This window comes from Pinus tabuliformis, chromosome 6 (assembly GCF_031772625.1).
Source record: "Pinus tabuliformis cultivar Carrire ecotype Pingquan chromosome 6, CPIR1, whole genome shotgun sequence".
In the NCBI taxonomy this organism is placed as follows: domain Eukaryota; kingdom Viridiplantae; phylum Streptophyta; class Pinopsida; order Pinales; family Pinaceae; genus Pinus; species Pinus tabuliformis.
The window spans coordinates 1,448,761,189-1,448,905,367 of NC_142292.1; the positions used below are offsets into that span (position 1 = coordinate 1,448,761,189).

General features: G+C 35.6%; 1 protein-coding gene across 1 annotated transcript; it reads right to left on the minus strand.

Annotated features, from left to right (window-relative positions):
* Positions 1-38,821: 38,821 nt before the first annotated feature.
* Positions 38,822-39,935, minus strand: LOC149264070 (transcription factor WER-like). Its single transcript, XM_089394726.1, has 3 exons — positions 39,733-39,935; positions 39,516-39,645; positions 38,822-39,407 (listed from the first exon to the last, which is right to left on the minus strand). Exons 1-3 carry the CDS (start codon positions 39,863-39,865, stop codon positions 38,822-38,824), a joined length of 849 nt encoding a protein of 282 aa, XP_089250852.1. The 5' UTR covers positions 39,866-39,935.
* Positions 39,936-144,179: the final 104,244 nt, after the last annotated feature.

Here is a 144,179-nt window from a genome sequence, read left to right on the forward strand (position 1 = left end):
TTTTTTTCTGAATATGACTAATTCTATTATCGTACAAAACATAGATACAAAACAGAGTACATTGGGCTCGGCTAAGAAAATTTGCCTGTCAGCCCTTGCCTTGCCCTGTTATCAGTTCCAAAATTGAAAAGATTAAAAATTGGAATTGTTGCCTGACCATTGCCGACACAATTACATAACATAAATTGACTGAACAGACACCAAGACACCAGGGCCATGGACTGACCCGGACAAAGACAAACATACATCTGGACAAAGACAATTGACACCTGAACCATTACAGTTGACACCTGAACATTACAGCCGACACATTGACAGAGATAATGCCACCACTTAACCGAGATACACATCGAGATCCCAACAAAAATAACAGAGATTACCGGGGCGAGTTCAATCATCATCAGTAGTCTGGGGTGCCTCTGCAATTCGGCACCCAAAACGGAGCGTGTCCTCTGAATCTGAAAGCTGGATGACCGCGTCTGGGCTTCCCTCTCGGGCTGGCCTGCTCGGACCAGCAAGTGAATAATCAGCATGCGTAGAAGGGCCAGCATCCGGGTCATAATTGGTAGCAGGGCGCTCAAGATCCGGCCCATGTTCACGTCCAGGCGCCAACCAACCCGGCCCAGGTTCACGTCCAGGTGCCAACCAACCCGTTCCAGCTCCAACCGGAAGGCACACAATAGGGGAATGCTCTCTGCTGGAGCGCTGCCCTTCCGGCAGAGGCTCGACCTCCACGTTCTGAGTGACTCCAGGCTCGACCGTTATAGAAACAACCAAAGTGGAATTGACTTGAGGGCAGGGGAGCCGATACCTGAGCATGGGGAGCTCCCTCTGCCCTTCTTCAGAATTTGGGCTTCTGCCATTATGCCCACCCTCCTCCTCATTGCTGCCCTGAAATCTCTGAGGCAGCGAAGTTACCTCGAGGGAGGAAGAGGGTGAATAGTAATCGTTCTGCGGGAGGGCCCTGCCCTGAATTCCCCCTCTTCGGCTGCCCATTCGCGGCCTTGCCCGCGGCATTACTGTGCTCCTTCCAACACAGGCACTCTGAGCTTCAACAGCGGCAAGAACTAACACCAGCGCCAAGAACCAACACCAGCGGCAAGAACCAACGCCAGCGCCAAGAATCAACACCAGGCTCGCAAACCGGCAGAACACCCCTTAGATCCTCATTCCCATTTCCGTCTGAGCGGAGCAGGGTCTCATTGCTATGCTCACACATATCCTTCTGCCGAGCCAGCTTGCTCAACTTAAAACGCATCACAGCAACGAAGTCCAGCTTCCTCCCTCGAGCCGAATAGACAGGCATTAATGCCTTCATTCTCCTGCATTCAAGCGGGTTAATACCCTGCTGCGCGTGGTACCGCCGGACGCCGTAGGCATGCCACCTGCCCACGTGATGGCGCGTGCCATTACCATATCCCCTATGCACCCGCATCCGGGAAAAAAGTAGTGGGCTTGGCCCGGTTTAGACTAACTACTAACCGAAGTTGTTTTTATAAAAATTATTGATTTTTTTATTTATAACACACTTACGGTGTAATTTTAATTTTGTATTTACATAGTATTAGTCACAACCAAAAAAGAAAAAAGAAAAATTGTCATGGAAACAAACCCTGGAATAATAACATTACTTCACAGGTAGAAAGCAATGAAATTTATAAAATGGACCTCAGGCATTCAATCCCATAACAAATTTACTTCACAGGTAGAAAGCCATGAAATTTATAAAATGGACCTCACGCATTCAATCTTGTTAGTCTGTGTGTCCAATTTTCAAGTCTGCTGTAGAAGTCCTCGAATCCAAAGTGGTTTAAAAAATCGGATAAAAGTCCTCTGATCCAAAATCGGTTAAAAAACCGGATCGAGAAGACGATATTTGGGTCAAATCACATGAAATCCCATCTATTGCAATTGCATCCCCGGCAAACAGATCGGAAAGTTGTACTTGTTGGTCCACTAAATTCGACATAAAGCAGGGAGAATTTATAGCTTCTGTTTCGACCACCAGATTAACATCTGCGATACCGAAGCTCATGTGCTCCCAGTCATTGTTCAGAAGTCTATCGCACGATGACAGGGAGGAATTCATAAGTTCTTTACCATTACTACGAATTTTTCTACAGCTAAAACCCTTGCAGTTGTTCGACCTCAACAATTCTGCGTGCTTCACTGCCGATTTTATCCTTACAGGGATGGCTCTGTAAACATAATTTTGTGGGGGCGAAGGATCTTTTGATGTTCTGTTGAGATTATGCTTACTCGATTTCTATTGAGATTGCCTCAGCTCTTTGCAAAGGTAGAAGGTAGGAGTTCCAGTAGTTCTTGATTTCGTTGTCCGTTCGCCTAGGCAGTCCCCTCGAAACTCCTATTTCATAGACCATAGAAAAGTAAATGCTGCCTGACATGCAAGGCAGATAGCTTTTGCCCTCTTAGTCCAGGCTGCTATCTCGATTCGTGCTGTCACTGAGAAAAAACTATCTGCCTCGTGCTGTCACTGAGAGAAAACTATCTGCCTTGCATGTCAAACAGCATTTACTTTTCTATAGTCATTTACTTTTCTATAGTCTATGAAATAGCTCTTGCAAGCTATCAGCGACCACCTGCACGCATATTAATTGTTGAATATGGCACCATCACATCAGAAATCAATGAATTCTAGTGAACGAAAGAACGGAATTCAGTCATTCTCCACATACCGATTGTCATGAAGGCGATGCACCTTAGCAGGGGAATTGTTTCCGCGTTTAATATTGGGACGAAGATAATTCAACCAACGTAATCTACAACTCTTTCCACAAAGCTTAAGGCCTGCAAAGCAATTTCTCATATTTCGCCTACAAATACATATCTACATTGTCATTAATATAATGGTAGAACAAATTGCTTGAGATTCACCTGCTTTTTCGGGGAGTCTTCCCCATGAAGTCGAATGTATTGCAACAGAATCATATCCTCCTGGGTGCTCCAGGTCCCTTTATCTGACAAGCATGGAGATGTACCCAAGTTAGATCCCCTTCTTATGTTATCCGTCCACACTAACTCCACAGCTGATGATCTACCGGTCAAATAACAGACACACACATTACAAGGCACTGATTCCTCTGAAGACTAATGAGTATATATATAGAAACAACAAGTACCTTGTCCCTGCTCAAAAAGTTCACGGCAGTAAATCTTTAGCGACTGAAAAATATGCTTGTGACCCCATGCATTCTGATTTACAACTTGGACTTTTGACATGTAACAAATATATCAATACATCCTCACATGAGAGTAGTAGAATTTTCTATGATACTTGAAATCGAAATCGAATGTCAATGGGCCGTATGGAAAAGTCATCCTTGAGATTCCCACAGATTTGGGCGAAGACAATTATTCAAGAATCCACATCCTAGAATATCTTAAAATATTCGGGAACCCACAATCCAGTAAGCTCAGGGGTATGGCACTGGAGAGTACGATACATTGCTTTTTGAAGAGAGGTTCACATGCGCATAGCCCAACTTTTTTTTTCCAACGTTGAAAAGATAAATTATAAAGACCTTCTGGCAACTTCAAAATGGATACTCTATTTAGCGCATAGACATGTCCCAAAACATGTAGCCAGACAATTTATCAAAAAAAGGCTTACTCCAAGATCTTGGCAAATGGCATATGGACATTTACTGAGGAAACTGCATTTACAATATTGAGGACTTCTTCCCCTTGGTAGCTAGTTTTTTATATCAGTTTTACGGTGCGCTGGGTTTTCTTGTTGATGATTTTTCCTGACCTAGCCACGGAGCAAATTCAATGTCCTCTGCGAGGTGGGATTCCCTCTTTCGTAGATGGTGTTTTTATTCTCAACAAGTTTTTTTTGTCCAGTGCACACTGTGGGCTGTGCCCTTCTTGCCTGGCTCACACAGCCACTTATAAGTCTTTTTCTCTTTAGACGGACCCCATTTATGCTTTGTTTTCAGGGGGTTTTGTGAATTGTGGCCCCTCTCATCCATCATATGTTTTTACTATGCTTTTTAGGTACCACATTTGCTTAGGCTGGAACAAGTTCAATGTATTTTTATCATATGTTTACAATATATATATTATGCTTTTTTCTTACTGAAAAAAATTATATTTTTTTAAATATAAATAAATTTGATATTATAAGAAAACTCCAAAATTATTTAATTTAAGTCAATCAAAATTTTACATTTACAAAATCTAAATATTATTTAAAATTATATTTTATTAAAAATATATGGTTAAATTATTTTCATTAAAAAAAATATTAAATTTTCTAAATTACAATAAAAATACATATTAATTAAACTTTATGTAATAAAATAAGAATTGATTTATTTTTATCTTAGTTTTTCTATCTTATTTATTGAATGTTCTATTATTTTCCGCTACTTAATAAGATAAACACTGATGCAATGATTTATTTATTATATAATATTTAATATTTACCTAATATCAAAATAATATATGTGAATCTTTTATGGCTAATACTACAACAACAATTAAAGAAACAAAAATATATATTGTGCATCAAATAAATAAAATAATACCATTGGACCTGATATAGCTGAAATATTATTACCATCATCACAGACAAAACACAAAACCTTTATTGAACATCCAACAAACAAGATTAAAAGAAAAAAACTAATAATTAACCTAGCCTAATATCCATCTCTACCTCATATCACTGAAACAGTGTTGGCATTTGGGGAATATGCATCTAGAGAATAAATATTAAACTTTATGTAATCAAATAAGAATTGTAAATGATTTACAGTGTTTTTTTTGGTTTATTAAATATTATATTATTTTTATCCACCTAATAAAATAAGCAATGATTTAATGATTTACTTATTATTAATATTTAATAATTACCTGATAGAAAAATAATGCTTGTGGTCCTAATATGACTAATAGTGACCTCAAAAAACAAAATAATACTTATAAAGCTTATATGACTGATAATGCCCCCACAAAAAAGCCAAAACATACTGTACATTCTACAAACAAAATAATACCTCTAGACCTCATATCACTGAAATGTCATTGGCATAACCAAAACTTATAATAAAAATAAAATAAAATAAAAAAAATAAAACAATTATTAACCTAACCTAATATACATATCAACCTCATATCACTAAAAGAGCATTGGCATCCGGTCAATAACTACTCAGCTTGTTTATATGTCAATGAAACGTGGAGAATAAGCACGACGATCGTTCTGTGCGGTGGACCATCGAAATCGTTAGCAGTCGATTTCTCGCCACAGGAGATCCTTTCAGTGAAGTGGCCCACTATTGGAGGTCGCTTCACAGACGATTCCGCGTGTCTTTCAAACTTAAAGTGCCACGTTTAAAAATATTCCGATATTTCGAAAAGGCACGTAAGCTTGTCGAGATATTTCTGAAAGATACTGAGAGACGTAGAATATAACTTTTGGGATCCACTCATCTACCTCTAAACATAAAATTAAAATGGACATAATACATATATTAGCAACATAAATGATATTGATATTAATAAATTAAAAGATATTAAATATATTAAAAAGTTTATTGTGAACCAGTGAACCCTATTAGCTAGATAATTGATATTGATATTAATAAATTAAAAGATATTAAATTGATATTGATAAATTGTTTACAAGATTTTAGATAGATGGTTATTAGGTGTTCTGGCACATTTTAAAGATTTCTTGTCTTGATCCATGTATATATTGGATAAGATAAAAATGTAGTATTGTTAAACTTAACCAAAAAAAGAAATTCATATTGATAAATTACAAATATTGATATTGATATTATTGATTTAAGAAAGAAATATTGATTTAAAAAAATGAAATTTGTTAATTAAAAATATTGATATAATTATGAAACATATATAATACAAATTAAAATATAAATTATTAATTAAAAAAGATAAAAATCAATATATAATTTATAAAGTGAAATAAAAAATAAAAATTATAAAAGCAAATGGAAATTCAATAGTAAATTGAATCATTATATATATATAGTTAGAAAAAAATAACTTAGTAATTATAAACAAAAAATATTTCATAAAAGAGTATAGATGGCATAAATTAAAAAATAAAGAAAAATAAATGGAAGGAAGAAAAACATTTGTTTTATTAAAGTGATTGTAAACTTGTTTAATGAATAATAGTGACTTATATGAGTTAATTAAACAACCCACCATGAATTCTAGGCAAACTTGTTGGGTTGAGTTTTTAAGTGAATTCGACTTTGAAATTAAGCATTTAAAAAGAAAAGAGAACCGTGCCGTTGATGCTATAAGTAGGAAAGTCAATTGTTTGTATGAAGTGTCATTTAGTAAAGTACAAAACACATTGAAAGAACACATGAATGAGGCAGCAATGCAAGATCGAGATTATCAAATTTTATGGCAACAAGCTAAAATTCTGAACAACAAAGAACAATAGCTGGGATATGAAGTAAATTCAGATGACATATTGATCTATAGAGGGAGGATGTATATAACTGACCAAAAGATTATTAAGAGTTTAATTTTGGATGAATATCATAAAGTCCCTTATGCCGGTCATCCTGGTTATCATAAATTGATTACCGCAGTGAGAAAAGAGTATTTATGGCCCATCATGAAAAAGGAGGTGGTTGATATCTGACATGCTGTTTGGAATCCCAACAAGTAAAAACATAACACTATCACCCAGTGGGTTTACTACATCCATTACCTGTTCCAGAATGGAAATGGGAAGTTATTTCTATCGATTTTATAATAGGGTTGCCCAAGTCAAAAAAGCAGAATGATTCAATAATGATAGTACTTGGTAAGGTGTGTAAATTTGCTCACTTCATACTTGTAAAATCTACTTATAAGACAATGCAGATCACTAACATATTTATGCAAACCATTTTCAAATTGCACAGCATACCAAAAGTTATAATCTTTGATCGTGATGTAAAATTTACATCAGCCTTATGGAAAGCCTTACCTGAAGGACTTAGCACTCAGTTACATTTTAGTATTGCCTACAATCCTCAAACCGATGGACAGACTGAAAGAGTAAACCAAGTAGTGGAGGATATGCTTCGAGCTTATGTAATGCAACATCTATCTAAGTGGAAAGAGTAATTGCATCTAGTAGAGTATACATATACCAAAAATATCACACTTCCTTACAAATGAGCCCTTTTGAAGTGTTGAACGGGTGTAAATATAGGACTCCCTCGAATTAGAGTGGCACAAAAGATAAGTTAATGTCGGGCCTGATATGCTTGCTGAAATGGAAGAAATGGTCAAAGAAGTATGAACTAATTTAAAGGACGCTCAAGACCGACAAAATAATTTTTTTGATCGGAAAAGAAGTTTTGGGGAATTCCAAGTAAGAGATCATGTTTATGTTCGAGTACGGGCCAAGAAGAGCACACTGCAATGGAATGGATGCACCAAATTGGCACCTCAATTCTACGGTCCTTTTCAAATTTTGGCTCAAATTGGGCCAGTGGCTTATCAACTCGCCTTACCCAATCATATTTGGGTGAACAGTGTCTTTCATGTCACTATATTAATGAAATATAAATATGATCTCAAACACATAATAAATTGACAAGATATACAGGTGAGTCAGAGGAGTTGAACTCTCCTAGGTCTATCTTAAATAAGTATATGTGTAAAAAAAAAAAAAACATATAAATGATTCATGTTTACATTTCATGAAATTAATTAAATTTTTATTATGGCATACAGGTCGAACCGGAAGGTGATTTCCTGGTCAAACCAATGGGTATACTCGATCAGAGAGAAATAATGCTATGGAGATGAGTTATCACCCAAGTTAAAGTCTAGTGGTAGCATTTTGGGCCACAAGAGGCTATCTGGGAAGATGAACGGACTATGAGGGAGATTTTTTCGAAGTTATTTCCAATAGAGGAACATCGGGACGATGTTCAATATTAGTGTGGGGGGTATATAATGCCTCCCGTAAATGTAAATATTTATTTACTTCATTTGAAACAATTTGAATATTGCTTAAATTATACATATATTTAGCTAATCTTGATTAAAATGCATGAAAAGTGGAATGCCACGATGATGGTAGTAATTGTTTAATTAAAGTTAAATGAAAAAGAATTGTCTAAAGGATGATAGTTTTAATTCTCAAATAGTTAGGCTGGGAAGTTACCCAACCCTAACTAATTCCTTGAGAAATTTATTCCAAGAAGGGGATCAAGAGGGTTAGAGGAATCTGAGATCTAGGAAGGAAAAACAACATGAATTGCTTCATTGTGGTGTAATAACAGATAGTGGAACAGTAGATAAGTCTGGTTAAGACCAGATAGCTACTACTAATCAAGACATAAGCTCTTGAGGAGAAAACCTTGTGAGGGGTAGCTAGGGGGGAGACTTAAGAAAAAACAAGTCCAGGCCTCAAGGATGGGAGGCAAAGCAAACAGAGAATTAAAGTCCAGTTCCATTGGGTTATAAGTGGAACAGGTAAGTATAATTTAGAATTCCTAGCTATTTCATCATAGGATTTATCCTCTAAAAATAGCATAAGGATTATGTTTAGGTAGACTATCTAGAATAAAGAAGTTATTTGCCGTTAACTTGCATGGACAGTGAAGCTATTGTTAATGAATTGTTTTCTTGTTAAAGATAGTAAACTTGTAGGTAATGAGATTATCTATTGCTAATTTATAAGGAAAGAAAACCTGTAATTAAGGAAATTGTAGTTACTGTCGATTCATAAAATACAAAATAACCTATAGATAACAAAATTATTGATTTTATAGAGGAAAAAAAATAGAGTAGCAATGATGAACCTTAAATGCAAGTATTGTCTTCTAAACCCTTAGAGGCGGTAAGTGAAACAAATACGATAACCCTGAGGATGAGGGAAACACAGTTACCTCTATTCATAGAATAGTAAATAAAGTAAGACATACTTAAATAGGGTAGACAAAATTATTTATGAAAATCCCAAATTTGGAAAAAGAAAAAAAGATTGAATGCAATCTACAACCAAGTTGTGTGCCCAAACAGATAATACCACCGACCACTGAGTCAGCACAAAGAATAGATGAAGTTTAGTGAAAACAGAATGATAATACTATTATCCTAGCTGTAATTAAAAACATAACCTCACAAGTAGGCAAGGATGAGGATGCGACCTCGTTATCAGAACAAGAGGATAACCAACCTTGGGGAAAGGAAATAGGATGGAGGGTTTCAGTACCGCCCTTAGCTCTAAGTGGGAAGAACCCGAAACTAAATTTAGAAAAACTTTAAATTTTGACAAAGAACCCTTCTAAAACAAAGAAAATAATGATAGAACACCGTCAGAAGATAACTTAGATAAATTCCATATTTATTATTAAGAAGATATTAACATTTACAGTAAAGGACTAAGCCGAAACCCAACAATAAACATGTTTTCAAAATGAATAATCTCTAGATCAGGTCCAAAGAACAAACGAGCACCACGTAGAACCAAAAGTGAGGGTTTCTTAGCATACATCTCTCTCACAGAATCTAAGATAAATTATTACAATTATGGCTCCGAGCCTCAAGAAACCCAAAATAATTTACATAGTCTTTGTACTACTCTGAATTTAACATATTCAGTTGTCTTGGCACCACTCTGAATTTAACATATTCAGCTACCAAAGGAAATAAGTCACAAATTTTCCCTTTCATTAAGAACTATAATTTCTCATGCATATCTGATGAGTTCTTGCTTCAGGATAGATGACTTCAGCAGAAGGAATATAGACTCCAAACATTCCCGTATCTGAGTATGGAGAACCTAACATATAATCACCAAGGTGGAGATTAGATTCAACGAAGAACTTAAGAAAAGTAAATGGATGAGAGATAACAATACTGATACATAGAAAATTGGAATTATTACTTGTCCAAATAATATACACAATAGAACTGCATCCAACTATAGAATTCCTATCGAAGGAAGGCTGTGGAAGAACGGAGAGGTTTCATTCTCCATAGAACCAGCCATAGGCATATTCAGGAGGAATGAAACATAAGAAAAAATCCATTACCGAGAATGTTTCTCCGTAGAAGAACCAGAGATCCAAACCCATGAATGGCAAACAAAACAATGAGACATGTTTCCTCTGTCGGACAAAGCTTAGCATAGTAAGTATCCCTCTCCACCGTCCGATTGAGAGATCACAGGAGCACCATCGATGTTGCACCCATATCCATGCATGAAGTACGAGCTGGTGACCTACGATGAAGACTCCGAAGGAAGTAGTATGCAAACCTAGAGCAGTCAACCGCCCAAATTAATTACAAGTTATTAAGCTTTCGACAGTTTTCGAATTAATGAGAGTACGAGATGAATTAAATCATATGATATATGAATTTATTTTGAGGCAAACAAATTAGTGTGAGGTGATGGATATGTTACTACCAAACCTTAGTTTTAAAACCATAAATTTCATGTCTACGCTTTGTATTGTAAATTATACACTGTGTAAGGTTATATAATTATATAGATAAAATCATAACCAATTAATTGATGACTAAGTCAATGATTGTCGTATAGTTCAATACAAGAAAAAAATTGTTTATCGATATGTGATAGAGTTGGAGGGGAAAAGAGGGAGGGAAGAAGAAATGCATAGAGGGTGAGAAGTGGAGAGAGAGAGGGAATGACAAGGGAGAGATGGAGAGAGAGTGTGTATGTTTTGGGGTGCGATAAAGAGACAAAGAATGCGAGATGGATAGAATGGGGGAGTGAAGGAAAGAGGACAGATGGATGGATATAGTAACAGAGTTAGAGGGTGAAGAGAGAGAGAGAGAGAGGGAGTGACAAGGGAGAGATGGAGAGAGAGTGTGTATGTTTGGGGGTGAGATAAAGAGACAAAGAAGGAATAGAGAAAAAAAATTTAAACACAATTTCATATATAACTACCGAAAAACTATCCCATATAAATTCATATTATTATATTGCACAGTTAGCTTTTCATAAATCCTAACAATATACTTAGATGGAAGCTTGGAATAATTCCAACCATCCTAAAAATGATTTAGGGGCACAAGAAATATCCATTAAGTATGGAGCTAAATAAAATTTTTATATTTGATTTTCTAGGGTTTCACAAACATTTTGAATTCTTGAAATCAAGTTGCTTGAAGTGATCTTAACCCAATTAAAATTGACCCTTGTAGAGGACATCATGCATTAGAGGCATCCATGAGTTATACAAATGTGCATCATTTTTCTCATCATATATTTTACTCATTAGTGGTGTGACGTTATTGCTAGAGGCTTTAGATGTATAATGAAGTAAATTTCATCGATGCTTTTAAAAGGTTTTAGTACCATGTTAATGTCAAACCATATTTTGGTCAACATAAGGTCAATTGTAAAGCATTTTGAAACTCTATGCCTAATGCAAAATTTGAATGAAAATCACCCTAATCATCAGTATGGTTTGACTTTACCATGTTTTCATTCTCCTAATAGGTTCTGAAGTGAAGTGGGAATGATGATATCACTACAATGTTATTTATCCAATGTGGTGTTCATCCTTTAGTTCATCTTTGTTTTATAAGGTGATGCAATTGAGATAGTTTAATGTTGATGGTGATTATCTCATACTTGTGTTTATGGTTACTTGTAGTAGGTTGTTCAAGTTACCACTAGTTCCAAAGAAAAAACACGTGTAATTATTAGTCTACAAACATTATTAATTTAGGGTTATATTGGTTGTGGTGAGCTTTTATTCTTGCTAGGTTAATAAGAAAACCCGTAAACAAGTGTTAGCATGCACACTATTGATTAATGTTTTCCAATTCCTATTTTAAGGTTATACTATGATGCTTCAATAGCACAAAGCATAGGCTATCACAATTCTTATTGTAATACGAGGCAAGGATTAAATCCTTTAGTGTGATATCAAAATCAAGGATAAAATAGTAATAATGCACACCATAAACATTGCAATTAGATGTTTAGCATAATAATATACCGGTTCAATTCGAAATGAATTGGCAAATTCTTAACGAGTGATTAATACATTGGGAATTTGAGATGGCCGTCCATAAAATTGGAAATTACTTGGTGATATCTATATATATATATATATGTGTGTGTGTGTGTGTGCGTGCGGGGAAAATACTCATGGTTTAGTTTTGTTTATTGGGAAATAAAATGCATGTTGGGAATGGATGAAAATAAAAGTATTTTATACCATGGATATCTCAAATTAAATTTTGATGTGAATGGAATCAATGCATGGTTTTGTGAAGGAGGTTTTTCAACCATTGATCTTAATCTAATAGTGGTAAAAAAATTCGTATTCTTTAAAAGCATTATCCCTAGTACATTGGCTTCATTCTTTCCTTTTGTTTGAGTTGTGAAAATAAAGGTTTGATACGTGTGTCACCCTAGCGATGAAGACTTTATTTATTTCCTAAATCTATCGCTCTTCACTTTGTCTTTGTGAAAGAAGGCCATGTTCAAATAAATAACCAAACTAACATGTGTAGCATGACCTCTCAAAGGCAATTTCAACTTTATTTTTTCTTAGGATCTTAGTCTAATTATGGAAGAAAAACTCACCACAAGTCTAGCTTCAAACTCCAACTATGAAAAAGAGATAAGCTCCAACCAAGGATTAACATGCATATGATTTTACTGTGTGAGTTGCTTGGGAATGGTTAAAAGTGTATCTTGGTTTATTTTCTTTATGGCTATGTTTATGTATATTGAGCTATCCCTCCAAGTGTCTTTTTCACAAATATTTTTCTCAATAAATTGGACAACTACCTTAAAAGAAGTGTTTCTTTTGTAGTGTTGACATTTAGTAGAATAATAGTTGTTGGGACATACTTTTTTCCCTTAGAAAATTTCATATTTAATTCACCAATGAAATTTAATGCTCATTACTTAAGAGCTTGTTAAATGTGGACAAGTTGTAATACAATAGTAGGTATTTTATCTCTTCCCACGTAAACTTGATAAGTCCGGCAATTTCTAACATACATATGTCAATATCTACATAAAGTGGGCCAATAATATCCACCTTTTAAATTTTATTTTATTGTGTAAGCTGTGTAAGTCCTTCTTCATTCATTAAAGTAAAAGCAAGTTACAAACATGTAAAAGATGTTCAATGGACTCAACCTGCCCTATGGGAAACCAAGTCTGTTGGTCACCGAAACACATTATATGCCATCCAAAATCTCAAAGTTTTATGTTTGTCCATCAAGGCTCTATATGCCTGTAAGTCTGACCAACAATTTCTACTAATATATCTACAGAATTCTATAGTAGCCGACATATATAACTGTTAAAAACTAGCAAAATTCCACCACAACTAAACATAAAAACATCAACTAATCATAAGACTCCATTGGAGCTGGGTCTCGTGCACTCGAAGCGGACAACTCTATCTGAGGGAGGCACTAAGTGTGCTCCTCAATGTGGTCTAGGCGCTTGTTCTGATGCTAAATATTAACCTGGAATAGTTTTAGCTCTCTTTGAATTTCCTGAAATCCTGGGTTTGGCTCCCCAGCATGCCCTCGAGGGGTCATTATGGCTCTCGCCACCAGGCTCTTCATAATCCAATAAAGGTGCATCATGTGCTTGTACTGTGTGAGACAACCACAGGTGTTGCCTGGGTTTGGGACAAGATCCTTCCATTCCTCCACCCTGAATTCCATAGCTGCCCAACGATTAAGATTAGTTTCCCAAGTTTTAATCAAATGTTTGACATCTGCAACTGTGCTTGAATCGTAGACCTCCATTGCCTCTTGAAGTCTCTGAGCGTCGGTGCGCCGACCACTCCTTCTCGATGTTCTAACTGAGGGAGATGTGTTCTCCCTCATCTTCTTGTACCTGCTTCCATTTCCATGGCCTCCAACTCCCATCATTTTTGTACCCCAAACTATGCTATACCAAACACTGTCACATTGAGCGTAGCTGGGCCGGTCTAGAAGCCCCACCACCAACCCGAGCCAAGAAATATTCATTCAATCACATAAGACACTAATATTACAGAGACCCGCTATATAATTTAGAAAGCATCACAAGACAGTCAGGTTGGGAGTTATGCCACCAAAACATAGTCCAATTCATCTCCTGTGGGTCACTCCATTGTATATCACATCGGTGAAATACCTAGTAAACCAAAAGGCCATAGAAACATCCTCTACGCATGCAACAACAACCTTGAACATTATCACCATTGAGGAGTTCCTCATCATACTGGGGCCTCAACCAAACCATGCTAGAAGACACATACAACCATAATAGACCCTTTCCCAACCAAATTTGTAGTGAAACCCATCGCTTGAAAAACCAACTACCTTTTTTAGGCCACATGGAACCTGACCTACCTCGACACTCCCGAACAGAGAGAAACATGCCCATGCAGGAGAGAATAATGCCGAACATAACTGAGACAGGGATAGAAACAACGTACTTGATATATATAAATTCACGCCATGACACCCCATATAGACGACTACCATATCGAACTAGACCAGGCCATCCCATAACCCTGACATTTTCGCAACTACGACACACATTCTTTAGGCCTAGAGGGGAGGTAAGAGAAAAAACATACCCAATATCGCTTTCCATTCTTTCTAGTTGCAGTGACAGTTTTGGCAAGCAGTACCTCCCCCATGAACTCACCAGCGCAGAACACCAACACCACAAAACAATCCAACTGAATCTTCCTGAGGGAGAAATACCCAATGATTGAGGTGATGTCCACCAAAACAACTGAGTACGGTACCACTTCCCTTGTGGGAACCTTCTAATCACATACCATGTGTCCTTTGTCTTAACTCCACATCATTCTCGCATGCATGTACTAATGGTTGGCCACCTCCCAACCTTATCTCCTAACGTGACTCCCATCATCCAAATCCAAAGGCAGATTGCTCTGCCTTCTCTCACCTTGATCGGGGGGGGAATACACCTCTTAAAATTTTATAAGGAATGGTATCACCTTAATAATTTTCACTTACATGTCCATTATGTAATTTGACAAGTTCATTTTGGGTGTACACCTTTTCTAAGAACTTTCATAGTGATCAATTGTAATTTCTTCTAAAAAGAATATAATAATTAACATATAATTAGAAGAAAAAACACAATATATGTTTTTAACATAATGTATATTCTCAAACCTAACATTATAAAAATGTGATGGAATCCATATACATTACATTTCATTTCTCAATCAACCCATGAAATAATTCATTTGTTTCTCAAAGACAAGTTGTTATCCCTCTCAAGTCATTTACCAACATTGAGCTAATTATTTCCTAAACTTAGCATATAACATACATTAAAAATGCATTTCTTTTCACCTTGTTTTTTCTTGATTGACTTGATGACTTTACCGATCATAGTCACCTTTGTCTTGTTTCCAAGCTTTACTTCAAATTGCATTAATTCATCTGTGGAGAATATCTTATTATTCCTTTCATTTGATTGCTACATCCACTATCTCAAATCCAAACACGTTCTAAATATTCCTCAATGACATTACAAGTAAAAATATATAGGAATAGTCTCTCCATTTTTTCTTCAAAAACATATTTTTGCTTACTCATTTCAAATATTTTAATCCTACATTCAAACTCACAATGTCCATATTTTCTATAAAAATGATATTGAATATGTGACTTATCAAAATGTCAATCACGTCCGTCATAATTGTTGCTTCTTCTTCTACATTCACCTATTCTAGGGTTTTTCTCCCTATTCTAAGCATTCTTCTACCTCAACTATGAAGATTATCCAAGAGAGGATTTCTCCTTAATTTTGCTTGCTTGTTATCTAAAAAACCTTAAAATATCATAAGAAACTAGAGTATGGATCATGTACACCAAATTTGAGGGTGAAGCACAACTCCAAGATAGATATCAAAGATGACTTACATAATAACTTCTTAAAGAATAATATAACCTCCTCTAGATACCCACATACATTCATACATCCAAATCATATATTATTCAATAATGAGTACATGATCTCTATATATACTTATTCTTATAGTGCATATGTTCCCCCTTTGTTAGGTTGACCGTTGTTACACATACCTTTACTTCATTACACATACATTTAATCCCATATATGTCCCCATTGAGGTCATATAATAATACCCACCTTCAAAAATCTTTTTCCTCAAAGCTTTGTAGTTAAATACTTTATATGTGATGAAACCAAGTGATATAGTTTTCTTATTTTCCCGCTTCCTTCTTGTTATGTTCCAAATAAAAAACTATAAATACACACCATGTACACCAATGTGAGTGTGGAACACAACTCCAATATAGATAAGATACATAAGTTACATAATAAGTCCTTTAAGAATAGGATAAACACCTCCAAATATCAATTACATCCACACACCCACATCTCCTCTCCTAAAAAATGACTATATGATATCTATATATTGTTATTCATGTTTCCCAAGTGGCCCCCTCATCACTAGGATAGCCCTATTACATATATATTTACATATTACAAGTACATTTATTCCCATATATTCCCCCATGTGGGGTCATACATATGCATTTAACCCCAAAAAGGTCCCCTTTGTGGCCATAACACTTCTTTCCATTGATAATGATCCATCCATCTAAACTCAATCCTTTTTAGTCTCAATCCTTGATGGTTGAATGTTGCATACTATTGGAATAAGGAATTAATAAGAGGGGGGGTGAATCAGTGTTAACGAAGTTCTTTCAATTTTAAGTATAAGTCTTTAACTCTTTTCACTATGGTCATTTACTTGTGAGAGATTTCATACACAATACAAATGATCAACAAGATAAGGCATTCACATGTACATACAATCCATCACATGAGAAACATACACATATTGACACAAGTATTTTTACATGGAAACCCAAAGGGAAAAAACCACCAATTTGTTTGTTATTATGATGTAAATTAAGCACCTACTTAATTACATCAATTTGTTTGTGAGAACCCACTCACAGGAGGCACCGACCCCCTTAAGATAACAAGCACCTACTTTCCAAGAGGCACCAACCTCTTACGAATGCAGGCCACCACCTACTCTAGCCACTGTTATACCTTTCATACAATTTTCAAACTAAAGAACGGGGGAAAATACATATATATAGAAATACCAATCTGGTTCACTGCAATATCACACTTTTTCTCTCGATCCTCTATTGTTCCATAGGCTCTCTCGTCCTCACATAGCAACGCCCTATCCTTTTCTCACTTTGCAACAACACACTATACTCAACCTTCTGCTCTCAACCACATATACTCTTATCTCAATCTCATATACTCTACCCTCGGCCTTACATTACATAGGCTCTCTGCAACACTCTACTTTAGTTCAACACTTGGGCCAGAAGCTCAAATTTTTCACATTCTACTTCACTTTCTTTAGCAAATATGCAACAATACTCTATTCCCCAAGTTTCTCAATGGAAATTCTAATCTTTGTTCCTCTGCTTCACTGAGCTCAATGTTGTCTCTGTCGCCATCCACATTGCCCGAGAGTGTACTCCTGGCATCGCACTCCATTCTTTTATTGTTTCTATTTTCACAAATTTTTCTAATGCATTAAAACAAGAGAATGGACTTTGTTCACTTCACCAATTCCCTGTTGTTGAAAATGGCAACAAGAAATGCTAAAAATTGCACTGCTATAAATAGCAGTTCGGATACCAGTGTTGGACATAGCAACAAGGAATGAAAAATGGAAGTGCTAAATATAGCATTGCTATAAATAGCATTACGAGATGGATTCCTATTTTAGTTAGTCCCTGAACTAAAATAGAGAAGTAAAAATATGAATTTGATCTTAGCAGTTATTTGTAAAATAATTAATTAATTCACCATGAGTTAATTAGTTGTAGAAAATCAAACATGAAGTCTATGTGAGGACATGCAACAATTATCCCATTAATTGAGGAATTTATCCCTTAGTTAAAGAGATAAGGATGAGTTGTATTTGAGTTGTAATTAGTTGGCTCAGTTAACTGAGTCAAGTCCAGTTAGATTAGTTCAAACAGTTTGTTGGGTTAATTGTGAGTTCAGTTAGTTAATGCTTGGATGCATGTAACTGCTGCACTTCATATAACTGAATATTCTCTCATAAATAACTCATGCATGTCAGTTCAGTCAAAGACCCTATTGAGATTATAGGAAGGGACAATGTACTATCAATTGGATGATTTTTCCTATATAGAAAACTCATCCATGTAGAAGGAAGTATATCCTTCAGGATTGCACAGTTACTACTGAGCCAAGTGAGCAGTGTGAGGTGGGAATTCACACAAGTGGAAGCAATGGACCCCAAAAAAAACTGCGCAAGGAAATAGGAGGCTTGGAGGGCAGAGGAGAAGTTTTGTGAGAAGCCTTTGATTGTCTATGAGCAGCAGAGGGATTGTACTGAGAGTTGGATAGCTTTCGAGCTAAGGCTTTATGTAATCTAGACATATTTCCACTTGTATGATATTACAGAGATTGGGTTTTTAGGTTGTAGCTTTCCCCAAGTTATTTCTTCTCTGTTGTGTGTGATTGATTTCTCATTCTTAATTATGTGTGTTCTCATTGATCTTTCTCATATTCGATTAAGCTTCCACAAAGTTTGTTGTAGAAGTAGATCTTGTATTTTGCTTTAGTCTATTGCATAATTTGTTAATCTACAACGGAAATTTCTACATGGTATCGGAGCAAAGGTGATCAAAGCAAAGAACAGTATACAAGAAGGGAGAAGTTTGAAGTTTGAGGTTCCTGAATATAGAAATCGAGTTCTTATCACATCTCAATTTCACCAATGGCATTCAACAATTTAAGACTCTAGTATGCCCTTGATGGCAACTCGAATTATATAGCCTGGAAGGATCACATGGAAGTAGTATTAGAGGACAATGGTCTAAATGACTTCATTGATGAAGAAGTCCCCAAGATGGCAACAACGAATGCTACAGAATTGGTGGAATGGAAGAAATGTGTGGCTAGAGCAAGGAGAATCCTTCTGGAGGGAGTTCAAGACCACATAGTCTCGAGTCTCCATGGGAAGAGACATTGTTTTCAATGCAGAAAATATTGAAAGTTCTATATCATAACAACAAAGATCAGAGGAAGCTGGCACTGAAAGACAAGCTTCGGAAAATCAAGTGTGAAAAGGGTGACACAATCTCTACATATCTGAAGAAGCTCACCATCTGCAGGGATGAGCTTGGAAGTGTAGGAATCACGACATTCGATGATGACATGGTGAGTCTTTCTCTCCTCGATCTTCCTAAGAGCTAGCATAGCTACCAATACTTGGTAAATGGAAGAAAGAAACTGCTATATTGGGAACGACTTTGGTTGGATCTGATGTAGGAGGAGATAAGAAGAAGCACCAGAGATGGTTCTTCATCCAAGGAGGATGAACAAAAATGCACCTTAGTGAGTAAGGCAAAGAAAGGGAAGGAGAAGGATTCTCATCCCAAATCTAGTTCATTCCATGGTGGGAAGAAGTTTGACAAATCGAAAGTGCGATGCTTTCATTGTCATGAGGTGGGCCATTTTGCTACAAATTGTCCACTGAAGAAATCCAAGAAGGGATCCTTGGAAGGATTAGAAGGTGAGGCACTGGCCTCACAGTTCAAGCTAGATTTCACACTCTTCGTATGCATGGTTTCATCCATGGTGGGATGTCGTTGGTTTCTTGACACTGGAGCTTCTTTCTACATGACCGGCAACAAGACTTTGTTTAGTACCATGGAGGAGAAATATCTCCAGATACTCATAGCGATGGGTAATGATGAAAAGTATAGTGTCTCAGGTGTAGGCACAATTGTTTTTCAAAGGGAGCATGGAGCTCACATTACCTTGACTGATGTCAAGTATATACCAAAACTGAGGAAAAATTTGGTGTCAATCACAATGTTGGAAGACAAAGGCTATGATGTAGTCTTCAGTAAGGGAAAAGTTTTCCTTCGACACATCAACACGAGACTGGTGAAGCAGATCGGTTCACAAGTCAAGAACCTATATGCTCTTGAGGTTCAAGATGCATGCAAAGCCTTGAGGAGCAAGGAAATTGATGGAGACTTGGTGGTTGAGAGGGAGAGTACATTACCTCTCAACATGCAGCGCCATAAGAAGTCTCATAAAATTGTCGAGGAGCCACAATTGGTGAAGCAACTTTAGAAGGTTGTGGAGCAGCCACAACTAGAGAAGCCTAAAGGAGATCAAGTGGAGGCATCCACTCATGCAGAGACCTCCAGTAGGGGGAAATTTCGAGCCGAGTGGGCAGAGGGATCACATGCATCCATACCTCCAGGTAGGAGGTGGGGTGATGTGGAGTGACAGTCCCAAGAAGGCTGGAATAGGGGCAGGAACATTGAGGTACCCAACCTCTTTGATTAGACCTTGCTATGGGAGCCCCGACAACGAGTAGCAAGACTAACTGATTGGGTAGAGGTAGATGCAGATGGAGCAGCAGAGAGAGCTATAGTGCACGAATCCCAAAACAATGCAGAGCTAACAGGCTGCAACAATGCGAGAGGCACACGAGTGTTGCACCAGTGCAGGATGGCATAGAGAGGTGTGCAACGATGCGAGATTCATGGAGTGTTGCAGTAGCTCAAAGGTCAGAGAGGGAAAACTTGTCAGTGACATATGGAGCTTCAGCATCAGAGGATGTTTCTAGCCCAACAAGAAGGTCAATTGGGAGTTTTTTTGTTTCTAGAGTTACTGGAGCAACAACACTTGGGAGAATTGTTGCATGCAGAACATTCCAAACATTCAAGATTGGGTTCTAGTTGAATTCCTTTCTTGTTGAGAGGGAGTGTTGAAAATGGCAATAAGAAATGCTAAAAATAGAAATTCTATATATATCACTGTTATAAACAGTATTTCAGATACCAGTGTTGGACATAGCAACAAGGAATGAAAAATGGAAGTGCTAAAAGTAACATTGCTATAAATGGAATTTTGGGATGGATTTATTTTAGTTAGTCCCTGAACTAAAATAAAGAAGTAAAAGTACAAATTTGATCTTAGAGCTGGTTGTAAAATAATTAATTAATTCACCATGAGTTAATTAGTTATAGAAAATCAAACATGAAGTCTATGTGAGGGCATGCAACAGTTATCCCATTAATTGAGCAATTTATCCCTTAGTTAAAGAGATAAGGATGAGTTGTATTTGAGTTGTAATTAGTTGGCTCAGTTAACTAAGTCAAGTCTAGTTAGATTAGTTCAAATAGTTTGTTGAATTAAGTATGAGTTTAGTTAGTTAATGCTTGCATGCATGTAACCACTGCACTTCAAATAATTGAATATTCTCTCATAAATAACTCATGCATGTCAGTTCAGTTAGAGACCCAGTTGAGATCATAGGAAGGGATAGTGTACTATCAGTTGGAGGATTTTTCCTATATAGGAAACTCATCCACGCAGGAGGAATTATCTCCTTCAGGATTGCACAGTTACTACTGAGCCATGTGAGCAGTGTGACGTGGGAATTCACACAAGTGGAAGCACTGGACCCCAGGAAAAACTGCGCAAGGAAATAGGAGGCTTGAAGGGTAGAGGAGAAGGTTTGCGAGAAGCCTTTGACTGTTTATTAGAAGCATATGGATTGTACTAAGAGTTGGATAGCTTCCGAGCTAAGGCTTTGTGTAATTCTGACATATTTCCACTTGTATAATATTATAGAATTTCGGGTTTTAGGTTGAGGCTTTCCCCAGGTTATTTCTTCTATGTTATGTGTGATTGATTTCTCATTATCAGTTATATGTGTTCTCATTGATCTTTCTCATATTCAATTAAGCTTCCGCAAAGTTTGTTGTAGAAGTAGATCTTGTATTTTGCTTTAGTATGTTGCATAATCTGTTGATCTATAGTGGGAATTTCTACACCTGTGTGATTCTCGATGCTAAGAATTTAATCTCAGTCCACCTACACACTCCATTGAGACACCCCATGCTTATTCATGGCTCACAAAGCTTGACTATACTTTAGCATGGCTTCTTTGTTCTTCATTTATTTCTATAAGGTGTGCACGAGAGATCAAAGATGGCTTTCTTTCAACATCAAGACAAGCCCAATAATTCTTTTTCTGAGAATCATGGTCCTCCTCACCTTGACCTAGCGATCTTTGTAGTCGTCATTACTCCTGCGAAACCAACTCATATGTGTGCATTTACTCTCTAGTTTCTAGCCCATTCATCCTTTAACACTCTATACTGAACTGTCAGAGCCCTTTTATTTCCAAACTTTTATTAAAAGAGACGTTACGGAATCACAATATTCCAATTTTCCTTTAGCCCCTTTAGATTAACCTCTCTTGTTCTTCCACCATGGGACTAGGAACTGTTACCAACAACTTCATATACCACTGTAGTGTTATATAGAGTCCCTACATATCATAACTTTTATTGAAAAGACCTTACGAAATTGCAAAATCTCGATTGGATTTTAACTCCTTCTACTTATCCCTTTATCGCATCTCCTCCATAGGACCAGGCGCTGTGACCGATGACATCACATTCAGGTGCTAAGGCCTTCAAGCTCCTACCGGGGGCCTATCTCCCTGTGTTATAGCTCTCATCCTTGTTTCTTTTGTGTAGAAATTCCTTGTAGATTCAAATTGGTTATGTGATTTTCTAAAACAAAAGACTTGAATCTACTCTACTCATCAACAAAAACAATTAAACAATCACAAAATCAGGAAGCATACAAGAGAAAGCATTCAATCAACAAATTACATAATGATTTCCTAGGGAAAGCCACAACTAAAAACCCCTGGTCTATGAATATTGTATTAGTCAGAAAATTTGAGAAGATTACAATGCTTTGCTCAAGCCCGAGCAACCTTTGCACTACCTCTATTTGTCTCACTGCTTCCTAGACAAGCCTAGGCCAATACTTAACCAATTTCTCACTTGCCCAAGTCCCTAATTCCTTGCGTTGTTTCTTTGGGAATTATCCCTTATTAATTAGGGAAATTACTCAAAGGAATTGTGCAATCCATCATAGGCCTTCTTATGACTACATGCATCACACGTACAATTCGGATGATTATACAACTAATAGTAGATTGTCCCTGAACTCCAATCTCAATTGCGTAACTCTTAGATCTGACATGCATGAGTTATTTATGAGTGAATCATTAGTTAACTGGTTGAACATGTGAAGAATCATCCCAATGTTTGACTTCCTACTAGTTCCTCCATTAGTTGGAACTAGTTTAACTAACTTTAACTTAGTTGAACTAAATTAATTAATTACAACTCAAACTAAACTCAACCAAGGCTCCTATAATGTAGGAGAAACTACATGACTCAAGCTAGATCCTCAACTAGAATTAACTAACCCAACTATGTCAAATTAACTTAGTTAACTAATACAAGTTGTCATGTGATGTGGAATTACAGTTTTATTCCTAATTTAATTCAAGGACAAAATTAAATTAGGATTTTATTTTTTCATTTTCAATAAGAAAGGGACTATCTTCTACCTCGATCCTGCCCCTCTCAACAAGAAAGGGATTATCTTCTACCTCGATCTTGCCTTTATATAGCTTGAATTTACATCTTGACATTGTCTTTGTCAAAATATCTGCATCATGTTCCTCTGTAGGAATGTGTACCAGCAACATGATTCTCCTCTGCACACAATCTCATATATGGTAATATCGGATGTTAATATGCTTGGACTGATCATGAAAAATTAGATTCTCAAATAGTTTGATACAACTCTGATTGTCACAGTAAATCATTGTAGGATCCATTTGTTGACCAAATAACCCAACAAGGATCTTCCTCATCCAGATAGCCTCACAAGCTGCTTGACTAAGAACCATGTACTCTGCTTCTACTGAACTGAGTGCAACTGATCTCTGCTTCCTGTTGTACGAAGAAAATTTTATTGACCCAATACTGAAGATCCCCCCTGATGTGCTCTTTCTGTCAGATGGACTCCCTTCCTAATCTGCATTTGTGAAGCCTTGCAGCTTCACTTCCTTTGTCCATCTATACCAAAGACCAAACTGAGTGGTGCCTCTGAGGTATCTCAACATACATTTAGCTGCCTTCCAATAGAGTTTGGTTGGCTTAACGATTGTGTGTTCACCAATACATAAGTGAACCCACAAGCTTCCTGTAAATAGTAGCCTCCACTACTTCACCTGAAGTAGCATCTTCCTTCCTCCAATTCCCTACTAGAGGAGTCTCCATGGGTTTACTACTCTCCATGTGGAACTTATTCAGTGTCTCGTTGGCATACTTTTCCTGAGAGACAAACAACTCCTCATCTCCTTGCCATACTTCTAGATCAAGGAAATAATGCATGAGCCCCAGGTCCTTCATCTCGAATTATCTTGCAATATCCTCTTTGCAAGGTTTTACCAACTTCTCATCACCAGTTAGAATGAAAGCATTGAAATATAATATTGTAATCAACAATTTACCTTAAACCACAAGGTAAAGGTTCACATATGCTTCACTTTTGGTGTAGCCCAACCTAGTGAAATCATTGTCAATCCTGGTGTATCAAGCAAGGGGTTCTTGTTTCAATCCATACAATGCTTTCTTGAGTCTACACAAACACGAGCCTTTGTTAAAGGTCTCAAATCCTTTTGGTTGTGCAATGTACACCTCTTCCTCAATCACTCCGTTGAGGAATGTTGTCTTCTCATCCATCTGATGTACCTTCCATCCCATCTGTGCTGAAAGTGCTAGAATAGATCAATTGAAGAGTACCTTGCTATTAGAGCAAAGGTCTCCTCATGATCAATTCCCTCCACTTGAGAGAAACCTTTGGCCAGAAATATGGCCTTATGTTTCTCCACACTCCCATTTGCTACTTGCTTTACCTTGTAAATCCATCTGGAACTCGCCACTAACTTGTGTGAAGGTCATGGGACACTTCCCAAACATTGTTTCTAATAGTGGAGTCATACTCCTCTACCATGGCATCAACCCATACTGGTTTCTGCACTGCTTCCTTGAATGAGGATGGCTCAATCTCTAGACTCTCACTCATCAAATCCATGTGGCCAGTGACTGATCTACTGACCTCCTCTGCCTGCGTTGTGATGTGGGTGCTCCCACATTCCCTCTAGCATCATGCATCAGTATGTCAGCCTCCCTAGTATGCTTCCTTCCATCTCTTGAAATCTCTACATGAGTGGGTGCTTCCACTCTTTGGTCCTCTACATGTGGCTTCTCCACATCATCCCAAGGTTCTTCCTTTGGAGCTAAAATTTCCTCATTTGTAGGAAATTGAATCTCCCACTCAAGGGAACATCTTGTGGCCTTCTCTTCATCAAACTTCACATATCTACGAACCATTATCATCCTGTGAGATGGAAGGTACACCCGATAGTTGTGAGGTGTGTCAGTGTACCCCACAAATATGGCCAACTCAATTGTTGGCTCTAGATTTTTCCTTGCATCCTTGGTCACATGACAATAAACTGATGAACCAAAGATCCTAAAGTGTGCCACATCAGGTTTCTTACCTAAAAAAGCTTCTTCAGGTGTACTCATCCCGAGAATCTGATGAGGAATCCTATTCGGCACATATACAGTTGTGTTGTAGGCTTCATCCCACAAGTGCAACGATAGGCCCTGATCATGTAACATCGCCCCTGAAACTCCCACAATACTTTTTTTCTTCCTTTCAACCACCCCATTCTATTGTGGGTTATGGGGTATTATTAACTCCCATCAAATTCCTTCTAATGCATAGAATTTCTTGAATTCATTCAACACATATTATCCATTATAATCGCTCCTGAGGGCCTTCACTTTCCTGCCAATGTCTTTCTCAACAAGTGCTTTAAATTCACAAAATTTAGAGAATGTCTAATCTTTCTTTTGCATGAAGAAATCCAACACTTACGTGAGAAATCATCTACAAATATTACATAATATCTGTGCTTGGTCGTCGAGAATGGTCCACACACATCTGAGTGAGATATTTCAAGGATCGCTTTCACTCGACTGTCCTTATCATGAAAGGTGCCTTGATGTACTTCCCCAATGTACACCCTTTGCATGTATCTCTCTGCTCTAGTGTACCCTTTGGAAGTCTTGTATAAATATGTTGCATGATCTTCAATGCTTCATGGTGCAAGTGACCCAATATTCTATGCCACAACTCACTAATGTCTCTACTATGCACCTTCTCTGCTTTTGTGCTCAAAGAAGCACGTTCTTCTACATTCAATTTGTAGAGGTTCTTCACTTGAACCCCGATCCGCTTCACTTGTCCTGAGGCTATATGATGAAGGAAATCCTTTCCTTTTCTAAATATCACATCGTAGCCACAATCCTTCGACATAGAAATTGAAACCAAATTCTTCTTCAAACTTGGAACATACATGACATATTTTAATGTGAGAGGAGAACCAAACTCCCTCTGAAAAGTAATAGTATCGATGCTAGTCACATTATACCGTCCATCATCTCCCATTTCGATGTGCATATGGAGGTCCTTCTCCTCCAAGTCACTAAAAAATTCTTTGTTGTCTGTCATATGGAATGAAGCTCCACTATCCAAATACCACACGCTACCCATCACCGATGTCACCATCCAAGTTGTAATTGTTGGTCCACTAAATTCAACATAAAGCAGGGAGAATTTATAGCTTTTGTTTCGACCACCAGATTAACATCTCTGATACCAAAGCTCATGTGCTCCCAGTCATTGTTCAGAAGTCTATCGCACGATGACAGGGAGGAATTGATAAGTTCTACAACTAAAATCCTTGCATTTTTTCGACCTCAACAATTCTGCGTCCTTCAATTCCAATTTTATCCTTACAGGGATGGCTCTGTAAACATAATTTTGTGGGGGCGAAGGATCTTTTGATCTTTTGTTGAGATTATGCTTACTCGATTCCTACTGGGATTTCCTCAACTTTTTGCAGAGGTAGGAGTTCCAGTAGTTCTTGATTTCATTGTCCATTCGCCCAGGCAGTCGCCCAGCAATCAGCGACCACTTGCACACATATTAATTGCTGAATATGGCACCACTATATCAGAAATCAATGAATTCTAGTGAATGAAAGAACATAATTGAGTCATTCTCCACATACCAATTGCCATGAAGGCAATGGACCTTAGCAGGGGAATTATTTCCACGTTTAATATTGGGACGAGATAATTCAGCCAACATAATCTACAACTCTTTCCACACCGCTTAAGGCTTGCAAAGGAATTTCTCATATTTCGCCTAAAAATACATATCTACATTGTCATTAATATAGTGGTATAACAAATTGCTTGAGATTCACCTGCTTTTTCGGGGAGTCTTCCCCATGAAGTCGAATGTATTGCAATAGAATCATATCCTCCTTGGGCGCTGCAGGCCCCTTTATCTAACAAGCATGGAGATGTACCCATGTTAGATCCCCTTCTTATGTAATCCATCCACACTAACTCCACAATTGATGATCTACTGGGAAAATAACAGACACACACATTGCAAGGTACTGATCCCTCTGAAGACTGATGAGTATATATAGAAACAATGAGAACCTTGTCCCTGTTCAAAACTTTTATAGTAGTAAACCTTTAGTGACTGAAAAATATGCTTGTGACCCCATACACTCTGATTTACAACTTGGACTTTTGACATGTAACAAATATATCAATACATCCTCACATGAGAGTAGAATTTTCTATGATACTTGAAATTGAAATCGAATGTCAATTGGCTATATGGAAAAGTCATCCTTGAGATTCCCACACATTTGGGCGAAGTCAGTTATTCAAGGATCCACATCCTAGAATATCTTAAAATATTCGGGAATCCACAATCCAGTGAGCTCAGGGGTATGGCATGGAGAGTATGATACATTTCTTTTTGAGGAGAGGTTCACATCCGGATAGCCTAACTTTTTTTTTTCAATGTTGAAAGGATAAATTAAAAGACCTTTTGGCAACTTCAAAATGGATACTCTATTCAGCACATAGACATGTCCCAAAATATGCAAGCAAACAACTTATCAAAAAAAGGCTTACTCTAAGATCTTTGCAAATGGCATATGGACGTTTAGTGGGGAAACTGCATTTACAATATTGAGGATTTCTTCCCCCCTGGTGCTTAGTTTTTCATATCAATTTTACTGTGCGCTGGTTTTTTTTTCTTGTTGATGATTTTTTCTATCCTAGCCATTGGGGAAATTCAATGTCCTCTGCGAGGTGGGATTTCCTCCTTCGTATATGGTGATTTTATTCTCAACATGGTTTTTTTTCTCCAGTGCACCACTGTGGGTTGTCACCTTCTTGCCTTGCTCACACGACGACTTATAAGTCCTTTTCTCTTCAGAAGGACCCCATTTATGCTCTATTTTTTTCAGGGGGTTTTGTGAAATGTTACCCCTCTCATTCAGCATATGTTTCTACTATGCTTTTTATGTATGACATTTGCTTCGGCTGGAACAAGCTCAATGTATTTTTATCATATGTTTACAATATATATTATGCTTTTTTACTGAAAATTTTTTATATTTTTTTTAGATATAAATAAATTTGATATTATAAGAAAACTCCAAAATTATTTAATTTATAAGTCAGTCAACATTTTAGATTTAGAAAATCTAAATATTACTTAAAATTATATTTTACTAAAAATATATGGTTAGATTTTTTTCATTAAAAAAATTATTAAATTTTCTAAATTACATTGAGAATAAATATTAAATTTTATGTAATAAAATAAGAATTGATTTATTTTTATCATAATTCTTCTATCTTATTTACTGAATGTTCTGTTATTTTCAGCTACTTAATAAGATAAACATTGATCCAATGATTTTATTATTATATAATATTTAATATTTACTTAATATCAAAATAATACATGTGGATCTTTTATGAATGATACTACAACACCAATAAAAAAAACCAAAAATATGTATGGTGAGTAAAATAAATAAATAATACCCTTGGACCTGATATGGCTGAAATGTTATTAGCATCATGACAGAGAAAACACAAAACCTCTATTGGACATCCAACAAATAAAAAAAAAACTAATAATTAACCTAGCCTAATATCCACCTCTACCTCATATCACTGAAACAGTTTTAGCATTTGGGGAATATGCATCTAGGGAATAAATATTAGCATTTGGGAATATGCATCTAGGGAATAAATATTAGCATTTGGGGAATATGCATCTAGGGAATAAATATTAAACTTTATGTAATCAAATAAGAATTGATTTACAATTTATTTTTTCTTGTTTATTAAATATTATATTATTTTTATCCACCTAATAAAATAAACGATAATTTAATGATTTACTTATTATATAATATTTAATAACTACCTAACAGCAAAATAAATACTTATACTGGTGGTCCTAATATGGCTGATAGTGGCCTCAAAAAAACAATAATACTTAAACTTATATGACTGATAATGACCTCACAAAAAAGCCAAAATATATTGTACATTCTACCAACAAAATAATACCTCTAAACCTCATATCACTAAAATGTCATTAGCATCATGATAGAGAAAAACCAGAACCTCATATCGCTGAGATGTCATTGGCATCCTAACAAAGGAAAACCAAAAATAATAAAAATAAAATAAAATAAAAAATAAAACAATTATTAACCTAACCTAATATATATCAACCTCATATCACTAAAAGAGCATTGGCATCCAGTCAATAACTACTCAGCTTGTTTATATGTTAATGAAACGTGGGGAATAAGCACGACGATCGTTCTGTGCGGTGGACGATCGAAATCGTTAGCAGTCGATTTCTCGCCACACGAGATCCTTTCAGTGAAGTGGCCCACTATTGGAGGTCGCTTCACAGACGATTCCGCGTGTCTTTCAAACTTGAAGTGCCACGTTTAAAAATATTCCGATATTTCGAAAAGGCACGTAAGCTTGTCGAGATATTTCTTAAAGATACCTGAGAGACGTAGAATATAACTTTTGGGATCCACTCATCTACCTCTAAACATAAAATTAAAATGGACATAATGCATATATTAGCTAGATAAATGATATTGATATTAATAAATTAAAAGATATTAAATATATTAAAAAGTTTATTGTGAACCATTGAACACTATTAGCTAGATAATTGATATTGATATTAATAAATTAAAAGATATTAAATTGATATTGATAAATTGTTTACAAGATTTTAGATACCTGGTTATTAGGTGTTTTGTTAAGTCACATTTTAAAGATTTCTTGTCTTGATCTATGTATATATTGGATAAGATGAAAATGTAGTATTATCAAACTTTAAAAAGAAAGGAAATTCATATTGATAAATTACAAATATTGATATTGATATTATTATTAATTAAATTTATTAATTAAAGATATTGATTTAAGAAAGAAATATTGATTGAAAAAAAATGAAATTTGTTAATTAAAAATATTGATATAATTATGAAACATATATAATGTAAATTAAAATATAAAGTGTTAATTAAAAAAGATAAAAAGCAATATATAATTTATAAAGTGAAATAATAAATAAAAAATATAAAGGCAAATGGAAATTCAATTGTAAATTGAATCATTAACAATATATATATTTAAAAAAATAACTTAGTAATTATAAACAAAAAATATTTCATAAAAGAGTATAGATGGCATAAATTAAGAAGAAAGAAAAATAAATGGAAGGAAGAAAACATATTTTTTATTAAATTGATTGTAAATATGTTTAATAAATAATAGTGACTTATACGAGTTAATTAAACAATTCACCTTGATTGCTAGGCAAGCTCGTTGGGTTGAGTTTTTAAGCGGGTTCAACTTTGAAATAAAGCATTTAAAAGGAAAAGAGAACCCTGTCACTGATGCTCTAAATAGGAAAGTCAACTATTTGTATGAAGTGTCATTCAGTGAAGTATAAAACACAGTGAAAGAACAAATGGAGGAGGCAACAACGCAGGATCGAGATTATCAAATTTTATGGCAACAAGCTAAAATTCTGAACAACAAAGAACAACAGCTGGATATGAAGTAAATTCAGATGACATATTGATCTATAGAGGGAGGATGTATGTAACTGACCAAGAGATTATTAAGAGTTTAATTTTGGATGAATATCATAAATTCCCTTATGCTGGTCATCCTGATTATCAGAAATTGATTACCGCACTGAGAAAAAAGTATTTATGGCATGTCATGAAGAAAGAGGTGGCTGAATATCTAACACGTTGTTTGGAATGCCAACAAGTAAAAACATAACACCGTCACCTAGCGGGGTTGCTACATCCATTACCTATTCCAGAATGGAAATGGGAAGTTATTTCTATCGATTTTATAACAGGGTTACCCAAGTCAAAAAAGCAGAATGATTCAATAATGGTAATAGTTGATAAGGTGAGTAAATTTTCTGACTTCATACTTGTACAATCTACTTATAAGACAATGTAGATCGCTAACATATTTATGCAAACCATTTTCAAACTGCAGGACATACAAAAAGTTATAATCTCGGATTGTGATGTAAAATTTATATCAGCCTTATGGAAAGCCTTACCTAAAGGACTGGGAACTCAATTACATTTTAGTACTGCCTACAATCCTCAGATGGATGGACATACTGAAAGAGTAAACCAAGTAGTGGAGGATATGCATCAAGCTTATGTAATGCAACATCCATCTAAGTGGAAGGAGTATTTGCATCTAGTAAAGTTTGCATATACCAAAAACTATCACACCTCCTTACAAATGAACCCCTTTGAAGTGTTGAACGGGCATAAATGTAGGACTCCATCGAATTGGGGTGGCCCAGAAGATAAGTTAATGTTGGGCCTGATACACTAGCAGGAATATAAGAAATGGTCAAAGAAGTATGAACTAATTTAAAGACCACTCAAGGCCGACAAAAGAATTTTGCTGATCGGAAAAGAAGTTTTTGGGAATTCCAGGTAGGAGATCATGTTTATGTTTAAGTACGGGCCAAGAAAAGCACACTGCAATGGAATGGATGCACCAAATTGGTACCTCAATTCTGCGGTCCTTTTCAAATTTTGGCTCGAATTGGGCCAGTGGCTTATCAACTCGCCTTACCCAGTCATATTCGGGTGCACAATGTCTTTCATGTTTCTATATTAAAGAAATATATATATGACCCCAAACACATAATAAATTGGCAAGATATACAGGTGAGTCAAAGGAGTTGAACTCTCCTAGGTCTATCTTAAATAAGTATATGTGTAAAAAAAAGAAAAATCATATAAATGATTCATGTTTACATTTTATGAAATTAATTAAAGTTTTATTCTGGCATACAGGTAGAACTAGAAGGTAATTCCCTGGTCGAACCAATGGGTATACCTAATCTAAGAGAAGTAATGCTGCGGAGATGAGTAATCACCCAAGTTAATGTCTAGTGGCAGCATTTTTTGCCAAAAGTGGCTACCTGAGAAGATGAATGGACTATGAGGGAGATTTTTTCGAAGTTATTTCCAATAGAGGAACATCAGGAAGATGTTCAATATTAGTGTGGGGGAGATGTGATGCCTCTCGTAAATGTAAATATTTATTTACTGCATTTGAAACAATCTGAATACTGGTTAAATTATATATATATATATATATATATAGTTAATCTTGATTAAAATGCATGAAAAATGGAATGCTAGGATGATGGTAGTAATTGTTTAATTAAAGTTAAATGAAAAGGAATTGTCTAAAGGATGATAGTTTTAATTCTCGAATAATTAAGCTGGGCGGTTACCCAACCCTAGCTTCTTCCTTTAGAAATTTATTCCAAGAAAAGGACCAAGAGGGTTAAAGGAATTTGAGATCTAGGAAGGAAAAACAACATGAATTACTTGACTGTGCTGTAATGACAGACAATGCAACAGTAGCTAAGTTTGGTTAAGACCAGATAGCTACTACTATTCAAGACATAAGTTCTTGAGGAGAAGACCCTGTGAGGGGTAGCTCAGGGGGAGACTTAAGCAAAAACAAGTGCAGGTCTCAAGGTTGGGAAGCAAAATAAATAGAGAATTAAAGTCCAGTTCAACTGGGTTATAAGCGGAATAGATAAGTATAATTTAGAATTCCTAACTATTTCGTCATAGGATTTATTCTCTAAAAATAGCATAAGGATTATATTTAGGTAGACTATCTATGATAAGGAAGTTATTTGTTGTTAACTTGCATGGACAATGAAGCTGTTGTTAATGAATTTTTTTCTTGTTAAAGATAGTAAACTTGTAGGTAATGAGATTACCTACTGCTAATTTATAAGGAAAGAAAACCTGTAATTAAGGAAATTGTAGTTACTGTCAATTCATAAAATAAAAAATAACCTGTAGATAACAACATATTGATTTTATAGTGGTAGAAAAATAGAGTAGAAATGATGAACCTTAAATGCAAGTAATGTCTTCTAAACCCTTAGAGGTGGTAAGCGAAACAAAGATGATAAACCTGAGGATGAGGGAAACACAGTTACCTCTATTCATAGAAATAGTAAATAAAGTAAGACATACTTAAACAGGGTAGATAATCTTATTTATGAAAATCCAAAATTTATCAAAAGAGTAAAAGATTGAATGCAATCTACAACCAAGTTGTCTGCCCAAACAGATAATACCACAGACCACAGAGTCAGCACAAAGAATAGAAGACGTTTAGTGAAAACAGAAGGATAATACTGTTATCCTAGCTGTAATTAAAAGCATAACCTCATAAGTATTAGAGGACAAGGATTCCACCTCGTTATCAAAAGAAGAGGATAACCAACATTGGAGAAAGAAAATAGGATGGAGGGATTCAGTACCGCCCTTAGCTCTAAGCATGAACAACCCGAAACTAAATTTAGACAAACTTTAAATTCCGACAAAGAACCCTTCTAAAACAAGGAAAAGAATGATAGAACACTGTCAAAAAATAACTTAGATAAATTCCATATTTATTATGCAGAAGATATTAACATTTACAGTGTTGCAAAAACCATAAAGTTGAGATTTGAATGCAAAAGGGCTAAGCCAAAACCACAACAATAAACATGTTTTCAAAACAAAGAATTTCTAGATCAGGTCCAAAGAACAAACAAGCACCACGTAGAACCACAAGTGAGGGTTTCTCCGCATACATCTATCTCACAAAGTCTAAGATAAATTATTACAATTATGGCTCTGAGCCTCAAGAATCCCAAAATAATTTACATAGTCTTGGCACCACTCTGAATTTAACATATTTAGCTACTTTGCACCACTCTGAATTTAACATATTCTGCTACCAAAGGAAATAAGTCACAAATTTTCTCTTTCATTAAGAACTGAAATTCCTCATGCATATTCAGTGAGTTCTTTCTTCAGGATAGAGCACATCGGCAGAAGGAATAGAGACTCCAAACATTCCCGTATTTGGGTATGGATAACCTGACATGCAATCACCAAGGTGGAGATTAGATTCGATGAAGAACTTAATAAAAGTAAAGGGATGAGAGATAATAATACTGATACATAGAAAACTAGAATTATTACCTGTCCAGACAATATACACAACAAAACTGCATCCAGCTGTAAAGATCCTGTCGAAGGAAGTCTATGGAAGAAGAGAGAGGTTTCAATCTCCATACAACCAGTCGTAGGCATATTAAGGAGGAAGAAAACATAAGCAAAAATCCATTACCGACAGGATTTCTCCACAGATGAACCAGAGACCCAAACCCCTGAATGGCAAATGAAATAATGAGACACGTTTCCACCGTTGGACAAAGCTTAGCACAGTAAGTATCCCTCTCCACCGTCCGATTGAGAGATCGCAGGAACACCATCGATGTTGCACCCATATCCATGCATGAAGTACTAGCTGGCGACCTACGACGAAGACTCCAAAGGAAGTAGTATGCAGAACTAGGGTAGTCAACCGCCCAAATTAATTACAAGTTATTAAGCTTTAAACAGTTGTCGAATTAATAAGAGTACGAGATGAATTAAATCATACGATATATGAATTTATTTTAAGGCAAACAAGTTAGTGTGAGGTGACATATATGTCACTACTGAACCTTAATTTTACAACCGTAAATTTCATATCTACGCTCTGTACTGTAAGATCCTTAAATAAGTAGTTGATGTGACAATGGTAAACGCACTTTGATTATGTTGCAAGACTAAAATATACATTGTTTAAGGTTATATAATTAAATATATAAATTCATAACTAATTAATGGATGAGTAAATCAATGATTGTCATATAGTTCAATACAAAAAAAAATTTGTTTATGGGTATGTGATAGAGTTGGAGGGGAAAAGAGGGAGGGAAGAAGAAATGCATAAAGGATGAGAAGTGGAGAGATAAGGGGAGTGACAAGGGAGAGATGGAGAGACAGTTTGTATGTTTGGGGGTGAGATAAAGAGACAAAGGAGAGATGGAGAGAATGGGGGAGAGAAGAAAAGAGGACAGATGGAGGGATATAGTAACAGAGTTAGAGAGAGAGAGAGAGAGAGAGAGAGAGAGGAAGGAAGAGAGAGAGAGGGAGTGGTAAGGGAGAGATGGAGAGAGAGTGTGTATGTTTGGTGGTGAGATAAAGAGACAAACAAGGAGAGATGGAGAGAATGGGGGATAGAAGGAAAGAGGACAGACGAAGGGATATAGTAATAGAGTTAGAGGGTGAAGAGAGAGAGAGAGAGAGAGAGAGGGATAGAGAGGAAGGAAGAGAGAGAGGATGTGAGAGAGTGGAGAGATGGAGGGAAAGAGAGATGGTGTTGTAGGGGAGAGAGAGGGAGGTAAGAAGAAAAAAATAGAGAGAGAAAGGTGGAGAGAGAGAGAGAGAGGTAGTGATAAGGAAGATGGAGAGAGAGGGAGAGAGGACAATAGGAGGGAAGAGAGATAGAACCAGGGGAGAGGGAAAGAATAGGGGGAGAGAGAGGGGGGAAGAGGATGAGGGAGGGATAGGTAGATAGGTTGGAGAAAGAGAGTGTATGTTTTGGGGTTGATATAGAGAGACAAAGGGAGATAGAGATATAGATAGAAAGTGAAGAGAGGGAAAAAGAGAGAGATGGAGAGAGGGACAGAGAGATTGATAGATATGGAGTGAGATAGAGTGTGTGTTTGGGGGGTGAGGTAGAGAGACAAAGAAGAATATCTAGAGGGAGATATAGATATAAATGTATGGGGGAGAGAGGGAATAATGTTTCTTGCAATAGATGCATTGATTTCATTGTAGATGGTGATTTCTAATCCTATTTCATTTCTTGCACTAGATGCATTGATTTTAGTGTAGATGTTAATTTCTAATGCTATTTGATTGCTTGCAGTAGATGCATTGATTCCAGTGTAGATAATTTTTAATCCTATTTCGTTGCTTGCACTAAATGCATTGATTTCAGTGTAGATGGTGGTTTCTAATCCTATTTCATTGCTTGCACTAGATGCATTGATTTCAGTATAGATGTTGGTTTATAATTCTATTTTCTTACTTGCACTAGATGGATTGCTTTGAGTGTAAATTTTGATTTCTAATCCTACTTGATTGTTTGCATTAGATGCATTGATTTTTGTGTAAATGTTGTTTTCTAATCTTACATGATTTCTTGCACTAGATGCATTGATTTTTGTGTAAATGCTGTTTTCTAATCTTACATGATTTCTTGCATTAGATGCATTGATTTAAGTGTAGATGTTGATTTATAATTTGATGTAATTAGATGTATGATGGTACATTAATTTTAAAGTGATTGGATTAACATTATGCATTCATTTTAGTGTCACAAAAAATTATTGACAATGTACATTGAGATGAACATTGTGCATTGATTTCAATGTCACAAAAAAATATTGACAATGTACATTAACATTTGTGTTATAGTAATTGAAGTTATGATTTCTACTACAATAATTTGAGATAATGATTTAAATGGTTTACTCATTTTCATATTATATGAAAAAATAACAAGAGTAACAAGGATGACAATAAGAATAGTAGAAGAAAATAGTTTGATAATAGGAATAGTAGAAGAAAATAGTTTGACATTTGCCATAATGAAGACAATTTGTAATTGACTATATTTTTATTATTCACATTTTCTATCATTCAACGCTATTGCATTGTCACTTTACATTCAATTTTTTTATTTCATAATAAAAGTTATTAACAATATTTATCATCTCAACAAACTAAGGTAACTAAGAAAATTTAAAATTAAAATGACCAGATTAATCTCAAGTATATTTATCATATTAAAAATTATTATATTAATATTAGATGAATTTACATATTATTGATAAAATTAATCATATGTTCATTAGATTTGCTTTGGATGAACACAATTGAAACCATCTTAGATCCATCTTAACTCGGATCTATCAAGCCTCGAGAGGAGTCGAATCTCTCAAAGTGCAAACCTTTTCTAAAGTTTTGTACTCAAAAGAGGCTTGCATCTCAAGAGATTTGATCCCTTTTGGCGCTTGATAGATCCGAAGTTAAGATAGAGATTTTAATATTTGCTAACTTTTTTATTTACTAACAGATTATTGCATGAAAAATGAACTTAATATGAATGTGAAGTGCATTTTTTAAAAGTTTTTCTTTTTTTATCATTATAGTTATCTTAGTAAGCTAAGTTTTTGATATTATTCTAGTTTTTTGGTTGTTTGTATATAACTATTATATTTAAAAGAAAATAAATGTGTTCAAAAAAATTATGTTTGGGTGATGCTTTTCAAATTTCAATATAAAGTTAGAAATATTTCTATTGTGGCCCAAATTGTACTAAACCCACATATATGGTTATATAAATTCCCAAAAAAAGTTGGTTAGATGATTATAAATATCCACTTAATTGGTTAGGTCATTTTTAAGAGAGGTGGATTACAACAGTCTCTCATTTATCAAGAAAGAAATTTACTGTAATTTTTTTCTTTGAAGCATTAAATAAAAGACAAATTAGAAGATCTCTCTATTGGATTGGAAATACACTGGATATAATTTATGTATACGACAAATTAGAAGATCTCTCTATTGGATTGGAAATACACTGGATATAGTTTATGTTTTAGTCAAGTTAAATTAATAGAGATTGGAAAGGAATGTGATATAATCATTCCATCTAAATTTTAAGTTTAGGTGGATGTATACACTACTATGTTAATTAACCCATTAAACTTAATCAAAATTCAAATATAATTTTTTTTATTATATGCGAATCGTATTCATAATTATAACTAAAAATATCTTTATAAATTAAAATTTTATTTATAATAAAAATTAAAATATACATACTATTATAATAAATTATAAAAAACATATAGCCATCTTAACTCTATTAAAAAGAACATGTAGTTATCTTAACTCTGAATCTAAGTGCAAGAAAGATCAAATGTTTTGTTTTGGTAAATTTCAAGTTAAGATAGATGTAAGTTAATATATATTGTTACTAATTATTTTGTCCCATGAGACAGCTCAATTAGTGATCAAAGTAATGTAAAATAAACGTAAAATAAAAAATCTAGAATTCAAATTCTCCTATTTACAACCTTGTTTACCCAGAGAATAACAAACTATAAACCCTAAAAATTTATTAATAGTTAAGTGTACAAAACTACAAGATTCTTTAACAGTAAAATTAAAGAAAAGTGTCATGTTATTGAAGCAAGAGAGTGTCATGTTATTGAAGCAAGAGTAGATTAAAATTAAAAAAAAAGTGTCATGCTATTGAAACAAACCTTGGAATACACTTTTATTTAACTAACTCTGGAATCATAACAAGTTTTCTTCACAAGTAGAACGCCATGAAATTTGTAAAGTGGACCTCACTGATTCAATATCATTAGGCTCAGTGCCCAATTTATCAATTCTGCTGTAGCAGTTCTCTAATAAAAAAGGGGTTAAAAAATCGGATAGAAGTCCTCTAATCCAAAAAGTGTTGAAAAATCGGTTTGAGATGATGATATTTCGTTCAAATTACATGAAATCCCACCTATTGTAGTTGCATCCTCAGCAAACTGATCGGAAAGTTGTAATTGCGGGTTCACTAAATTCGACGTGAAACAGGTAGAGTTTAGCGTTTCTGTTTCGATTAGATTAACATCTGCCATACCGAAGTCCATGCGCTCCCAGTCATTTTTCAGAAGTAGGTCCCACGATGACTGGGGGGAATTCATAATTTCTTTGCCATTACATAATGTCAAGGTATGATCTCCACTAGGAATTTCATTGTAGCTAAAACCCTTGCAGCTGTTCGAGCTCACCAATTCGGAGTGCTTCACTGCTGATTTTATCCGTACAGGGATGGCTCTGTAGACATAATTTTGTGGGGGCAAAGGATCTTTTGAGCTTCTGCTGAAATTATGCTTAATCCATTTTGGTTGGGATTGGTTCACTGGCAGCAGCTTCTTGCAAAGGTGAGAGTTCCAGTAGTTCTTGATTTCGTTGTCCGTTCGTCCAGGGAGTCGTCCAGCAATCAGCGACCACCTGCACGCGTTCACATGGGAAATCACGCCAATTAATATGACGCCATCACATGGGAAATCAATGAATTCTAGTGCATGAAATAGTGGAGTTCAGTCATTCTCTGCACACCGATTGCCAAGAAGGCGATGTAGCCGAATAATGAGCTCCTCCTCAGCGGGGGAAATGTTTCCGCGTTTAATATTGGGACGAAGATAATTCATCCAACGTAATCTACAGCTCTTCCCACACCGCTTAAGACCTGCACAGCAATTTCTCATATCTTGCCTGTAAAGAAATATTTACATGTGCATGAATATAATCTTATAAAGAATTGACTGAAATTCACCTGCTTTTTCGGGGAGTCTTCCCCATTCACCATGCCCATGAATTCGAATGTATTGCAACAGAATCATATCCTCCTGGGCGTTCCAGGCCCCCCGCTTGAGCCCTTCATTTGACAAGCACGGAGATCTAGCCATGTTAGATCGCCTTCTTATGTAATCCGTCCACACTAACTCCACAGCCAATGATCTAGTGGGCAGGTAACATACTGACACGTTACACGAGACTGATTCCTCGAAAGAGTGATTAGTATATATAGAAACAAGTAGGAGTTCCACCCTGCTCAAAAAGTTTACTGCAGTAAATCTTTAATGTTGGTCTGACCCTATCAATTCTAGTTTACAACTTCCACTTCTTTGAGTTTATCTCGATTGCTGATTCCTCGAATATGATCATTTGATTGAAATATTTAAGAAATTGGCAATAGAGATAAAGATGCTCTTTCCATTTAAAATATCATAATTTAGATGTCAAATCAGGAGTGAGGACAATTATCTGTTGATGGTCCTTTCACTCCTGCCAGATGCTATTGGGTCTTGAGTCATTAAGCTGTTTCTTTAAATCCAAAGAAGAAAAGCTCTTAGCCAAGAAAAATCAGTTTTAAGACATACTTTGTTTCTTTAAATCCAAAGAAGAAGAGTTTTTAGCCAAAGAAAACCATTTTAATACATACTCTATACCTTATAAATTTAAATCATAAAAAATAATTTGAATTAAAAAACAATTTGAATTTTTTTAAGATATTATATTGATTTATATATTTCAAAATATATTTTATATTTCTAAAAACTATAAGATAGTTTAAAATTATATCTTTTCTTTTCCAAGTTATAATTATATAGTTAGATTGTTTTTTAACTAACACAATTATTGGATTTTATAAATGATGAGCAGAATAAATATTATCCATTTTGCGTTAAGTTGATAATTTGTTTACTATCTTTCTATTATATCTATTGAATATTATATTATTTTTATTTACATAAATAAATAATTATCATATTTAATAATTACCTAATAACAAGATAATGCATTGAGACCTCATATGCTTAGAGTGACACAAAAATTATAACTATTTTAACCTGAAAAAGCCAAAATCTCTACTATATATCTAACAAACAAGATAATAACCTTAAACCTCATATCGCTTAGATACGTTTCATCCAACAAACAAAATAAAAAAACAATAAATCAATAATTAATAATAGCTTAATATAAAACTCAACAAACAGAATAAAAAGACAGTGAACCAATAACCAACACTGACAATAAACCAATAATTAACAATGAATAACCAACACTGACAATAAACCAATAATTAACAATGGCTTAATATGGACCTCATATCACTAAAACACCTTTGCCATGTGCAGAATAAGTACCCATCTTGTTGACATTTCATTGACATCGTGGGAAATAAGGACACCGGTCATTCTCTGCGATCATCAAAAACCTTACGAGTCAATTTCTGGCCACTGGAGATCCTTTCAGTGGAATGACACACTATTGAAAATCTCCCCACAAACGACTCAGCCACGTTTAAAATTTTCCCGATATTTGGAAATGCATGCGCACATGTCCAGATATTTCTGAAAGGCACGTAAGAGGCACGTAAACTTTTGTGTGCTGAAATCTCCATTGTTTTCTCGGCCAAAAAACACGCTTCAGTTTTTTGAAAAATTGAGATTCTTCTACTTTGTTGATTTTAGAGTATAATCCAAGGAAGTTGTCTTATTTAAAATGACTCAAAATTTATTTAGAGGATTGTTTAGTGTGACTGTTTTTCTTCTTATTTAAGAGATTTAATTGGTTATTAGTTATTTAGGTGATTGTTTACTGCGACAACTAATTATGATAGTTTTTCTTATTATTTAAGATATTTAATTACTTTATCGTAAGGCAAGTATTGGTGATGGTAAAATGAGGTCAGTGGTAATAGAGGTTGTGAACTAAAATTTGAAAAATAAAGAATATATGAAATGGGTTGCATGTTTGTCACCTTGCTAGACGAAGCTTGTCAAAGAAATTATGAAGGGAAAATGGTTATTTGTAGGCTATCGGATTGGTAGTAGGATTGAGATTCATATATTTTGGAATTTTTTATCATTGTGTTATGGGTGCACCAGGGTATAGCTCTTGGTTGTTTGAGTTAATAGTTTTGACTTTTCCCCTTTCTTTTATCTAGGGTCTTGGCCTTAATGGATAGCCTTTGCCCATGCATGTTGAGTTTGAATATAATTTGATGTTTTAAATGGGAGGCTTATCATGGTTATGTTCATTCTACATTAGTTATTTGTTCTCTAGGTCTCTTATTATGTTTTTTGTTTCCCTTGGGATCGTGAGCTTGTTACATTTATATCCATGTTTCAAAATGTTGAATGTGAGGGATTTGGTGTGGAACTATTAAATTTTTGGTTGTTGCATTACTAGCTTCTAGTGTGTTTTACTATTTATATAGGTTTAAGATTTTATGTAATTGTGCACTCTATTGTGTTGATCCTCTTTGCATTTGGAGATGTCTTCATTGGTTTTTGGATTTGTGGCTTAAAAGTTGCAATTTGTGTGGAGCTGGGTTAGTAAGTGTTCACATTTAATGTGTTTTCAAGTTATCAATATTTTTTTCCACATTGGTTATTTTAGTTCTTTGTCACTTGTGTTCGGAAATCTTCTTCTATTTTGTTTCATTGATTTCAAATCATGGGTTCACTACACTTTCCATTATGTTTTCAAGCATTGCATGTAGGATATAGCATGGCTCCACTGCGATCTCGATTTTTGGGTTTAAATCCTTGAAGGTGTTGCACATGTTGTACTGGATTAGGGTCTATGCATTTTCATGCACTATGTTTTCCAATCTCTCTTTTATTTTTATTTGTAGTTTATTTTTAGAGTTCTACATAGCTATACGAAATATTTTTGTATTCCTACCAATTGTGTTATTGTATATGGAAATGCTCTGTATGGTTGTTTGATCTATCAGGTAACTTTAATAGTTAGTGGTAGGATTATTTAATTTTCACTTACATTTTCAAATGACACATGGGGGTGATTTAATATGCATAAATTGAGATGTTTCTATGGTAATTCCTTTGATTTTGGTGACAAGATATTTCTATTGGGTAAGAGTTTAGGAATAATAATTCACTATAGTGTTCAAGTCTTCTTTGTCTTTGTAATTGTATTCATGAAGATTTGTGTAGGTGGCTTGGAGGTGTCTTTGGGACTACAAATAAAGCTACATATTAGATCAAAAATAAAAGGTGGTGCAAGCTAATGATTCTCTATCATGACACACTAGTTGCAACAAAAATTTAGAAAAGCATTTGTCTATTAACTAGGAGGAATATTTAGAGGTACTTGTACAACTTATGGGAACATAGTCTAAAAATATAAAATGTAGGAAATTGAATAATCTTTTTGAACATAAAACTTTTTCCTATGGAAACTTGTATAACTCACAAAAATTAATATTCTTGTAGCATTGGTGTGTTAGTTATTCTATAAAATATGATGCAAAATTTCACATTAAGATGCTGGTTTAGTGTCAAAATGATGAAGTCTCTTGAAACAAATTTACGTAGATGTACATAATGGGTGTTTGTTGTGCTTGTGGACCACTATTCTTCTATATTATTTTAATGTTAATTTATATAAGTTTAAAATTAGTAGTTTCAATGAAACCCTTGAATAAATAGGTCTAGTCTTAAGGTCACAATTGAGGGTCTTAACATAACCTTTCAATTTTAATTTGTAGCATGTATGTCTTCATCTCTAGTTGTGCATCATGCAAATTTTCTTTCCAAATAAGCTAGGCAAGGGAAACGCTATGTTAGAAATAAAATACCAATATAATTTAGAATAATGATCTATGTGCAAATAAAAGACATTGAAAAATAGAAAATAATATATTTTTTAACTTTAAAAATATATATACTTAAAATTTGTGTTTAAATATATACAAATGGGTACATATTTATTAGAAATGATTATGTAGATTGCATTTAAAATTTTGGTTCATGACAAAGACAAGAAAATTAGTTGGGAATATGGATGTGATTTTCTTTATATAGAATACACCACTAGGTTCATCATTTCGAAGCTAAAACCAAAGTAGCCAACTTATCGAACATGTGTAAGAAAAGTATCAATTTTATATTTTTTTCTTTTATATCTATATGAATTTGTTCATGTTACTATAATATATATTCATAACCTTGCAAGGTTTCCATCGTAGCATTGAGGGGTATTTTGGGACCTATGTTCCATAATGAAAGTTTCAACATCACAACCTATTTTTCTATCTTGGGCATAGTCCTATTAGCTCCATTGTCTCTATTAGAAACCACCTAACTCTTTGTAGAGTATCATTTATAGGTAAAAGACCACAAAGAGAGTTCATATGTTGTGGTTGGAGGCATTGTTCAGAGCACTTGAGGCTTAGGAGTCATTTTTCCTATGAAAATCCACATTTTACTTTATAACCATGGTTTAGGCCCCTAGACCTTTCACTAATGAAGAGATCCAATTAATGAAAATCATATCCCACATCCCACATAGACGACTCATGTCTTATTTTGAGGAATCATTCAAGGATCTTGAGCACATGAAGTCTCAACAATATCTAAGGCACCCTTTTTCCTTCATCGTTGAAGTTCAAGATCCTATGACCCATCATTGGTATGCAAAATATCCTAATGGAAACCATATCAAATCTTGATGTTAAACAACAAATTAAGAGGCTTTATATTATGGTTTTGTAGTTATTTTACATGCTGATCAAGCCTAGGAATATGCATCGGGGGCATAAGGTCCTAGCACCTTCCTCGCCTTACCTTAGTGTTAAAACTATATAAGACCTTCATTTAGGGTTTTATTGTCTTGTTTCTCCTATAAAAGTTTTTATACCTCAAAGGCCATTTCCTCTGCGAAAAACCTACTCATGGCTTTCATGTCCCACTAAAATAATAAATAACTCTAAATACAACCTGAGCAATGATTCATAATGGGTGCTCAAGATAGGTTTTCATTCAATGCATGATGTGTGGTTTAATCATTGCATACATTGTAGTTTAATCATAGATATGGCATACAAGTGTCTTATGTGCTCGTTTGAGGTTGTGTGCAACACCACATCCATAGAGGATTTTTTGTTTGTAGACATTGTTCATGGAAATTGAGGCCAAAAACCATCATCTTTGGTATAGCACATATTATGCTCCTCCCATGACCTTATCAATGCCTCTAAAAACATTCTCAATGCATAATTAACCTAATGTTAATGGCCATAAGACCCTTGGAGGTGACTTGAAACTAAGATATTTTGGAAATGGTAGTTTAATGATGCATTCATGGCACTTGATCCTGAAACAAATAATTTAGGAAAATGATCTTATTTCTCTCCCCAGACTACAACCATAGTTTTGAAACTTGTTTATAGGGCCCACAACCTAATAATGGCACCCATACTCAAGATAGATGTTACAGCTTCTCTAAGGATATTTTTTGTCATGGTTTCTTGGTGCAACTCAAGGTGCACAAACTCAAGAATGTTTGATGGGCCTTCATGTTGTTGCATCCCCCTTGACATTATTTATGCCTTAATACTTCTTTGAGTGCTTGTTTATTTTTTTTTTATCTGTAGAAGATTTAATAAGATATTACCACATTATTCTTCAATCTTTAATGATGCCCAATTCCTCATACACCATCCATGCTCTCATGTGGTAGTATAAAGACATGTTCATAATGGTTGAGCTAAAGAAGCCATGCTCAGGGATTAGGTATTTTGTTTCCTTCCCCTAATAAATTGCAACTTCACAAAGATGTTGTTTTTCTCATGGGTTCTCCACCTACTCAACCTACATAAAAGAATATTGATTCATAATATATTAAAGAATAAAATGAATATCACAAGATATTGATAAGAACCTCTCAAAATCCTTTTGTTGAACACCCTCCTCATACATCTGTATTCTAAAATAATCTCTCTTTTTAGCTAATATCAAATATTTTTACTGAATACCCATTTTATTTGCCCGATAACTTTAAATGTTCTCCCCTCGTCCCCCAAACCTACACTATACATCTTGAACCCCCCTATCCCCTAATACCTCCAATAGATTGTTTGTATTTTTCATAATTTTAGAATATAATTTAGGAAAGGATGTGGTAATAAATTTGTTAACAATGTGATGTCTCTATGATTTCGATAAAAAATATATTATAGGAGAACCATTCACTATGTTTCAAACATCTTAATGATACACATATTCAACAACTTGGGCAAAGACTGTCTAGTTATGGATTGTGTCATTATCTCTATAGATTTTTTAGAGTGCCTAAATTTGATAAGGTTAAATAAGTGCATAAGTCTCATATATACCCCTTTGACCATGTGGAGTGATTGAAGCTCTTTTATTGCCACATATCCCTATGAATGTCCACAGAAAGAAAGAAAAATGCTTACAATTGGCGAGAGATTTATTTGTTTTAATAAAACTATGATCACCAGTAAGTCACTGGAAAGAACATAATTTATACTTAAATAAAAATTTACTTTCCATTCATTAATTTATCAAAAAATTATAATAATAAATCTATGAGCACAGAAAGTCACTGAAAATAACATAATTTATACTTAAATAAAAAATTACTTTCCATTCATTAATTTATATTTATTAAAAAAATCCACCTTAGCGTAGCATATAATGATGTATTTACTTATCTTAGTCATAACAATCATCAAAGCTTGACTTCTCCATGAAAAATTTTGTTCCATCTTACATATATTTTAAAATGGGCCTTAGCACTTTGTAAGTTTGTTTTTCATTAATTTATATTTATTAAAAAAATCCACCTTAGCATAGCATATAATGATGTATTTACTTATCTTGGTCATAACAATCATCAATGCTTGACTTATCCATGAAAAATTTTGTTCCATCTTACATATATTTTAAAATGAACCTTAGCACTTTGTAAATTTGTTTTGTATACTAAATACAAAGTTTACAAAATTTGTTTTGTATACTAAATATAGTGGTAGTGCACATCGAAATAATGATGTATTTACTTATCTAGATCATAACAATCATCAAAGCTTGACTTCTCCATGAAAAATATTGTTCCTTCTTTAAATTGGGCATTAGAACTTTGTAAGTTTGTTTTGTATACTAAATAGGGTGGCAGTGAACATCGAGATTATATTTTCGATATTACATATATTTTAAAATGGGTCTTAGCATTTTGTAAGTTTGTTTTGTATACTAAACATGGTTGCAGTGCACGTGTTCCAATCGAGGATTATAATACTAAAGATGGTGGCATCGAGGATTATAATACTAAGATTCCAATTGTATACTAAAGATGGTGGCATCGAGGACTATAATACTAAAGATTCCAATCTAGGATTATAATACTAAAGATTCCAATCGAGGATTATAATACTGAAGATGTAAAGAGCACCTATTCCAATCGAAGATTATAATACTAAAGATTCCAATCAAGAGCACCTATTCCAATCGAGGATTATAATACTAAAGATTCCAATCAAGAATTATAATACTGAAACCTATTCCAATCGAGGATTATAATACTGAAGGTGTAATCAAGGATTATAATACTGAAACCTATTCCAATCGAGGATTATAATACTAAAGATTCCAATCAAGGATTATAATACTGAAGGTGTAAGTTTGTTTTGCATATACTGAAGAAGGTGGCAGCACCTATTCCAACCGAGGATTATAATACATCGAGGATTATAATTTGATTGATACCGCATGTAATATAAATCCTAGCACCTCTGCTTATGGTGTATTCACCTTCCATTAATAGGTTTTCGTTGAGGAAGGCCTATAATCCATCTTAGTCTTTACTGCATAGTGCACGTGGGATTATATGTAATTTCTCTACCGACATATGCATATATTCTTGTCGATTCATATCATACACTATGTTTTTATATGTTTTCTTCATTACATAAGGTTCAGGTGGCAGGGAATCGAACATTCGAGAGCCCTAGTTGTTCACCTCGATAATGACCTCAACGTAACACAAGTCCGACATTAATTTGTCCTTGCGATCATTTAATCCCTAGCATACATCTTTGAAGATTGAGATCCTATGGTTAAGATTCTTGGGGGTCGTTTCTAGGGTAGGCAACTTTGGGGTTGCCCTCAGTGTTGCTCATTTTCACCTCGTCCGATGGAGGAAGGAACTCTATGCTATCTCTAGTCTAGGGTTTCTCTTTGTCTTCCACAAAACAACAAGCCTTTGGTAAACCTTCCATTGCAGCCCTGTAATTATTCATTCAAAGATTAACTGGGGATTTCCTTCTACTGCACCATTCAGAGAGACAGTTTCTCCTTTTGTGCAAAGGATATTGTGAATTGCTTGTAACATTTTCTCCTTTGTTTCCTTTCTTAAATCCTATTTTTGTTTCAGGGTTTCTAACAGTGCAGTAAGAGTTGGATGGTATCAACACTTGCCAGAAGAGTCGGTCTAGTCACTATTCGAATGACCATCTGCTTTCCAGGTAATTTCAATGGTTACCCTTCATATAGATGGTTGTTATATTTAATGTAAATATACTTTTATAGGGTTTAACACATTCGTTGATCATGGTTGCTGGGGATATTTCCTGCGACGTCGGTAGGTTATACGCCCTCTTAGGTTTTCTACAAGTAACCCACGCTTTACCTTATACATTTAATTACTTTTGTTCTGCTCATTCTTCTGGTTGGTTTCACGGAAGAAGCATTTCCATCCCTGCGGTCTCTATAGTCAATGCTTATAACATGTTATTTCCGGTTTAACCCCCTGTATGACAGTAGGAACTTTGATGACTCGCGTACAAAGTCTAGCTGGATGGTTCTTGTCTTTCATCACCATGCAATATGGATCAAATTTTTCCAGGTTCTGAAATATTGTTTTTTTTGCAGCTCTGTTTTGTTTTCTAGGTTCTCCTCAATAGTTGCCGAAAACTAGGTTTTTGAGGATACCTATAGTTCCATTTTCTAATTTATTTACCCCGAAAAGGAAGAACTTTCCCTTTCCCTATAGGGTTTTATTATCACGTTCATCGAATTAGTTTTTTATGGCCATGACCTACCTTCACCTTCAGCTATGTAATCAAACCATTTAATTACTATAGAAACATGGTATTCTTGAGTTCACTGCCTGTCGACACCTTTTTTTAAGTATGGTACTTCGAGTTGGATTTACAGTTGTTTTGTTGGAACCTCTACTATCTCTTTTTTTTAATGAATAGATAATGGTTGTCATCCCGACAAGTTGTATATTGTAAGGGTTATCATTCTTTTCCCTTTTACGAAAATAGTTAATATTTTTCTTGTCATGAACACGACCGATGATGTCGTTGATGTTTTGTATAGTTAATACAATCCCGTTTATTTTTGCATATTCAATATATCATTTACAATTAACGATTCCTTTGTTAAGATAATGTGGTATCCATGAAACCAGAATATTAATTTTTCGAAGGGAATGTTTACGTATTCCAGGTATGTTCTGCCATTTAACTCTTTACGTTGACTATCCATGCACAAGTTAAAACACATACTTTTTCATGCAAAAATAATATATCTTATTATACTCAATCTAGAACCCCTTTTGAGACCGGTAATGGGACTCGTTATGGTTTTCTTCTTTTAGGGTTTCTATTTTAGTTTTTTCTAATACTAGGGAGATATATAGTTAGTAGTTACTAATCTGACAGTCCGGCACTAACCCTACTTCTTTTCTTTAATCATGTGTACATACTACAAAGTAATTGTTTCTTTGTATAATCATCTGTTCTCAAAGAAATAATATTGATTTCCCAGTTACGGTCTTACACAAACTTATTTTACACAAACTTATTTGTATATATTGCATAGCTCATTCTATAACATTACTAATCAACTTACCAACCTCACAATAACATTCTACATGAATTAATCATATTAGAGCAATCTATTTTCCTAGTGTGTGCCCTTTTCCTTTCTTATACTCGATCACCTATACATACAACCATGCATTACAGACTATTCTACACACACACACATTCACATAAATATAAATTTATTCTCAGTTTCCCCTTTTCATTCAAACAATAAGGAACTTATCTAAATATTCTGGGAATATGCCAAGTGCTTCCCCAAACCACCCAATCATAATCTAGTTGCTCGCTTAGCTTCCCCTTATCTACTTCCCTTCAAGTCAAAGAGACAATATTTCTTAAATCAATAATATTTCCAAGTAACCCCGAGCAACATCCTACTTTGCTTAAGGGTTTCACTAGTCTTTATCTCCCAATGTTGTTTTAGGCAATTATTATCCTTCTCTCCCACAATAAATACCATCAAAGAGTACCAAATTTATCGCATCTATCTCCATCCATTTCTTTTATGGTATCTTAGTTAGTTATCTTTGTATTTCCATATTAATGGCATTTCTCTCCAGCCATTTCCTTCGAGTTCACCATTGCCTTTCTCTCCTTCCTAAGAGAGCAAATGTACTAGAATGAGGAATTTTTTCCTCTTCTGTTATTTCCCTTCTTGGGACATAGCTAACTTTCCAACTACTCTCTGATTTTTATGGTACTTATCTCACCAGGTCGTCCTTGTCATACTCTCAACAATATCAATATTACACATTTTTTATCACAATTTTTCTTTAAAACATACAACACATGTATTTATATAAATATTTCTTGATAATTAATAAAAACATAGAAATTCTATCATTCAAATTATCCAAATTATCTACAGTTCAAACTTTAACAATGTAGTTTTTGAGCCACATCACCAAGGACATTACATTTCTACTTTCCAAAAGATAAAGATGACAACTATAACCCATTCGAAGGCCTATACAGAACCCATAGAAAGGACTCATTTTGGTATGAGGACTTCTTCAAGGCTCTTCAACTTGAGAAGATTCAACAATATTCTAAGGAATTTGTTTTCCTTTATAGATGATATTAGAGTCCTATTGATAAGAACTCATTGATTAATGTTTATTTTCCATTTCTTAGACCTGCATTACAACTAGTATGCTTTGTTTTCAAATACCTTGCATTTTCTATCATTACGTTGGTTATGGGTATTCCTTTTTACCCATTTATTTCCCACATGTTTCAAAACTTGAAAAAATCACAGCATTTAGTACAATATCTCACATATCCAAGTTGTGGGCCTTTCTATTTATCAAATTTTCCTACACCTTTCATCCCACATTAATCTCTTTGAAACCTGCTTCACTCAAAAGATACCATGTTTTTGTGGATTGTCGGAGACCTTTCTCTCATTCATCTCCCTATGTTTTGAATCCTACACGACCTTACTCTGCATTACTGAAAGCAACTTGCAAAACTCTATACTTAACCATTTTAGTGGTTAACTATTTCTTTTGCATGTAGGTGTGGGAACATTTTACAACAATAGCCCCCTTTTATCCAATTGATATGGAATTATTTTGCAAAAGTAAACCGTATAGTTGAAATCCATGAAGAAAGGGGTAATGACCAAGTTAAATTTAAGCACTATCATCGAAATCTGGATCACCTTATTATGTTTATGATAATCTAAGAGGAATATGAAAATAATAAAAATAATATTTCATGTCAATTCATTTACTTTAGAAAATATTTTGATACAGTTCCATGTAGTAAAGGGCTTGAAATAGATTAGATGAACTAAAGTTCATTTTTACTTTAGAGCATTCGTGGTAAGGTTGTATGAGAATGTTATTGCTAAGGTTATGAATACTAAGGGATTGTAGGAACAAATTAATTGTAATATAATAGTTAATCAAGGACGTTTCCTATCCCTTAACCATTTTTGGTATATACTGAAAAGTTAGATGCTTGCTTGGAAGAAGTAGGTTGTGCTAGCTAATCTAGCTTATATAGTTATCATCCTTCTTCCCTATGTTAATGATATTGTTATTCTTGGAATGAATCTTTTTTATATTGAGAAGAAACTAGAAATTCTCAAGGATTTATGATTTAATATGGGTTTGATGATCAACATTAATCAAACAAAGATTAAGATAATTAAAATAAAAAATGATCACTTACATTTTTTTTTTTTTGTATAATAACAACACCTTGGGGGAAGTAAATTTTACAAATATTTCATAATCAATCTTCATCACAAGCTTAATAAAAAACATAGCATTGAGAAAAATGATAAATGTAGGCTATAAAGCTTATTATGAGCCTACATAAAATTGTAAATGAATGGGCCTTTCTTTATGGGATAAGGAAATATGTCTCTTTGAGACACTTGTCACTCTTATTATCTTAATTGTTTATGAATTTTTTGGTTGTAATATCTCTTGAGAATCATAAAAAAATATAGATCAAATAAAAAAGTTTTTGATAACTTATAATTTTATAAATGAAAAGAAACAACCTATCTTATCCTCCTGATAGAGTCTTTCCGCCATTTACAATGTGGCTACAACTAGATACCTAATGTATAAGAAGAAGATGACTAACATGGAAGATAAAGTGATTCCTAAGATTGCTTCAAACTCTACTCAAAACAACCTACAATTTAACTTGGGTTGGTAGAAAGATGCGACATCTTTTCTAAATCAATGGGGAATAAAGGAAGAGGCCACTGATAATATTAAAAATATTATTGCATCTAAATTTAAGTAGAAATTGTGATGTGGAGAATAAAGCCTATTCTAGAGGATTAAAAGTATCCCTTTATTTTAACTAGAATAAAGAAGAAAATCATCATTACTAAGATAAGAACAAACTCTCATGCTACAAACTAAAACAACGTATTCTATAGTTCCTAAAATTACATCAATTGAATGAATTTTTAATCATAGTGACGCCAAGGGGGTCAATGATGATAGGGGGTTTAAGATGAAAAACCTCTTTTTCTTGAAATATCCTGGTACAAGCACATTAAATCACAATTCAAAATATTTATTTTTGTATGATCTTTTCTTACCATTTAACTCAACAAAATTATGCTCATTGAGGGGCACTTATCTTAAAGATTTTCAAGCATGGAAATAAAATTCTAAGATGAGTCAAGCAATTCCTTATCTTTTATAAGGTTTAATAGACCAAATTTGGTCTCAATAAATGTTATTCTTCATCATATTCATCATGTTCATTTAAACCAACATAGCTCCATTATAACGCCATCTCTAACATGCACCAATAATGATCGAAACCCTTTGTCAAATTTTCAATTTAAGAAAAGTTTTCACATGAACTGATGCAACCCTCTTTACACCTGATAAATTCAAATTTAAATTAAATTTATAATAGTTATATTAGTTCGTAAAAAAAAATATTCTTAAAAGATTATTTCATTCTTCAATATAAATTTATAATCAATAGTTATTAAACAATCTTATTTAAAAAAAATATTACCAAATCTAATTGATTTTGGGAGAAAAAAAAAATATTTTATTTATATTTAATTTCCTCCAGCAACCCACCCAGACCCAAAATACGCCTATAAAAGTATACATTTGACTCCTGAAAATAATTTTGTCATAATGTTACTTTAATTTTTGTCTTTAGCTCAGGCGAGCTCAGTCTGCCCTTAGGCCCCCACCTAGCAAAGGGTCAATTCTCAAAATCAACCCTTAGGCAGGTGGGGACCTGAGGGTTTCCTCAAGGCCCACTGAGCTCGCCTCCAAGCCGCTTGGCCATCCTTGAGGCGGCTCTCAGGCCGTCAGATGGCCAAGAGACAATTTCGAGAATCGACTCTCGACAAGGCGTGGGCCAAGGGCCATTTTTTTCAATAAATTCTATTTAAATATTTTTTTTATGATTTTTTTTTTAAAATTCAAATTTAATTTTTTTAAAATTTTGTATAATTTTTTAAAATTTTAATTTTATTTAATTTTTGAATATTTTATTTAAATATTTTTTAATTATAAAACTTTAATTTTTATTTTTATTTTTTTTGTTTTATGGTTTTTTATTTTTTAAATGTTTTTTAAATATATTTTTTTATTAAAAACTAAAAAGGTAGTATTTAGTTTCTATTTAATTTTTTTTATTGGTTTATTTTTTAATTATCTAATTCAATTTTGTTTTTTGTTTTTTTTCTTTATTTTTAATTTTTTTTTTCCTAAATTATATCTTTTCTTTTATTTTTTATTTTATTCCTTAGTTAATTTTTAATATTTTTAAAAATTATTTTTTTAATTAATTTACATTAATTAATATTATATTTGTTTAATTTTAATTTTTTTAAGTGTTTATATTTTCTATATTTTTTTTATTAATTTTTATTTCAAATTTAAATTTTATTTTTTATTTTATCTTTTAATTTTTTGGTTTGAATGTTTTTTAAAATGGTTTTTAATTTTATTTATTTATTTTTAACTTAATGATTGAATAATCTTTTAGTTTTTTAGTTTTTATTAAAAAAATATTTATTTATTTTTTTATTATGTAATTCACTTTTTATTTTTTAGTATTAAATTTTTGAATTTTTTCCGTAGATCATTTTTTTTTCTTTTATTTTTTACTTTATTTATTTAATTTAATTTTTAACTTTTTGAATTTACTTTTTTAGAAATTTTATATATATATATATATATATATATATATATATAGTGATGATGAATCATAGTGAGTGATTCGAAGCAAGTAGATTTTGAAAATTACTCTATGATTTCTCCTAAACATATTTTGTATTTATTCTTTATGTTTGATTTTTTTTTGTTATTTGTATTTTGTAATTTATTTTTTATGTTTTATTATATTGTTTTATTTATTAGTTGTTATTTTTTAAAATTTATTTTGTATTTTACTTTTAATTTTTTTTCAATATTTCAATTTTTGTTTTGTTTGTATTTTCCATTTTTATTTATTTATTATTTTTATTATCATTTTAGGGTTTGTTTCGATTATCAACTAGCAACCCGACTTCATTATGTGTCAATTCGATATTTGAATTTAAAGTTATCATTATAATGGACAAGTCTGCCCCATAGCATATCAAGTTGATTTGTAAGATTTCATTGAAATATGTCGAGTTCGCATACACCACATGTCAATTTGATGGATGATTTTTAAATTTTCGTTGCAATGCGTAGAATTGCTTTACGCTAAGATTTTAAAATAGGTGTACTTTTAGTATTTAAAAAATAAATTACTTTTTGTATAATTACTCTTTCATTCCGGTGTTAATTTTTAATTTTTTTTAGTCATATAATTTTTCCATAAGGTTTTTTGTAGTTGTATTTGGTTTTAATTCTTTCAAAATTTTATGGTTTTTATAATTCACAATATTTTATCGTTAATGTTATGGTTGAAAAGGATTATAAGTATTCTATCTTTAACAACATGGCTGAAAAATGTTGGAATTTTAATGTTTTTTAGAGACTTTATATTTTATGTTTAATGTCATGCCTGAAAATTGTTGCAAATTTAAGGTTTTTCAAAGTCACGATATTTTATCTTTAATGTCATGCTTGAAAATTGTTGGAATTTTAAGGGTTTTTGGAGTCATGATATCTTATATTTAGTGTCATTGTTAAAAAATGTTGAAAATTTTCCCAAAAAAAAAAAATTGTTATTCCATCATTAGCACTTTTCATTTTCATGGCATTTTTTGCACCAAAAAATTGGCTTTTACTGTCATTTTTTAAAAAATATTGAAAATTTACCATGAAAAAAACAAGTGGGGATGCAGAGTCAACACTTTTTGTTTTCGAATTATTTTTTTATGTTTTTTTGGGATAATAGTTCTCGTTTGATCAATAACTTTGTTGGTGTAGTAAAAAATTGAAATTGACCAAATATAAATGAATCCATCTTTCATAACAGATGAGTTTATTTTGCTAATATGCTAACAACATACCTATATGGTAATGATGGGAAGAAATGAAATACCTCATTGATTTTTCGATAACATCTAAATGGTGGATTGGATACTCATACTAAGGCTAATTTTCATATTCCTTATTTATATAGAAAATAAATATACGTTTATAAAACATTTCCTCCTTAAGGGTGAATTTCCACCCCATAGAAGCTTTGGCCTTTTCAAAACCCTATCAAAACTACTATAAACATAAAAATTTGATTGCAATATTTTATAAATATTCAGATATCCGAGGCATATTTTTTGTGCTTACCTTTTCCAACAATTAATAATCTCGTCTTTCCAACAATTAATAATCTCGTCTCCAACCCATATTAGCCCTATATTTTTGAAGGCCTTTGTAGTTAGAATCTTCACAAAATAATTGTATGAATAGAAACATATTGCCAGTAAGGATAGCAAAACCATATATGCAATGCTAAACTCTATTTGTATGAATAGAAACATATTGTCAGTAAGGATAGCAAAACCATATATCCAATGCTAAACTCTATTTTGTATCTTGATTGGAACATGATAGTAAGGAAGGATTTTCTAAAATATTTCTCCATGGTTTACAAACATTGTTAAATTTGATCAGAAGTCATAATTGGAGGCAAGATTGAGGCAAGGAAAGATGCATTCTAAGAATTTCATGTAACAAATGGTTTCAAATAATTGGATTAATAATTGGATTATGATCATATAATGGAATTTGGTAGCATAATATACCTATTTTTTTAATTATTCTAAATAGAAGTATAAATTACAAGGCATATAACTTTGAAAAAAGACTTGATATATACATTGTGTAGAAAATTAAAAGATTCATAAAACCATTATTACAATTTTGAAGAAAAAATCATATATACATAGTGATAAGATTATAAAACATAAATCTATAATACAATATCAACCATTTATAATTATATCATGTTTAAATTTGCATAAATAAATTTATATGTTTGACTGTAACGTATTATTAAATAAATACAATAGTAACAATTTATTAAATTATTTCCATTATTGTTTAAATCTAATGTAATTATTATATTAACAATGTATGAAGTTATAAATAATATAGAAATTATATCAATTTAATTGACACACTAAATTAATAACTATATATATATATAAATAATAAGTGTCATTTATTTAACGAATTTCATTTATATTTAAACGCTAGATATTATTATTTAAATTGTATGTATTATTATTCATATTTAATATATATATTACATTAATAATATATCAAGTTATAGTTTATTAGGAATAGAATAAATTATGATGGGCATATTATTAAAACATTTCGTGATGTAAATCTCAGGAATTTGAAATTTTATGGGCAAAAATCTAGCCATATTAACGGCTAGTGTGGCTAGGCCTAGTGGGATCTCTAAGGGATTTAATAGCTTAAATGCCCCTAGGTTGTGGTTTCTCAAGACAAAAGTTAGGCATTTAATCATCATAAAATTCGGACAACTTAACACACAAAATAATAATATATTAAGCTATAAATAATATAGCTACTAAAATTAATTTACATTACATATTGATATTAATATCTTATCAACTTAATCTTACCGGCTAACTATTTCGGCATCCCCCTTGTTGTAAATTCTCCTTGAATATCTTGATGGAAGGATCTCCTAGATTGCACCCAATCCCAACCTAAAGCTTGGTATTTTAGGACCCTTAACATTTCTGGTAAAGTGGTCCTTCTTAAAGCGGTCCTCTAGTCCATGCCAATCTATAAGTTTTCTGCATTAGCTGCTCCTAAGGTTTCATGTGCGAATATGGTGGAGATCTTCAAAAACAAATTGTGGAGAGGAGCTCAGGAGACCAAAAGTGGGGCTTTAGTCTCCTCAGAAAAAGTGAATAAACCCAAACCGATAAGGGGACTCAGAATCCAAGAGCCCTTTGTTTTGAACCAGGTCTTGGTTGCCAAAATTTGGTGGAGATGGATTCAAGGGGGACAAGGTACCTGGAAAACCTTCTAGACCTGCAAATACCAGATGCCCCATACTCTTGATGGCATATTAAGAAATCATTTAATCTTGAAAGGTTCATTAATATGGAATCTAACCTCGACTAATAGAGAACTTATTCACATTCATACCTTATGGGAAGTATGAGATGGAAATCATGTGCTCTTTTGGTAGGATTCTTGGAAATAGAGAGCCAAACTTTTCAGTTGTCCAGACCTTGAGAATCTCTTCTTATACACTAACAACCTGAACTGAACCACGATGAATCAATTTTGGAAAAACCCTCTCAATAGTGGATGGAGACAATGGAAAGAGAAGCAATATTGGCCTAACCCTCCAGCCTCTAAACAATGGACTTTGATATATCAAGAACTACAATCCAGAAAGCTAACAGTCATAGAAGGAGAAGACATTTTGAGATGGGGACATTATAAATTATCCATGGAAGAACTGCAGAATTACGGTAATCCCATGTGGAGAAAGGTGTGGACAGGTAAATATTGGTTGAAAGTCACTCATTTTATCTAGATGGTTTGTACACGAAGAATCCTTACCTGACACAAACTTTAGAAGTGAGGTCTTCAAGGACCCTCACAATACCACATGTGCGAGTCTGCAATTGAAGATGGGGAACACTTGTTAAATCAATGTTCCTATGCAAAGAACTTCTGGAAAAAATTGATCAATTTATTTGGTCAAATCGACAAAGACAACACTAGTATCAAATCAACTTTTGAGATGTGGAGGGATGGGCTCTTCTTGAGCCCTGTCTTAAAAATATAAAGGAATATTAGTCTTGGGTTCTTCCTCTAGGCTCTTCAGAAGGAACGAAATTGGAGGAATTTTAAAAGTCAAAGTTCTCCTCAATTAGTAGTGTGGGAAGGGATCATACAGAAAATTCGCAAAACAATTCTATCTGAGAAATGACTTATGTATGTTTGGCAGGTGGCACTGTATTAAGTAGGTATCCTTACAGCCTTAAACTTGGCTTCCCAGATGCTAGCACCAACATCTTGGAAGTTACTATCCCCCCCTCAATCGTCTCCTTCTAAATTTTTAGCACCTCCTCCAGGCTTTATTAAAATAAATTTTGATGGGGCCTCGAAGGGTAATCCTAGAGATGTTGCTTTTGGGGGTATCTTTCAAAATCACTTGGTCCAGGCATTATATGTCTAGGTAATGGACTATGGGTATGTGAGAAAAAATGAGGCAGAGTATAATGCAGTAAAGCAAAGTCTCCTCATTGCTAGAAGATTGGGATTTCGGAAGCTAGTAGTGGAAGGTGAATCGTTTCTAGTCATTGTAACGATCGAAAGGCTTAATCAGGGAGAAAAGTGGGAAACGTTAAGCCATTGTTGGAGAAAAATACGAATCGTTCAATAAGTAAGCACTCTACTAACTTATTTCAAGTACATCATCCCCTCACATGTCATTAGAAATGGAAAGAATGCAGCTGACTTTCTTGCTAATTGGGGGTGTGCTCATATGGGGTCAACCTTAGAAACATAATGGAATAATGTAGCCCAAGAAGGGCTAGAATAACTGACGAGAATCCTAGATAATGATCAACGAGATGACCAAAACCACACGGTTAGTACGAGAACTAAACCCTGATCAGGGTGCAATCCAACTAGGATTCCCATATGGGACAAAGATTATGGAAATTAATATGAGTTATTAAGGAATGAGGCCCTCACAGGCGAGTGACAAATGGAGCAAAAGTGAGGATATAACTGGCAGCATCTTGATGGTGTGGGAGGATGGCAACTCGTGCTGACAGAGTAATACAAAGAAGGTAGCATTGAGTGGTTGGTTAATTATTGGTGTGGGGTGTCTCATTGTCTCTCTGCACGATAGCCAACTCGAGGATATATTTCTTGGGGCATGATCTACAATCAGTTATGACCAGACAGGAGGATTTGGCAGCGACAACTAGGCAAAGGATAAAGGGTATGTGTTGTTTCCTTTCTCCTACCAAAGTTATGAAAATATGGAGATTTCCTGTAAGTATATGGTCTTGGTAATTCGAAGGATTCATTTTTTTTTTTTTTATGTTATTGTTTCACATAACAATAATGCTGGGAGGAATACATTCTATTCTGAATTATTTTTTTCACATTTGGTCTCTACCTTGTATGGTATCTTTCTCTAGAGAATGGGTATCTTCTACTTTGTTCTGGGTGGTTTGGTAAGAAATTATGCCAGGTATGAATGGATTTATGTAAACTCCTCAAGGTTGCTGCATATGCTATGTCTCATTGTTGTTCTAGTTTCATATATATATCTATTATATCCCATATTGGAGGGTGGGCTGTGGTGGGGGCTGGATATTCTTCCTTTGATAACAATTTGACTTGTCTCTGAACTTCACTACTTCGCATAATGGTTCAGGAGAGGGTGGTAACGCAAGGAAGAAAACATCGATGGATTTTGGCTGCTTCGTTTGACGTTATTTTCCATTACCCACGGACTAATGTTCTATTAATGTTCTTTTTGCTAATGAATATTCTCTTAGGTGTCAATTATGTGCGAGGCATCCCATTCGCAGTGGCGTGGGTGGAAGCTTGGATGAGATTTTGGCTTAGAGACTCCATTTTTTCCTGGTGACTATGCCAGAGATGGCTCTAGCAAAAGTCATGAAAGGAGAACTAGATGTGCATGGAAACAGGTAGAATTGGAAAAGGGGCTCCCGGGTCACGAGAGGGGAATCCTCCTCTCAACAGTCCAAGAAAGCTGGATGAAAATCCCAAGCTCAGCATAATAAGAATTTCGTGTGTATGCTTATGTAAGGGGAATCCCGAAACAGGTTTGACAAGTTATAGCAGGTTGGGAGGTCGATCTTACTAGCCAAGCTGAGGAGGAGGCATAGGAAGCTAAATGTGAGTTTCTAGTTCCTAACCCAGGTAATACCCATGTCACGGTCACGCAATATAAACAGACCATCCACTTGTACTAGATGATGAAAAATATGGTGGCTAAAGTCATCATGCACACCTCTGAATACATGCAGATTGATCCTACCTTGTAGGAGATCTAGAAATACTTTCAACTTGTCCAGTTCCAAGTCCAGCAGTAGAATGTCATACTAGGACGAATCGAACAACACCTTCGATGCTCTCATTACTCTGAAATCCCAAGCTCTAGTGCAAAAGATCCTACGCCTATTGAGTCCTCTGAGGATTAGTTAGAGTTTTTTGTTATTTAAGTTATTTGAATAGTTTTTGATGATGTCCATATCGATAAGTAGCTCTAGAGTTAGTATGGAAAACATCTCATGGATTTCAGACATTAAGGCCTACAAGGCCAAATTTGATAGATTCAAAGACTTCCGATTTTGGTTGGCTTATAATGCCTTCTGATGGCCAATATATATGGTTTCCCAATGGGCAAGTTGAGGTCATGGAAGATCCATCATGATGTAACCTCCTTGAATTATGATTGAATGAATGAAAAGTCCTACTCAAAATACAAAACAAAAAAATCTTATCAACTTAATATTTTTCAAAAACATTGTAATAAGTTTAAAAATCAAATTATGATACATATATACATTTATAAAAAATGAATATAAAAAAACTCTGCATAAAATATTTTAAACTATAGCTAATCTACAAATTATATTAATTTAATTTACATTATATTATTATTATTATTATTTTATATATTATGTAATATTTTAATTTTAATTAATTATATTTATAATTTATAATTTAAATTTAATGTATTAAAATTTATATTAAATTGTTTTTATTTAAATTAATTCATTATTGACTCAAACACTGAGTTATAATATTAACATTTATATTTTAACATATAAAAACTATATCAATGTAAGCTATATATCGACATAAAATGTGTAATATCTTAAATTAATTTGAATACTTAATATTAGTTTAATATATTTGTATTTAAGCCTAATATATCTAGTATTTATAATAATATATTATTACTTAAATTTAATGTATTGTTATTAAATAATGAGAGAAATTGTAATGAATACCTTTAATATATCTATTTTTAATATATACCTATTAATGCAAGGACAAGATTACTAATTGCTAACATAAAAAATAATCAATCATTCCCACAAAATTTTGTGAGATCTCTCTGAATTCACCGAATTGATTTCCTTCTCGCACAATACTTTGGTCTGAAAATAAATTGTCCTTCTTCCCCAATGTTTTTATTCGGGATAGAGGTTATGATTTCTGAAATCATAGTCGTTCTAAATCTTCGTTGAAATCAAAGAGTCTTTGTATATCAATTTACACGATGTTCTACAACAATCTAACTGCTCCATAGATATGGAATGCAGATCTTTGCATTACAACATTTTGCAGCACTTTGGATCACGATTATTTGGTTAGGGTTCATTCGGACAGTTTGACATAATATTTGGTGTGCTTATGACTTTGAATAATGTCCGACATAATATTTGGTCTGTTTATGACATCGAATATATGTTAACAGGCTGAAACCTTTCCGGGATAACAACCATGTTTTATCTAGTCCTTTGGATCATTTTATAAATATCGATTATGAAATTATATTCAAGATGATGCTCACAATTTTATCGCCAATGGTTAACACTACCGTGTAAATGCAACTAATAGTGAATTTCATAGACACGGTTAGTTATTAATTTTACATTGGTTGTTATGATGAGTAATAGGATCTTTTACTGGCTGATCCACCAACTCACTAACTCACACGATCAAGGGTGACTATTTTGTGATGAAGATTATTCAATATCAATAGAACTAGTGGGTCGTTGCCATAAAATGAGTAGGTATGCCGGAGTTGGGTTGTTATATCACTCTATAGGTATCATGACATGCACATATAATTAATTAGGTTCTACATAGAATTGGCCAACAAATGATATTAACACGATACATGTACATTTTACATAACTGCTTTTTACTTTTACCAGGAAACTTTTTAAGAATTTATTGATATTGAGGTTATTACTTTAGGGTGAATATTGATAGATGTGCATATATTAATCTAATAAATAATTGATGTTGTTTGATGTCACCCAAAATATAAAATTATTTCTAATTTTTTGTGTCATATTCCAGATGGATTATTAATGAATTCTAAATAATTTAAAGCAGGTTATACATTGTTTTATACCAAGTCAATTTTAAAGTATACAATATTAATTTACAATGATTATATTAATTTTTGAATTTTCTAATATATTAATGACAGATGAGGTATCTATGAGAGTGTATGTATAAGAATTGTGTAGACAATTATTTAATAAGTTTGGTGAGATTTTTCTCTCTATTTTAAGTGTTTTCTTGTGCTATTTATTTTCAACTTTAAATATAAATTAGTTAGTTAATATGAGATACAATTATAATCAAAGGGTTATATATATATATGACAATTTTTATAAAAAAAAGTAACATTTTTTATTCACTTATTCACTCTTGTGGTACAATGTTTAGATTTAAAAATATCATACTAGTCTTATTCCAATTAAAGTGTCCATGTTTATAAATTTACTCAATATTATACAAGAGATTAACTACTTCATAGACATGATATGAAGATCCAAAATCTATTTATTGATTTGCATTTTATTTTAATATGAGAATCATTTCCACGACTGATTAATAGAATCTAACCGTGAGAGAGAAGAATAATTGACCTCATTAACAAGCTACTTTTAATTATAGGAACTCAACTAATTAAATTTAACATAAAAACTAACTAATTTATTGAAAAAAACTCTAATCAATACCTTTAACATAAACATATAAATACAAGCACAAAGTTACTCATAAGTAATTATTATCAAAAAATTATAACCATTACCGAAAAAAATTGTGAAATATTTCCAAATTCACTGCCTTATAGCCCAATGCTTTGATCTCAAAATAAATTGTCCTTCCTTACCCTAATTATTATAAAAGGATTATAACCATTACCAAAAAAAAATTGGAAAATTTTTCAATTTCACTCCCTTATGGCCCAATGTTTTGATCTCAAAATAAATTGTCCTTCCTGGCCATAGATTAATGCAGAAATCATAGTTCTCCTCTTTCTAAATCTTTATTCCAATAAAAGCGTGTAGCTTTATTATTTTGCACGATATTTTCCTACAAATTAACTGCTTGTGATTCCAATAAAATAGTCTAGCTTTATTATTTTACACACTGTTTTAGTAGAAATTAACGGCTTGAAGATCTTTGCATCAGAACGTTTTGCAGTGATTGGATCACGATTGTTTAATTCGGTCTCATTTAAATATTTGACATAATATATGATTTGTTTATAGTAATTTAACTATTCAACAGAATAATTCTATCCTGAAATGGTGTCTCAAATGCTTATCTAGCAGCAATGAAATGAAGAGCGAAAATAAAGCAAAGAATATGAAGAACTTTAGTGGATGTAAAAACTTATATATATAAAGCCAGATAGAGAAAATATTGCATGAAAATCCCATCGTATTGTTTCAAGTTCTAACATTTTGAAAATCAAACCTGCAATCAATTAAGAAAAGGATTCATGTAAAAAAAATTAAGAAAGTTTCGAAAACTGAAGACCAAGTAATTAAGAAAAAGATTCATATAAAAAAAATGGAAAATGGAAAACCAAGTAATGTTAAATGATTAAAAATTGATTACTAGAGTCGCAGACCATTGCTAGAGATTAATAATATGAAATAAATACAAAGCTAATTACTGAAGAATAATTAAAATTTGTAAACGCTTCAAACAGAAAGACACTGATTACCCTCATTTTCTACATTCTGTAATGAAAAAATTAGTATACCCTCATTTTCAGCGGCAGTCAGTCAACATATTTTTCACATCAGCAGATTATTAGTCCTCACCGGGATTATTGTAAGCGAAATGGTTATTTTTACTCTTCATCGCACATATATCGATAAAAATTTTATGTTTTTAAATGGTTGGTAAGATATTGTGTCTTTACCAGTTTTTTCCTACCAATAAAGTATACTAACTGTTTTATTTTGACAAATGAATAAAATCTTGTTGTTGTTTGGCTTCATATGGAGGCAAAATTTAGGACAAATGTGAGTAATAAGGAGAACTTCAGAACTCTATATTTATGTGAATTAATGTTGTTATGAATTTTAGCATTACTCGTGAAACATGTTTACGTTAACAAAAATTACATACTAGGGTTGGGGAAGTGACACTATTCTCGTTACACATAAATGGTAGGCTCGGGAAGTGATACTATTCTGGTTACATGTAAATGGCATACGTGTCAACAATTTTGGAGGGCTATGTTTTACATTTGGCATGTTTGCTATTTTGCATGGTTCAAGCATTAGCTTCGATCATGGCCATGTCTTGTTTCAATGTAAGTTAAGCTACTGAGAACCATATCTTTAGTGACGGTTAGGGTGGAGGCATCTAATTATACATTTGAGTACCGATTTAGTAAAAAGGCCTATGGTGATTATAGGGTGTATAACACTTTCTTCCCACATCTACTTAAATAACTAGCTAATCGGGTTAAACATGTGATGAAAGACTACTATGTTTGGATTCAACCTCTTAAGTGACTTTAAGAAAATGGAATCAAAGGAAACATATTATATAGACCTTCCACATCATCTAGAGGACCCTTAAGAACCATCCCAAAATTTCTAGTAACCAAACCCTGGGTCCCATTGACATTTTAGACAACGTCACGTTTCGACGCCCCCATGCTATGGGCATGAGAGTGTCCAGCAGGCTTCGGATGATCTCATGAAAAAACATGCCATCATCTAGAGACTATTTGGCTCAGTTTTGTGCCAGTGTCCTCGAGATTTGATCGACATTTTCAGGCCCAGAGCTCAAATCATTCCCAAGAATTGAATGACGGATTCATAACATAAAGGTAACAATGAAACAATGATGCAATTGCAAATACTTGAACAAACCCTTGATTGGAACCTTATTAGCCATGATAGGAATTTCATCAAACATATCACAAATATGTAATCTACAAGTGTAAATAATAGATCTAAGCATAGGGGACTCATACTCATCTAAGAATCGCTAAGAAGCATTGATTCCTCAACACATTAGCTGCAGTTTCATCCATTAGGTCATATATACATTGTTAATTCATTTACAAGTAAAAACATGATGAAAGCCATACATAACTATTGTCATAAAACATAGGCATAACCAGCATACTAGCAACATAAATACCAAGGAAATCACAGCCATGTTATCCACATATAAACAAGTAAATAATCATAGAAATAAAAGGAGAAATAACCTCATATTGATGATGCAAAATAATAACTCGAGATGGGACTACCATGTGCCACCAAACTATAGAATGGATGAGCCAAATCTATCTTCAGCCATTCACCCTCATGCCATATTCCAAGCATGAATGTGGGATATCGTAGAACACATCTATCCAAAACCGTCCAGGGCTTCCAGAGGCCAACCACCTCAACTCATCAAACAATGATTCCGCCTCATGGTTTGACATCACAAAACCATCATCAGATTGGTCTATACCCAAGCTTTCCAAAGCTCCAGAGTGTTTGTTCCAATTAAGTCTTCCAGGACTAGTAACTCAACCCATAGCTTATTCGGGCTTCCAAAGCGTTTTTCGAACCAGGTCTTCCAAGACAACTAATTGAACCCACCAAGGGATTCCAGAGTGTTTTGCTAACCAAGGCTTCCATGACTAGTAACTCAATCCAAGTTGTTACAGGGCTTCTAGAGCGTTTATTCAACCAAGGCATCCAGGAACTACCAACTCAACCTAAGCTAAAGGAAACATGAGACCCAACTAGAAAAACAAAGAAACGAACCCAAAACACCATCACTATCCAGGAAATGGCAAGGATAGGCAAATCTACTGTCAATCTAGGCAATCCTCGATGCTAGTGACAGATGATGATCGATAATCCACATGAAAATTCCATGCATGCCAAAACTAGTGAGGGAAACATACATGCAACTTCGTACTTGCAAGAAAAACCCTTTGTAGCTACTGATCCCGATGTGCTATTGCACTTTCTTTCTCTTTCGTTGCCTTCTTTCTAAAAAATTCCAGGTATGCCACACCCTCCAAGAGTGCTCCAAGAAAACTCTAAGCGTCCAAAAGTATGAGAGCGAGAGAATAGAGAAAGATCTCCAAAACTAAACTAACAAAAGTCTGTCAACTGATCCTCAGAAGCCATTTTATTAATGAGGCCTCTATTTTCTTCATTTTCCATTATTTTCCTTCATTTTCCTCCTCACATGCAACCCATGGCCTTTCACCTTCCCTTTCTCCTAATTTCCATTATTTTCATAAATAAATGTGCCAAAATGTCATTTTTCCTTTCCAAAGCCTTACCTATTGCCTTTTCTAGTCTCCTTTACCATTAATCATCCACAAGTGATTCCCATCACTATTATTTTGCCCAACATTTAGCTTTGAATAAGAGTCCCATCAACCGTGCTTATTTTTTTACCTTTATTAACTTTTATTACATGGAATTTTCATGAAGGCTGTTACAGAACCCTCCCCCTTGGGGGAAGACCATCCTTTCTATTCAAAAACACCTATAACCATAAGATTGTTGTAAGAAAAACATATTTATGATGGAGCTTTATAACATAGCTGAATGCATTATTTACAATGATCACCCTATTGAGAAGAAATTCAACATGAAAACATAACAAGTATAACATCATAATGACATGACAACCATACCTCTTATTGGAGCTTCATAACATAGCTGATGGTGGTAGTTATATCTATGTACATATGTACATATACCAACACACCACCAAACATGTACCAGAACATATACCAAAGACATATACCAAAACACCATACGAAAATTACTTTGCCTCAATCGGAAAACAATGAAGGATGCATAGCCTGCATATGATCCACTATCTCCCATGTAGCTTCATCTGGCCCAAAGAACTTCCACTGCACTTTAACCTGCTCGATTGCCTGGTTTAAGAGCATGAGTACCTTTTTATGCAATATACACTTAAGCTCGAGTTGGAATTCAACATCTAGTTCTGCCTGAAATACGTACCATTCAATCACATGATCAACATATTTAACATAATTCTTAAGTAATGAAACATGGAAAACATCATGGACTTTCAATGTCAGAGGTAGTGAAAGTTGATAGGCTACTGGCCCAATCATCTCAATAATATTCAAGGGTCCAAAAGATCGAGGTACCATCTTGGCACATGATCCATTCCATAAGGAGATATTCTTTGGTTTGATGTGCAAGTACACCATTTCCCCAACCTGGAACTCTTAAAGAACCCGTTCTGATCTGCATAGCTCTTCTGCCTATCATGTGTTGCCTTAAAATTCTTCTCTATAACCTACATTTCCCGTTCCATGTCCAGTCCAATCAAGTCCCTGTTAACTCGATCGCTCTAACTGATGGGAGTATTTCAAATCCCCTAATACAATGCCTGAAACATATTCATCTTCAAAGACTCTTGATACCCATTGTTGTAAGCAAACTCCACCAGTGGAAGATACTCTTCCCATTTTTTCTTCTGACGCATCACATACATCCTCATCATGTCCTCCAATATCCTATTGACCCTCTCAGTCTATCCATCTGTTTGTGGATGATAAGTTGTACTGAAGGGAAACTTTGTGCCCAAACTTTCAAACCACTCCTTCCAAAACATGGAAGTGAGATTTGCATCCCTGTCTGACACAATATTATTTGAAACACCATGGAATATCACCACATCTCTAATGAATACCTGTGCTACATCGCTAGCTGTGAATGTAGACTTCAATGGAATGAAGTGTGCTGCCTTTGTTAACCTGTCCACGACAACCATTATGTAATCATGTTGTCTCATTGTCTTCACGAAACCTTTGATGAAGTCCATAGAAATTACCTCCCATTTCCATTCTGTAATGGTAATCGACTATAGCAGTCCACCTAAATGCTTACACTCTACCTTCACACGTTGACAATCGAAACACCTATCCACACACTTTTCTACATCCTTCTTCAGGTTTGGCCAATAGTAAAATCTCTTCATTGCGGTCAATGTCTTCTGATAGCCTAGGTGACCTAAAAATGGTTACGCATGAAACCCCCTCAAGATCACCTTCTTGATCTCACTGTTATCTGGCACATATATCTTGTCCATAAATCTAACAAATCCATCTGTTGTAAGATAATAGTCCATATCATGTACACTTCCACCTATACCTACACCTGTACTTATCCCTGTACCTGATCAGAATATCCCTATACCTGACATCCTGCTGCCTTACCTGTAAGATCCTATCTTATAAGTCTGTCTCATAGGAGCTCATAGTTGCTAAGTTATTTACATGTACTCGCCTGCTAAGAGAATCTTCCACCTCATTCTCATTTCCTTTGATGTATCTTATCTAAAGAATGAACTCACTAATTCAGGCCAACCACTAAGCTTGCCTACTGTTTAGGTTTGGTTGGTCAAATAGATACTGCAACCCTCTATGATCACTCATAAACACAAACCTCTTGCACATAAGATGGTGCATCCACTTCTTCAATGCATATATGATCGTCTCTAGCTCAAGATCATGCATTGGGTAGTTCTTCTCATGCTCATTTATTTTCTGTGACTCATAACATACCACCTGTCCATCTTGCATAAGGACTTCACCAAGTCCTCTCTTGCAAGCATATGTACATACTACAAACTCCTTGTTTGGTTCTGTAATCTTTAACATTGGTGCATGTGCCAAAAACTACTTGAGCTGCTCAAAACTAGCCTCACACTCCTCTGTCCATTCAAACTTCGTACATTTTCTCTATAATGATGTGATAGGATAAGAAATATGGGAGAATTTCATGGTGAACATTCAATAATAACCTACCAACCCCATGAAGGATCTCACCTCTTCTACATTTCTAGGAGGTATCCACTCCATGATGGCCCTTATTGTTTCTCGATCTACTGCAATTATCTCGTTGGAGACAACATGTACCAAGTAATGTACCTCAGTCTTGAAGAAACTGCACTTTTGAGCTTAGCATACCACTGATGTTCTCTTAACAACATCAACACTCCTGCTAAGTGCTTGACATGCTCTTCCTCATTTTTAGAAGATACCAATATGTCATCAATGAACACAATAGCAAACCTATCCAAATACAAATGCAACGCACTATTCATCAACCACATAAATGTAGCTGGAGCATTAATCAAGCCGAATAGAACTACAAAAAACTCATAATGCCCATACATGGTCCTGAAAGTTGTCTTGTAAATGTCCTCTTTGATGTGTACCTCATGGTATTCTAATCTCAAGTCAATCTTCGAGAACACTGCTACTCCCTTTAACTGATCGAACAAGTCATTAATCCTCGGAAATGGATGTTTTTTCTTAATGATCACTTTTTTGAACTACATGTAGTCAATGCATAATCTGAGAGTACCATCCTTATTCTTGACAAACAATACCAGTGTGCCCTATGGTAATACACTTCATCTAATGTATCCATTTTCCAACATTTCCTTCAATTTAAACTTCAACTCTACCAACTTAGGCGTGCTCATCTTACAAGGTGCTTTTGATGCTGGAGCTGCCCCTGACACTAACTCAATAGAAATGTCTATGTTGGCCCTCAGTTTTGGTCTATTTTTGCTTAAAGATACTTACTTAATCCTTATATTTTCCATCGTTTTCCACCACATCCATCTCATTTTGATGTATTTTATGCATATTCAGGTATTTAATTTTAATTTTGCAATTTCTAGAAGTTTTTATGAAAATTGAATTTCAATTGCAATTTTGGACAGAATCAGAAATCCCCGTAATAGCTATGTGGATGACATATTTGCAGGAAACTTTGGCTCAAGATGGATACACGAATGGAAATCTTAGGAACTAGGACTAAACTAATTCCAATTGGTTCAGTCAAAACAAGCATTATCAGGCCCGGTCAAGGCTGATCAAACATGACTAGTCACCCAGAAAATCCCTAGGAAAGAGGACAGTTTTATGATTTCATGGGATTGTCCATATTTCTAGTGATAGATTGGATGGATTCGAATTAGATAGATAGATATGAATAGATATATTTGTTAGAGAGACTTTAGATCAATTTCTTTCATGATCTTCTATTTAAGCTAAGACTTTGAAGGCTTATAATATGTAATTTTTATATAACTTTATGCTAACCTATTTGAATATTGGAGATTAATTAGAAGAACCTGTTCTACTTTCATTTTTCTATTCATTGGTGTGAATGAGTGACTGAAGTTTCAACATTTGATAGTAGCCTCAAGTGTGCAAGTCAAGGGTGGAGGGCCCCCACTCCAAGCTAAGTACACTTCATTGCTAACTAGCTTAATTTTCATGAACTAGTTGCTTTAGATTTGTTTACTTGTTTTGTTTCATATTTTCTTATTTGAATTAATGTGTGATGATTTATATTACTGATGAATCTTAGTTTGTTTATCATTTTAATAAGAAGGGACAACAAAAAGTTCAAGTTGAATTCTCCTTCTATGAATTAATAGATCAAAACTAGAATTCATCTTTGTTACATTCAAGCAATTTTATGTAATTTCAGTTTTCCAATGATAGCATAATGATGAATGAATTGTGATGAATAATACCCAAATATCTGTTAAGTTAAGAGTCTCCTTCATTGTTTATTTATGCATTTTAAGCTATATTGTTAATTCATGACTTTTGATTTCTATTCATTAAGTGATATAGAGAGAGAATGACACAAATGGATCTCTTAAGTTAAGAGCCACTTCATCTTTCATACATTGCAAAAGTGAATTAGAAATTGTTAAAATAGGTTTATATTTGTAATATGTACTTCTTTAATTCTTCAAATTTTATCTTCTAAGCTTCACTACACTTGATATCCATACAATGTGGACTTGCCTCTAAGTTTTACAAACCTGGATTGATAATGAATACTTGCATTAATTTTTGTGAATAAATTAGCTCAACATTTTGGTGCCGTTGCCAAGGAGGCAATTTTCAACATAGTCAAATAGAAAGATAAACAAAAACACTAAAAATTTGATAAAACAAAAATAAAAAAATTAGTTAAGATACATTTCTTTTGGTTATGTTTCTTTATGCCTAGAAATAGAGATCCTCAAGGTAGATTTATTAAACAAAACACCCCATCAATAGAAGTAGGACCATCAAAGCTAACAACATTAATTGTTGGTAAACCAACAATTGAGGAATTGGAAGAAAAACAAAGAATGGGACAAATATTAACTTTAATTGAAAAGAAAACTTTGTTAGCCCAGGAGATGAAATGAAAACAAACTCCAACAATAGCACTTACTTCAGGAAAACAAAAAGAAATTTTTAAGGAAAAACAGTCCATTTTTGAGTCTATAGATCAACTTATTTTTGAACAACTAGAGCCTCAAGTTGACATTGAGATAACTAAAGCTATGGCAGAAGAGGGACACATATTTGCTATTCTTACTCCTGAACAAAGACTTGAATATGAAAGACAACAAAGAGAGTGGAGAAGACAGAGAGGAAGAGCCACAACGAGAAAATGATAGGAAAGGAGACGAGGATAGGAAAAGACATGAAGATGGTGGTGATTAAGAAGCTACTTTTGGCTTTCCATATTGGATACAAGTGTAGTATTAGAAGAAGAGGTAAAAATGAAAAATATTCCACCTTTTGTATTACCTAATTTTATGGAATGTCAATGGAAGATCTTGATTTCTTTATGTTTGAATTTGACATCTTGTGTAGAACTTATGGGTACATCGATGACACACACAAACTTCGTCTCTTTTCTGCTATATTGAAAGCAATAGCCTTGAAATGGTTCATGGGTTTAGGAGAGCAAACAATAGCTTCCTGGGATGAAATGAAGTCAATATTTCTTAAAAAATATCAAGCCTATTATAGGCCTAGGGACTCGAAAGAGGATGTTTTCAGAATGACACAACAAGAAGACGAGAGTCTAGAAGAATACCTAGAAAGATTTGCATATAATCTACAAAAATCTAAATAACACTCTCTAAACCAAGAAACCATTTGAACAATATTTCTCAAAGGTATATGAGATAAATACCTTGACATTCTGAATGTAATAGGCATGGGTGACATTTTAAACTTGCCCATTTAACGAAATTGCAGATTTATGTCAAAAATATTCTAGAGGAAGATTGAAAACTGGAAGGAGAGATGTTAGTTCAAAAGAAGAAAAATCAGTAGCAGGAGGAGTAACAAGAGAAGAAATAGGAAGCTTGCTAGAAAACATCAAAACTGATCTCCTAAGTACATTAGGGACACAAGTAGATGTTCTAAAAGCAAACAAAAATAAAGAAGAAGAGGAACAAATTTTAGCAATCTTTTGTCCCAAACGTAGAAAGAAACATGCATTAAGAGAATGTCCTTTGGATAGTGTTCAAGTGTGTGGTCTTTGTACAGAAAATCGTTCAATAGAAAACTGTCTAAAGTTGAAGGAATTGCAAATGAATCCAATGGAAGAAGTGCAAGGAACAGAAGGTTTCTATATTGTGGCACCTAGAAGATCTTGGCAACCAAGGATTCCTCAACAAAATCTACAAAAATTCCCTCAACAAAACTATCAGTATCCACCTCAAAATTCTTGGAATACTCCACTGCCATGGCAAGCTTGGCCTCCACAACAATATCAAAACCAACCTGCACAAGGTTGGAGAGGATATGGTTATGGAAATCAGCCATCTCAACAAATCTACCCTCAAAAATACTAACAACAATACCAGCAACAATATCAACAGCCATTTCCATACCAACAATACCAACAATATCCACAATCCATGCCATTTCTGCAACAGAATTATGCATATCCATTGTTCATGCAATTTCTGCAACAGAATTCTCCACCACTACTAACACAACCACAACAATTACAACTACCTTCAAACCAGCCCAGACCAACTCAACTACCAACCCAGCCAGTGGAAAATCCAAGCAATAAAATGGATAAACCTACATACAATGTTGAAGAAGCAACATATTTTCCAACATATTATATTCTTCCCATAAACAATGTCCATTTAAGGTCTGGAAAGGTGCTTAAAAAATATTCTCCTCCGATCATAGAAGAACCAAATGAGAAAGGAGAACAACCTGAAACATCACATTCAGAAAAACAAACTCAGAAAGGAAAAACTATTATAACTCAAACACCACCCTATCTAGAGAGGTTAGTAGAGCAGAATATTCAAATGACCCTTCCTGAATTTGACATTTTGGATGAACTGAAAAATGCTTATGTAAAAATTCCTTTATTACAAGCAATCAAAGAAATACCAATATATGCTAAAACAATAAAGGAATTATGTATCAAGAAAACTGGTAAAAAGAAGAAGGATCCTACTACAATCCAAGTCATTGGAAAATTAGCAAGCCTCATGTCTACAAAAACAGCAGTAGAAAAATATATTGATCCTGGTATCCCTATGGTTACTATTTCAATAAACAATTTCTCAGTTCCAAACACATTGATAGATTTGGGAGCTGCTATAAATGTAATGACTATGGAGACAATGAAGTATCTGCATTTAAACAACATTAGATCTACTTCTACAATCTTAGAGTTAGTAGATAGATCTAAAGTTGTGCCAGAAGGAATACTAGAAGATATTATAGTCTCTTTGGATTCATGGGAGTATCCTGTCGACTTCCTCATTTTGCAGCCAAAAACAAACTTGGGAGGACATCCTCTAATCTTAGGCAGACCATGGTTAGCCACTGCTGATGCCTTTATAGGATGCAGATCTGGAAGTATGATTATTGCACATGGAGACGAGAGAAAACACATTACACTTTATTCTCCTGCACAATCACCTTCTTTAGTATCAATGCTTGAAGAACAAGAACAACAGTAAACCAAATCAGTTCTAAGTATCAACCAAGTCTTTGATCTTAGAGAAGAAGAAGAGAATGAAGATCTAATGGATCTTTTCATCTCAGAACCAAATATTTCAGAGCAGCTTAGAGTGACTCAATATGAAGCTGCAAGTAATCTTTTGAATCAGTGTTTTTAGGAAACTTGTACAATTCAATCCTTGCAAGAATCCTTTACAAATATTTTTCCTGTAAACACAATTACCAATTCAACAACAAAAACAATTGAGATATATCCTGGAAAACATTTGAACATTGGTAACCATTTACAATCGTCACAAGAACAAGAGGTAATAGCATTACTACAAAAATATTCAAAAGCTTTTTCCTGGGATTATACAGATATGCAAGGAATTCATCCCAACACATGTATTCACCACATATATACGGATGAACAGATTAAACCAGTAAGACAACCTCAAAGGTGAACGAATCCCATGATGAAAGAAATAGTGAAGGAATAACTACAGAAACTACTTAAAGTGGGGTTCATCTATCCTATTTCAGATAGTCAATGGGTCTCTCCATTATTGATTGTACCAAAGAAAAATGGGAAGTGGAGAATACGTGTGGACTATCGGGAATAAAACAAGGCAACATTAAAGGATCATTTTCCACTACCATTCATTGACCATTGTTGGGTCCCTATAATACTAGTGATTACCCCATTACTATTGCAGTTATACCCCTTATTTATATTGTTGTGCCCCTATTACCCCCATATTGTTATTTCTGTGCCCCATAGAATCCCTCTATTGTTATTTTTGTGGCTTTATATTATTATTGTTAGGTCGGCTGGATTATATTGTGACTCCTTAGACTCCTATATATAGAAAGGAGGTTTTGTCATTTGTATCATCCAATAATTGTTCATTTATGTAATTTAAAGGAGGTTGCCCCCTCGAAGAGGCTGAATTCTAAGGCGTTGATCTATCTTTTCTATCTTTTCTTGAGCTGGTTTCATAACATTTGGTATCAGAGCTTTGGATTCTAGGGTTTCGCTGCTCCAAACAGGTCATTGTGGAATTTTTGCTATAACTTTTTTCTGTGACGTTTCAGAAGTCGCAAAAAAAACCCATTTGAGAAGAAATTGCGTTGAACCTTGGGTCCTAATTTCAGAGCTTTTTACGCGATATTTGCGGAGATATGATCTGAGGAAGTTGGTCTTTTTGCAGACTCCTGAATTACATTTAAAACGGGTGACCTAGGGAAAATCGTTATAACTTTCTCTCTAGGAATCAGATTGAAATTTCGTAAGAAGGTACAGAAAGAGGACGGACTGTAGTTTCTTGTATATCTTCTTTAGAAACAAAGATCGAAAATTTACACGTGGAACTTCATACAAGTTCGCTCTTCTGGAAAGGTCTATAATCAGGTCATCTTGGGAGATTGTGCATAACTCTTTCTTGGAGAATCCAATTTGGATCAGACTAGTGGCATTGGAAAGAGGACACAGAGAGATACTACAGGTCACAAATTCACAACTAGATGATTGGAAAGTATAGAGATACATCAAAGGCAATATCAAGCTCCTACAAATTGAGAAAAGGTGTGTAGATTTTTTAAATTTTTTGCTTAAGCTTGGTTTGAAAGTTTATTTTGAAGGAATTCAAAGGGCATAGTAGAGCATTATTATCGGTAACTGATGCCTCGAGGAAAGAAAATGTAAACACCTAGTAAGGAACCTGAAAGCTCTAGCATGACTCATGAAGAAGAGGAAGAAATGCTACATGATCTATCTTTTCTATCTTTTCTTGAGCTGGTTTCATAACAACCAGGTTCTTGACTCATTAGCTAGGAAGAAATTCTTCTCTTTCCTAGATGGTTTTAGTGGGTATAATCAAATTAGAATAGCAATAGAAGACCAGGACAAAACAACATTTACCTACCCATGGGGAACCTACCCATATAACATTTTGCCATTTGGATTATGTAATGTACCTGCCACTTTCCAAAGAGCAGTGCTTACAATATTTGCAGATCTAATCCATGAATGTGTAGAAGTCTATAAAGATGATTTCATACGATGATTGCTTAAAAGATATTGAGAAAGTTTTAAAACGATGCATAGAGACAAATTTTTCCCTGAGTAATGAAAAATGCTACATGATGTTAACAAAAGGGATAGTTTTGGGACACCATATTTCCTCATCAGGAATTAAGGTGGATCCAGCTAAAATACAAGTCATTGTGAATTTAATGCCACCTACAACTCAAAAGGAGGTAATAAATTTCTTGGTTTATGCAGGCTACTATAAGTGATTTATAGAAAACTTTAGTAAAATAGCACAACCTCTATTCAAGTTACTAGCAAAGGATGTTGAATTCCAATGGACAAATCATTGTCAAAATGCATTTCAGATATTGAAGGAAAAGCTATCAATTGCACCCATTCTTCGAGGACCAAACTGGTCTTTGCCATTTCATATTTCAATTGATGCATATGAAACTACTATAGGTGCATCGCTTGGACAAAAGGAAAACCTGTTCAATTATGCTATATACTTTATAAGAAAAAAATTAACACTAGCGGAATTGAACTACATAGTCACAAAAAAAGAAATGTTAGTTGTAGTACATGCAGACAACAAATTCAGGCATTATGTAAAAAGATACCAAGCATTTATTCGTATAGACCATTCAACAATCAAATACTTAATGAACAAATCAATCACAAATGGAAGAATAACAAGATTGTTGCTGTTAATGCAAGAATTTAACATTACAATTCAAGATTGACTAGGGAAAGACAATCAAGTGGCCAATTTTCTTTCAAGATTACATACACCCAGCAATACAAATCATATTGGAGATAACTTTCCAGATGAAAATTTGTTTGCAATATCAGTAAAAACACTATGGTTTGCAGACATAGCAAATTGTCTATCCTTTAGAAAATTACCAACATAGTTCACAAAGAAACAAAAACAAAAGATCATTAGAGAAAGTTCTAGATATAGTTGGGTAAATGGTAATCTATTTTATACTAGTTCTGATTTAATAATAAGAAAATGTGTGAGAGAAGATGAAATACTAGAAATCTTGAAAGCATGTCATGATGAACCATGGGGTGGTAATTTTGCAGACAAATGAACAACCTATAAGGTGCTGCAATAGGGCTACTACTGGCCAGCAATCTTCAAAGACTTCAAAGCCTACGTCAAGAGATGTGACAATTGCCAAAGAATAGGGAGACCAATAGTATCATATGAGATGCCACTTAAACCACAAGTGCTCATAGAACCATTCGAGCAATGGGTTTTAGATTTTGTGGGAATAATAAATCCACCATCAAATGGAAAGAAGTACATCTTGGTATGTACAGATTATGTAACTAAATGAGTGGAAGCAAAAGCAGTTGCAAAGGAACAAAAAATACAGTGGTCACTTTCCTTTTTGAGGAAATATTTGTTAGATATGGCGTGCCTAGATAGATTGTAACTAATCAGGGAACACAATTTACTTCAAAATTTGTTCAGGATCTTATGGAAAATTATAAAATAAAGCACCGAAAATCAACACCGTATCATCCTCAGGCAAACAAACAAGTGGAAGCAACAAATAAAGTCCCAGAAAACACAATCACAAAAATAGTATAGCTGAATAGGAAGGACTGGTCAGAAAACTTAAGAGATGCACTATGGGCATACAGAATAACATGGAAAAACACAACTGGGTTTAGTCCATACCAGATAGTGTATGGAAAAGAAGTCTTACTACTCATAGAATTTCATATACACATTTAAGTTGGCAGTAGAACTAGGACTAGAATTGTCTGAAGCACAACAGCAACAGATAATGGAATTAAACCAATTGGATGAACATAGACAACAGGCAATAGAACACAAAACATTGGTGCAGCAACAAAGAATGAAATGGCACGACAGATTCATCAGGAACAAAACATTCAAAAAAGGAGATTGAGAATTATTGTATGACTCCAAATTCAAAGATTTCAAGGCCAAGTTCACAACACATTGGTTAGGGCCATTGAACTAGAAGAAATATTTGAAAATGGAGTTGTTCAATTCAAAACAATTGATCAAGAATCTACATCATTTTTAGTAAATGGACATAGGCTTAAAATTTACAATAAGCCTATCAATAAAGAAGAATTTATGAAACAACTGACACAAGAGATAGATTTGGAAGTAATGGAATGACATAGCCATGTACCTTCCAGTACTCCAGAAGAAAAAAAAAGTTAAGAAAACATAAATAGAAAGTTTGCTAGTGAAAACCAGGTGACTGACACCAAGAAAACCAGAATTCATAGAGGAAAACCAATTCGTTTTAGCCTATATGAATTCACAACTTCTTTTTCTACTCTTACAACAGCTTTGTTTTGCAGAAAAACCTCCAAAGAAACATTACTTGAGAACAAGCTTTCACATCAGCAAGGGGGAAGGTCGCAAAAGAAACTTAATTGTGCAGCTGAATTGACGACGAAACTTGTATTGTTGGCAGTTGGGACATAAAATATTTTTGAAATCAATGGCAAAAGTGACCTGAAATGTTAGAAAAAACATGTATATATTGCATAAAAAATATGTACATGACAGAAGGGACTTGGGTTATTATGAATCAATTGTAGAAGAACCTAAAACGTTAGGAAAAAAAATGTATATATTGCATAAAAATGTACATGACAAAATGGACCTGAGTTATTATGAATCAATTGCGGAGGGACTTGAATGACATCGACAATAAATGGACCAGAACCAATGAAGGATGCCAGAGTAGAAGGCGAAAATAAATTCTATATTTCAATCTATCTAAGACATTTGATCAGAGGACATCATCCAATATTGTCAGGGAGTACAAGTATTGTGAGTACAAAATTTTGCTCTTGCAAATTCAAAATTTTTAGAAATTTTTAGAGCTTGTTAAAATTAAGTTAGTACCTGAATGCATATTTTATATTTAGTACATTACCCTCATCCTATACCCATTATCCTATACTTAATCCTAAGTACATCCTACATTTATATATTCCATTCATATATTTCATATTCACTTCATAACTTTAAAATATTCCATAACCCTAAGTATTTTTCCTTAAAAGCAAAAGGGATCAAAATGAGGATTTAATAAGTTGAAACCTGCACAACCATATAAAACATTAGTATTATGGAATTAATTTTAAACATGACCTAAGGTGGTCATTTTAAAATTAAGAGATATATATTGCAATGAATACATATGGAACATGCACATTATAAAAAGAAATCAAATAAATGAAATTGAAATGATTTATTTTGACAAACTTATAATAGCACATAAGAGAAATACTATTGGGGTGTAAAGGTTATCATAATCCTCATATGATGGAAATACAATGCAAACTCAAGTGATGAATGTTTGAAGGGATAGTCGTAGGAAATGGTGAAGGTGGAAGGTGAAATGTGACAAGACCATGATTCATGCAATTAACGTGGCAATCAAAACAATGCATAACAAATATAAACTAGTACTCAAAAAGAAAATACGATGGTATATATGTCAGTCAAGGTCAAGCCATGATAGTACTGTGGGTTGGTATGCAGGACACCCACGATGGAATGAAGGACGACCACGATGGAAGTAATCAAACAGTAGAGAAATGGTCAAATGAGAATTTAAACTACATTAGTAAAGATTTCGGTATAATGCTAAGAGTTTGCAGAACTTCATACATACTTCTCCATTGTTATATGCAAAGCTTGGTAGAAAAAACTCTCACTACACCATCGTAGCCATTTTGAAGGCTCAAGGAGAACAATGAAGCACTGAAAAATACATTAGTGTATAAGCTTTGAGCTCGAGTGAAAAGGGGAAAGAAACATAGAGTTATAAGAAAGAAAAGCAAGAAGAAGTCAATAGGAGATATAATGTTGCAAATCAAAGTGATATGAAAGGCAAAGATTAAGAAATAAACTAAGAAGATTGATGGAGGAGGCGGAGTTAGTTAAAAAATCTCGTGAGAAGCAAAGGTAAGATTGAAAGCTTGATTCTCTTTAATAAATGCAACAAAGGTTCATGAGGAAATCTCGGGATTTTTCTAAAAGATCACCGAGATATGGAGGCACATAACTTCTGTTTGTCATTTATTAGCAATCTGTTTGTGCCACCAGTCAACAAATAAAGTTTTTCTAAAACTAAGCTTAACAAGTGGTAATCATAATGGACTACAGGATAGCTAAGTCATTTCGAAGAGAAAATGAAGACAAAATCTCTGCTGATAGGTCATTTAATTCAGATTCTCCACGAAATCTTGAAACATAGTGTTTTATTCATAGAAAATTTTAGGGGCGAATGTTCGCCCTTTGGGGAAATTAAGGGGCTTTAAATTTTTAGTGGGCGAATGTTTTGTATCATAGTACATTTTTACAAATCACCTCAAATAGCCCACCTTGCTTTAAGGGACAAGTTAAAAAATGTAAATTTAGCCCTCGAAATTAGGAGTTACAACCTTCCATTCGCCCATTTTCAAGAATAGGTTTTAGTTAAGTGAATCCATTTGCCCATTTTCAAGAATAGGTTTTATTTAAGTGAATCCTATGGGCCAAATACCATATTTGTGAAAGAGGTATGGTAAATTAATAAAAATATAAATAAATGAGAGGTATGGTAAACAAATAAAACATTTTTTTATATTTACTCCATAAGTCACCTTATATTTACGAACACTCAAAAATTGCATTATATTTAGGTGCGACCTATGGGCAAAATACTATGGGACAAATACCATGGACTAGATTGTTATTAATACCATGCAAAAAAACATTATTAACCCTAATATTAGTATTAATAAAAATAAAAATGGAACATGGTATTGACCCATGGTATTCACCAAAATGGCACATGGTATTAACCCATGGTATTCACCTGGAATGTAGCCTATTTAAATGGGGGAATTAAACCAGCATAGATCCATCTTTACTCTGGATCTACTAACCCCCGAGAGTGATATGCAAACTAGCATAGAGTGAAAAAAACTTTGATCCATTCAAGAGTAAAAATGGATGTTGTAATTTAATGTATGTTAAACATTTAGCTTGGTTAAAGAAAAAATAAGATAAAAATCAACTATTAATTTTATTAATTTTTATAAATTACTAATAGTAATTTTTAAGCTCCAGGTTTATGATAACCCATGGTATTGACCCATGGTAATACCATGGTATTCATGTGAGCATAGACTATTTAAAGGGGAAATTCTATCATCTTAGATCCATCTTAATTCTAGGTCTACCAAGTGCTCAGAGGGATAAATAGATTTCATCCCCCTAAGAGTGGTAGATGTGGAGTTAAGATGGATATAGGTTGGTTTTTATGATAATGAAGATATTAAATAGACTTAGGAAATTATATTGTAAAAACATCTTAAGGTGAATGGTTAAAGCATAGACATTGGATTTTTATGATAATGAAGATATTAAATAGACTTAGGAAATTATATTGTAAAAACATCTTAAGGTGAATGGTTAAAGCATAGACATTGGACAAGTATATTGGTATACTTATGTTTTAAACTGAAACAAATCCAGGGCTAAAAGGAATGGATTGATTGCACTAGTCATACTTCTATAACTTTCCAACATATGTTGGAGTAAACAGATTGTAATTTGGGTAATTTTTCTAATTGCAAACAAGAACATACTTTTGTATTGGTAGGGTGGTTACGAGGTCCCTAGAAGTGATGAATTTGAATTTTTCTTGGTTTTATATAGTATTAGGTTTTCTCTCATGCTTTCTGTGAATGGAAAGGGTGAATTTTATCCTACACCCACTAGGTTATCGATATGTAATTTCGGTAATTTTTATTTCAAAAGATATTTTAAAGAAATGCAATGATTTCATTTGTGTATTCAATAAACACAAGATTTTATAATTGAGTAAAATATTCGCCATGCCTGGTGAGAGATTCGCCAAAAAATTATATATACATATCATATTATTGATAAAATCGCCTTCCATTTTTCCTATATACCATGGAGATTCGCCCATTTATTATACATGTAAATTTAGGGGGGGTTCTTAAAATTTTCCGTGGTTTTATTGAAGTTTTGATTGCATTTTTTCGATCAGATTGAGTGATCAAACAAGAAGTTTAACTATAGTTTTGAAAACACATGGTTCACCGAGATTTAAACAAGATGTTTTCAATTACATAAACATGTGTTTTTCAATATGGATTGGGTAGTGACAAAGGAACGAGTTACAGTCTGAATACATAAAGAGATTGGTCAATAAAAACAGAGTATTGGACTTATATTTGAGTGCGCAAAACAAATTTGTTGAAAATATAGTTAATTGAAAATTCACATTGCATAAAAAATGAGGTAAAAATGCACACATAGTGGCCTCAATTCAACAATTAGTGAATGAAGAAGCGACCCTAGTTTGATATCATAAGAATATGTTAAGAAAAACAAGAAATGAAGGGAGGAGTTGTGATATGATTTTGTTTTTTTATATATATATTTCTTTTCCAAAAGAGAGTTCAATTTCTTTCTTACAGAGGTGTGTATAAACATGGATATTTGGTTTGCATGAACAGAGTAGAGTGTTGATAAACAGGAACAGTATTGTTGCAGAGAGAGATAGGGACTAAAATAGATTGGTTTGACTGTTTTAAAGAACATCAAGGGAAAGGTAAGCCTCCTACAAACTGAACCAGAAAGGATTTTTATGCATAAATGATTGTTATTTGTCATTATTAAAAATGAAGTTAATGACAATAGAAGGATATATCCACTGGTTTACAGAAAATATGACCACCAGGATAGAGCTGAAATTTCAAATAGAGCACTGGAGGAAGGAAACAGTAGAAAAGTTGTATCAGGCAGGGCTCATAGGGTTCCTACAAAGATTTAATGGTCACAGTGAGGGTATAACAAGGGAATTTGTGAATAATTATACTCAGGAGCAAACAAGAGTAGGAAACCTAATCATTCCAGTGACTCAAGAATACATTTCCCAAGCATTAGACCTTCCAATGATAGGGGAAAATTATCACAAAGGTCTACATTTCAAGGAGAAAGCATGGAATTTCTTCCTGGAGAAAAATAGAAAGGGAACCTTTGACAGAGCTAAAGGTATACCCAGGGAGTGGTTCAATGAGCCATGGGGAGAACTAGTCTTGATCATTCAAAATTTTTTCACTTGTGATAGGGGATACAGTGTGGCACATTTGTATCATATTAGGCTCCTTCAACACATTAAAGGAGAGGTCAAGATAAACTTACCATATTTCTTCTTTCGAAGTCTCATTAAGATGATAGAATCAGTAAAAAATGAAAACAAGCCAAAAGAAGCTCAAGTTTATCATCAAGGGTTAATAAAAATTTTGGTAGAATATCAAGTAAAAACTCAGGGGATAATTTGGAGAGAGTTTTTAAACCAAAACCAGTATGAGGAGCAGGTCATTGAGGAACAAAGCAAAGTAGAGCAGGAAACCAGGGGCATTATGAGTTCACCACTTTATCCCAGAACCAGATCTAAGAAGAAAACCAACACAGTCATGGTTGAAAAAGAAACATCCATCATGTCCACTCCTAGGAGGTTTAGGAAGAAAAGCCCAATTGAAACAAGTAGCAGGGACCAAGAAGTACAAATTGTGGAAACATGTTCTATAGAGAAACAGGCAGAGGATATTATTGAGAAAGAAGCTCTAGAGAAAGATTCCTATTTTGATGATGTGGCAGCAACATCATTTGCGAAAAACACACAGGAACTTGAAAAGGAATTACACTTGAGAAAAATTAGAGAGTTAACAGATCAAATAGAAATAAATAAGATTTTGGAAAAGCACTTGAAGAAGGAAAACAAGGAAAATACGAAGAGTAATGCAATGTTTGTTATGGAAACTAAAAAATTAACTGAAGAAATAGGAAAACTAAAGAGAAAGAATGATATAATTTTCAAACAGGCATTCAAGTGGCTTGAGGAAAACAACATGTGGAAAAGCAAATATGAAAAACAGAAGGTCAAGGCTACTTTGTATAAGGAAGAACATAACACAGGGATAGACTATCTGTTAGAGGTAGCATAGCAAGAGGCATCAAGGTCTAGAATAGGATGCACAATAGGGGAAATAAGTTCCAAAAGGAAGAAACAAGCATGAGCACATGCTTGAAAATCAACAAGGGGGAGATGTTGGCCCTCAGTTTTCGTCTACTTTTGCTTAAGGAAACTTACTAAATCCTTATATTTTCCATCATTTTTCCATCACATCCAACTCATTTTGATGTATTTTATGCATATTCAGGTATTTAATTTTAATTTTTCAATTTCTAGAAGTTTTTATGAAAATTGTATTTGAAGTGTAATTTTGGACAGAATCAGAAATTCCCGTAATAGCTATGTGGATGACATATTTGCAGGACACTTGGGCTCGAGTTGGATACATGAATGGAAATCTTGGGAACTAGGACTAAACTAATTCCAATTGATTTGGTCAAAAAACTCTTTATCAGGCCCGGTCAAGGCTCGTCAAACATGACTAGTCGGCCAGAAAATCCCTAGGAAATAGCGAAGTTTTATGGTTTCATGGGATGGTCCATATTTCTAGTGATAGATTGGATGGATTCAACTTAGATATATGGATATGAATATATATATTTGTTAGAGAGACTTTAGATCAGTTCGTTTCATGATTTTCTATCTAAGCCAAGACTTTGAAGGCTTATAATATGTAATTTTTATATAACTTTATGCTGAGACATTTGAATATTGGATATTAATTAGAAGAACCTGTTCTACTTTCATTTCATTGTTCATTGGTGTCGATGAGTGACTGAAGTTTCAACATTTGATAGCATCCTCAAGTGTGCAAGGCAAGGGTGGAGGGCCCCCACTCCAAGCTAAGTACATTTCATTGTTAACTAGCTTAATTTTCATGAGCTAGTTGCTTTAGATTTGTTTACTTGTTTTGTTTCAGATTTGCTTATTTGAATTAATGTGTGATGATTTATATTACTGATGAATCTTAGTTTGTTTATCATTTTAATAAGAAGGGACAACAAAGTGTTCAAGTTGAATTCTCCTTCTATTGAATTAATATATCAAAACTAGAATTCATCTTTGTTACATTCAAGTAGTTTTATGTAATCTTAGTTTTCCAATGATAACATAATGATGAATGAATTGTGATGAAGAATACCCAAATATCTCTTAAGTTAAGAGTATCCTTCATTGTTTATTTATGCATCTTAAGCTATTGTTAATTCATGATTTATGATTTCTATTCATTAAGTGATATAGAGAGAGAAGGACACAAATGGATCTCTCAAGTTAAGAGCTACTTCATATTTCATACATTGCAAAAGTGAATTAGAAATTGTGAAAATAGGTTTATATTTGTAATATGTACTTCTTTAATTCTTCAAATTTTATCTTCTAAGCATGGCTACACCTGATATGCATACATTGTTGACTTACCTCCAAGTTTTACAAACTCGGATTGATAATGAATACTTGTGTTAATTTGTGTTAATAAATTAGCTCAACAGTCTACCTCCCTTTGAGGTGGAATCCCTAAAATGTCCCTAGGAAATACATCCTAAATTTTTTGTAGAACTGGGTACCTGCTCAAAACATTTGCATCCTCAACTTCCTTACCTTTGTCACTAGAATTATGTACTGCAAGTAACACACAACCTTTCCCATGACTACATTTTGCGTGAATAGATGTCACTGTCCTAACTGATGTGGATTTCTTATTTCCCTATAAGACTCTTGGTTCCCCATTGTCACCCACACACTCAATGGCTTTGTCATAACAATCCACCTTGGTCCTATGAAGGTACAACCAATCCATGTTGAACAACATACTGTATGATCCCAATGGTAATACATTCAAATGTGTTGCAGTAGGCATACCATTCAAATCAAATGCAAAAGCTCTTACCCATTTATGGAATCGCTTCCTTTTACCTATAGCCAAATGCACTAAGAAGGACTCTACATTCAATTCCTTACTCAAACCACACTTATCCACTAAATCAAGACTAACATAACTATAATTATATCCATGTTCAATCAAAATAGAAATAACTTGATCACAAAGCTTACCATCCATCTCAATGATAGATTCCTGATTGTATTCCTATTTGATATCCAATGAGGCATAGATATGAGGAACACTGTGACCAACATCCCCAAAAAATTGTGCCTCCTATGCACTATATATTTGAGGCCTACCACCCTGATTCTATGGAGAATATCTCTTGTGATGATCTTTGCCACAAGTCAAACACTCAATAGGATTCTAGCCTGCATCCTTGTTCTTCTCTTCAGATCGAAGTCCATGTCCTCTATCAAATGCATTGAACTTCTTAGATGTTGCTAAATTTTATTTATTACCTACATCCTAAGGCCTTTCTTGTTTCTTGTCCAATTTTTCTTTTTTCTTTGCATTACCTTTCCAATCTGGATTAGTCTCAGATTTGCACTTTGATTTTTCATAGTAGTGCTTTAGCTTCTGATGAGCACTAGTATTGAATAAAGGATGTTGCAACTCTTGGGATACTAGCTTTACTTATCAACCCGAGGTTCATACAAACTTGGAGGTGACAGTGCTATATGCACAAGTAAAAGTGAAGGTCCTGCCTATTGTCACTGTTTATCCAGTGAGAGACACCAGGGGTTCCAAGCCAGAATCCTATAGAGTCAAAAGAAGCTTGATTCTTTGATGGAAGAAGAGAAAACATGTTTTAAGGGAGCTACTCTACTACAGTAATGAAGAAAACAACATGTAATGCTGAATCATACGATATACTAATTAACCATTTAAACAGCTATGCTAAGCATATTTTCTAAATCAACGATAACCTAATGCTGATATCTAAGATACAGAAGTAAAGAGCATCACACCATACTAATGTGTAATCAATAAAACTAAATTAAATTTGTTTTTACCCTTTTTTTTGTTTTTTAGGCAAAATCAAGTATGCAAATTAATTATTCTTGTGGATGAGACAAGTGGACAGAAGGTGATTGAGGATGGCTAAAAGTCTTATGGAGTGCTTGGATGGTGTGGAAGGTTTCTAGGAGTCTTTTTGTGAATTCCTAGAGGTTCCCCATAAATTCAGCCTCAAAACGGGTTGTTTCAGGAAAACTTATAGGGTGTACTAGAAACCTACAAGATGATCTTGTAGGAATTACAGAAAACCTAGAAGAGATGGCTGAGAGATAATTGTGAGGTGTTGGAGATGTTGGGAAGCTTCGAAAATGTGTGTGATGAGTAATATGGGGTGTTAGAAGGTCTAGGAGCACTCAGGGATCGATATCCAAGATCGAAGATGGCTAGATTCACTCAAGGTTCCTACGGGAATTTCAACAGAAAATGACAAAAACTAGTGAGGGTGATGGTGGAGCAAGAGATGGTTAGGATGGATGAAGTGGAAGGTGGCTACTGTGACGAAGTCCGGGTCTCCTCCTGAAGTACCTATTGTGCTTAAACATATTTGTTTCTCAAGAACTATGCGACAAAATACATTTTTATAAACTATAAAAGCATGAATCAATTTCCTATTTTATGCATGAAGAGAGTGCTAAAGGGATTGAAAGCATGAGTGAGATCTTATTGCAGAAATGGAGTAATGGAAAAAAATGACAATGAAATGAACCAAATGTTGAATCAAGACAACAAACTCCAAAGCTCATGCAAGAACTAGAAATCTGTGTTTTTGGGGCTGCTGAAGGGTCTCTTCCTCAAGTCATGGTCCCAGAGGGAGGAAGTGAGGCTGAGACACTTGCTTGTTGGGTTGTGTTATATTCTTTCCATGACTAACCTACGTAGTGAACTGGAGGGTTAGAGTGGGGGCGAAGCCCCCCCTTCATTGTGCCGATTTCATAGAGGGGGGGTCACAGGGGGGTTTGAGGGGGGCGGGTAGCCCCCCTCTACGGGGTCCAGGGCAGCACCACGAGAAATTTTTTTTTGGACCCTATATTAGGTTGGGAAAACCTGCCTATGGTTTTCAATCCATGGTTTTGGATGTGATGGTTTTTGGTCCATGGTATTGGTGGGATTATTGAGCATCTTTATGTCAAAATTAGGAAAGGATCATTGGACAGTAGTAAAGTGGGTTTTCAGGTATTTGCGTGGCACTAGCGATTATGGTTTGTGCTACCAAGGAAGACCAGGATTGGATAGAGTGTTGGATATTTGTGGCTTTGTTGATGCAGACTGGGCTGGAGATCTCGATCACAGAAGATCTACAAGCGGATATGTGTTTAACCTATTTGGAGGTGTAGTCAGTTGGATGAGTAAGAAAAAATCTGTAGTGGCACTATCAACTATTGAGGTAGAATACATGGCAGCCACTCATGCAAGAAAGAAAGTAGTTTGGTTGTAGAGATTGTGTTCAAGTATGGGGTTAGTATATGGAGCTATAAGGATAGACTGTGACATCCAAAGTGAAATATTATTGGCAAAGAACCCTGCTTATCATTCAAAGACAAGGCATATTGATGTTCAGTATCACTTTGTGAGGAATATGATAGAAGACAAAAAGGTGTTGTTGGTAAAGGTGGACACTTTGAAGAATAATGCAGATGCATTGACAAAATCTGTGAGCTCTGAGAAGTTCTCCTAGTGTAGAGAAACAATGGGCATTTTAGGGTTGGAAAAATGATTAAGCTCTCCTGTGGCCCCCTGTGGAAAGAAAAAAACAAGTGGGAGAATGTTGGGTTGTGCTATATTCTTTCCATGACTAACCTACGTAGTGAACCAAGGGGTTAGAGGGGGGCAGAGCCCCCTCTTCGTTGCGCGGATTGCACAACGGGGGGGTCACAACAGGGGCAGCAGTGTCCCCTATCCAGGGGGTTTGAGGGGGGTAGGTAGCCCCCCTCTACGGGGTCCAGGGCAACGCCCAAAGAACATTTTTCTTGGACCCTATATTAGGTTGGGCTAACCTACCTATCATTTTCGGTCCATGGTTTTGGACATGATGGTTTTCGGTTCGTGGTATTGGATGCTTCGGCATGTATAAATATGTATTGTGACATTGAAAGGGATATAATGAAAAATCAAGCTAGTAGTACCAGTTTTGGGATCTAGGGGAAAATCTCTGTGCATATGTGTTTTATGTGTTATGTTCTCGCATTATTTATTTTCTATTTTTAGAATTCGTATGTAGGTAATTTCTGTACAGGGTTAAAACCTACATTGCTGACAACCTTATGGTGATCCTTTTTGTCCTTGCTAACTTGCTAATTGAAAGAAGGCACAAATGGAAGAAAACTAACATACAACCAATCTAATCTACACTGTTGTAATGGAAATGCAACTACTTAAGCAAATGAACAATTAAACCATGCTAACATACATGTACAATAAATAGGAGCATTGGTTACTAGGGTTGAGCCCTAATGCAAGAGCTTCAGCCCTCTGAGTTAACTTAGTGTTGGCTCAAAACAAAACTCAATCTTATTATCAAAACAATGGATTACATAAAAAGCTATCACAAGTCTTGCAACTCGAAAATAGAGTATAGTTTTACAATGAAAAATCTGAATCCTACTGAGGTCCTAGGCCTCTCTACTTGTACATTTCAAGTCTCCAATGAATTCCTTAAAATTAGGGAGGCTAGCCTCCCAAACTCGAGATAAACTGGTGCTTTGTCTTTCACTTGTTCGGATGCCTTCTACTCCTCATGATTTGGGTGTTTTCACTTCGAGCTGATGGAGTAATATTCGAATGGAGGGGTAGTAAATGAGGATGATTTACCTCCTATAATTCCTCTCCCTTGTCTCATTCGAGTTTTGACCAAGGACTTTGCCAAAATTCCTTGCTTTTATCTTTTAATCCTACATTAAATGCACATTAGACCACAAAGAAAAATATCCAACTCTAACTCATCTCATAAACAAAATATAATCAAAAGTACACAATAAGTTATGAGAATAGTTGGTGTGACTAAGCTAGGAGGTGAATTAAGGCCCATATAATTACCCAATGATGAGGCTCATCATCACCCCCTACTAAAAGTGTTTCTTACCCTCTGAGCAACTTAGTCAATGTCCATGTCCTTCATGACTCTGATAGCCTCTCTAACATCCCATTCCTCTACTTTGGTCTCTTCCTCTTGTTCATAGAAGCCTGGTTTCTTTTCTACCTCTTCCCATCACCTCTTTTCTTCTTATTCTTTTCTCCCTTCTAGCATCGCTAGGAGTAATGGTGGACTAAGATTTAGGCCTATCCAATTTACCTTCAACCTTTGCATTGATTGCTTATACATAGGTGTCATGTTGATTGCCTCTCTCAACCTTTGAGGGGAGTGATATTCTCTGATCTTCAAGTTGTGTGGTAGTGTGTTCCATCTTCTTAAGCAGGCATTTATACTATCATCTCCTAGAATCCTAAAAATATCCTCAAAATCTCAAATTGCTTGCTCTTGGGCAGCAACATATCTAGGTGCTAGCTGAGGGTCATTTGTAATCAAATTATGGGAGTTGATTAGAGCCATGGCATTTGATTGTTCAGCTCTAATGAAAAGAGGTTCATTTTTCTCTCTGGCCAATATTCCTTTCATCTATGCAGTCCTTAACTCCTCATGGTTCATCCATGATGCCAACGACATTAATTGTATATCTCCTACCTTGGCATTAGGATCCCAAACATTCATGTCTATGAGTGCCATCTTGTGCAAATAAAGCTCATCCAGGTTGACCCTATCATCTAGTGTACTTTGATCAAAATGATCAATAAACTACCTGTAGTCCTAAAATGGCATGGTGACCCTTTGTGCTAGTGTTTTAATCTAAAACTGCAGCTACTGTACTTTGAGGTAAAGAGCATGGGATTTAGCTGGCATCCTACACTGGATGGCCTCCAAGGAAAGGATAGCCATACATGCTAGTTGGTTCTCCCTTTCCTGCAGTTGTCCCCTCAGCCATGCATTTTCCCTTTCAAGTTGATCTCTCATTATTGCTTCTTTGTCCCTTAAAACACTTAGCTCTTTGCCCATTTCTTTGAGCTTCTCTTCCATGTGCCCAATTTCTTCCACCCTTTTTGAATTGGCGATTTTCATCCATTGGTGAGTTCTAGCCCTTTCCTTCTCAAGTTCGAAAAATAATGGGATGGAAAATTTTTGAGGTATTACCCTGCCTCCTTCAATAAATCTGTAATAGGAGTCCAGGTTAGGTTGGGGGCTTGGTTCCTTTGTCTCTGGGTCTTCTTCTTTTGTTTCCTACTGCTCCCCTACCTTGCTTTCCAATTTATGTGCTTCCTATAGTTTCAGCAGAGTATCCTGTAGGACTGTTTTTCTTCCTGTAGGTTTTGTTGTGGATCTTGTAGGATTGTCTTTCCCTTTGAGGAAGTTGATTTAGTATTAGGCCTCCTTACATATGTGATTGGTGACTTAGGGGAAGGAATTTTTTCTCTTTTAGTAGGGGAATCTTCAGTCTCAATAGGAATTTTTGTTGAAATTTGTGGCTTCCCTTATTTGATTCTTGTGCTCTTTCTTGTTCTGAAATATAGGGGGGTTTGCCTCCTTCTTTTTCATTTTTTCTTGATTGGGGTATTGACAGAAGAGAGGGAAGCTACTAACTCTCTCTCAATGGCCTTTGGGGACATCCTAGGTGACCTCTACTTATGTTCTTTCCCTTCTTTTTCAATGCCTTCTTCCTCTCTATTTTTCCTTTCTTCCTCCTCTTGTGCTTCTTCCTCATCTCCATCAGCTTCTTCCTTAGTTTCCTCTTTTTCACCATCATCCTCCTTCTCTTCTCCCTCTTCTTCTTTTGCTTCATCATGTTCCTCTATGTTAGCTTCTTCTTCGTCCATAGCATCCTTATCTAGCTCTCTATCTTCTTCTTCCCGTTTTTCCTCCTCCTCACTGATAGAAGGACTAACATCATAAGTGAGGGTTTTGATGTTGTCCTCTGCTACCAAGTTTCTAAAGACTGACCATGTTATTAGGATTATGAGGTTTTGGAGGAAATCCTTAATGAGGATCCTAATCAACCCATGGTGAGCCAATTGTTGGGAATTCCCTTCCTTTACTTTACTGTTGGAGTCTATGAGTGATTGCATCAAGAAATAGGGTATGCTGAGTCTTTGGTGAGCTAGTGTTTCTACCCCAAATATTAATTCTTCAATGATCCTAAAATGGTAGCCATAAACAACACCATATCTACCCTCACATGAGATATATTTGATGAGTTGGTATCCTACCTCACTCCATGGGTATGGCATACTATCCCTTCTTACTCCATTTTTATCCTCTGTGGGTTCTTCACCCCCTAAAACGAATTTCCTTTTTGCCACCTGACTGTCTCCTTTGTCCTCTTTCCTCCATGGAATTCCTATGGGAAGTGTGGTGACCCTACTAATGAGCTTTGGGGTGAGACATATAGTGAGGCATCTAACTAAAACAGTGGCATGGTTTTTACTGTGTGGAGTGAGGGTATGAGAAAAATCTTGAGCCACCTCATCATCATACCCTATGAATTTTTCGAAAAACCCCATCCAATTGTGTCTTGTAAGGATTTCAAGCACTTGGGGGTGTTGTTGTATCCTCACAGCGTTTGTGGGTTATCTCCTATTAAACGCTCCTGCCATCTTGCTTGTGAGGCTTAAGGAGAAGATGAGAGGGTTGACACAATTTTTAAATTTAGGAGGAAAACAGAGTTTACTGTGTATGTAATTCACCTCCCACAGTTGCTAAATTCACTAGATTTTAGAGAATTTATAGCTCATTTGCTTGTAAATGGGGATGGATTTTGACAGCCTACCTCTTTAGAATGGTGGGAGTGGAAAATTCCTGTGATATCCCCTCTTGAACTTTTCTCTTCCTATCTTGTAGACTACCTTTGTGTATCTTGTAGACTATATCTTGTACACTCTTCCTGTAGACTATATCTTGTAGACTCTTCTTGTAGGAATTCTTGTGCATGCTCCTGTAGAAATTATCTTGTAGAACAATGGATCCTTGCTTCCGGTGGGTGGCCAGGGTTATTAGAGTGACTTGAGTGAGGGAGTTTCAAGGAGGTGGAATGCATAAATGCATGCAAACGATGTTTTATTTCCCTTTATGGTGTTTCGGGGTGAGGTGGTGTGCTGTCAGCAGAGGTAAGTTACCATTTTTGGACCATCGGTCCCCACTACCACCTCATCATTTCCCACTCCTTGTAATCATCTCCTACCTCATAGATCCATAGTTAACCACTCCTTGTCCTACTCCTCCTCTGTCTTTAAGTTGACTACAGCCACGTGTGAGAGGACACCCAGTTTTGCATGCGCTGACTGGACGAAGGTGCCCAAGTTAACTAGCCACCTTTTCACTTATAAACCAACTATCTCATAACCTTTACAACTTTCTATTAAATGATGCATATGAGTGTGTGAGCAGGATACCTACTTGTGGTTTTGATGCCATGCTGCAGTTGTCGAAGATTAGAGGTGTTGCGTTGTTTATTTGTTGCATGGTCATTCTTCTTTCTCCTCTTGCTGTCTGTTGATGGTTTCATGGCTTTTGCAAGTATCTGTGACTAAATATTTGATGCCATTGCTACTGTGGAGCTCTTGGATCAGCCAAGTGATGACCTGTAGCTGATGATTGACATTTTGTGGGATAGGCTGCTATAGGATTTCCTACAGGATGTCCTGTAGCTGCTTCTCCCTCAGAATTCCTTAGTCATGTCACTGGCTGGGGCCTTGAGGATGGTGCAATGAATGGATAGAGGGAGTAGGATTCTGTGTGGAGCAAGCGACATTCAGGTAATGTTCTTACTCTCCTCTGTTTTTTTTCTTTTTTTTTCTTTTTTCATGACTAGCAGAAACTGAACTCTTTTTGTTTTGAATGGTGAGTGCAGGGATGATGATAATGGACAAGGTGAGGTGTTAGATAATGTCTTTAGGAACCTAACAAACCTACCATGTGCCCTTGGATTGCTTCCTGTAGGTTTTCTGGGCCACTATAATTCCTACAGGATCATCTTGTAGGTTTTTAGGGGATCCTGTAGGAATATAGGGGATCCTGTAGAAAACACAGTGTTCACCTAAATCGAAGAAATGGAGTAGAAAAATGGTAGAAATGATGGAGGGATGGATGGTGAGGAGTGGGGGAAATGAATATTTGTGATGCAGGGTTCCCTTTGGATCCTCTTTTTGATCCTTGGTTGTCTTTCTCGCCCACCTGCAAATAAAATTTTATCTTTTCTCTCTCCTTATTTGTTTTTTTGAAAACAAATAGGCTACCTTGGAGTGGTTTTCACCCTAGCTATTTTCCCTGTGCACCTCAAGGGAGGTTTTCACCTAGGGATCTTCTTATTCATTTTTCTATTCCTTTTTTTTTCCTATCATTTGGTCGCCTCATGAGGTTTTCAACCCAAATATGGGACTCAGGCACCTCATGGAGGTTTTCACCTGAGTCCTTATTCCTTTTTCTTTTTCAGTGACTTGATGAGGGAGGAGTTGAATCTTGCTCCACCATCATCACTTTTTTATTGATATTGTCAATGAACTCCTGTTTTGATAAAGGTCTCTTGTACATTTTCAATCGGTGCCCATTAACAAGCAATGGAATGGCTTCTTCATCTATAGTTCTAATCTACACTGAACCATTATCATGGAATATTTCCACAACATAAGGTCTGAGCTATCTCGTCCTTAGCTTGCCCTTGAAGTCTTTATACGTAGAATAATATAACAATGCCCAATCGCCCTTCTGAAATTGTTTCTCCTTAATATTTTTATCATGCTAGATCTTCCTCTGAAGCTAAACTATCTCTATATGTAGGAGGGCTTGCATTCTAAATTCATCCCAGCCATTCAATTAGAACAATCTCTCTTTCTGTGCATGACTAAGGTCCAAATCTAGTTGGGCTGCCATCCTCAATGTTTTATATTCAAACTCAATGGACAGCAAGGCATTTTTCCCATTGACCATCTCATAAGTGTAAATCCAGTGGTGGTCTTCCATGTGGAATTATAGGCCCAGGTGGCCTCAACTAGTCTCTCTACCTAATCCTTCCTGTTGCTTGTCACTACCATGGTTAAGATGCCCTCTAGTGCCCTGTTGGTCAACTCCACTTGCCCATTATCTTGTGGATTATAGGTAGTGGAGGTCCTATGCTTGATTTTGTGATGGCTGAGCAGTTCTTCAATCATGTTGGAGGTAAACTAGCTTCCTTGGTCTGTGACTAGCTCCCTAGGGTACCCAAATTTGTAGAATACATTCTCCCTTAGGAACTCAACCACCTTCTCTTTTGTTGCTGCCTTGATTGACTTGGTTTCTGCCCACTTAGTCAAATAATCAATGCACACAATAATGTACTATTTTTTCTTTTATGGAGGGTTGATAGGCCCATTGAAGTCCATGCCCCACTTATCAAATGGCTCGAAAGTCACTTGAGGCTGTAGGGGAATTTCATCTCTTGGAGTAGGCTTTCCCATCCTCTAGCACTGATCACACTAACTAGTGTACTTTTTCACATCCTGATGGAGAGTGGGCCAATAATAACCTGATTGTAACACTTTGAATGCTATTTTTCTTACTGTAAAGTGACCTCTACAAGGCCCATCATGACAGGTCAGAAGGATGTCAAAAACTTCCTCTTCCTTTACACACCTTCTTAAGATTTGATCTGGGCCAAGTTTGAAAAGATTGTCCCCAACCTAGGTGAAGGAGGCGCTTTTCCTCACTAACTTACTCTTTTCTTTAGAGGGAAAGTTTGGTGGGAACTGTGCTGATACCCAATTGTTTGTTATATCAGCAAACTATGCGGAGAGAACTAAAATAGCAAACAAGTGCTCATCTAGCAACTAGTCATCCACCATTCCTTCTTTAACTGGAGGCAGATTAACCCTAGATAAAATGTCTGCAACAACATTTTCCTTACCAGGCTTATCAACAATGGTTAGATCAAACTGTTGTAATAAAATCAACCATATTATAATTGGAGCATTCACATTTGATTTGTTCATTAAATATTTGATTCCAGCATGGTTAGTATGCACAAATGTTTGATAGCCTATAATGTAATGCCTAAATTTGTTTAATGAATGCACAACAGTCAGGAGTTCCTTTTCGGTCACTGTATAATTTAGCTCAGCCTTCGACAAGTTCTTACTGATAAAATAGATGGTGTGGGGCAGTTTCTCCTCTACTTGACCGAAGGCTGCTCCTATGGCTTTGTGTGAGGCATCAACATGAATATGAAAAGGAAGGGCCCAGTTTGGGGCTTGGAGAATTGGTGCAATGGTTAACTTACCCTTTAGAATGTCTAAGGCCTCTTGACAACTTTTTTATCATATAAACTCATAATCTTTGGCCAACAACCCAAATAAAGGAGAGGCCAACTTGCTGAACTCCTTCATGAACCTTCGGTAGTATCCATCTAACCCCAAGAAACTCCTAACATCTCTCTACTTTTGTGGAGGTGGGACCCTTTGGATGATTGATATTTTGTTCGGGTCCACTTGTAGTCCTCGCTGAGATATTGAAGGATCTAGCACGGTCCATTGAGTCATTAAGAATTCACATTTTTCCAGACTAAGAGACGGGTTCATTTCAATGCATATGTGCAATACTTTTCCTAGGTTAGTTAGGGATTCTTGAAAATCACAACCATAAGGTGTAAAATCATCTGTATAAATTTTCACCGCATCATGTACTAATTCGGAAAAAATACTCAAGAATGCTCTCTGGAAAGTGGTAGGAGCATTGCATAGGCCAAAAGGAAGGACCCTATAGGTAAAAGTACCCCAAGTACAGGTGAATGTGGTCTTATCCTGGTCTTCTGGACAGATTTGGATTTGGTTGTATCCATTGAATCCATCTAGGAAAGGAAAAAACTTTTTCCCTGCCAGGCCGTCTAGCACTTGGTTGATGAAGGGTAGGGAAAAACGATCCTTATTTGTGGCTTTGTTCAACTCCCTGTAATTGACACAAATCCTCCACTTACCATTTTTCTTGCGAACTAAAACTAAAGGAGAGACCCACTCATTGTCGGAGAGAGGGTAAATGAATCCTTTATCTAGCTGTTTTTGCATCTCTTCTTTGGCTATATATTTAAGAGTTGGATTCATCCTCCTTTGTGGTTTTCAGACTGGCTTGAAACCTTCTTTGATGTATATGTGGTGAGTACACATTGAGGGGTGTACTCCCTTCATTTCCTTGTAACTCCAAGCGAAGGCTTCTAGGTATTCTTTTAACATGTTGCATATCTTTTCCTCTTCAAGAGCAGAAAGAGATGGATTAATTTTCAATGTTTTCTCTAGGCTGAATTCTATGGTTTTGACATGGAGTGGATTGGAATTGGCCAAGAAAAAGTTGATTGGATGGGTTTTTCGGGTTTCGCTTGCTTCTTCTTCTAATGGTAACAAGCTAGGAGTTGGGCTTTGGAGCATGTGTTCAATCAAGTCATCCTCATGTTGCTATCCTCCTCCTATGGTTGCTTCCAAAGCATAAAGTTTGGTGGAATAAACCTCATATTCTTCCTCCTCCAACCATAAAGGTAAATCATGCTCTAGTGAAGGTTGAGTAGGAGGGTATAGGACTAACTATTTGGATATATGCCCATTCTTGATGGTCATATTCCCAGCTCTGCAGCTAATGTAAGAATCAACTGTGTCCAACCATGGCCTCCCAGGGATGAGAGGATAACCAATAAGTTTAGCCTTAGGTTGGAGAACTATAAAATCTACAGGTTACTCCTAGGAGTCAATGGAGACCATCACATCCTCCACAATTCCCTCAGGGGTGACTGTGGAATGGTCGGCAAGTTATATAACTATTGTGGTCTTCCTACATGACCCTCGAAGGTTGAGCTTGAGCATGGTGTTTTTGGTCATCACATTAATGGCAACCCCAAGATCGATCAGAGTGTGTGGGATGATGGTGTCATTGATGTGCACATCTACTACAGGGCTTCCAGGGTCCAAATATTTCAGACATATTACCTTCCCCAACATTAAGTTGGATAGCTGCCTAATGACATTAATGGTAGGGGCATCCCTTTTTCTTCATCCTGGATGCTTGAAGCATTTCTCCTTAATCAACTAATTGTAAATGGGAACATGTTTATTGCTTGGATAAGGGGGATATTTACACATAGATTTTTCAGTTCTCCAAGAAGTTTAGTCTCTTCTAGGGTAGGTTGGAGTGGTTGGGCTAATCTCTCAGGAAGGGGTGGATTTAATTTAAGGTTGCTTTCCTCTATTTCTTCCTCAACCTCCCTATGTGGAGGGGGAGGTTGGTTATCCAAGAGAATACTCCTAGGTCTTAGGTTGATCTCCTAGATTTCTACACCATAAGCTAGATATGATGTCTCTCCACTGTATACTTGTTGAGCCTACCTATTATTCAGGTTTGGATTTGGTTGGGCAGGCATCTGGGGTTGCTTGGGTGGAGTAGAGTGTAGGAGTTGTGGTTGGGCAGGTGGTGGAGGCAATCGAGCTGGAGCATTGTTGTATTAGGGCCTCCACCCTTGGAGTGGTGTATTCCACTAAGGTTGTGGTAGAGCATAAGGTTGAAATGACTGGCTAGATGGCTGGGAATGATACTGAGATGCATATGACCAAGCAGAGGGTGTAGACCAGGAAGGATGGGCACGGGGTCCCCAAGAAGGTATCGTTGTGTTTTCGTTGGGTTTGTAATATGCATGGGATGACCCTTCCATGCTTTGCTGGTATGGTCTAGGCCCAGGAGGTCTCCTTTAGTCGATGTATCAAAGCTGCTCAGTGACCCCTTCAGCTCCTTGATATACATCCTTGAGTCCTGGTAAAGAAGGGCACTTGTCTGTGGAGTGGTTTTCTTCACAGACCGAAAAAATTTCAATACAGTTCAATGGAGATTCGTTCCTAGGATGTCTCCTGGTGCGTCTAGGGAAAAAGATGGCCAAGGCTCTATCTGCTTCCTCTTTCTTCCTTTTGATGTTCATGGTGTCTAATTACATGGAAAGGGTTTGTAGCATCTCAATTTTGAAATCTTCCAGCATATTTCCAATTTCACCCTTGATGGATGAGTTGGAAGATGATGTACAGGACATAGGTTGACTACTCCTACCCTTTTCCCTGGCTTCCCTAGAATGGTTTCTAAAGACAACCTTGATATCCTCATAGGGTAATTGGTAGATATCCCCTCCAGCTAACAAGTGTAAGGTATCCAGAAGATCTTCTCTTACTCCCCTGAGTAGGTTCAGCTTTAGGAACTCAGGGTCAAGTGTGCACCTGAACCTTTTGTAACTGAGCTCGAATATTTCTTCGTAGTCTTCTAAGGATTCATCCTAGCCTACGATCATCCTAAAAATTTCCTCTTTAGTATCCTTTGACCTGCAGTAGTCTCGATATTTGTTGTTAATGGCTTGTTGCATCTGAGCCCAAGTTGTGATGCTATCTCCAGGTAAACCCATGAACCTGCACAATGTTACATCCTTGAGGGTAGATGGAAATAGTTTTAACTTTTTCTCATCATTTGTATAGTCATAGGTTTGGCATATAACAACAAACTCAAACAGGAAAGTGTCGAGGTCCTCTATGGTCAGGCCATGTAAATGAGGTAGGGAAAAGGGGCTTATATTCTTCATCTTAGTGTCCCCATTGGTTTCCATGATGGGGAAGGAGCCCTCGACTCTCTCTCTATTCCCTCTGTCATTTTGGTTTTCAGCCATTGGTTCAGTAGGAATGGGTTCCTCTTCTTCTTCTTCCCCTGTAGGTTCTTCAAATATATAAGGTTTATCACCTAAAGGTTCCTCCAGTTCATAGCCACCAAAGAAGAGAGAAGGTCGGTTGTTGGATGTAGTGGGAGTATTTGGTAAAAAATTCCTAAATTGTCCTTGTTCCTACGAGGCATGAAAGGAAATGTTTTTGGGTTGATTTTTATAAAATTTTTTAGGCTAGAAAGTACTTTGCAGAAATGAAATTTCTGATCGAATGAAAATCACTGATAGAATGAAGAAGCCACTTGCTGAATAAAATTCTACTTGCAAAATGGAAAGGAAAACAGATAATGACAAATGAAAGAAAGGAAGATACTAGATTACTTTTATAGAAATAAATGAATGGCAAATTGAAGACAAGAAATAGAAGAAAAGAAAGCAGTAATCACATTCTACTCAGACACCTCCCCGGGAACGGTGCCAAAAAGTGATGAGCGCTAGTATTGCAGCAAGGATGTTGCAAATCCTAGGCTACCAGCTTTAGTTATCAACCTGGGGTTCATACAAACTTGGAGGTGACAGTTCTATATGCACAAGTAAAAGTGAAGGTCCTTTCTGTTGTCACTGTTCATCTGATGAGAGACTCCAGGTGTTCCAAGCGAGACTTCTATAGATTCAGAAGAAACTTGATTATTTGATGGAAGAAGAGAAAATTTGTTCTAAGAGAGCTACTCTATTGTAGTAATGAAGAAAACAAGATGTAATGCAAAATCATACCATACCCTAATTAACCTTTTAAATAGCTTAACTAAGTAGAATTGCTAAATCAACACTAACCTAATGCTGCTATCTAAGCTTCAAAAGTAAAGAGCATCAAACCATATTGATGTGAAGCAAGAAAACTAAACTAAATCTGTTTTTTCCTTTTTTTGGTTTTTTAGGTAAAATCAAATATGTAAATTAATTTTTTGAATTCATGACCGGAGAATCCACAGTTTTAAGATTTTTGTATCAATGTTTCGAATCCCAAATGGGATCCATCATCAGGATATGAGAATGATGATGAGCAGAAGAGCAACAAAGAATTGATAAATAGTGATGAGGAAAAACAATTAAAATGACAAACTGTCGGCTGTCATAATTTTTATAATTTTAATTAATCATTAATTTGTTTAATTAATTTTATTAATTTCATTAATTATTTTATAATTTTAATTTTTATAATTTTAATTAATTTTATAATTTTATAATTAATTATTTTATAATTTTATAATTTTAATTAATTTTAATTTTTATAATTTTAATTAATTTTATTAATTTGATTTATTTATTTTGTTTATTAATTTAACATTGATTTATTAATATTATACCTAAATGAAAATAACACTAACTCTAATAAGAAACTAACCTATTAATTTCATTTTAGAGTTAATTTTAATTTCTTTTAGGTTTAGGTTAGTTTCTTATTAGAGTTAGTGTTATTTTCATTTAGGTATAATATTAATAAATCAATGATAAATTAATAAACAAAATAAATAAATCAAATTAATAAAATTAATTAAAATTATAAAAATTAAAATTAATTAAAATTATAAAATAATTAATTATAAAATTATAAAATTAATTAAAATTATAAAAATTAAAATTATAAAATAATTAATGAAATTAATAAAATTAATTAAACAAATTAATGATTAATTTAAATTATAAAAATTATGACAGCCGACAATTTGTCATTTTAATTGTTTTTCCTCATCACTATTTATCAATTCTTTGTTGCTCTTCTGCTCATCATCATTCTCATATCCTGATGATGGATCCCATTTGGGATTCGAAACGTTGATACAAAAATCTTAAAACTGTGGATTCTCCGGTCATGAATTCAAAAGATTCAACCCACAGATGTAATTTAATTGTTCTTGTGGATGTGATAGGTGGATGGAAGGTGATTGAGGATGGATAAAAGGCTTATGGAGTGGTTGGATGGTGTGGAAGGGTCCTAGGAGGCTTTTTGTGACTTCCTAGAGGTTCCCCATCAATTCGGCCTCAAAACAGGCTGTTTCAGGAAAACCTACAAGATGTACTAGAAACCTACAGGATGATCCTGTAGGAATTATAGAAAACCTATAGGATACAGTTGAGAGCTAATTGTGAGGTGTTGGAGGTGTTCGGAAGCTTGGAAAAGGTGTGTGATGAGTGAGATGGGGTGTTAGAAGGTCTAGGAACACCCAGGAATCAATATCCAAGATCAGAGATGGCTAGAATCACTTAAGGTATCTAGGGGAATTTCAACAAAAAATGACAAAAACTAGTGAGGGTGATGGTGGAGAAAGAGATGGTTAGGATGGATGAAGTGGAAAGTGGCTACTGGTGATGAAGTCTAGGTCTCCTCCTAAAGTACCTGTTGTGCTTAAACATATGTGTTTCCCAAGGACTATGTGACAAAATACATTTTCATAAACTAGAAAAACATGAATCAATTTCATATTTTATGCATAAAGAGAGTGGTAAAGGGAATGAAATCATGAGTGAGATCTTATTGCAGAAATGGAGTAACGGAAAAACATGACAATCAAATGAACCAAATGCTAAATCAAGACAACAAACCCCAAAGCTTATGCAAGAACTAGAAATCTATGTTTTTGGAGCTACTGAAGGGTCTCTTCCTCAAGTCATGGTCCCAGAGGGAGGAAGTGAGGCCAATACACTTGCTGACATCCTTATGGTGATCCTTTTTCTCCTTGCTAACCTACTAATTGAAAGAAGACACAAATGAAAGCAAACTAACAAACAACCAATCTAATCTACACTGTTATAATGGAAATGCAACTACTTAAGTAAATGAATAATTAAACCATGAACCTATGCTAACATACAAGTACAATAAAGAGGAGCATTTGCTACTAAGGTTGGGCCCTAACTCGAGAGCTTTAGCCCTCTAAGTTAACTCAGTGTTGGCTCAAAACAAAACTCATTCTTATTATCAAAACAATGGATTACATAAAAAACTCTTACAAGTCTTGCAGCTTGAAAATAGGGTAGAGTTTTGCAATAAAAAGTCCAAATCCTAATCAGGTCGTATGCCTCTCTACTTATACATTTGAAGTCTACAACGACTTCCTTAAAAATAGGGAGGCTTGGCTCCCAAACTCGAGATCAACTGGTGCTTTGTCTTTCACTTGCTTGACTGCCTTCTAGTCCTCATGATTTGGTTGTTTGCACTCTGAGCTGATGGACGAATATTCAAATGAAGGGGTAGTAAATGAGGAGGATTTACCTCCTATAATTCATCTCCCTTGTCCCTTTCAGGTTTTGACCAAGAAATTTGCCAAAATTCCTTGCTTGTCTTTTAATCGTGCACTAAATGCACATTAGATGACAATGAAAAATATCCAACTCTAACTCATCTCATAAACAGAATATAATCAAAAGTATGCAATAAGTTATGAGAATAGTTGGTTTTACTAAGCTAGGAGGTGAACTAAGGTCCATATAATTACCCAATGCTAAGGCTTATCAACTTCTGAATGGCCTCCTCCAATGATCTAGTCTCATCAAACTCAATCCTTTCTTTGAATTCCATTGGTAATCCACTAGTGGATATCTAAATCTTGGCCTTCTCTTCCTTGAGGTAAGGCACATTCCTTAGTAGCTCCAAGGACTTGCTAGTGTACTCCTCATCTGTCATTGATCCTACTTTAGCTCATACAATGCTTTGGCCCTGTCATCAAAGTATCTCTCTAATAGGTACTTATTCTTGAATAGCCTCTCAAACTCATTCCAATTCAATTCCTCCTCATGTATACTTATTATATTCTTCACATCTTCACACCAAATGTTTTCTTTACCTTTGAGACTAAATGTAGCTACTTTGCCTTTCATGTTCTATGAATAATCATGCAACCTGAAGAACTTTCTCATGCAAAGAAACCATGCCACTGCATCTTGCAATGTTTTCGTCTCTCCATCAAATGTACATGGCTTTTATTTCTTAAATTTATCTGGAAAATACTCCCTATTTCTCCTCCTATAAGGATGATAATGATGTCGATCATCATGCCTGTCAGAACTAAAACTAGAATAGTGCCTGTGTCTATCAACTCTGCTATCCAGATTATCCAACAATCATCCATCTCTAACTGTGTCATATGTATCTAACCTATGACCACCATGCGACCTACTGCCATATGCCCCATTAATGTTTTCCTCCTACTCATGGCTAATCTGAAGTGGTCCATGTGGCTGCAATTCTAACAACCTCCAATGTATCATTGCGTTTACCTCTGCTAATTTCTCCTGTGTTTGTATGATTCAGTCATTGTCTGCCTTACAACTCCTTATTTCTTCCTTTAATCTTTTCAGTGTACCTTCCAAATCAGAATAATTCCCGACACCATGTTTCTCATCTGATCCATAGGGAGAATCTAAGGAACTGTAGACTACCATCTTGCTAGTCATCGTTGATATTCTTCCTGCAAGGTATATCATGTCAGCTAAACCAAATCACAATAAACCAACGTACCTTAGTATAGTTTAGGGAGGATATCTCATCTGCGATATCAACAAATCAATGTGATACATGTATACCATAATCATGACAGTGTATCAAAATATAACACATAAGCATATAACCACACAACTATCATTCTAGTTAGAGGCCAGTCATCAATGCATGACTGTGTCAACTACATACAATAACCTCATGCATGACAACAACCAATACATCATTGTACACTTGACCACATGTGAACGTTAATACACATAATAAATGCATAATCAACCACACACTCATGACGACACACTTGACCACAACAACACAATCAACTTCCCATGGCAACATCACTACAACCATTATTCATACCATAAAAATGCAACAAACACATGGTCCTACAACACAAGAGACACACATGCAACTGACATGAATGCATGACCAACACACATTCCATCCAGTCTAAAGGGTGAACCATGCTCTGGTATGACTCTGTAACATCCTCCTCCCACATCTACCCAAGTAGCCGGCTAACCATGGTAAACATGTGACGAGAAGCTACTATGATTGTATTAAACCTCCTAAGTGACCTTAAGGAAATGGAATCGATGGAAAAACATCATACATACATTCCACATCAGCTGCAGGACCCCTAGAACCATCCCAACATTTCTGGTAACCAACTTGTGGGTCCTGTTGAGGTTTTAGATCACTTAACCTCTGGAGGCTCCCATGCTATGGGCCTAACAACATACTGGAGGCTTTGGATTCTCCCATGACAAGGTATGTTAGCATCCATGGACTATTTTTCTCATTGCTATGCCAGCGTCCCCAGGATTCAAGTTACTCTTTTAGGTCCAGAGCCTAGGTCCCTGCCCAGAATTGAATGACACCTCCATAACAAAAAGATAATAAAGAAACAATGATGCAATGAAAAATACTTGAACAAGCCCTTGACTGAACCCCTACTATCCATGATAGGCATTTCATCAAACATATCACAAATATGAAATCTATAGCCGTAAACAACATATCTAAGCATAGGGGTCTCATACTCATCTGAGAAGCACTAAGAAGCATTGAAGCATCAACACATTAGTTACAGTTTCATCAATTACATCAAATATACAGTGTTCATTCATTTACAAGTAAAAACATGATGAGATCCATACATAATTATTGTCATAAAACATATGCATAATTAGCATAATACCAACAAAAAAACCAAGTAAATCACAACCATATGATCCACATATAAACCAGTATAATAGTCATAGAAATAAAAGGATAAATAACCTCATATTGATGATGCAAAATCCAAACCCCAAATGTGACTACGACATTCCACCCGACCATAGAATCGTTGAGCCAAATCTCTCTTCAACCATTAACCCCCATGCCATATTCAAAGAATGAATGTGGCATTTCATAGAACACATCAGTACAACACCATCCAGGGCTTCCAAATCCCAACTACCTCAACCCATAAAACCGTGGTTACACCGCACGGTCGGACATCGCAAACCATCATCAGATTTGTCCCTACCCAAGCCTTCCATGGCTCTAGAGTGTTTGTTCCAACCAAGGCTTCTAGGACTAGTAACTCAACCCACAACTTATTTGCACTTTTAGAGTATTTGTCCAACTAGGGCTTCTAGGACTAGTAACTCATCCCACCAAGGTCTTCCAAAACATTTTTCCAACCAAGGCTTCCAAGACTAGTAATTGAACCCAAGTTGTTAGAGGGCTTCGAGAGCCTCTTTCCAACCAAGGCTTCCAGGAACTAGTAACTAAACCCAATCTAAAGGAAACATGAGAACCAACTAGAAAAACAAAAAAATGGATCCACAACACCATGGGTATATAGGAAATGGAAAGGCTAGCCAGATCTACTATCAGTCCAGACAATCCTCTATGCCAGTGACATATCATGATGAATAATCCATATGCATATTTCATGCATGCCAAAACTAGTGAGGAAAACATACATGCAACTCGGTACCTGCAAGAAAAACCCATTGTAGCTATTGATCCTGATGTCCTCTTGCACTTTCCTGCTCTTCGTTTTCCTTCTTGCACCAAAACTCCAAGTATGCCACACCATCCAAGAGTGATCCAAGAAAACTCTAAGTGTCAAAGAGTATGAGATAGAGAGAATAGAGAGAGATATCCAAAACTAAACTGACAAAAGTCTATGAACTGATCTTCAGAAGCCTTTTTATTAATGAGGCCTCTATTTTCTTCATTTTCCATTATTTTCCTTCATTTTCCTCCTCACAAGAAACCTATGACCTTTCACCTTCCTTTTCTACTAATTTCCATTATTTTCATAAATAAATGTGCCAAAATGCCATTTTTCTTTTCCAAACCCTTAACCATTTCCTTTGCCAATTTCCTTTGCCATTAATCAACCACAAGTGATCCCCTTCACCAAAGCTATTAAAAGGTGCAATGGAGATGAAAAAGAATCATTCAACAAAGGAGAGGACACATATTTCAATTATCTAGGTCTTTTTTATGTTTTTGAAGTAATTTTTTTCCATCAAAATTATGCAGTGTTTCTTCTGCAAGTTCATGTTCAAATGAGGTATCTAGACTATTGTAAGATGCATCAAACTATTGTGGATATGGATATGGAGAAGTGGGCTCTCTATTTTTACTCTAAATCTACAATGATGATATATAATAGAGTCCCAAACTCTGTAACTACTAATATGTAATAAAGTATCTCAAGGGCCATGATATTTATTAGAGTATTTCAAATATTGTGATAGCTATCAGAACGTGACATCTTAAGCACTGTAAAATAATTAATATTAGTGTATTTCAATATCCTTTGATATACATCACATGAGGATATTTCAAATATTGTAAGAGCTACCTAATATGGGACGACAAGTACAATAATGTATCTCATAACTCTGTTCAGGTTATAAGTTTAAAATGTGCACATGGGTCCCTTTATACCATATAAACCTTCCTTGTCTTTACATCACAATCCAAGGCCTAAGTCAATGGAGTGCTCCAGCTAAAGAATCTGTTAGCATGTTCAAATATTACTATGCTAGTCATCTCATATTTGGTAATCAACTTTAATGTTTTTTCATATTGGAAAAGGACTGTGCTAATTAGTTTTTTTTGCATGGCTTAAAAAATGAAAGAAAAGAAATATTATGTGGTGGGTAAATGATCTTCACCCATATCTCAAGTGACGTAGCATAACTCCATAATACAGTGAACCATCTTGGATTTCAAGGGGCTACGTGCTATGATGTACGCAAAGTTTGTTTCAAAGCCTTCAGGCGTCAAGTATAGCTCTTTTTCCTTTTATTGTATTAGAGAATTGGCACTTTTAATGTTCTTTTCCAATAGTTTTGATGAATGGTTTCTTAATATTTTTGATATAGGCTTATTGGGTGTTTTCTACTATGAAATTGGGTACTTTTTTATGTAACTGGGCTTCAGACTGGTGTTGATTCCACTAGTGGACAATGCTTTAGGGATTGACTTTAGAGGTTTAATTTATTGGGCATTTGTCTTAGGTTTTTTCTTTGTATTGGGTTTGTCTTGAATTTCATGAGGAAATCATTGTACACCATGGATTTGGTTCTAAAATAATATCCAATAATCTCAGAATGGCGATTTTTTCCCATATTTGTATACATGCTAAGCAATTCGGGAACAAATCTGTATTAACTTGACAAGATGTACGATAGGGTCAAGTGGATACATTTTTATGACAATATCTCGTTAATTTTCATTGACATTGACTATAAAATATAAAAATGAGGCTTTTGTCTTGTTTTGACAGGGTTGTCACTGAATTTGGTCAATTATTGAAATGGAAAACTTTTGGGCAAGTAGTGGTTCAACTACATGATCGTTCAATTTTCAATCCATTTTCTTTGGTAATTTCTTGTATGGTAGTGGAATTTACAATAATTGTTTAGCAATATATAAGCCCTCAAGTTTGAACTAGGAAATATTCATTAGATCGGCTTAATGATATTCTCAAAGTTTGTTTGTAAAATATTGAAGTATATTATGTACAGTGTCTAGATTCTGAAAAATTTAATTAAGCATGTTTCCTTCCACTATACTTTTGAGTAACAGTAGTAATTTGGTTCCCATAATAATAGTATTGTAAATGGGTGATTACAGGCATTATATTTGAATTACTCACCACTTACAATGAGAATGCCTAAGAGTACTTGTAATATAACTGCCAACTCTGAATTTCTTGTCATAGAGAATTTGAAATATCATTTCAATGACATGATGTTCCACTCAGTCATTTTCACATACAAGCTGAAATATGTTAGAATATCCCCAACTGATCAATATAAACCACAACAAATTTATAACAACCCCAGGTTAAAAGTCCATGTTTTAAAGTTAATAAAGGAAAAATAAGACCAAGGTCATGGGACACGTATTCCAAGTTGAATGTTGGGAAAACCATACTAGAGGGTGTTCATTTGGTTTATTATGCATAAGGGGAAATTTCCAAAGGCAATGAAAAAGGCATTATATAACCACCCTCCTCCCACATTTACCCAAGTTAACTAGTCTGGTGTGGTAAACATGTGACAAGAGGATGATATGATATAATTAAACTACCCATGTATGATTAAGGAAGTGGAAATCACAAAACACATCCAATATGACCTTCTACAAATGCTATAGAACCTTCAGGAGTCAACCAACACTTCAAGGTGCTTAACCCTTGAGGAAACTTGTCATTCTTTTGATCTAGACCCTCACCGACTCTGAATGAATCCATGCATGTGACTAAGGCCTTTTAGTCACTCCCACAACAAGGCATGTGAGTGACTGTGGAAATTTTGAGCTAGTTCTGAGCCAGCAACCCCAAATTCCGTGCCATTTTTTTAGGGCCAGGACTCAGGCCACTCCCAAGAACTTCGTGAAACTCCCATAAATGATAAATAGCATAGAGGCAAAGGTACTAGTGCAAACACTTGAACAAGTACTTGATCTAACCACTTCTAGCCATAACAAGCATTTCATGAAACTTGTCACATAAATGTAATCTGCATGTCATAACAACATATATGAGCATAAAGGTCTCATGCTTATCTGAGATTCATAACGAATTATTGATGCATTATAATATATTAGTTCATATATTCATTGCACATTCATTGACTAATCAAAACATGATGAGGCCCATACATCATAATTGTCATAAAACATACTCATAACCAACATATAATCAACATAAATAACAAGGACATCATAATCATAAAATCCACATATACGCTAGTACATTTACACTTAAATTCAAAGGAGAATAAGCTCTTATTAATGAATACATAACCCAACCAAGTATGGGACTTACATGAACCATCTGACCATACATTTCCTAAATCAAATCTTTCTTTCAACCAATCACCCTCGTTCCATATTCCTAGCATGAATATGGGACTCAAAACCAAACTAAACCAGGTTTCCTCAAGCTTTACCATAATCCACACTAGATTAGTAGGCCCTAAACAAGCATGGATGCCACCAGATTTCTCCACCTAAAACATGAAGAATTTTCATGTCTCTTAGTCTCTAGGCTTTATCATATATCTCACCATACAATGGTCAAGGATTCCTAGGCCTAATCGAGACTCCACCCTCAAGGATTTATCATATATCCCACAATTCACTGACCAAGTATTCCTAGGCCTAAAAGAGGGAACAAAACTATAGGATTTACCGTATATCTTGCCATTCACCGGTTGAGGATTTCCAGGCCCACCGAGGCACATAAAATTTGGCTTTACCATAATCCTAAGTCTGGTTCAGGGATTACTAGGCCATGTGTTCTTTCTTTTAGAAACCTCCTCACTTGCTTTCGAAACCATCTAGAAATCTAGCTTAACCAAATAAGATAAATCACCATCACACCATGGCTATCTCGTAATGGAAAGGTTATGCTATAAAAAACACTATCACACCTGGAAAATTCCATGCCATTGAAAGCAAGAGAACCAAATACACACATGCATGTACCATGCATGCCAAAACTAGCAAGAAAGTCACACATGCAAGTCAATACCTATAAATAATCCCAGTTGTATTTTCTTGATCCCAGTTTTGGCATGTACCATGCATGCCAAAACTAGCAAGAAAGTCACACATGCAAGTCAATACCTATAAATAATCCCAGTTGTATTTTCTTGATCCCGCTCTTCCTTTCTTGATATTTGTCTTCTTGGTCCTTTCTTTTCTTTCCTTGATCCAATTCTAGATTTCTCCAAGAGAACTCTATGTGTCCAAGGGTGACAGAGAGAGATAGCTTCAAACATGAAGTAACAAAAAGTACTCACTGATCCTTAGAAGCCTTTTCATTAGTGAGGTCTCTATTTTCTTCAATTTTCCATTATTTTTCCTTCATTTTCCTCCTCACATGAAACATGTGACATATCACCTTCCTTTTCTCCTAATTTCCATTATTTTCATAAATAAATGCCAATGCATGTCACTTTTCTTTTCCAAATTCTTTTTCAGTTCCTTTACCATTAGCTTTGTCAATTTACTTAGCCATAATAAACCAAATAAACACACACACTAGGATGTTTTCCCCAACATTCTGCTTGGATTATATGTCCCATGCCCTTGGTCTTTCCTTTATTAAATTTATTGACATGGAATTTTGACCATGGTTGTTACAGAACCACCCCGTTTGGGGACACTGTCCTCAGTGTTCAATGACAACTACAACTAACAACACTACTAAAAGAAAAACAAAGAAAAACATACTTCGCATGGAGCTTTATAACTTAGCTTGTTGCAGTATTTACAATGAACAACATGATAAAAAGAAAACCAATATGACACATAACACATTAGAACCGTAATGACACGACACCCATACCGCTTATTGGAGCTTTATAACACAACTCATGGCGGTATTTACATCCATATACATATACACATATAAAAAAATATCACACCAAAAATATTTGTAAAAAAATTCTCTCAACTAGCAAATAGTGAAGGGTACATAGCCCACATCTAATCGACCATCTCCCATGTAGCTTCATCAGGCCCAAAGTGCTTCCATTTCACTTTAACCTGCTCAATTGCTTAGTTCCATAGCATTAGCATCTTTTTCTACAATATACACTAAGGTTTCGGCTATAATTTTTCATCTAGCTCCAACTGTAATACAAAATAGTAAATCATGTGATCAACATAATTAACATACTTCTTAAGAAATGATACATGGAAAACATAATGGACTTTCACTTTCAGAGGTAATGTAAGTTGATAGGATATTGGTCCAATCCTTTAAATAATCCTAAAAGGTCCACAAAACAGAGGTTCAAACTTCAAAAATGACCCAATCCTCAAGGATCTCTTCTTGGGCTTGATGCACGAGTACACCTATTCCAAAACCTGAAAATCCTTAGACAAATCATTTCTATCTGCATAAATTTTCTAGCTATCTTGTGCTCCCTTTAGATTCTTCATGATAACCTGCATTTCTTTTTCCATTTATGTCTGTCAGGACAGGATATAACTCCTCAAATTAATTGTATTTCTTCATTAAGATTGCTCATGGATATATACAAGGAGGGAGAGACTCTTGCGCTTCACCTCCAATGTCTCTTAATATTCCTATTCTCCATTATTTACAAATATTCACCCAATCCCAATGATTAGGTGTCAGCATTGGCCCTCTTAATCTGAAGGGATGTTTGTAAGTCCAAGCTTCATTCTGAACCTTTTGAACTTTTCTCTTCCAAGTGCTTTGGTGAAGATGACTGCAATTTTATCATTAGTGGAACAATGGTGTAGATGGATTGTCTTAGCCACAAATTGATGTCAAATTAGATGGTGTTTTGTATTGATGTGCTTTGTTCGATCATGGAACTTTGTGTTCTTGGCCAAATTTATTGCAAGGGTGTTGTCAATCATGACTGGATTTGAATGCACTTGTTTCACCTGCAAATCTTCCACAATTTTCCTGAGCACACAATTCATTTTTTTCCTCAGTTGTTGCCACATATTCTTCATTTGTTGTGGAATCTATTAGAATTGATTGTTTGAGTGATCTCCAAGAGACAACTCTTGATCCAAGACTCATAGCATAACATGAAGTAGATACCCCAGTTTCTTTGTCTCCATCGAAGTCAGAATCAAGGTATCCAATCAAGCTGAAGTCATCCACCTATGTATACATTAGTCCAAATTCTTGGGTTCCCTTCAAGTACTTTAGAACTCTTCTTGTAGTAGACCAATGTACCTGACAATGCTTTTGCATAAAACTGTACAGGATTCCAATAACAAATGAAATGTTCGGTCTGGTACTAGTTAGGTAGTTGAGACTTCCTACAAGTTGTATATACTTTGTTGCATCCTCAAATTATTTTCCTTCAATGGATGTGAGCTTCAATGATCCGTATTTAAACAGGAACGCAATAAAATATAGAGATAAACATAAAGACAAATATGCAGTGGAAATAATACTTCATTTCATTACTATAAAATACTAAAATATGCTTACAAATAGAAATGGAAATAACCCAGCTAGGGCGATGGTAGCTTATCTCTAAGAAGAGATGTGTCGGCTACATGCCTCTGAAATGTTCTCCAAAATCTGTGTTACAATGAGGCTTGAGGGCCTATTTATTGTTAAGAAATAATGGAAAACCCTTCACATTCGAAAACCTAACCCTAGAAGATGAAACGCCAAATTGTGGGCCCCGTTTTTGGGTAAGTTGGTACATCAACTTCCCGGGGTCGCGAATTGGTTGTTCTATCTCCGTTTGATGCACATGATAGCCTGTTGGAAAGATATCTCCAAGGACTACAATGGAAAAGACGATTTTTAGACAAAAAAATCACTGGCGGTGGATTTCCCAAAAAAAGTCGTTTAGGGCCTCAAAACGGCTCCGGAAGTTTAGGACACGAAAAACTGCTAAAAATAGTAAACTGTGCTATAATTAAGGAAACAGAAAAACTGAAAGAGACAGTTGTGGGGGTCCAAATGGGATAGGTGGGTGGCCACCAACATCCACCCGGATCATTCCTCCCCCCTTAGGAAGCAATGGTCCCCATTGCGTTGAGTTCCTGCTTCAGATGAGGAAGCTTCTGCTGAGATGGGTCTCTGGTGAGCTGTTCTGCAATCTCTGATGTGTCCAGAAATGGTGGGGATCATGGTCAGCGACGGTCCAAATTGAACACTCAGTGCAAGCGAAGGAATGGAGGAATGTTGTGCTTCAAAGAATTGTTTCCTGTAGCCTTGTTACTGGTGTAAGGACCATGTCGAAGTGGTCTGAGTTTTTGATGGGTTCTGGTAAGGCGCTCCCTCTGCAAATGTAACCGAACTTTGTCGCCCACCTGAAACTTGTGTGGTACCCCTCCGGGTAAGGAGAAGTTGTTCCTGTGTTTTGTCACGACTGTATCCCTCTGTTGCTACTGCTGGGTGGAGGAACCCTTCGCGAGGGTCATGGATGTAGCAACAATCTTCCCCTTGCTTTGGGAGCAAACCAGACAGAAAATAAATTTCCTAGTTTGTGAGATGAGCTTGCTGCCTTTCTTAGCAGTGATCAAAGAGGTGGTGGTAGGTGGGGCTACCTCTGGTATCCTATCTAATGAATTATCCAAATAAATGATGACAGCGCGAGGACTTGACTAATACACACCATGTTGCCTCCACAAGTATGGCTGGCCTAATAGTACATCACAAACATCCAGAGGTGTAACATCACACAATACCTCATCTGTGAAGGGCTTGATGCTGTAGGGAAGGTGGCACTACTGGCGAACTTTGAGATCTCGTCCTTCGTGAAGCCAACCGATACTGTATGGCTATGTGTGTGGTGTAGTTGGTAGGCCCAACCACTTCACAACCTCTGCTGAAATGAGGCTCTTTTGGCTGCCACTATCAACAATGAATTGTAGCGGCGAACCTTTCACCCACACTTGTGAGTGGAAAAGACGTTCCCCCTCCTCTGGATCTTTGGGCTCATTTTTCTGGATCTTGGCAGTAGCAACAGTGGCGCTAGGATTCGCATCAATGATCTACTTCCCTTTTTCATTCCCCTTGTCGGGTTCTAACTCAGAGTCAGAACATGCATCTGATTCGGAAGACATCAACTCGGCCACCAGTGACTGCTTGGTCCGACACTCACTTGTGTTATGAGTGGGACTCTTGTGGAACTCACACCACTTTCCTGTGTCCTTCTTCGGCTTCGTGGTGTTGTTCTTTCCTTGCGGCTTCGACGGGTTGTCTTGGGTCACCCCGCCTTGGCTTTGTCCTTTGGGCTTTGGATTTGCAGATCCAAAGTCTTGCTTCTTCTGTTTGAACTTTTGCTCGATTTTGACAGCGTATCGGTATGTTGTGCCGAGTGAGGAGATGTTCAAGAACTCCATCTCTTCCTGGATGTATCTGTGTAGGCAGCCGCGGTATTTGAGTACCAGATGCAGCTCAGAATCTTTGATACCCAATTGTGTGCGAAGGGTATGAAAAATTTTTGTGAACTCCGGCACATCTTGGTCTCGTCCCTGCCACAGTGTGGTCCATTTGATGTATTTGTCCTCATAGCTTTTGATAGGGTAGTACTGCTCCTTGATGGCATCCCGGAAGTCATTCCAAGTGGGTGTGGCTGAAAACAGTGAGCATGTACTTTCATCCTTCTGTTCGCAGTAGGTTTCCCACCAGTCCTTGACGTGGGGGGCTGCTTTGAGAAGAGCGAAAACAATCTTTTGCCGACTTGAAAATTCATGAACAGAAAACTACCCATCGAGTAGATTTAACCATTTATCTACGACATCTGCGTCTATTTGACCCTCGAAGATGGGGATTTCAAAATTAACTTGTACCTTAAATGGTGTGGCATTTCCAAAGTAGCTGTTGGAAGCCGATGTGTCGCCTCTAGGTAGCCGCTGAAGGATTCGGGCAAAGCTGTCCATCATCGCGTTCCTTTGTCGCTCGAGCGCTTCTTCGAGCAAGATTTTGATAGGATCTCCCGCCCCCTTGTTTTTCTTCTCATCCGCCATGGGAGGTCGTCAAGATTTGCGAGGCTGTTCTTGCAAAGGTTCGACCAATTCCAAACCTAACTCCTTATATCCCGACCTCGTTTGGGACACGCAAAGAAAAACAGAGAAAAAGTAGATCGCTCTGATACCACTGATTTGGATTTAAACAGGAACGTAATAAAATACAGAGATAACCATAAAGAAAAACATGCAGCGGAAATAATACTTCATTTCATTACTGTAAAATACTGAAATATGCTTACAAATAGAAATGGAAATAACCCAGCTAGGGTGATGGTAGCTTATCTCTGAGAAGAGATGTGTCGGCTACATGCCTCTGAATTGTTCTCCAAAAATTGTGTTACAATGAGGCTCGAGGGCCTATTTATTGTTGAGAAGCAATGGAAAACCCTTCACATTCCAAAACCTAACCCTAGAAGATGAAACGCCAAATTGCGGGCCCCGTTTTTGGGTAAGTTGGTACATCGACTTCCCAGGGTCGCGAATTGGTCGTACTATCTCCGTTTGACGCGCATGATAGCCCGTTGGAAAGATCTCTCCAAGGACTACGACGAAAAAGAAAATTTTAAGATAGAAAATTTATTAGCGGTGGATTTCCCAAAAAACGTCGTTAAGGGCCTCAAAACGGCTCCAGAAGTTTAGGACCCGAAAAACTGCTAAAAATAGTAAACTGTGCTATAATTAAGGAAACAGAAAAAATGAAAGAGACAGTTATGGGGGTCCAAATGGGATAGGTGGGTGGCCACCAACATACACCTAGATCATTCAAGTTCTGTTTGATTGGAGTATTCAAATGATTTCACTCATCCATGCCAAACTTGTTCAACAGATCTCCAGTGTACCTCTTTTTAGAGAGGAATATAGATTTCGAATGTTGAGTTACTTCAATACTAAGATAGTAGTGAGCATAACCCAAGTCAATCATTTCAAAACCTTTCCTCAATTCCTTCTTTACGGATGCAATGTATCTCTCTTTGTTCCTTGTTATCAAAATATCATCTACATATACCACAAGATTACAACTATTTTTCCAACTTTCTTGAAAAACATAGTTGCATCATAATGATCATAATGTTTGAAGTTGAGTTTCAGAAGATGCCCAGTTAACTTTCATACCAGGATCGTTGTGCTTTCTTCATGCCATACAAGGATTTCACAAATTTGCATACTTTATGTTCATGGCCCTTCACAACAAATATTTCTGGTTGTGACATAAAAACATTCTCTTTCAAATATCCATTCAAGAAAGTAGTTTTTACATCCATTTGATGGACTTTTGAACCATTCTGAGCTGCCAAGGTGAAGAGTGTCCAGATGGTAGCTCATTTTGTTGTGGGGGAAATTTTTTCCTCATAATTGACCCCTTCCTTCTTTGCAAAACCATTTTCCACAAGCTCGGCTTTGTGCTTGTTAAGTGAGCCATCAGCTTTATACTTGTTCTTGTAGACCCAATTTTAGCTAATTCGTTTGGTTCCCAATGGAGGATCAACCACCTTCCAAGTGTCATTATTTATCAAGGCATCATATTCCTTCTACATCACTTCTTTCCATTCGTCACAGGAAGTGGCTTCTTCGAAGGTATTTGGTTCAAAATGTGTAGACAAATTCAATTCAAAATCATAACAAGCATCCATATCAATAGGTGAATTAGAATGGTCTACATCACCTCCATTTTTCCTGGTTGAATTTCTTGTTCTTGTCTTTCCAACCTCATCAGGATGAAGATTTTCAAGTGTATTTGTTAGCCATTTTGGAGGACCTTTCTAAGATGGTCCAAGCTGCTCAGTTGACTAAGTTGGGACTAAATCAAGATCGAGTCTCCCAATTTTGTCAATCACATCACTCAAAGTATCATGAGTGGCTAGAGGTTTGTTGAACCTCAGAATTACCCTTTCCTTCACAACTTTTCTCACTTCTTTCCCTTGTTTTTTTTCCATAAGAATACAGATCCCCATCAATGACAAATGATAGATTTTGTCTTAAGGAGGGCATTAAACGATTGGCATGTTATATTTTTATGTTTTTTCTATTTGAATAAGTTTTTGCAAATTAGCTACAGAACACAACCTATTACGCAGCTAACTATGTGTTCTGTAGCTATCTCCATGGTTTGGCAGGTTCAATGTGTCAAATGAAGAAACCGACCACATGGGCATCTCTTGAATCAAATCCACATGAATCCTATCCTAGTCACTCAGCCCAGATCGATAAGTAAGCCAACTCAAGACCACAGTCAAAGGTGGAGTCAAACATATGAAACCCATGAGCAATAGGACTCCTTGTCTACTCTTCGTGGTTAATTAATAAATCCAACAGTTTTGTTGCAACATTAACTCGGATAAGCCACCTGTGTTAACGGTTTTGTACAGCCATCTTACTCGAATTCAAGTCACTAGTAGCTGATCAAACATTTACGCAGTCCTGTTGTGATACATGTAGACCACCTGTAGCTAATTTTCCTCAAAGACAGCTATGAATATTTTCTTTTAAATACTAGTTGTACAAAACCCAGGGGGGTTTGATGTTTTTGATGTATTAAGTTTAGAATTTCAGCTCTATATTTTGGAATTTTATTCATGTTTATAATATAAAGCCATGTGTTGACCGATGATCATTTGAAAGAGAATTTTCAATTAGTTAGCAACTCAACCCAGTCAATTGCAAAGGGCCCATGCACTGAAGGATGTTTTCTTTTCATTTGTTTTTTCTGTTCAGTTTTAATTTCATCATTTGCTTTTAGCAGTGTTTCTAACTTAGGTTGATTTATTATAGTTTGATTTATTTTAGTTTTGATCAGTAGCATAATGTTAGAATTCAATTGTGCAGTCTTGTTTCTCCAGTCCATTTCTTAAAGGAAACGAATTTGTTTAGTAAGGTTGAAAGTAATGAGGATGCATTGTTGACTAGCTTACTCACTGTTTTTGTTATTTATTTCCTAGTTTAGATTGTCAATGCACTGTATTAATGAATGTTTTTTATCACCATTTCAAGCTGATAACCATCCTAAAATAAATGGTTAAACATTCACTTTACACAATGGTTGAAACTAATTAGCTACTTTCTACATGTTTTTATTTAGTTCTCTAGATCATGAAGTACAGAAAGTTGCTTGTATTCCATCTCAAGAAGGTTATCTTTCAAAATTTAAGGTTAGAGTAACTAGAAGTACTTCAGTTAATTTCATTCTCTGTATTTATTTCAACATGCCTCACAACTTCACCTATTAATTTTAAGAATTAGATTCATTACTTAGGATTAATGCCAAGATATGAAAAATGCTCTGTTTTACCTTCTTTTAACTTATATTTTGACTAGTCTTAAGTTCTTGGTTCACCTTTAGGAGGTTCAAATTTAGTTTCTCATAGTCCAGTTTGTACATCATTAGAAATCAAAGAAAAGAAACCCCCAAAACAATATAAACATACAAAATAACAAAGTAAGAAGGGTTAACTAAGCACATATAGTGCACTACACTTCATCAGCTTACGAACCTTAGTTGATAATTTATGCAAGCAATTTAGGACACTAAATTGAATAAACATTTTGGCGTCATTGCCAGGGAAGTGTAATTAGGTAAATTTATCTCTTACATTAAAAAAAATGATATGTATAGACAAAGAGACTCTAGGGGTATATTTATAGCTAGACGCAGGAGTTCAATTCCTACAACACCACCTACTCCACTAAGAACAAGAAGAGATACACCTCCATCTCAAGCTCGTACCCCTAGCCATAGAACTCTTGAACTTCTAAGGTAGGAAATCCAATCAAAAGAATCTCCTATTTCATTTAATGAGATAGAGGAGAAAAATATTGGTGCTCCAACAGAAGGAGTAACCTTTTTAACCTCCACAGGGGAGCAAATTTTCATTGAATAATTACGAATACCTAGTGAGGAAGAAGTAGAACCTCTCTCCCACATACCATTAATAGAGCAACCAGAGGAAGAGAAAGTAACCTTGCAGGTTGAACCTTATAATGACTTTGAAGAAACTATAATGGCAGAAGAAGGAGAGCATGGACAATTCACAGCGTTTGGAGGAGGGGGTAGAGGAAGAGGTATAGGTAATAATGGAGGAGGTATAGGAAATAATGAAGGAGGCAGAGGAAATAGGGAAATAGATAATTCTTTTGGATTCCCTATAGTGGATGAAGAAAAAAATGCCACAGTGAAAAATATCTCACCTTCTGTCCTCCCAAATTTCCATAGGTTAAAAAGTGAGGATCCTGAAACATTTTTATTTGAGTTTTAAGAATTGTGCAAAACCTATGATTACTTAGAAGACTCTCTAAAACTTAAGTTGTTCCCTTCAACACTGAAAGGAACTACTTTGATGTGGTTCATTGGGTTAGTCACTCGGTCTGTTAGAACATGGAATGACATGAAGAAAGTGTTTTTGGATAGGTATTTGGATTATTGCATGCCTACCAATCACAAAGATGAAGTTTTCAAAATGATGCAAAGAGAGGATGAAAATTTAGAGGATTTAATTGAGAGATTCAACTATAACTTGAAAAGAGCAAAGATGGACAATTTAGATGAAGATACCTTAAAAACTCTTCTATTAAAAGCCATTAGAGATCAGTGGATAGATATCCTTAACATGATCGGGAACGGAGATATCTCTCAACTCTCATTAAGTGACATAGGAGAATTATGTGTTCATCTCTTAAGAGGGAAATCCAAAACTGGGAAAGGTCCAAGAGATCCTTCCCTTGTTAGAGTGAATAAGTCTGCAACAGGATTAGTGAGTAGGGAAGAAATTGGGAATATGCTTGATGAATTCAAAAAACATATTTTAGGGAGCATTAGTGAGCAAATAAACACCCTTAAGTTGCAAAACAAGCAGAAAACTGAGGCTAATGATTTAGCTATTTTCTGTCACAAATGCAGAAAAAAACACGCTTTAAGAGAATGTCCTTTAGATGCAAAACTCATAGACACTTGGATGATTTGTTCAGAAAACCATGAGACCGAGTGTTTTCCTTCAATTCCAGGTCTTAAGGTTGTTTTTCAAGAAGAAATGATTCGAAATTCAGTAGAATATCTTTTCTTTGTCTCTAGAATACCTTGGCAGGGGCCACAAAATTAGGGATTTAACAATCAAATATATCTTCAGCCCCCACCAAATCAGAATTCTTGGCAGCAACCTTGGCCTCAACCTCAAACTCAATCTCAACCTTGGGCTCAAGTAGTACAAAATCCTTATGGAATATTTTCTCAATATTATCAATATCCTCCATCATATCAGAATTATCCTCCCCCACACATTCCGCAACAAAATCAACAACCACAACTTCAAAATCAGAACCCTCAACTTTCACTATCATTTCCACAAAAAAATCCACAACAAAACCAAAATCCTCAACTCTTACTTCCATTTCAGCAGAGACCAAATCAGCTACCTGCCCAACCATTACCAAACCCCAACAATAAAATCCTCAAAATACTTACATGGTGGAAGAACAACAATTTCCAGCTTATACGATCACTCCTCTAGATCTCAATGATGTTCAACTAAGATCTAGTAGGATATTAGAAAAAGAAAAGCCTTTTGTAGTTATTCAGGAACAAGAAAATTCTGAGGAAGATTCTCTATAGCCCAGTAAAATTTTTGAAGGAACATCTCTCCAAAACCAAAATAGTAAAAATGAAAATTAGAAAGAACCAATGAACTCAACTCCTATCATTGAGCAACCAGTATCTACTTCTACACCTCCTTTTCTTGAAAGATTACAAGTTGGTAAAGGAGTAGAAAAGCATATTATGTTGATTAATTATGATTTTCTAGATGAATTGAAAAATGTCTGTATCAATATCCCTTTGTTACAAGCCATTAACGAGATTCCAATCCTAGCTAAAACAATAAAGGAGTTGAGCATAAAGAAACCAGGAAGAAAAGAAAAGGAAACAAAAAGAATTCACATGGTAGGAAAAATAGTAGATATAATGATGGGAAAAATTGCCATACAAAAATATGTAGATCCAGGAAGTTGAATTGTGAAAACACATATCAATGGAGTTGAAATTCCAAATACATTGATTGATTTAGGAGCAACTATAAACATCATGAGCAAACAAACCATGGAACAACTCAAGCTTCCTAATCTTCTTTACACACCTAAATTACTCCAATTAGAAAACAGATCTGTAATCAAACCAGATGGCGTGTTAGAAGATATTTCAATATCCTTATATTCATGGGAATATCTCATTGATATTATAATCTTAACCCCCAAGAACAATCTAGGAGGACATCCACTTATATTAGGAAGACCTTGGCTGGCCACAACTGATGCTTTCATTAGGTGTAGATCTGGTGACGTGTATATTTCTGATGGGAATTCAACAAAAAAATTCACTCTTTATCCTGCAATAAGAACAATCACAGAAATAGATGACAAAGAATGGATTGATGATGAAAATGACATTCAGCCTCTCTTTACTATCTCAAACATTAGTGAAGATAGTCAAATCTCGAATACAATGGAAAATTTTGAATCATCTCCAGAATATGAACATGATCAATTCCAAGAAAAATCCAATATTAAATATTTGTCATCTAGGTATATGTCTCTTTATTCTATGGAAGAATTTGGTAGCTCTACAATTGAAACTGTGGGTAATCTGGATCATGACTCTACAAATTGAAATCTTTCCAGGGAGAACATTGAAGGTAAACAATAACTTTGAGAAATTACAACAAGAAAAGTTAATCAAAACATTACAACAACATTCAGCTGCATATGCATGGGAATATACTAACATGAAAGGAATTAGTCCTAAGACTTGTATACATCACATCTACATTGAGGAAAATTCTAAGCCTATCAGACAACCTCAAAGAAGGATGAATTCAAATCTTAGGGAAATTGTGAAAGAAGGGCCGCAAAAACTATTGACTGTAAACTTCATTTACCCAATTTCAGATAGCCAATGGGATTCCCCTTTAGTGATTGTGCCTAAAACGAACGGTAAATGGAGGGTGTGCATTGATTATCGAGAATTTAATAAAGCTACACTTAAAGATCATTTTCTTTTGCCCTATATAGATCAAGTGTTAGATACATTTGCAGGTAAGAAGTATTTCTCATTCTTGGATGGTTTTAATGGTTATAATTAGATTCCGGTGGCACCTGAAGATCAAGATAAAACCATGTTTAATTGTCCATTGGGAACCTATGCATATCGAGTACTTCCTTTTGGATTATGTAATGCACCTACAACATTCCAAAGAGCAGTACTAGGAATTTTTTCTGATCTAATACATGATTGTGTAGAGGTATATATGGATGACTTTACAGTCTATGGGAATACATTTGAAGAAGCTTTGGAAAATTTGGAAAAAGTTATTGAAAGATGTAAGGAAGAAAACCTTTCACCAAGCCATGAAAAATGTTTTATGATGTTTACAGAAGGGATTGTTTTAGGACATCACATTTCAGGAGATGGAATTAAAGTTGATAAATCTAAATTTGAAGTCATCTCTAAATTATCAATTCCAAATTGCCAAAAGGATGTTAGAAGTTTTCTAGGATTTATAGGATACTATAGATGATTTATAGAAAAATTTACTAAAATAGCATCCCCACTGTTCAAATTACTCACCAAGGATTGTGAATTCAATTAGAATGCTGATTGCCAGTTAGAATTTGAGCCTTTAAAAACAAAAATTACTGAAGCACCCATCTTGAGAGGTCCAAATTGGAAACTACCTTTTCACATTTCAACAGATGCTTCAGATACAGCTCTGGGAGCTGTATTAGGAAAAGAAGATTTGATTCCCTATGCCATCTACTATACAAGTAAGAATTTGACTCTCACTGAGTTAAATTATACTGTAACTAAAAAAGAATTTTTAGTTGTTATTCATGCAATCAACAAGTTCAGACATTATATAACAAGCTATGAAACCTTTGTTCATACAGATCACTCTGCAATTAGATACTAAATGAATAAACCTATTACTAATGGCAGAGTTACAAGATAGCTATTACTCTTGCAAGAATTCAATATTATTGTGCTAGATAGACCTGGAAAACAAAACATAGTTGCTGATTTCTTATCCAGAATTCAAAATATCAAAGATGACACTCCAGTTGAAGATACGTTTCCTGATGAATATCTTTTTGTAGTTACTACTCAGACCCCTTAGTTTGCAGATATTGCCAATTACTTAGTCACAAGGAAATTTCCTTCACATTTGTTTCCTAGAGAGAAAAGAAAATTAATTCAAATAAGTGCAAGATACTCGTGGATTACTAATGAATTGTATAAAACAAGTCTAGATCTCGTGATCAGAAGATGTGTTAGGGAAGATGAAATAGCTAAGATTCTTAAGGCATGTCATGTTGAACTATGTGGTGGACACTTTGCTAACAAGTGGACAGCCTATAATATCATTTATTTAGGATATTATTGGCCATCCATCTTCAAATATGCCAAACAATATGTCAGGAGGTGTGTCAGCTGCCAAAGGGTAGGAAAACATACTCCTTCACATGAAATGCCACTACAAATTCAAGTGCTCATTGAACCTTTTGAAAAATGGGGGTTGGATTTTGTTGGACCAATTAATCCCCCATCTAAGCAAAAGAAGTATATATTGGTATGCATTGATTATGTCACTAAATGGGTAGAGGCTAAAGCATTACCTTTTGTTAATGAAAAATTTGTAGTTAATTTTCTCTTTGAGGACATCTTCACTCATTTTGGTATTCCAAGAGAAATTGTGACAGATCAGGGATCTCAATTTACATCTAAAATGGTGAAGGGTCTTGTGGAAGATTAGAAGATCAAACAGAGGAAATCTACTCCCTATCATCCACAAGAAAATGGTCAAGTTGAATCCACAAATAAAGTGATTGAAGGAATTCTCACTAAGACTGTGCATCTACATAGAAGAGATTGGGCAGAAAGGCTTCCTGAAGTGTTATGGGCTTATAAAACTACATGGAGGAACACAATGGGACATTCACCCTATGAACTTGTTAATGGGAAACAAGTCTTGTTGCGTATAGAGTTTCAAATCAAAACCTTCAAAATGGCAGTCTAATTGGGACTAGATTTATTAGAGGCACATAAACATAGATTGGAGCAACTCAATGAGCTTGATGAAATCAGGCAAGATGTAGTTCAAAGAACCAATATAGTCCAACAACAGAGAGTTAAATGGCATGATAAATATATCAAGGAGAAGAAGTTTCAAGTAGGAGATTGGGCACTGTTGTTCGATTCAAAGTTCAAAGATTTTCAAGGGAAGTTTCAAACTCATTGGCTTGGGCCATATGAGATTGAATAAGTCTTTAATAATGGAGCAGTAAGGATAAGGAAAATAGATGGAAGAAAAATACCTCTTCTTGTGAATGGTCATCGATTGAAGATGTATCAAAAACTAATTTCAAGAGAGGAGTTCATTAATATTTTCCAGAATAACTCTGAAATGAAGCTAGTGAAGAAGAATTCATCTTCTCCACGAACTTAGTCTTTAGTTTTCCTAAATAATAATAATAATAATAATAATAATAATAATAATAATAATAATAAATTATATGAGTTTGAAAACCAATCATTGATTGGCATACTTATACAGAAAATACAGGGTGAAAATCAGAGGTTTATGAGATTCTATATTTTCCATTTCATGTCTGTAATAAGTAGTGACAAAAAGCTACGTTTATTTCCAGTTTAGAGTCTTCAAATTCATAGTCTCATTCCATCTCATTCTATTTTCATTTTATTTTACAGTTCCATTTCATCTCGCTGTGATATTCCATTAACATTTTATTTTTATACTTTTACTCCATTTCACCCTATTTCCCATTTTATCTTACATCTAATTTCATCTCACTGTCAGAACCCATTTCCATTTCATTATTAGACTCATATTCCATAGCCACACTTCACTTTTACTTCTTTTCACATTTTGCAGCTGATTCCATTCTGTAGCTAATCTGATTCTACAGCTACAACTTACTTATCAGCTTTGGCACAGTTGTACAAATCACAAATAAATCATGAATGCAAGAAATTGAAGAACCAAGTTTTGGAGACAAACCATGCTAAAAGTACCTACAGATAAACACCAAAGGAGTTATCAAGCAAAAGGTTAGGTTCTAAAGGTGAAATGCAAAATTTATTTCAAACAACAAGTTAAAATCGTAAGTCATGTATAATATGAATAATGGTATGTGTCCTTAACAAGTCATCATTTGATTTGACTGCCATTTCCTTATACCACATCTCTGCCACATCTTCCATACTCGATACCAAATGGTCCATAATAATTTCATCATACCACATCTCTGCTACACTCTCCATACTCTGTACCTAAACGATCCCTAATAACTCCATATGTTAATGGTCAAGACTACGATGTGACCAATGTATACATATCTCTCAAAACCCTCACCGTATACTTATTCCACACAAACCCGTAGTTCTTTTTGACCATACCCATAGTCAGTCCATTTCATAAACTAGGAGAGTAATTATGAAGGTTAAAAAAATTCTACGAAACAGAAGCCACGGGACTCATTGTCAGGACAAAGCCAGTAGGAGAAAAATATATGGAGGGATTCCAACAACTCAAGGAGATGTTGTTGAAGGATGGATGGCTCAATTTCATTGAAAAAATTGATGGCTTCCACGAAGATATCACAAAATCTTTTGCTATATCATTCAATGGTACAGAAGTAGAAATTGGAGACATTAAGTTTGTAGTAACGGAATCCTACATAGCAGAGGCTACAGAACTGCGAAGATATGGTGAGAGATTGTTTGAAAACAAGGAATTCCATAGTGAATCATGGAAAGTAATCCTTAGGAACCCATGTATGGATGTCTGTGTTTAGAAAAGGAATTCCTATTTCAGCACTTAAAAGTAAATGGAGAAGCATGCTTTTATTATTACAGAAATTCATTACCTATGAGGGGAGATTCAAGTGCATGTATGTTTATCATATACGTTTATTGATGAACTTTCTAGAGAATGGAAACATCAGCCTCCCTTTCTTCCTACTAAACAGTTTAAGAAGGATGACTTCAAATGTATAAAAGAAAATAGAATTCATAGACACAACCATGTATCAGCATGGGTTGGTAAAAATACTGGTTGAGTTTCATTTGAAAAGAATAGGAAATACTTGGGAAAATTTCCTGATAAGAAACTATTTCCAAGAGGCACCAGAATCACTTGAAGAGGGTAATGTCAAAAGGAGTAGGAGGAAGAAGATTGGTATAACCATTCAAAGCAAACTTGAGTCCTCCACATAGAAAAATGATGAAGAGCTAGTCTTTGAAAAATTGACAGAGATCAGGGAGCAGATCAAGCAAAAAGGGAAGATGAAAAAGGAAGCTAATGGAGTTACTGGAAACAAACCTGAATCTTCATTACAACAAAATGATGAACAATCAATCTCTAAAAAATTAACAGAGATTAGGAAACAAATTAAGAGAAAAGAAAAGATAGGAAAGGAGAAAAAGGGTACAAAGGAGAAGAACATAAGCCCTCTACAACTTAGAAGGAGCTCTAGACTCCGAGGTATGGTAAAGAAGGTATCATCAAAGGGAACAGAGTTCATAAATATAGAAGAAGAAACCCTTGTACCATCTCCTGATAATGCTCCATCTACACATAATCCTCAAAATGATCCTGAAGAGTATTTCGAAGCCAGCCCCAACAGAGGATCTCCAGGAATAAACCTAGTGCAGAAAAAAAAATTATGATTATATAGAATGACTGGAAAAGAAAAGTACCTCAATGGAACCAGAATCCTCAGCTAATCCACAAATCTCTGTCAATCCACAAGAAACTCTAACTCGCTCTCTCAAACAAGAAATCTATGAGTTAGAGATATTGAACAGAACTGTCATCAACCTTAAATACAGGCTTCTTATGAAGAAACCCAGGATGGAAGTCACTTCAAAGAGGAGCAAAAGAAGGAAAACTATATGTACTAACAAAAGTGTTTGGACAAATGCAATAGGAAATAATAATTCACATTTTTAACAAATTGCATGGGGACATGCAATGATTTTGTAGTGGGGGTATGTTGAACCTCAGAATTACCCTCTCCTTGACAACTTTTCTCACTTACTTCCCTTGGATTTTTCCATAAGAATATAGATCCCCTTCAATGATAAATTATAGATTTTCTCTTAAGGAGGGCATTAAATGATTGACATGTTATAGTTTTATGTTTTTGCTATTTGAATAAGTTTTTGCAAATTAGCTAATAGCTACGGTACGCAGCCTATTCTACAACTAACTGTGTATTCCGTAGCTATTTCCATGGTCTGGCAGGTTCCAGGTGTCAAACGAAGAAACCAGCCACATGGGCATCTCTGGAATCGTCTCCACATGAATCCTATCCTAGTCACTTAGCCCATATCAATAAGAAAGCCAGCTCAAGACCACAGTCAAAGGTGGAGTCAAACATAGGAAACCCGAGAGCAACAAGACTCTTTTTCTACTCTTTATGGTTAATTAATAAATCCAACAGTTCTGTTGCAGCATTAACTCGGATCAGTCACCTGTGCTAACGGCTATGTGCAATCATCTTGCTCGAATTCAAGTCACCGGTAGATGATCAAACATTTACGCAGTCCTGTTGTGATACGTGTAGACCACCTGTAGCTAATCTTCCTCAAAGACAGTGATGAATATTTTCTTTTAAATACCAGTTGTACAAAACCGAGGGGGGTTCGAAGTTTTTGATGTATTAACATTATCCTTTTAGCTCTGTAATTTTGGACTTTTGTTCTTGTTTATAACATAAAGCCGTGTGTTGACCGATGATCATTTGAATGAGCATTTTCAATTAGTTAGCAACTCAACCAAGTCAGTTGCAGAGGGCCCCTGCCCTAAAGGAGGTTTTCTTTTCATTTGTTTTATCTGTTCAGTTTTGATTTCACCATTTGCTTTTAGTAGTATTTCTAACTTAGGTTGATTTCTTATATTTTGATTTCTTTTAGTTTTTGATGTGCTGTCTTGTTTCTACAATCCATTTCATAAAATAAACGAATTCATTACTAAATAGAGTAAGGTTGAAATTAATGAGGATGCATTGTTGACTAGTTTACTCACTGTTTTTGGTATTTATTTCCTAGTTCAGATTGTCAATGCACTGTATTAATGAATATTTTTGATCACCATTTCAAGCTGATACCCATCCTAAACTAAATGGTTAAACATTGAATTTACACAATGGTTGAAACTAATCAGTTACTTTCTACATGTTTTTATTTAGTTCTCTAGATCATGAAGTATAGAAAGTTGCTTGTATTCCATCTCAAGAAGGTTATCTTTCAAAATTGAAGGTTAGAGTAAATAGAAGTACTTTAGTTAATTTCATTCTCTGTATTTATTTCAACATGAATCACAACTTCACCTTTTAATTTTAAGAATTAGATTCACGACTTAGGATTAATGACAAGATAGGACATATGCTTTGTTTTACCTTCTTTTAACTTATATTTTGACTAGTCTTAAGTTTTGGTTCACCTTTAGGAAGTTCAAATTCAGTTTCTCATAGTTCAGTTTGTACATCATTAGTAATCAAAAAACAAAAACCCCCAGAACAATATAAAAATACAAAACAACAAAGTAATAAGGGTTAACTAAGCACATACAATGCACTACACATCATCAGCTTACGAACCTTAGTTGATAATTTATGTAAGCAATTTAGGATGCTAAATTGAATAAACAAGCTTCATGTGCGGGAGAGAGTGCTTTGAAAGAAGATTCCAAAGATTGATCCAATATAGGAATCCCCCCTTCAAGATGTGGAATCTGATTATCAAATTCTTGAAATGATTTTACATGTCTGAATCTATCCAAGCAATCAAGCTACCAATCAATAACATTGTTAGCTTTGGAAGATTCAAGAAAGATTACGTCTCTAAATACAAAAAAATTATTATTAACTTCATCGTAGAGATGATATGATTTGGAGGTATTTGAATAGCCAAGAAGATACAATTACAACTCCTTGCACCAAGTTTGTTTATTTGTTCCTTTGGTATCTAGGCATAACAGGTGGAACCAAAGACCCTAAGATGCTTTGCAGAAGGAATGTGGCCATTCCACATTTCATAAGGATTCTTGTTTCTAATAGAATTAGATAGACATGTATTCTTTACATACACATCGCATCAATCTCCATCAGACCAAAACATCAATTTTACATTCTTTAAAAACATCATGGAATGTACCGTATTTAAGATTTCCCTCTTCATTCTTTTAGCTACTCTATTATGTTGGGGGTTAATAGTTGTTTGATGTTTGATCTGATGCTGGAGAATATAGTTTTCAAATTCATTTGAAGTGTATTATTTTTCATTATCAGCGAGAATAGAGTGAATATGAGGTTTTGCATCCTTTTCAATCCATGTATGAAAGTTCTTGAATGTTTGAAAAGCATCAACTTTGTTCTTCAATAAATAAACCCAACAGATTTGGGTGTAGTCATCAATAAATGTCATCATAAATTTATTTCCATTTGTAGAAGGAATAAGAATTGGACCAAATAAATCTGAATTATTTAGTTCAAATTTTCTATGTGCTCTGGAATGTGAATCATGAAATGACTAATTTCTATGCTATTATAGAGTTTAGGCTTCTGTGATCCATATCAAGTTTGTGAGAGATTTTATGGCGAAAATCACATGAAATACCATTTGTCGACGCGTTTCGAACCAACCAGTGTGATTTCTATGCTTTCTTAGAATACAAGCACCACATTGCTTAAGTTTTCTAGGAATTGTAGGCAAACCAGTGACACCATTTTTCTTGAACAAGCGAAGGATGTCATAGTTCAAGTGTCCACATATAGCATTCCATAAAAAAATTGATGAAAATGTACCTCCATCATAATTAGAATTGTATGAGAAGTTTTGTGCATGAACAAAGGTACCTTATTGCTTTAGAAGTCTTTGTTCTTCTATCTTCGCCATGACAAGTGAGTGATCTGATGCTTATTAGTCCTCAACCTTGTCATCAAACATATGAATGGAGTGTTCTTACTAGTGAATGTGGACCAAGGACAACAAGTGTCTCCTCAGTTGTTGGAGATATAAAACATCATGAAGAAGAAATTCTGGAAGACCAGGCAATTTGAGTCTGATGGTGCCAAGCCCTGATGGCTTGATTTTTGATTTTTCTGCAAAGTATACTGCTCCATCAACATCGTTAGTAAATTATTCAAAAAAATCACTTCTAAAATTCATGTGGCAAGTTTCCCCTGAGTCAGGAAACCAATCGTTTTTCCAAGAAGAAAGTGAAGCATGAAACAAGTCTTCAATTACTCCAATATTACAATGTGCCACAACATAATGAGAAAATTTAGGTGCTTTACCTTTCTCTTTGTCATTGGTTTTACCTTGGGCATGATTTCTTTCCTCCTTGATTGTATCCCAAGGAAAATTAGATGTAGATGCATAATTTCCATCTCTAGTGCAATGTATGCAATGAAGATCACACTTTTCTCCTTGAGAGTGTATGGCCCCTCTTCCTTTGAAATTTATTCTTCCTCTTCCACTTTGAACACCTCTTCCTATAGAATAATCTTGAGCATGATTCTTCTCTCTACGTGCAACACACACAACTTCTTCAGAAGACTGAGGAGTTGCCTTATTCCCAAAGTATTTCTCTCTCTTAGAAAATTTCTTCACAAGGGAGTCAAATGTAATCTCTTTGAGATTTTCACTTTCTTGCAATGACTCAAGATAATTTGAATAAGTGGGATATAGTTCCTTGACAAAAGATATGAGTGACCGTGTTATTTATTTGGTCTTGTATGTGGATGATATGTTGTTGGTTGGAAATGACAAAGAAATTATCTAGGATTTGAAGACCCAATTGTCCTCCAAATTCGACATGAAAGATCATGGTGCTGCAAACTATATTTTGGGCATGGAAATTAAAAGAGATTGGGAAAAGAGGCAGCTCTGGTTAAACTAGAGGAAGTATGTCGAGACAATATTGCAGAGATTTAATATGTAGGATAGTAAACCGGTGAAGGTTCCTATTCCTGTAGGTTTAAAGTTATCTACTGAATAGTGTCCCAAGACATAAGAAGAGGAAGAGGACATGTCCCGTGTTCCATATGCAAGTGAAGTTGGTAGCCTGATGTATGCAATGGTCTGTACTGGACCAGACATTGCACATGTAGTGGGAGTATTGAGCAGGTTTATGTCAAAACTAGGAAAGGAGCATTGGACAACAGTGAAGCAGGTTTTCTGGTATTTGTGTGGCACTAGTGATTATGGTTTATTCCACCAAGGAAGACCAGGATTGGACAAAGTGTTGGATATTCATGGCTCTTTTGATGCCGACTGGGTTGGAGATCTAGATCAAAGAAGATCTACAAGTGGGTATGTGTTTAACCTATTTCGACGTGCAATCAGTTGGATGAGTAAGAAACAATTTGTAGTGCTACTATCAACTATAGAGGCAGAATACATGGCATCCACTCATGCAAGCAAGGAAGTAGTTTGGTTGCAGAGATTGTGTTCAAGTATGGGGTTAGTACAGGGAGCTATAAGGATACACTGTGATATCTAAAGTGCAATTTTCTTGGCAAAGAACCTTGCATATCATACAAATACAAAGCACATTGATGTTCAGTATCACTTTTTGAGGGATATGATAGAAGACAAAAAGGTGTTGCTAGTAAAGGTGGACACTTTGAAGAATGTTGCAGATGCATTGACAAAATATGTGAGCTCTGAGAAGTTCTCTTGGTGTAGAGAAACAATGGGTGTTGTAGGGCTGGATAAATGACTAAGCTCTCTTGTGGCCCCTTGTGGAAAGAAAACAACAAGTGAGAGAATGTTTGGTTGTGTTATATTCTTTCCACGACTAGCCAATGTAGTTAATTAGGGGGTTAGAGGGGGGGCAAAGGCCCCCCTTCGTTGCACCGATTGCATAGCGGGGGGGTGATAGGGGGGTTGAGCGGTGCAGGTAACCCCAGTCTATGGGGTTCGATGTAGCGCCCCAGAAAATTTTTGTTTTGGAACCTATGTTAGGTTGGGTGTACCCACCTATGGTTTTGCGCATGATTTTTGCACATGTTTTTGGACGCAATGGTTTTCAGTCGATGGTATTGGACACGCTGGTTTTTTGTCCATGGTATTGGATGCTTTGGGATGTATAAATATGTACAATAACATTGAAAGGAACATAATAAAAAATCATGCTGGTAGTCCTGGTTTTGGGATCCAGGGGAAAATCTCTGTGTATATGTGTTTTATGTGTTATGCTCTCGCATTGTTTATTTTATGTTTTTCAGAATTCATATGCAGGTAATTTTTGTATGGGGTTAAAACCTACAATAACTGCTAATTCATTTTCCAAAAACATTAATTTCCAGAAAATAGTTTTTATAACAAAGAAAATAGTCTGTTTGGTCTGCAATAAATTTAAATATTTACATAGTCTGGGGATATCACAACTTGGATGACAATTTTAATTTCTGAAAAGCCAAAGAGGAGTGCTTGGACTATGTAAGGGAAGTGGTGTAGTGATGAAGGAATAGAATTTTTTGTTAAACTTGAAGGAATCTTCATTCATGCAGAATGGGCTAGTATGCTTGGGATTTTTTATCTTTAAGAAAGGCTTGAAAATGGATTCTAAAAAGGTTAAGGATATTTTGGGTTAGCCAACACCTCATTCCACTTTTTAGCTGAGGATCCTTCACGGATTGGAAATCTTCTATCAGAAATTCATTAGGAATTTTGGCCTAATTTATGCACGTCTCACTAAGTGCATGAAGAAGGGGAAATTTTAGTGGATATTAGTAGCACAGAAAGAATTTGCAGACCTGAAAAGGAAGGTGGAAGAGAATCTTGTTTTGATGCTTCCAACCTTTGATAAAATATTCCATGTTGACTCTGATGCAAGTTGGGCAACAATTACTATATTTTGAGTCAAGAAGGTAGACCAATAGCATTATTTAGTGAGAAGTTGAATGATGCCAAGAATAATTATTCCATATATGATTAGGAATTTTATGCTATTGTGCAGGCAATGAAGAAGTGGAGACAATTTTTGTCGCCCAAGGAATTTGTCTTGTTTACTAAGAACAAGGCATTACAATATATCAACAGTCAAGGTAAGTTGAATCAAACGAATTCTAAATGGGTTGAATTACTATAAAGTTATAAATTTGTTTTGAGGAATAGGTTTGGAAATTCGAGCAAGGTTGTAGATGCCTTGAATAGGAGAGTGTTGTTACTCAAAACTTTGCTAGTAGAAGTGGTATGTTTGGAAATCATAAAGGGGATGCATGTAGAATATGTCAATTTTAGAGAAGTTTTGACATCTTGTAAATCGCCTTGGAGGATGGACAAAACTACGTTCTTAGGCTACTATATGAAAGAATGGATTTTATTAAAAAATAGCAATTGTGAATTACTCAAGTTTCAATCAGGTTGAATCTAATCAAGGAGCGACGCGGTGGAGGCATAGGCGGACATTTTGACTTGGATAGGACCACAATTTTGGTACAAGAGACATATTTTTGTCCTATAATCAACAACAATGTCAGAAATTTTGTTGAGTGTTACAGAGTTTTCCAACTAGCGAACGGTAAAAGTCAAAATAGAGGGTTGTATACTCTATTGTTGGTACCATAAAGGCATTGGGAAGATGTGAGCATGGACTTTGACTTGCAATTGCCAAGGACACAAAGGAAAAATGATTAAGTGATGGTTTTTGTAGACAAATTTTCAAAGATGGCACATTTCATAGCATGGACGAGAAACATTGATGCTACTGAAGTGGTTGTTTTATTCTTCGAGTAAGTAGCAAGAATTCATCGGTTGTGAAGAACAATTACTTTAGACATAGATACAGGATTTTTGGGTCACTTTTTAAGGACATTATGGTAGAAGATGGGATATAAACAATTATACAGTTAATACTATCATTAGAAAGTAGATGGATAGACTGATGTAGTGAAAAAGAGCCTTTAGAACTTGTTGAGAGGCTTGAGTAGTTAAAATCCTAACCAACAGGATATGGTCTTGGCATAGGCAGAGTTTGCATACAATGACTTTGTGAACAGATCCACTTGTAAGAGTTCATTTCAGATTATTTATGGGCAGTTACCGAAAGGTGTTGTGGACCTTATATAGTTGCTACATTTGGAGGAAAGGAACAATGCTAATGCAAGTGATTTTGCAGAAAACATTGAACTCATATATGAACATGTGAAGAAAATATTACAAAAAGTAATGACAGGTATAAGGAGAAGAAAAAATTGGAAAGAAGATGAAATGTTTCTGTTTAAGGAAAAATGGTAATGGATCATCTGCAAAAAGACAAATTTCCCAGGGGTACCTACAACAAGTTGAAATACAAGAAAATACACCCATGCAAAAATCTTTAAAAAAAAGTTGAAAATTTCTACAAGTTGGAGTTGATGAGAAACTTGGATATCTCTTCAATATTCAATGTAGCTGATCTATATGAGTTTTATGAAGGAGAAAGCAGTGAAGGTATAGGTACACCTGCTAAGTGGAAGAAGTAGTTACCAGTCAAACTTGTTGTAGAAGTGGAATACATTATTGCCACTAGGATTGGAAATAAGACTCTTTGTAATGAGTACCTAAACTATTTCCTCAAATGCATAAATAGGGGATCTGAAAATGTGTCATGGGTGACTAAGTAAGAGTTAACATGCCTTCAAGATACTTTAACCTCCGAAGGCATACCACATGAGTCGGTAGCTCATATTTTCTTACCAAGGGTGTTTAATGTAGGAGAATCCTTCGCCTCAGGAAATCCTCGTTAACCAAAGACAAGTTTCTATCCAAGTTTGTAATAAGTTTTGTTACTACCATGTGTATTAAGCTTTTGATAGACCTATTATGTTAGTTGTCGATACACCCATTTGGTATCTGTTGCTACTCATGTAGCTACATTTTATTAAACCGACATTCACTCTCGAGTTCTTGGAACTCCTAGGATCACATGTTGATAACATTTTTGTGTAGAGTTTCTAACACATCCAAAATATGCAATTGTTTAGTTGCATTGTTATAGGACAAACCCAGTTATATGCGCTACTAGAATGAGGCATAAGTTACATATTAGGTTTTTTTGCATGCTGAGAGGGGGTGAATCAATTTAGTTTTAGAAGATGAAGAGGTCAGTGACATGGGAAGAAATTTGTTTCTGTTGAATGAGAAGAGGTGAGCATCGTGAGGATAAATGGTGGTGACAATGAAGGAAAATGACCTTTTTTTTTCTTCATTCAAGCTTTTCCTTTTTCCTCTCAGATCTTGGAATTTTGGCTGTCGGATTACTAGAGTTTGTTTGGTTTTTTCCCAATCTTAAGATACTGCAATTGGCTGTTGTACGATATTTCTAATAATTTTTCTCATAGATTTGTGTTCTTCTCTGTAAAAACACATTTGAATGAAATGAAAGATATTGAATCCATTTTTGTGTTATCATGAGAAAACTCAAATTACTCTATGTTTCTACTTTGTGTTTTAGTCCTTGCATTAATTAAAATAGTAGCAAAATTCCAATGTCCTGGGTTGTGTGCTCTGTAAAAATGATCTAGACTCAATAGGTGTCATGAAAGCTAAAGAACCTAGACTACATCACTATATCAAGTATCTAGGGAGCCATTGGATCATGAATTTACTCATTGAGGAATAATCCCTATTTAATTTAGTTCTAATCTCAACAGTTTATATCATGGCCCAAACCTTCAAGGAAATGGGTTGATGAAAAAAAAAGGCAAATTATTGAATCTCACGCTAAATGTGACTGAGGTGGAAATATCAAGGTCCTTTTCCACCCCATTGACCTTTATTTTTTTGTTCCATAATTGAAAACTAAGAGTACCTCCAACTGAGATGAACCAACCAACTTTTAAAGAAAAAAAACCTTCGAGTGAGCTTTGAAAAAAAAAATTAGATAAAGAAAGAGCAAGGTTTGAGAAAGCACAAAGCTACAAAAAAGATTACCTTGCCAAATTTAAACAATGGAAATATTGACATAATGTCGAAACCAAATAATATAAATTGAACAAGCATAAAGAAACCAATAAAAAAGCCAATGAAATTTGAGTTGTTTCATTTGCATAGGAAATCAAGTATTAGTTAAATGTATTCTAGTAGTTGACAAGGAACTAGTACTCTAGGAGCCCTAATGAAATGACATTCCAAAGTTGTTGTAATGCATTCCATAATTTTCAGGATGATGCAGATGAGTGTGTCACTTGGAAGATGGGCATTGGGAGTGAGAGAGAAAGCGGTTGAGCTACATCATAACATAGCACATAATTTATCATGTGCCTATCAACCTATAAGTATGTGATAATATATCATTTTAACAATAATATAATAATTTTTTTTTTTAATTTTAATAAATAAAAGTGAATAATTATTAAGTTTTATTTTTTATTTTAATATTCTTTATTTTCTTAACTCCTACTCCCTTTTCAAACATCTACTAAGATACAACATTTTGTTTCATACATAAAATATATTATTTCTTATCGAACAATGAAAATTTGATCATAATGTTTTGCATTTAAATGGTAAATAAAAAAATAACAAAAAACACACACATATATAATTATGATATCAACGTTATGTCATTCCCTTGTAGTTTACTGGTGGAAATGCAGGTTGAAAAAGTAAGTGATAACTTCATTTTCCACATACTATCAGTACTTTCACATTCAAATATATTAATATCTTCCCTGGCAAAGATAGTTGCATGTCCTCTCATCGATTTATAATTAGTAATGTCATTTCCTTCAAATAGGTAAGATTAAGTAAACCAAAAGTGACATGTGAACATGCTAAATTAGAATAAAATTGGTAAGTCAATCCAATCTAATTATTTCTTGTTGTGGTAGAAGTCATCAATTCCCAGTTCTTCAGCGCACCTAGGGATATATTTATTATTGTTTACTTATTTTTCTATTTTTTCCATGTACTCCGTTTTTCTTAACTGCATGTTAGCATTAATGTAGTCTGTCTACCTGACTTTATGCTGGAGGCTATTTGTGATGGGCATGTATACTTGACCAAAAATACACAAACATTTTTCACGATTGACCACGTTTGTCCAAACTCGCACAACCAAAGAATTTGATTTTAACAATTCACCTTATGAGTGAGAGACAACAAATCTTTAGTTCTCCAAGTTGTGCTTAATTTATAAATGTAGTTGTATATAATAATTTTTTTAAATCCTAATTGTCCATTTATGAAAGTAAAGTAAGGTGTTCTCTTATGGGGGTGTGTTACGAGGATAGAAGGCTAGTGGGGATATGTGGCCTTCACCTTGAGTCTAATTAACATGAGGGATATTAAATATAGGGGTGGTGTAACCACTTCCATGCATGTAGCGACATGTATAGCCATTATAGGATTTCTGAGAGTGCAGAAAACTATGTCACGACTGAAATTCAACGAAGTTGGCATTGTTATTGTGCTAGAGAATAACTAATCTCTGCCATTTTGGTGTGGTGTGAGTCACAATCAGATATTCTCCTTTCACGAGTAGAGGAATTTTGTTTCATACAATGTAGTGGGATCATGAGGGGTCGACCTCCGAAGAATGAAGAAACTTAATTGTGGATACAATTTGGAGCTATGGAACTAAGCTTCATTTTAAATTTGGTGTCTAGCAATATAACTCACTTCCTTTACATGCAGCGTTTGGGGCCTATGTTCCCTTCGCTAATTTTTTTTTTTCTCATACGATTCTTTGGAGGCTCAAAGTCAAGGTTCTCTTATTCTTTTCAATGTCTTGTGAGGATAATTTTATTTTACTCATTGCATTCTTATTTAGTTGTTGTTTTACTATATATGGAATTCCTTGCTTTATAAGTTATATCTGGGAAGGGGATTTTGACCTTGTTTGCTAAAGTGTGGGAGAATTGGGGTCGTTTTGTCTATTGTATTGGTATCTTCTAGAGCCCCTACTTAAGTGTGTTTTCTAGGGTTTTGGGACAAGGTTTTTCACGATAGGAGGGATCAAAATTTGTGGACTTTAAAATTGATATTGAGTCGTTACAAGTGGTCTAGTTTGAAAATCCTAACTCGTTGATTGCTCATAGGCTTCTTCTTTTTGTAGCACATAGGTAATCCTAGTCTCTATGGGAATGACTAGAGTAGTATCTTTGAATATTTTCTATGATGTCGGGGGGGGAACTAGTGAGTGGCTATTGTCAGTGTATTATTTTCCTATAGTTTATGTATCATGGGTCGACCTCCGGAGACAAGATCTAATACAATGTTGTGGGAGGGATTTATTATGTTGGGCTTCCCTCTCCATGGTGATACTCCCATCCAACCCATGTGGGTGGCGTTCAGGTAGATAGGTATGGAGTCTTGGTTCTTCATCCATTGTCTTGTTGGGGCCTCACCCAGGTTTAGAAGTGTTTTAGCCAAACAAATCCTGAAACTACCGACCCTTTCGGCAACAGTCCACGAAGTGCGGACTGAGGTCTCACCCGAGGTAGTATGGTACGGTGCTGGAACCAAGTTTCTACACTCTAGGGATGTCTTGATAATTTTGGAGAGTTCGTGAACCGATATTTCACACTTGTATTGTTTCGTGCAGCTATCCGACCTTTGCGTAGCCCTTGTACCGAGTGCAAAGAGGCATTGTCTAGATCTCTTACCCTTAGTATGTTTTTATTATAGATCTGACTTAATTCAGTAGTATTTATCAATCATTCAATATTCGTAACTAGTGCATGCAACCATAAACCTTAAAGACATGCACAAAACCATAACATAAGGATAAACACATAGATCTACGAGAAAATGCACAATATTTCAGAAACACTTATCTTTTATTAATCTTCTGTTCCAGTACAATCCAATTCCACCCTGCACACTCAGTTGCAAGGGTCCACGCACATAGCTGCGGACTCTACCAAGCCTATACACACATAGCTGCAGATCCTACTCTTACTACTACCACCTACGACTCTGACTTACAGTCTCTGAGCGAATATCGCATTCAACAACCCATAACCCTTAAGATCAAGAATAACTGAAAAACTACCTTCTAAACCTAGAGCCTCGCTCTATTTATACATTCCCATGGTCCACGGCCATGGGCAGGCCGACTCACTTCACATTACCTTACATTATTTTTGGGCAGACAACCCTTTGACTTGAGTCATTACAACTCACGTTCTGCACACTTTGGGGAGCCTTTACAATACCATTGCCCAAAATTGTGGGCTTTAAGCCCCAAAACCGTTACGCGGGGGATCTGCTACCTAACAGACCCCCAACACAAATAACGTGACTTGTCCCGAGCCACTTGGCTAGTGTGGTGATCTTTGCTCAAAGTCCATCCAGCAACCTCTGCGCTTCACAGAAGTTTTCCACACATTCCTCCATTGTTTGTTGTATCAATTGTGTGCAACTCTCTGATGCCTCGTTGTCAGAGGAACTGTCTTGCCTTCTCACATATGATTCCTACAACATGGCCAGCTTCCCCTCGATCATGGCGGTGATCGTGAACGCTTCCTCGAGTCAAGGCCGGATGCATGCTTTAAGCATTGCTTCTTTCTAGTGTGCAGCGTCCACCTATTATTTCAGAGCTTAGGCCTCGCTCAACTTGGCCAATCGTTGGGTAAGGGTGATCGTCTACATGGTCCCCCAAACATTTTCATAGGCCTACTGCAATTCCCACACTTCTGTTTCTAACTACTGTAGAATTGGGTCTTCCTGTAGTGTTGTAAGCGTGAAGAGGAACTGGTCCAACAATCCCGTGCAGTCCTGTACAACGTGCTCTATCTCTTTACACCCTGATTAAATGGCCCTGTGGCACTGTACTCTAACATCCGAGGGTGTAGAGGACTGTGCCTTCAGTCGCAGCTACATGATCTACAGGTTCAGCTCCAACTAAACCTTCATGGCCGCCTCCTGGGTTCTGCGGACTCCAGCTGCCAGCTGATGAATCTTTTCTGCGGTGGGGAGTATCACCAACATGGCCAACTCTGGAATGCTGCTACAGGCCTCTTCCACTGTCTATTCTAATCCCTGGTTTGGGCGAATAGGCTGTCGCGCTGCAGGCTAAGAAGTTCTAAATTTACCTTCTACGCACTTAAGACTTGAAGAGCGCAGCCCTACCTGGCATGAAGCTTAGTAGTTACCCCATCCTGCAACTAGTATAGGGTTTCTCTTGGAAGGGCGAACAAATTCAATCCCCAGCCCCTAATGTTGCCTTCGGCTTCTACTAAGATGGTGCCTTCTGGTAACACCAAAGTGTTCATTGTGTGTGTGTGCACCATCTTCTTAGCTTCGGCTATACCTTCCGCAAGGTGCGGTGTCATCACTCCTGGCGGTCATACCTATAATGCCTACAACTGTGCTCTGAGTGCCCCCAACATAGTTGTCTACTACGTCATCAATGCTTTTAAAGCATCCTTAGTGACATCACGAACTGGTTTGCTACTGTCAACAAGGTCTCCCTCCACCGTCTTCGTTGTCTTTGTCTTTTCAAATGTAGGTGGTTGCTCCTAGACGCGTGGCCTCTTGAGTTGGGTCAATTTTATTGTAAGGTTTGTGCATTCCTGTGTCTCCACCTCCCCCTGTATGTCCTACTCCGTGGACATTTCCTGACCTTCCTCGGTCTCCTTGGTGGGCAGAATTATTGTTTATACCATCTGCTCTATTCCTGCTGCTTCAATCGCCTTCCACTGCGTGGCCGCTTCTTGTTCCTGAAACTTTCTCTCTGCCACCTTCGCGATGCGCAACTTGGTCTCCCTCTTCCTCTATTGTGCTGCGATATTTTCTAGTTCTGCCAAGTCCGAGGCACGCCACTCCAGAGGCCATGATCACATAACTTCGAAGATTGCATCATCTGTGGCAATGAATGGCTGCTTTGCCCATTCTCGGGCTAGATCATTACGTACTCGGATATACAGGTTATACATATCCGCCTTGAATTCTGCCACACTTTCTAAACTATTATATACTGTCGGGGATAAGCATAGCCTGTGGTTGATCCATGTTCATAAGCTCACCTCTACGAATGCCCAAAACACTTTTATCTCCCAAATCCTCGTCGCGTCTTTCGTTGCCCAGAGCGAGGTGTACCTCACGGCCTCAGGTAGGTTCCTCTCAATGGTGGGAAACTCCAATGACAGATCCCCTGCAACCAATAGGATGGATAAGAGAAAACACGCATAGTGGAAGGTATTACCATACTCCTGGGCTTCCCTACAATTCGTCAAAAATTCATTGCAGAGAAACTTCGCCGAGTTGAACTAGACCCCCTCTGCACATTGCTCCGCCAATGCAATTACAGATGCTGGCACTTCGTCTGCACGACATTTTGTCATTTTCTTGCTAGCCAACAATTGGGTGGTGATTCACGCCCCTCGATCCTTTATGCTTGCTATTACATACCCTTGCTTCCTTTTCTCCAGCTTATATTTGGCCTTCATAGCTTTTGCGAGGCCCAAGTCGCTACTCTTTCCTGCGATGTCTGCGGGATTGTTTCCTTTAATGCGAAGCCACAAAATTCAGTGAATCAAGTTGGCCGTGATGGGAATAGGTTCCTCTAGCCAAAGATACCCATCATGTAATAAACATAGTAACTGCCAAATGAAAAAAATTGTGATGGGCATGCGGTGGTAGTGGGGTATCCATCACAAATGGAGTAACCCAGCCTTCTCCACACCGCTCAACCGTTTTTGTTGCACTAATTTCTTCATGTCCAATTGTGGGAATTTCTCACTATCCGTGAGGTCCCAATCATCAAATTTTGTATCAGGTTTCCGTCCCAGCAGTGGACCAGCAAACCATATTTCATTCGAAAGAAGCAGGGTTTGAAGCACACTTTTTGTGGCCTCCAAGTCCTTCGGTATCTTGGCTATCCCTTTCCACAGGGGAATGTAGGGGGTAACTCTATCGTTGAAGGTACTTGGGAAAAATTCTCTGCCTCATCATCCTGTGAATCAATTTGGGCAATCAGGGCTTGCAAATATTCCTCCTCCTCTGTTTCAATGGTGACAACTTTGCCCTTCTCTGTCATTGATAATTTAGTAACCCTTGGGTTCTGTGTTGATACCTAGACTAGCCACATTGGCTATCTATTTTTTTTGTGGTCGCAGCATGTGTGGGAACTTCAGTAACTCTGGGGCACCTGCTACCTCTCCAGGCTCCTCATAGGTCACTCTGGGGTAACTTCTGTGAATCGCACTTTGGTTCTTGCAACCAACATTGTGTCTACACTGGATTTGCTCGGTCACGTACTCATGGGTGGCAAGGTAGCTTGGTTCTCACTACTTTGTACTAGCTCAACTCTCAAACAACCAAGTGATGCTTCGTAACTACTCCATGGAATTTTATAGTCACGTTTGAATTTGAATTCGACCATTCCCTCCATATCTGAGTCAGCAGTACCTTTTTTGTGGTAGGTCATCCCAAATCTAGCTCTTAATTCTAGTCTTAATGGCCTGCCGCCTACTCCTTTCTTCCTTAAATTAGACTTCTTGTCATGAATAGTGACATCAATGGTCACCTCCTAGCCTACCCGTGCAGCAGCACAGCCCCTTATGCGCGACCATGATCCTTGTGACAGACTGGCCCTACACAGAACCTCATTTCCATGCAGCTCTCCTGCAGACTTGTTTATAGTCCCACGCCTTCTTTAAACTGCTTGGAGCATTGAGACTATGCTTCCTACAAATAGTCAGGTGGTCGCACCCCTGGTGGAAGGCTTCGATTTTCCTACTAACCTGAGCTGCAGGCACCCTTCAAATACCCTTGCATCTGATAGTGCGTTGTGTTGTTCTTTGTGTGGTATGCTCCCTTGTTCAGTAAGGTGCAGTTGCAACCATGATAGCAAGGTCACAACTCTTTGTAATGCGGTAGAAGGGCTGGCTAGACTTGATCCCAGCATGCTTATTTTCTCGCGGCCCGCTTGCGCGACTTTGGTTTCTAGTTTTCTAATTTCTTCGTCCAATGTCACACTTCTCTTCCTCAGTTGTGCCCACTCGTCATCGATTTCATGAAGTTTCATGCTCCCTCACCGAAGGTCTTCTTACAACTGCCTAATTCCTTTAGCCAGGTCCTCGCATCATGTCCCTACTGTAGGAGTTGCAGTCTAGGGATTATTCTCTTTCCTCCTGGTTTCCTCTCTTCTTGACACTGTTGAGGTCACTTTTGCGCTTCGATTTTTGCTTATGGTCCTATAGGCCCATCAAACTGCTAGTACTTGTAGGTCCCAATCCTTTCATCCCACCTGGTAAAATCTATTCATGATTCCGAGTAGCTTTGTAAATGCTCTGTCGTGGGGTATTTGTGGTGTGCGTCTCTTTTCCTGTTGCCATGTCAGGTTTTGATTTTTGATCCTTAGCCTGGGATGTGCTTGCCCAGCGCACGTCTGCACCCATCGACATAGGTGGGCGTACAAACTACTTCACCCTGGCTGCCCAGCTCACGTTTGATGCTGGGGACTTCCAAACTGTAAGTTCATCCATCTTCTACATTCGCGTCAGCTCCCAATATTCTTTTGGTGTATCTACCACCAGTGTGTGGGTGTCGTTCATAATGCCCATTCCATCACACCGTACCGCTACTCTTTTGGTACTGGCCTTTCAAATTTGTCTAAGAATTCATCCATGC

Bases quoted from the DNA above. Each gene is read 5' to 3' on its own strand.
- LOC149264070 (XM_089394726.1), bottom strand. From the start codon at position 39,865: ATGGCTAGATCTCCGTGCTTGTCAAATGAAGGGCTCAAGCGGGGGGCC. The intron at 39,646-39,732 runs GTGAATTTCAGT...ATTGCTGTGCAG, and splicing joins AAGACTCCCCGAAAAAGCAG to GTCTTAAGCGGTGTGGGAAG. The intron at 39,408-39,515 runs GTGTGCAGAGAA...GAACGCGTGCAG, and splicing joins CATCGCCTTCTTGGCAATCG to GTGGTCGCTGATTGCTGGAC.